Raw genomic sequence first — 140,839 nt, forward strand, 5'->3', positions numbered from 1 at the left:
TTTCTAATCAATAAATAACAGTTTTAATTGTCTGGAGGCTGAGAAATATGAAAAAACCACAATGCCTAAAACCACATATTTTTTTAGCAGAAATACCATCACAGAATGTCTATTAGGTTTACTTTTGGCTCAGAGGGGGAATGACACTATGCTCATAATTTGATTCCAGGAACATCACAAAACCACTTGGTAGCTCAGATTCCACACTGGCAAAATAACTATGGTAGCCTGACTTTCTTCTAACTCAAGAGAATAGTCTATACTTACAATTTTTACTACCAAAAGAAAAAGAAAAAAAAGACACAAAGCACATATACTTCAGCTGCAGAAGAGACTGAGTTAGTTGAAGGCAGGGACAGAACTCAATTCCTTCATATCCCAAGAATTTAGTAAAGTGCCCCTACACTGCTGGTGCGTTTGTAGAACAATTTGACATACTACTGCCACCTGGTGGGCAATTATGTTTTTACTTTTTATTTATAGACCACAGAATAACAGGAATTGAGATCCTCATAGAACACTTTTAGAACGACTTCCTGATAAACACTAATACTGGTGCTTCCATTTATCCCAATACTGACTAATACAGGCATTAAACTATATATCTTATTAGTCTACCAACATCAATAAATAAATAAATAAATAAATAAACAAATAAACAAGTAAATAAGTGGTAAGATACAGTCTTAGCAAAGACTTTTAAATTGATTGTTTTGTTTTTAAATTGATTGTTTGAAAAAATACAATTTTTAATATTAGCGGAGCAATAATCCTCAGTTTCAACTTTCACACATTTTTCTCCTTTGGTGAAACATGGTTATAGAAATTGCCTTTCCCCCCCCCCAAATATTCTAATTATAATGCATACGAACAAAATCTTCACTGAAAAACTGGAAACTTTTTCACCATTTATTCATTCATTGAAGATTTTCCAATGTTTACAATATGCACCCTTGATGCAGGAAAAATCATTTTGACATTTCAAGTATGTTCCATAATTCATGTCATGGCTCACTGATTATTATAATAAGCATTAAACACCATCTGGTATTCCTAGCTTAACTCTGTGCTCACTCAGTACTAAATTCAAGTATTTCTTTGATGCTATAGAAGTGCTTATGTTGTCAACATATAAATGAAACAAAATTTAAAACTGAAAAAATTTTAACAATCTTTATTAGAAATTTTTTGCATCATGTAAGTTGGATTTCCTGGTGCAAAGCCTCCGTTGCCCAGTTCTGATCATAGCTATGATTTCCTTCTAGGAATTATGTGAGGAGCTGGGGCATCAGAAACAAATAAGACCTGGTGAGAAACACAAGCTTCTTTAACATCAGGCCAAAAACATGCTACAAGTGCCATGGCATATGTTACTGGGGATGTATCTACCCTTAGCCATTACCGCTGGGCTGATGATACTGAGACCACAGGGAATTTGCACTTCCTCAGATGCAAACTTTGCTCTTCCTGGAGTATAAGAAGATGAGCTGGACAGGAGCATAGGGAATAACCAAATTGAAGAACAAACATGTCTGCAGTATATATTCTCAAGTGATTTGCAGCTGGCTTCTTCATGAGCTACTAAATATGCCTTCGTGTTTACTTCAGACTAACGGAGATGAGGAGAAAACTACTAAATTGGGCATCTATTAATCATTATGTGCTAAAATTTAATATTAAAACCAAGTAACAATTGCTTATTTAATGTCTGAGGAGTTTTCTGCTCTGTCACTGGTATTCCAAATTTCCTTTTAAGAGAATATTTAAATTCTCTGTCTCCAATTTCTCTCCTCTGGGGTAAACATCTATTTTATCATGCAAACAAGAACATTCTGGGAATGAAAGAAAGCACTAATAATAATTATGCCAGGACAACAGCCATCCCAACACTTTCAGGGATTCCCATTCTCTCTTAAACCCACTTCAGTCAGGCTTTATCTCCCACCATTGCACCAAAAGCACTCTTGGTAAGGTATCATGTTGCTAAATACTAACATCACCATTTCTTAGTCTCAATTTTACCTGACCTTCAGTAGTATTGGATACGGTTGACCACATTTCCTCCTTAATAGTTTCTTTACTTTGGTTCGAAACCATTGCACTCTTTCTTCCTTTTTCTTCCAGTCAAAGTAGATGCTTGTTTCACTCTCCTTTGCTGGTTCCTCCTCTAGTCCTTGATCTCTTAATGTTGTAATGTTCCAGGACACAGTCCTTGGTCCTCTTTGCTATCTATACTCACTCTCTTGGTGATCCCATCAACCCCTGATTTTTAATACCATTCATATGCTGAAAGGTCTTCCATTCATGTCCTAAACTCTACAGTTGTATATTCATATGCCGATTTCACATCAGATTTCATATCACCTCCTACTGGAGTTCTAATAGACATTCGTGATAGTTAATTTTATGTGTCAACTTGGCAAGTCCAGGATACCCAGATAGTCAAACACCAGTCTAGATTTTGCTTTGGAATTTCCCTCATTCCCACTCCAGGATTGGTAGGAGGGTGGTGGAGGAAAAATTCTTTTCTCTCACTTCAAACCAAGTGAGAGAAGTTTGGGAAGAACCTCTTGGAGAACTTGACACACATACTCTGCAGTTTGACCCTTGACTAAGAAATTTAAAGGCAGAAGGCTGTGACTGAAGCTGTTTGTCTGGCAGCAGAAAAGAGATGTACGTGCACCATGAGCAAGCTCAAACTCCACTGGTATGGTGGAGGGCTGTGGACAGTATCTCTCAGGAACCTATAAAAAGTGCCGCCACCCTGACCAAGAGCAAGAGTCAGCTGCTGACAGCATCAGAGACTGAGAGCGCCTACATCAGATCACACGCAAAAATCTGTCAAGTAAGACCTTTCTTGTCCCTCTCCTCTTCTCCTGCCCCTTCTCTTTTCCAGACCTGAGGGAGCCCTGGGGGACCTAGTAAAGATGAGAGGTAGGGCCAAGCAGAGGTTGAAGAGAAGCGTAAAGCGGAGAGGTGATAGATAAGAAGCTGATCACACACACACACACACACACACACACACACACACACACCCCCATCCTCGTGGCAGCCTTCCAGCTTGAAACAGACCTGAGCTCAGACAGGGAGGCCAGTTTCATTTTAAATAAAGCCCAGAATATTTATCATGACACTAAATTAGACATTTAGTTTCCAAAATGAGACTATTCCTAGATTCAGAAAGTTTGCTTCTAGGTAAACACCCAAGACAAACTATGCACACACCCCCCCAAGGAGATACGTCAAGAATCCTCACTACAGCAGAGGTTATAATGAAAATTCCAAAACCAGGAGAATAGATGTTTAATCTATACTTTCCGGTTGAAAGAAAGAATGAAGAAATTAATGAACAAATAAAATAGCTGGTTTTTAACCTTTACCATTCTGTTAGCTATTCAGTTTCAACCATAAAAACCTTCCCTAGAGTTTGGTCCTTTAACCCAACCCAGACCTCTTGTTAGAGAGCTCTGATAATTTAAATCATTTGCGCTAATCATCTGTAACAAATTCTGTCGTGAATCTTCATTATCATGATCATAAATAATAATTGTTTCCATTTGTAGATAATGGTGTAACGAAAAGTATGAATAACAACAGAAGTTCGTTACTGCCCTTTTAATTAGCTATGCTTAGATATTATTATACTTCACACTGGAAATCAGAAGTCAGTATAAGTACCCCAAGTAAAAAGGTTTGAAAGAGAAAAAACAATTCTTTTGATATGTTGACTTTTTTAACCCTGAAAAGACAAAACATTCAAACAGGCCAGTTCCCAATTTCTTTTTCTTTCTTTCTTTCTTTCTTTCTTTCTTTCTTTCTTTCTTTCTTTCTTTCTTTCTTTCTTTCTTTTTTTCAGAAAGAGAACACACAAGTGGGGAAGAGGGGCAGGGGGAGACAGAAAGAGAGAGAGAGAGAGAGAGAGAGAGAGAGAGAGAATCTTAAATAGGTTCCATGCTGAGTGTGGAGCCCAATTTGGGGCTCAATTCCATGACCCTGGGATCATGACCTGAGCCAAAATCAAGAGTCAGATGCTCAACCAACTGAACCCATCCAGGTGCCCACCAGTTCCCAATTTCCAAGATAACATGAATGTATCAGTCAAGAGAGAAATAAGCAGCTGAGAGAAGCTGATGAAGAACTGCACAATGCATGTAGGATAAGAGATAATTATCTTAAGGGAATTGGGGGCAGCATCATTCACATTATGAAAGAACAATCTTCTTTAATTGTAACTATCTAGGAAAGGTACTATAGTACACATTTATAAGGGGTCTGATTCATTTTGTAAGACCACTTCTTTCTATACGTTTATGAGAAAGATGGTGTGGGACAGGGAGCTGGAAAAGCACAAGTAAGTCGTCGCAAAACTCTACCAAAGCATGCAGATTTGAATCACACAATCATTGTGCTTAAAGTGTGAAAACTGTATATCAGATTCAGTTCTTGGGATTGTAAAATGCTAACTTCGTCACACAAGATTGTTACCAGGAATTTTGGAGTTTGAAATTGATCACTGGGGACCAGAGGCTGCCCCCACTATAAAGTGATTAGGCAACTGCATACACTCTGACACACGAAACAGTCTTAAGAGACATGGAAGTAGACTACAAAAATAACCTGGGGCGCCTGGGTGGCTCAGTCGGTTAAGCGTCCGACTTCAGCTCAGGTCATGATCTCATGGCTCGTGAGTTCGATCCCTGCGTCGGGCTCTGTGCTGACAGCTCAGAGCCTGGAGCCTGTTTCAGATTCTGTGTCTCCCTCTCTCTGACCCTCCCCCGTTCATGCTCTGTCTCTCTCTGTCTCAAAAATAAATAAACGTTAAAAAAAAATTAAAAAAAAATAACCTTTAAGCCAAAGAATGTGAGAGACATGGCCATGGCACCTGCCCCTTCAATGACTATTCTGGGGCAGTCTGCATAAACAGTACTTAATAAGTATGCATGCATTTCAGAGCTGCTATTTCCAGAACAAATAGAAGGTATGTATTATTGGACACAGAAAAGGTTTTGAACAGTGCAGGAGCAGTTAATCCAACCTGCTTTCTTCTGAATGTATTTCTCAGAGTAATATTTAGGACAGTGGGACAACATGTGACTCAACCAGTCAGAACCCAGCCATGCCCTGATGAGCACTGGTTACACACACAGTGCAGACCCAGCTCTCCAAGCTAGAACTAAACTGTAATGTTAATCAATAGCTGTTGTGCATCAGTATTAGCACAATAATTCTATGTGTCCTACCGACCCGTGATTAGTGACATTTTAAATGTCTAGGGATATGAGAAGACAGAGAATGTAAGTCAGACCATGCAGAATATCAAAGCAGGAGACTTTGAAAGAGTCCTCCCTGCCTCGTTATGATTTTTTTCAGGGTCCTCTTTGTAGTCTGTGGATAAGGATGTGGAGTGCAGGGTCTGAGAGGGAATAGGGGTGAGACTGGTCCCATGAAAGTTTTACATCATTGCACCCATGATTTGAAAAATTATCTCTGGAAACTAGACAGAGAAAAGATTACAGAAAGAACTGACCAGAGGTGGGGAAAATGCTTAGGAGGTCATTCCGACAGCATGGTTGAGAGAGAATGAAAGACTGAATTCCAGCAATGGAAAAGGGAATTAAAAGGAACAACAAGGAGATCCATATGTTGGATCATCTCATTATTGGTTTTCAGATCTCATTTTGACTTTCTGCTTGTGTACTAAACCTATGCTTACTACCTATTGGGTCATTGGGCTCTCGCTTGGACCCCCTACTTAGATAAGGTTGCCTGAAGCACTGGGCACTAATGTGAGTTGGGTCTGCAGGTAAACTGTTTCTTTAGAACTTTCCCTACAGAAAGATTAGTAGGGGATTGGAAAACAAATTAGTTAAGGTCCTATCCCACCCTTCATTTGGGAGCAAGGCATTTACTGATGAGGGACTATCACCCTAGCCAGAATGGGAGCATCTCAGGAACAGCTCTGCAGCAATGGTGACATCTCGTGCCTTAGCCCCATAGCGAACACACAGTCCTCAATAATAAATAATAATAATTAAATAATTTAAAATTTACCCACACTTGGGACACCTGGGTGGCTCAGCTGGTTAAATGTCCAACTCTTGATTTAAGCTCCAGTCATAATCCTACAGTCAGTCATGAGATCAAGCCCCGCATTGGGCTCCATGCTGGGTATGGAGTCTGCTTAAGATTCTCTCTCCCTCTCCCTGATTCCCTCCCCTGCTTGAGTGCACCCTCTCTAAAACAAAACAAACAAAAAAAAATTACCCACACTTTCCACTTAGTCTATATAATAACTTTATTTAAAATGCCTTTCGGGGTGCCTGCGTGGCTCACTTGGTTAAGCATCCAACTTCAGCTCAGGTCATCATCTCACAGTTTGTGAGTCTGAGCCCCGCGTTGGGTTCTGTGCTGACAGCTTGGAGCTTGGAGCCTGTTTCGGATTCTTCCTTTCCTTCTCGCTCTCTGCCCCTCCCCCACTCAGGCTCTGTCTCTCTCAGAAAAGAATAAAAAAAAATGCATTCCTAGTTTTAACAGTATATCCTAAGAGGTAACTAACCATAAGAAATGGAAACATAAACCATACTAATCAAAAATCAAAACCATACTAAATCAAAAAACTAATCAGTTTTGAAGGAACAAAACTAAAAATAGTATATACAAATCAGATGAATCATGAGATTGAAAAATAATATAGTAGAGAATGGGTAAATCAAAACCACCATGGATTAATAGTAAATTCTGTAAGGGGCAAAGATTATTATTTGCTTACCTGCTGCCACCTCAGATCCTAGAACAGTGCCCAGCCCATAGGAGGCACTCAGTAAATATTTGTTGAATGTAAACTGTCCTGGTTGAAAAAAAAAAGAAAGAAAAGAAGAGAAAAGAAAAAAAGAATAGAACATAGTTAGCTATGATTATTAGCTTTTTCTTCTACCAAAAGTTGATTTGAGGTTTTGTTTTTTGTTTTTTGGTTTTTGTTTTGTAATTTGATCCAACTCGAGAACTAAAGAAAACATCTCATGCAGCTATATTTTATGACCACTGCCAAATAGTGATATTTTAATCCCATAAGGAATAGGGAATAGAATGTAAATTGTTCTTTTTCTCATGAAAGAACCTCTTATTCTCTTGCTCTGTCACTCTGCAATTCTAGAGAAGCTTGACATAGAAAATCATGTGTATATGCCTGACATTTGGTTCTTTCCAGGGAAATAAACTTACTTGGCTAGTTTAATACTCTTCAATGAACTGTTAATGAACTGTTGTTTCCCAGAGATGTTTTTCTCTAGCTCTATGGATATGTCTTCTCTGAAACACAAAAATAAAATCTTCAAAGGAAAAATAATACATTTTAATAATGGGAGAATTTTCAAGTAGTATATTCCTGAAACAAATATTATCTATGACAACATACTTTGTCAAGCAGGAATTCATTCAGTTCATTGTGTAGCACATTCTCAAGTGCTTTAGTCTTTTCTTAACTAGCCCAGTCTATTTTATTATTGAAGACTTGCATTCATTTATTCATTTAACAAATATTTATTAAGCATCTACTAAGTGTTAATTTTTCAGCTACATCCTAGGGATACAGTGATGAATAAAATAAAATCCTTACCTTTTGGAACATCATAGTCTCCTACAATTCCCTACATGAGATTTCACAAATTAAAATGTCCTTGTGTTGTGGGACTGGTGAGACAAGAGCTGTGAATGGGGAAGAAATGACAACATCTTTTGAAATGTTGTTATATGCCAGGTACAATTAGAAGGGTATCATCCCTAGCCACCCTTTCCAAATAGCTCTCACTCCACCCCTGCTTACTTTTTTTTTTCCCCCACCCTGCTATGTGTTTCTTTATCTACTAATCCTCACTTGACATTGTTCAGTGCTCTATCCCCAGCTCTGAGAAGTAGCTGGGATTTGGTAGGTTTTTTTTTTTAGTCATTGCATGAATGAACTTGAGGAGTAGGAATTCTTTTACAAAGGAGACCAAGACTGATGACATAAATGATTTGCTCATGATTGTGCAACTCTTTAATCTTAAAGCAGGGGTTTCAACCTTTGTATGAAGGCAAAGCCCACCCCTTTAAATGCATACTTCTGTACAGAGGTAGGAATCTTTTGTTAAACATTGTTTGTTAAGTGAAAGACACATGGAGTTGCAGAGATCTTGTCTTCAAGAGCCTGACAGTCTGGTTAGGAAGAAAGGAAGGATCTGGAGATGCAACTAAAAGTGTCTGTCTGTGGAACCAGGATGAGGGTGAGCTGGGCCTGGTGCTGGGTCCTGAAGATCACTTTCCCCTGGCTGGGGTCTGTTGCCTCTGGAAGATGAGTAAACGGAATAAGTAAATTCCTTCAGCGTAGACAGCTTTCCTAAAAGCCCTTTTTCTGAGTCCCTGTTTCCCGTCAGATGCCAGAGAACATCAGATTCTCCCCCCTTTTTGCAGAGGGAAGATGGTGGAGGGTAGAAGAAAGGCTCATTTTGAAGAACATTTGGAGAGTCTGTGGTCTTAGGAAGAAATGGATAGAGAAAAATAAATTGTAGCAACTGAGGCTGTTCCGCGTAGAAAAGAGGAAAAGTCTGGGAGTGGAGTGTGGGGTTAAGAGCCATCTTCAAAATCACTCTTCACGGAATTCAGAAGTGTGTTGAACGTCCTCACACTAACTTGGAAACCATCTGGCGTGTCCTGCCCTTGAAGGACTGTTGGTTCTTCCCGGAGGAGAGGGTTTAGATTGATTCTCTTGGCGCCAACCAGTGGAACCAAAGGGTGAAAGCCTGATGGCAACGCGTTTCTACTCGGTACGAAGAAATGCCTTTAAAACGAGCTGCAGGCAGCAGTCTCAGCAGAGGCAGGCCTCCCCCTGGGCCCCGCCCGGGAGGGAATCGGTCCCCCCAGGGCCGTGGCACCCCGGTTCGAGGTCGCCGGCCGGGGGGCGGAGACCGGGAGCGGGTGTGCGCGTGCCAGAGGCTGCAGCTGCGCCCCGGGGTCTCCCCTGGGAGCGACGCGGGGCGGGGCGGAGCGGGCCGGGCGGGGCCGGGCCGGGGAGCTGAGCAGTCCTCCGCCGGCGGCTGGGAGCGCGGGAAGGGGCGCAGCATGCTTGCGGCTGTCGGGGCCCCCCTGCGCCTCGGTCTGGGGCGCATCTTCCGTTGCGCCCCGGGAGCGCACGGAGAAGCCGCGTGGCGGGCCCTCGCGCCTCCGCGGCCTCGGGGTCTACCCCGCTACTGTAGCAGCCGTGCCCCCAGCGGCTCTGGGCCCCAAGGTCCGGGGAGAGTCCTGACTGGGAACGACCTGGGAGGGAGGGGATGCGGAGCGGCCGGCGTGGAGCCGGGGCTGGGGTGAGGGAGGGAGGTGGAGGCGTGGGTGCGCACTGAGTCACTGTGCCGTCGGTCTGTCGGTCCCTCCGTCCACCCCTGTCGCTTTCGCAGCAGGGAAGGTGCACCGGGTCCCCGCCGAGTACAAGCCTTCGCAATTCGACAAGAAAATCCTGCTGTGGACCGGACGTTTCAAAACGATGGAGGACATCCCGCCTCGGATCCCGTAAGTGTGGCCTGTGCCGCGCCGCCTGGTGTCTTGCGCCTGTAAGGGGTGCGGGGTCCATCCACCTCCGGACCTGGGCTCTCCTGGGAGCGGAGGAGGCCGCGCTGGTCCACAACATCTACCCCCTTAAGGAATGTGCCTCCCCAGCCTCCCCGTAGTGAGGTTTAATGTCAAGTTCCTTGACTGGACAGTGGGCACATAAGCTTACAGGGAGATTGCTGAAGTTGAGTGAAAACCCAGAAGTTCAGTGGGCACTCGCAGCGTCGCCCAGATACCCGCTCCCAGCGAGCTCCTAGTCGCAAGGCAGCGAAGCACTTAGGCCACACGGAAGACATGGTCCGCCAGTGCGTCCCCGGGTTCCTGAGGGGTCCCCATAGAGGGAGAGGAATTCTGCCGGCGGAGCAGATCCCTGCTCCACTCAAGGAAGGATCATGGCTCCCGGGAGGACTGGAGAGTCTCTGGGAGGAAGCCCCATCTATAGGACCTCCTATCTTGGGGCGGGAGACACCTGCTATACAGGGCTCTGCAGCCCACGGAGCGCCGGGTTTACTCGGGCTAGGACTCTGGGACACCAGCATCGCTGGCCTCTTCACCATCCCAAACCCAAGACAGTGGTTCGCTTAAATGATAAAACTCAAGCTGACAGTTTCACCCCAAGGGTAAAGTTAACCTGTAAAAACTGTCTTTCTACAGTTTCAGTGCATGCAAGCCCAAGTTACTTTCCAGGGTTTTCACAAGGGAGCGGATAAAAAAGGGGAGGAAGGAAGGATAAAATCAATCTATTACCTTTTAAGCTGATCTTTTTTTTTTTTTAATGGGGAGACTAGAACTGTAATATCAAATACGAATTTCAGATGTCCTGCATTTTATATTTACATAATGTAAGCAATGCCTATTAGAATGGAAAATGGGAAACTGGGCCTATATCTTGTTCTGCTCATATCGACTACACTTTTTTAAATTTAAATTTACATTTTGTTAATTGAAGTATAGTTAACACATGTTACGTAAGTTTCAGCTGTACTTGTCTACACTTTTATTACTTTTTATTTACTAGTTATCAAAAGGATCTCAAATAAATGGGGGAAAAAAAACATGTGATGCGAAGTGTTCAGTCAGTAATGAATTCTCAAACATTTTTGTCCCTTTCTTGGATCAAATTATTCAATGAGGAATAGACATGGAATTTGAAAATAACGCAGAATTTGAAAACTGTATTTAGCATTTATTCAACCACAGAGACATTTCTTAATATTATAAAAAAATATTGTTTTCCTTGAAATCTATAGACTCCAAACTACAGACTTAGCCCACAGCCGAAATTATCCTCAGAGAAGCTAAAACACCATGCTTGATTTTTTGGAATTTTGGGTTTTAGTGCTACAACAGAGTAATCAATACTTCGATAGTAAATAGAAACAAATAAACTGGTAACTAAAAAAAGAAAAAAAATGTAAAGAACTTGCAGTAGTGCAAACTAATGCTCGTCAAAACACAGTAGACCCAGTATTGCGTTAATATAGCTCTACGTGTGAAGAGACCCATTTTACAGAAATAATTTAATTGCCCCAGGATCATAGTCAAAAGACTTGTTATAAACAGGAGAATTTAACTTTGAATAAGATGCCTAAGAAAGGAATTGTAGTTTTGGGTCAGAAACATGAAAGTACTTGAATATTTTTCATTTTGCTGTTATATATATATATTTCAAGTCACTGCTGTTTTAGGAGGGCTGTGCCTCCTAAACTGTTACACTTACAATGTAAACAGCTTTCACTGTGCATGCTCTTAATGGGCATATAATTAATTAATGGGCATATAATAATAATGAACTATAATCATCATACCATACCCTAATGATATTTAATAACTGTGTTTTTCTTCTTTTTTCAGAGCTAAACTAATTTGGTATAGCAGATCAAAGCCAGATGGATGGGTAAAAAAGATCATATCTTTTAGGTTCCATCTGGAACAAAAGTCAGCAACAAATATAATCTAATAATGTTTTCATATGTTCACCTGTTTACAACTAACATCTTAAAACGTACATTAATCTGTCGAAAATCTAAGGAAAAGAGTTAGATATTGGTTTTCTGTGCTCTTTAAAATGGTGGAAAAGTTAAAAAAATTTTTTTCATTTGTAAGCAAAATTGCAACCCGTCTTTCTAAATTTTGTTTTCAGTGCAACTACATTCTATTTAAACTTGACATTAGATAATAAAGAATACTGCTGAACACATTCTCAAGAATCATTCTTTAATTATGTATATCTGTAAACTTCCACTTCATATTATTCCAAAATGTTAAAATTTATTTCAGTATAAAAAGCCCACAGGCATGATTACTTTCATAACACTGCTTTGTTAAATAGCACTGCTAAAATCTTAAACAACTTGCCAATAACTTTATTAATAAGACTACCTAGTATTCAAGTAAGTATTTAAAATTTCAGAATAATAATAAGAAAATGAAGATGGTTTATCTTTTTCTTCAACAAATCTTTGTAATTTTGATCACTTCTTTTGAAAACTTCATGCAAAAGCCACGAAGGAAACACCTTTCCTTTAATAATTATCTTCACAAAATGTGTAATAGTCTCTTTAATCAGGATAGGATGGGAGGGGGCAAGATCAGGTCCGGAGGCTAGAGAGGAAGCAAAATGATGAAAATGAGTTTTAAAAAACACCTGTTTAAAACTAAAAATGAAGCCCGCTTAATAACAGAGGGGCCGAATGAACACAAGTCATTCGAGACATGTATAAGGTTAAATTCTTACCTTTACCCTGATCTGTGGGAAAAAAAAAAAAAAAAAGATAGGGAGTCAGGCCATAATCTCTAGTAGTTATATTTTGAGCAATTAGAAACTAAATAGACTGGGGAGATTGGGTGGATCAGTCAGTTCAGCATCTCACTCTTGATTTTGGCTCAGGTCATGATCTCATGGTTCATGGGTTAGAGCCCTTACATCGGGCTCTGCACTGACAGTGTGGAGCCTACTTGGGATTCTGTCTCCCTCTCTCTGTCTGCCCTTCCCTGCTCACTCTCTATCTTTCCCTCAAAATAAATAAAAATAAACGTTAAAAAAACATTATAAAAGAAGAGAAACTAAATATACTACACTGTGGTTTCATGGTGACTAACATTAATTAAGATGGAAATATACCTGTTAATTTGAAATTGGTAACATAATGGGCTAGCATTTGGATGTCTTCCACATCTGCAGTTTGCATTCAGAGACATCTTTGGAACATTTACATAACAAATGATCGTCTATCATGTCAGTCAGAAAATAATATTATTTCAATATGATTAACAGAATGCACATCTTGGTTTAGGCCAGAAATGATAGATGCTGCAAGAAACAAAGCTCGGGTGAAAGCTTGTTACATAATGATTGGACTCACAATTATCGCCTGTTTTGCAGTGATAGCATCAGCCAAAAGGGTGAGTATCTCTTTAAAATAAAGCTGGACTAGTGAATTTTAAGCAATATTATGAGCTTTGTTCTCAGTTTGGGGATTATTGCTGTGCTTTTAATGTAAGCACGATTGCATCTTAGACACCTTGAGCTGCCCATATGTATCTATTCTACAGGAAACAAAATTTTTGAGTCAACAAATGCAAAATACATGGGTAGGAGGAACAAAAGCTCATTTCCAATTAAAAGATAAAAACAAAAACAGCACAGTTAATAGCCTGGTTAAAATCTGCACAAGAAGTTTGCTGCATGAAAGTTATCCAGACTAGATCATTCCTTAAGTCATGAACTCAATCATAGCTATCGAATAAAATCTTGAAATGGAAATGCAAACGTTGGAAGTGTTCAAGGCCGGCTTGTCAGTATCCTGTAGGTGAGCCCTCTCTTTGCCGTCTTCTGTATGTGGTTTCTAGAGAGAAATTAAGAGCTGACTGCTCTCTAATTTTGTTTCTTGCTTTCCCAAATCCATCTGCTGAGCAGTTTTTACCATGAAGAGCAGTCCCCCAATACTGGGAGACAACTAACACATCCCCATGAGTCTTCTCTTCTCCAGTCTTAATTTCTCTATTTTGAGCTCTCTGAACACACTCCAGTTTATCAGAGTCGCTCTTCACTGGGCATTTGCAACTGAATGCACTAGAGCATGACTGCAACTTCTTTGATCATGAACCATGTTCTAATAGTGCCACCAGAGTTGGAACTAGATTTTGACAACTTCGTCACACGGAAGAGTTTGCTTTGATCTATACTTCTTCACTCTCTGGGAGTGTGTAGCCAATTACCATTGTGCCTATTGCTGTGATTCTGCCTATCATTACTTTTCAGGTTTTTGAGAGTATCTGAGCCCAGTAATTCACATAGGGCCTGAGGACTGTTAGCTTACTGATGTTATATACATATCCTTTCATTTCTATTAGCTTGGCAGAGAACTTGTGCTTTGAAATTATTCTCATCAAATGGCAAATTTCTTAAATATTTCTTAAGTATTCAAACACAGAAATGAAGAAATTTGGTCATCTCTTCTTTATAACCTACTCTAGATAAAATAACTGTCCACCAAGTTGATGATTCTCTAGCTCCTTAATGACAGACTGGAGGCTGATACTGTCTGGACCCTCCTTGTTTCATAACGTCTTCTCTTTGTTATGCCCCATCTACAGTAGTTCGTTTCTATTTTTTTAATATACCAAGCCCTTTCTCTTCACTAGGCTTTCCTTCCTTCCCCTGGCCTTGCCATAGCTAGCTTATTCTCATTCTCATCAGAGACCTTTTGTGACCACCCCCTCCAAAATGGCCTTGCCCAGGTGCTCACTATTTTGTCATCTTTCTAGCTGTTCATGAATAAGCCATTATACATCAGCAATCTTGTTGACTCCACTTTAAAATATAGCTACCGGGGGCGCTCAGTTGGTTAAGCGTCCGACTTCAGCTCAGGTCATGATCTCATGGTTCATGAGTTCCAGCTCTGCATCGGGCTCTGTGCTGATAGTTCAGAGACTGGATCCTGCTTTGGAGTCTGTGTCACCCTATCTCTCTGCCCCTCTTCAGCTCATGCCCTGTCTCTTTCTCTCTCAAAAATAAACATTAAAAAAATTAAAAATAAAATATACCTGCCATTGGACCACTCCTCACCATCTATCCTGATATCACCCTGATCTGATTAAATAACTTAATGCATATATCTTAAATGAGATAGTGATAGTTGGAGGTGAAGAAAAGGTTAGCAATTTGAAATAATATTTGTGGGAGTAGGAAGGATAGAACTTTGTGGTAAATTTGATATGGGAAAAGACAAGAAAAGGGAAGAAAGAAAAGCCTGGGTTTTTGACTTGAGCAACTAGGTGGATGGTGCCGCTGGAGATGGGTGATGGCTGGGGAAAGAACTGGTAGGCACAAGAGGCAAAATACACCAAGTCCTGTACTTTGGATATATTAAATGTGAGGTGCAAATTAGGCATTCATCAATATCTATTATTTTTTTTAATTATTCTGCTAAGGACTTCGTGTGCTCTTCAGGCTGAGGATCTATAGCTGGCCTCAATTCTGAAAAAGTATAAGCTGTCATAATTTCAAATACGGACCCTTCACCCATTCTGTCTATTCTCTCTACCTATCATGAATGTGTGTTGGAAATTCTAATTCTATTCTCCAAGTCTGTTAACCGTCTTTTCTACTTTTTTGTTATCTGTGTCTCTGTACTGCACTTAGATTATTTTCTCAGATCCATTTTCTAGCTAGAGTTCTTGCCTCCTAATTATGATGCTGATCAGCTTTTCTTTTCACAGGTGATCCCCGCCCCCCCCCACCCACCCCCCAACCTCCACCGCTGCCCCAGATAAATGCTTAGTTTCCTTGCTAGTTCCTTGGGCTAGTGAGAGGAATTTTAGTCACTTCATTGGTGTACCTGATACTTCCAACTCCAGATCCAAACTCTAGACTCACCTGTTGGTGTAGAGATTAAACTTCCAGCTCACAGCTGTTAAAACCAATATTTTTCCCTAATGTCCTCTTCCTGAAACCATTCCTTCCCCTCCTGCTTCAATCCTTCTTATTTCCCACCAGTTTATGCCTTTTTAGTTTTTTCCATTCCTGGTACCTGAGGATTTACCTTTATTGATTTTTGAGTGTAAGCATTTGAAAATATTTTTGTTATATTTTGCCCCAAAATATGTCTTTGTGTGCCAAGAGAGGGTCAGGGCAGATTTCTGACATCAGCTGTCCTGTTGAGTAGAAGTCCAGCAACTTAAATAATTTTTTTTTCTATACCAGAGGATCATTTTTCTTGGATACTATTTGTGACAGACGTTTTAAGTCACTCTTCTCCTTTTCACAGAGTAGTATCTCCTGTGTATGTCTATCTAAAACACAAATTTTTCCAGAGAGTCACATTGCTTTGTTATTTATTTACTTATTTATTTAATTTTTCTTGTTGTGTATTTTTTAGGCTGCAGAACGACACGAGTCCTTAACAAGTTGGAATCTGGCAAAGAAAGCTAAGTGGCGTAAAGAAGCTGCATTGGCTGAACAGGCTAAGGCTAAATGAAACTCGAAGTAACAAAGTGTTAATCAGAATATCATTGCTATTATCAAAAACAATAAAGATAGATAAAACAGAATATTTAAGAAGATAATTGCCATGGTTTTATTTGGTGCAAAGAAGCACAAAGTCTTTTTTATTTTTACTCTTTAGGAAAATTTGTATTGAAGTATAACTATATTCAGAAAAGTGCACAAAAGTGTATACAGTCTGATATATATTTACATAATGGACACACCTGCATAATCACTGCTCAGGTCAGGATGCAGAACACAAGTAGTACCCCAGAAACCTCCTTTCTGCCCCCCTGTGAGTCATCACCCTCCCAAGGTAACCATTGTTGTGAGTTTTATCACCACAGATTAGTTTTGCTTGGTTTTGAACTTTATATAAGTAGAATTACACAATATGCACTTGTGAAGGTGGATCCTGATATTCAACATTATGTTGTGAGATCAATCCAAAAATTTTGTGTACCATGAGTTTATTCATTTTCATTTTGTTATAGTTTTCCATTGTATGAATATGCCATAGTTTATCTGGATATTTGGTCCAGTCTTTGGCCATCACAGATAAGCCTAAACTGAGCACTCTGTGTATGTTGCTCACTAAGGGTTCTTTGGAAATCTAAGCGAATTTTCAACCAAAGTTCCACTCTATTTGGTAATTGGATAATACCTCTGGTTAATCTTTTCACATTATTCCCCGCAATTAGATAAAATAAGTTTGAAAAGTTTTATAAACTAAGAACTATTAATTTCAAAATCTATTCTAAAATGACAAAAATACCAAAACAGTAATTGTATAAGTAATTTAAAGAAACAAAGACATTACAGAAGAAAAATTGCATGTCAATCAATGGCCTTCAAAGTTGTTTGAGTAAGCTCTAAAACAACTTTAAAATTATATATCTCCTCCTCACATAATTTTCATTTGGAATCTATAATTTTTAGTCATAAACTTAGGTAGTTGAAACAGTATAATTTCATTTACTGCATATTATGTCTATGTGTGTGTGTGTGTGTGTGTATACGTACATACATACACACTACACACACACAGAGAGGGAGAGAGAGAGATTTATTTAAAGGATTGGCTTACAGGTTTGTGGCACTGGCAAATCAGAAATTTGTAGAGCAGACCAACAGGCTGGGAGCTCTCTGGCAGGAACTGAGGCTACAGTCCAAAAGTAGTTTTTTCTTCCTCAGGAGACTTCAGTTATGTATGCTCTGCGGTTCTTTCAACTGATTGGATGAGGCCCAGTCAGACTACTGAAGATATCTTCTTTACTTAAAGTCAACTGGCTATAGATGTTAACCCCCTCTCCAGAATACCTTCGTGGCAACATTTAGATGAGCGTTTAATTAGATAATTAGATACTTTAACCTACTCAAATTGACACATAAAATCAACTATCACAGTGCCTCCAAGAGAGGAGAAGAGAAAATGAGAGACAGGAGAGAAACTTATGTATTATCTTTAGATCTAAATGAAAAGTAGGAAAAAAAGTCCTTAAAGAATATCTGACCAAGGGGCACCTGGGTGGCTCAGGCAGTTAAGTGTCCAACTCTTGATTTTGGCTCAAGTCATGATCTCTCCATTTCGTGAGTTCAGACCCTGCATTGGGCTCTGTGCTGGCAGCATGGAGCCTGCTTGGGAATCTCTCTCTCTCTCTCTCTCTCTCTCTCTCTCTCTCTCTCAATCTCTCTGTCTCTCTCTCTGCACCTCCCCCACATGTGCCGTCTTTGCCCCTCTCAAAATAAATAAAACTTAAAAAAAAAAAAAACCTAACCAAAAGTTTATCATTTGTATTTGGGGTCAGAATTTAGGCCATCTGTGTTATGCCCACCCACCAATAAACCCATACCAAATATTTGGCTAAAATAGCACACAACAGAAGCTTTTGAGGTGATAAAAGTGTTCTAAAACTGATTGTAGTAATGCACAACTGTGTAAATTTATGAAAACGCAACCTTACACTTAAATGGGTGAATTTTACGGTATAGAAATTATACCACAATAAAGCTGCTTTTAAGAAAAGTGACTTGAACAACATCCTATGTTTCCAAGGTAGTGAGAAAGGAAGTCCTCACAAGGGAAATATGACAATATCTAGCAACATTGCATATATATTTATTGAGCTAGAAATTCACAGTGTTATTCATTGCCACACTCTTTACAGTGGCAAAGACTGAAAACAATTTAAATGTCTAAGGGGTTAATTGAACAAATAATGGTATGTCCACACAATGGAGTACTATGCTGGTACAGTAAAGCATGAAGAGCTCTGTATTCTGCTATGTCATGAGCTACAGAATATACTTGAGTGAAAAAAGTGCATTAGAGAAAAGCATGTGTGCTATGCTATTGTTTAATAAAGGGAGGAAATATGTAAATGTATTTTTACATTAAAAAATGGAAGGATTGGGGTGCTTGGGTAGCTCAGTCAGTTAAGCATCCAACTCTTGATTTCAGCTCAAGTCATGATCTCATGGTTGTGGGATCAAGCCCCATGTCAGGGTCTGTGCTGATAGCGTGAAGCCTGTTTGGGAGTCTTTCTCTCCTTCTCTCTCTGCCCCTCTCCCACTGCATGCACTTTCTCCCTTTCTCTCTCTCAAAATAAATAAACATTAAAAAAATGGAAAGGTAAACTGAAAAAAATATTTTTAATGTGACTTATAGGACAAGGAAGGAAATATGTTGGAGAGGACAGTGATAGAAGCTAAACTTTTCTGAATATATCTTGTTTTATATATTTTACTTTAGACAGTATGGATGTCTCACATAATGATAAAAACATTATGTTCTTTAAAAAAGGCAATCAACTTTTAAAAGCAAAATCAAATGAATAAACTTGTGTATCAAGTTGGCACATGGAGAGTAAATATTTCAAGTGTTTTTTAAAAATCTCTAGTGGGATATATTTGACCTTTAAAAAGAAGTCTCCTCCTCCACCCAAAAACCAAACCCCTGTTTTCAGTAAGCATATTATTAACAATAATATTGATATTGGTAAGAAAACTTCATATACATTGATTAAGCATAAGTAATTAAAAAATACATTTTTTCCTAGGTCTGTACATTGAAAAGGCCTAGTTAGCAATGGTCAACCAAATAGTTGTATGCTCCTAGCACACAGATCTTGATTTCCAAATATCATTTCATACTAACAGAAACGAGTCCTCCTTAGGGAAATGGCTGATCCCAGATGTGGTACAGGAAATATATAAGATGATCCTGGGATATCTGGCCATATCAGAAAATGAATAAGTGAGCTAAGAGGCTATGTGTGAAGGACAAGAATGTGGAAAGCAATCTCCAGTGGAGGGTCTAAGCTTCAAGAAGGAATGGATGAAAAAGAAAAAAAAGTAAAAATACTTAAAGTAAAAATTGATGGTATATCCTAAAAATATCTAACTTCTGGCTCAGAAAGAAAAAAAACTACCTTATAAATTGTAGAGGAGTAGGGTTTTTGCAATGATTGACAGGAATGCAAAACTATTTAGATTTTTGTTAAGTTAAATATATATGTTAAGATTCCTAGGGTAACAGGAAAATACAAACTCTCAAACAGGTAGATTCTTAAAAAAATAGATGAATGAAATTAATCAAAAGGTAAAAAGGGGGGAGAAAAGAGAAAAAGGGAAAGAAAAAAAGGGGAAACAGAACAAAATAACATGGTCAAAATGAATCCAGATATATCAGTAGTCAGAATAAAGAAAAGAAACTCTGGTAAGAGAAGACAAAGATATGCAGAATGTATTGAAAGCAGTAATATACTGTATACAAAGTACACAACTAAAACAACAGAATACGTATAGACCATTATGAGGACTAAGATATATAGAATACAAAGATGGGGATTTTGTCAATGGAGAAATGGAAACAAATGGACATCTAGCTTCAATACTTTAACTTTGCCAAACGTGGTTGATTGGTCAATAGAGAATGAAACCAAACTATCAACCAGTTATTCTACCGTTTAAGGCAAAATTGCTGACAGCCCATTAGTTGTGCTGTGAAAAGTCTGAAGGGAAACTGCTTTCACCAAAGATGTTTACAGTGAAGTTACCTAGAACAGGGATTGAGAACAGGGTTTTTTCTGTTGTTTTCTGCTTGGTTTTAGTTACATCATTTTATTAACCAACCTGTTCACTGTCATCTATTTTTCTTTTTAACATTAGTAAATCCTAGACCAAAGGTTTTGTACTCTTTCATTCTATCTACTGGCTGCCTTTTTGGATAGTGGCCATTCTCTAGTGCGCTGGTGTAGATTTCACCACGAAAAGCTGTGATTGAACCTTCACTCTGATCACATTGTCATCTTGGCATAATGGGGCTTATGTATCTTCAGCCTTCAGCAGTAAGGTCCATTGTTCCCACAACAACTGAAAAATAAAATATTTTCAGCTAAGTTTCAACTAGTTTGTTTTATTCAAATTCAGTTATCACATAATCTGAAACTAACATTTTGTAATAACTATTCTGTTCTTTTGGCACATAAATTTACCAATTCTCATTTGAACTTGAAAAATATTATACCAATTATAAATTTGTATGCACAAAGTAATGCAGCATCTAAATACATAAAAAATTGCCAGAACTACAAGGAAAAAGTGGACAAACCCACCATTATCTTGGGAAATTTACATATCTTTCTTAGAAATTGACAAATTTCACTGACTCGTAAATATATTAAAAATGTGAATCAATTAATAATATACATTCTTTTCTAGCATGCATGAAACATTCACTAAAACAGCATATACTAAAACATAAAGCACATTTCATCAACTGTTAAACTATAAGAGTAATCCTATCCCAACTTAGAAATTAATGGCATAATGTTTTTGTTTACTTATTTGTTCATTTATTGTCACAATTTTTTTAAAGTTTGAGGATTTTAAAACATTTCTAAATGATTCACAGATCAAAGAATAAATCATAGTAGAAGTTTAAAAATGCTTAGAATTGAATGATAAGAAAAAGCTATGTATCAAAACTGTGAAATGCAGCTGAAGTGGTAATTCAAAGTAAATTAATAGCCTCAATATGCATTTCTTAGGAATGAAAGGTTTATAACAAATGTGTTAAACATCCCTAAGAAATTAGAAACAGAAATATAGAATACACCCAAAGGGAATAAAAGATTGGAAATTATAAAACAGCAGAAACTAATGAAGTAAATTAAAACATAGAATATAGAGGGTTGATGTAACTGAATTTGGCAGAGTCGTCAAGATAAGAGATGAAAGGTACAAGAAAACAGTTTAGAAATGATAACAGGGATTAAAGCCAGAGATTTTAAAAAGAACATTATGAATTGGTATGCCATCTTGTGCTCTGGCCAAAATGGAGTAACAGGAATAAGATATACTCTCCTGCCTGAAACAACTGAAAAATTGCACAAAAACATGAAACAACAGTTTCCAGACATTGGACATCAGGCAATGAAGGGCAGTGATCCGTGAAAAAGAGAAAATAAGTTAGTTGGGCTCTGTAATTGTTCCACTTTACTGCCTAGAAAGTTTCAAGACTGCAGGGTGTGGACAGGAAACCTAGGTGGAGCCTAGAATTTTCTCAGAGTTGAAGAGAAGGGTCAGGAAGCCAGGGAAGATAAGACAATTAGATTTCACAGGGTAGGGAACCAAAATGATAAAGCTGTGCAGAGAGCTCTAGACACCCGAGCTGAGTGACCACTACCCATGGTCATGAAAAGAACCAGTTGAAAGAATAAGGAGAAACAATTTTTTGTTTGGAGCTTACACATGGCCAAGAATGGTTTGAGTTCCACTGGCCCAACTAAAAACTCTCATATTTGGCAGACTAGCAGAGTACTCAGAATGATATTGCCTCAGGAATAAAATAAAGGCTGTTCTGTGCCTGCCTTACAAAGTTTAAAAGCAAGACTGTAAGGGATCAAAGTGTCTTCAAGTAACTTCATTGTGTCCAATGACAAAGCTTAAGAATATATGCAGGAAATCCTTATCTAATAGCCAAAAAAGTAAAATTCACAATGCCTGGTTTCCAGCACAAAATTACCAGACATGAAAAGAATGCATGCAAATGGAAAATATAAACCATAATGAAGAAAAAGAAGAAAAACAAAAACAGAGCACATTAGAATTAGCAGATAAGTACAACGTTTCAGCTATAATCATACCTGCTGTGTTCAACACAGTACAGAAAAGCTTGAGCATAAGAAATATGGGAGATATGAAACAGACCCAAGTAGAACTGTTAAAGAGGAAATTACAAAGTCTGACATGAAAAATACACTAATGGAATTAAGAGCAAATTAGATACAACAGAAGACAAGATTAGTGTCTTCAAAGACAAAGCAATGAAGGGGCGCCTGGGTGGTTCAGTCGGTTAAGCATCCGACTTCGGCTCAGGTCATGATCTCACGGTCCGTGAGTTCGAGCCCCGCGTCGGGCTCTGGGCTGATGGCTCAGAGCCTGGAGCCTGCTTCCGATTCTGTGTCTCCTTCTCTCTCTGCCCCTCCCCCATTCATGCTCTGTCTCTCTCTGTCTCAAAAATAAATAAAAATGTTAAAAAAAAATAAAAAAAAATAAAAGGCAGAGAAAAAAAAAAAAGACAAAGCAATGAAAACTATCCAAAATGAAACACAGAGAGAGAGAGACATGAACAAAGCATTAGTATTAGAGGTATGACTATTTTGAGCAGCCTAATACAAATGGAATTGGAATTGAAAAAATATTGCAAGAAATGAGTTGAAATGTTTCCAAACTTGATGAAAACTATAAACTCAAAAACCCAAGAAGCTCAGCTAACTGCAAGAACAAGAAACATGAAAAAAGGCAAACAAAAACACATCATAATCAAATTGCTTAAGATCAGTGATGAAAAAAAAATGTTAAAGCAGTCAAAGAAAAAGTTAACATTACTTACAAAGTAACAAAGATAAGAATGACAGCAAAATTCTTATCAGGTAAAGGCAAGTCAGAAGACACTGGAGCAACATCTTAAAGGGAAAAAAAATGTTTTTAAAATTCTACATCCAACAAAAATCTTCAAAAATGAAGATGAAGTAAGGACTTACTCAGGCATACAAAAGCTGATGTATTCACCACTAGCAAACTTATAATACAAAAATGTTAAAGTCCTTCATGTAGAAGGAAAATGATACCAGATTGAAATCTACATCTACACAAAGAATTGAAGAGCACTAGGAATGGTAACTATGCAGGCAAATATAAAAAACTTCATACATTTTTAAACCTCCTTTAAGTATAGTTGACTAAAGGGGTGCCTGGGTGGCTCAGTCAGTTCAGCGTCTGACTTCAGCTAGATCATGATCTCACAGCTCTGTGAGTTCGAGCCCCGCATCGGGCTCTGTGCTGATGGCTCGGAGCCTGGAGCCTGCTTCGGATTCTGTGTCTCCCTCTCTCTCTGCCCCTAACCCACTCACAGTCTGTCTCTGTCTCTCTCAAAAAGAAATAAACATTAAAAAAAATTTAAGAATAGTTGACTAAAGCAAAAATTTATGGCTAAACAATAAATGTATTAGGGAGTTTATGACATATTGAGAAGAAAAATGTATGACAACAGGACAAAGGCAGAGAAGGAGACAACGGAAGTATACTGTACTCAAGCTGCTTATACCAGTGTTGTCAAACAGAAAAATAGCACCACATAGGAAATTTATAATTTTCTAATAGCCATGTTAAAAAGTAAAAATAATCAGTGAAATGAATTTTAATGGAATTTAACTCAGTATGTTCAAAATAGTATTTTAGCAAGTAACCATAATATAAAAATAATTAATAAGATATTTTATATTACTTTTTCCTTTTTAAATCTTTGAGACCCAACATGGATTTTACATCTCAGTTCAAAGACTAAATTGTTATTGGAAATAGTCTATATTTACACTTCATAAAATGTATAGTCAAAACAAAAATTCCCATACCTACGTTGTGCCAAACATACTTAGGTTTTCTAATAACCAAGTAAAGTTATCAGTTTTTATTTTTAACTTTATTAAAATAAAATAACATTAAAAATTCGATTTCTCAGTGGTACTACCACATCTCAAGTGCTCAAAAGTACAGTGTTATATGTTATATGCTTCTGTATTACTTAAAAGTAGCCAGAGTGAAAAATGGCTATTTTAAATCCTTTATAAAGCAACCAATAAAAAATGAAAAATAAATATTAAAGAGTTACAGCTAATAAGTCAACAAAGGAGATGAAATGGAAAACTAAAAAATACCTAGCTAATCCAAAACTGTGTAGAAAAAGCAAAAGCAGACCAGAAAAGAAAAAGGGACAAAAAGCAAATAGTTAGGTCTAAGTTAAATCAATAATCATGATAATTGTTAATGATTTATAAACACTCCAATGAAAATGCAGAGATTCTCAGAATAAAAAAGCAAAATCCATATCTTGGATTAGTAGATAAGTACAAGAAACCCACTTTATACAGGAGGAAATTGATTAAAAGTAAAAAGATGGAAAAGATATACTATGCTAAAACAAAAGTAAGAGTGGCTATATTAATATCAAAGTAGATTTCAGAGCGAAGATATTACCAAACATAGAGGGTTATTGGATAAAGGGGACAATTCATGATAACCAAAATGTGGAAATAACCCAAATGTCCATCAACCAATGAATGGATAAATAAAATGTGTTATATCCATACAATGGAATATTATTCAGTAATAAAAAAGGAATGAAATATCAATATATGCTACAACATGGACTAAACACTGAAAACATTTATGCTAAGTGAAAGAAGTGAGTCACAAAATAAAATGTTCTACAATTGATTATGGTGATAGTTACACATCTGTATGAATATAGAAACCACTGAATTGTATACTCTAAGTGGATACATTGTATGGTATGTAGGTGAATATCTCAAATAAAACTTTTTTTTTTAAAGAAAATAGCATGTCCTTGATACCTGAACAGGAAAAATTTTTGAGGTGAACATTACATCAAGATTTTATTGTCTTCATAATATAGCAAAATATGAAGCTTAGAACTAGATCGCTCGGTCCTTTCTCTTCTCATCTCCTCTCAGTTCAAAATGTTTGCATCTCTTAATAGCCAGCAAGATCTGCAGTTGGGCTAAACACATTCAAGCCTCAGCACAATCTTCTTTGTAGTTTCATAATTTTTCTGGAAAATTGGCTTAGTCTACCTACCATAGCCACTCTGCTTCCCGTCATAACGCTGCTTTCCCTGGGCACAAAGAGAATCTTTGCCTTTCTTGTACTGTGTCACTTGTGTGTTTTAGGAATGTTCACATGGTTGCCAGAGTGCTGTCAGCACCTAAAACGGAACAGGGACAATTTAATGTAAAGAGATTAGTAATGAGGGATTGGCTACTCCTGGTAAAGAGAAGTCTGATAAATAACAGGATATGTAGGGAACAGCCACTATGTCTGAGGCAAAGTCAGTATCCAAGGAAGTAATCAATGTGGAATAGGTCTCCCTCCAGCAAGGCTAAGATTTGGACCTCATTGGTATGTAGCATTACTGGATGGCAGAAAAGTTCTTTGGGTGTCTCAGGCTGAGGCTGGCAAGCAGAAAACTGTCCACTGAGGTGCCAACAAAACTAACCAGTAAGTTGCTCTCAAGGGGTGCTGGAGGAGCTCCCTAGAAAGTTGCTTCCAAGGGCTATTTAATTTCACTGAGAAGTTGCCCACTGGGATGCCTGCAAGGCTCCCTGCAAGCCTGCTGGGGCACCCCCTACTGGGAGCCTGTGCAACTTGCTAGAAAACGAGGTGGGTCACTGGGGTAAGTCTCCAGTGGGCTGCCTGTGAGAGTGCCACTGAACTGGTTGGGAAGGGGACTAGAGGTGCCAATGAAACTCACCAGGAAGCTGCCAGCAGAAGTAGCACTGACACTAGGCTGGAGGTGAGCCGCTGTAGTCTTCTGCACAGTGGCTGAGCATCATAGGAACAAAAGCTAGGAAAAGCAAACTAGGAATAGGTCATGAAACTTTTTCCTCCTTCAGTGTCCCTCCAGGGCCTTCTACCGACAAAGGAGAAATGTTTACGAGGTCCTGGACCAATATCAAAAAGTAGGTTGGGGAAGGGTGCATTTGGAGCTTAAAAGCAATAAAATGATAACTGACACATTGGGTACATCTTAAAATAGGTTCAATACTGGAAAGTCTATTTTTCAACATATTAACAGTGGAAAGCCATAGGTTTATTCACGATGCAGAGAAAAATTGGATGAATTTCAACTCCATTCAGGTTAAAAACAGAATAAAATAAAAATCTTACATTAGGGAAAAAAGAGTACATTTTAGATCTGATGGAAGTTATCTACAAAAAACATACAGTCAGTTATCATTATTCATGGTAGTTATTGTATAAAGTTGCTGCAAACACTGAATTAGCAAGTATTGAATCATTACTCCTAGGGGAAATACAGGGTTAGGTTCCTGTGAACCTCTGGTAATATGTTTGTCAACCAAACAATACACACCCTATTCTATAGGTGTTTCTCTTTAAAAACTATATATATATATGATTCATTAACATTGAACTCACGGCCTACAGAATTGTAACTCATGCCTCAACAAAGCGTAACTAACAAATGTGTTTTCTGTTAAGACACATCACTCACAAGGGGCTACTGGGTGGCTCAGTTGGTTAAGCATCTGACTTCTGCTCAGGTCATGATCTCACAGTTTGTGAGTCCCACTTGGGGGAGCTCCAGACCTGCATCAGGTGAGCTCGTGAGCTCCAGCCCTGCTTTGGGGTGAGTCCCACTTCTTTGTCTCTTCCTCTCTCTCTCTCTGCCCCTCATGGGATTCTTTCTCTCCCTCTCTCTGCCCCTCCCTCACTTGTGCCCTCTCTCTCTCAAAAAAAAAAAAAAAAAAAAAAAAAGACACATCAGTCACATAAATAAATAAATAAATAAATAAATAAATAAATAGAAAGCAGTCACACTGTTTTTTTGCACTTGCACTTAGGAGCACTAGACAGCACTTCAGCAATATACTTGGAGGCCATTTTAAACAGCAAAATCAACAACAACAAAAAACAAGACACATGGCACTAAATAGGTCATGAAAGGATAGCTGTTTGTAGTATGAAGGCTGAAATAAGAGAGCAGAGCATTGCTTTGTTCAACCTCAGCTGGGAACATGTGTCCTGGGTGACTCGATTTTTTCACCACTATGCACAATGTCCACAAATGACCATGAAAATGTCAGGGGTATTGATTTTAAGGAGTGGGAAAATTTGATAACACAGAATCTCCAAATACAAACTTCACCTACTACATCATCAGTGGTGAAACATTAAATGCATTTAAGAAAATAATAACAAGTTTAAAATGCCTGCTACTATTACTTCTAATCAATATCATACTAGAGGTCATAACTTAATGCAACAAGAAACAGAAACAAGGATTTGAAATGAATGTCATTACAGTTAATATTATCTACAAAACCCGAAAATCATCTACAAATTGGAACTAATTTAGCAATGTTGTTAGATATGATTAATATGCAAAATTCAATTGGAGTTCTATACCCCAGGAACAATTTGGAAATTTTTAGTTAACAAGAAATGCTTTACAACAATGAAAAACATGAGGGTCCTACCCAGGAGTAAACTTAAAAGATGTGAATGATTTTTGTGAAGAAAACTGAAAAAAAGATTTTTGAAATACAGCAAGGAAACTCTAAGTAAATGGTAAGCTATAACTTGCTAATGAGTAGTAAAAGTATAATTAAGATGTTAACTCCTCCAAAATTGTCCTCTAGATTAAATGCAATTTCAGCCAAAATCCCTATGGGGCTTTTCACAGAATTTAAGAAGTGAATTCTTTATGTGGAAATGCAAAGAGCTATGACAATCCTGAAAAACAGAAAACTTGCCTTACCAGATAATCATGATGTAGTCACAAAATGCAATAGTATACAGCAAAGAAAAAGAACCATAGGTATATGTATATATGGATGTATCTCAAAAATTGTTAACATTGAGCTAAAAAATCATAGAATATATAAAATATTCCATTTTATACATTTCAAAAACAGGGAAGTGAAACTATATATTTTAGGTATACATAAACATGACATAAAAAAACGAAGGCACACATAACACCCAGTGCTCATCCCAACAAGTGTCTTCCTTAATGCCTATCACCCATTTAGCCCATCATCCCCCCACTCAATATTCCACCAGCAGCCCTCAGTTTGTTCTCTATATTTAAGAGAACATTTATGGGTTGTCTCCCTCTGTTTTTTTCTTATTTTTGCTTCCCTTCCCCTATGTTCATCTGTTTTGTTTCTCAAATTCCACATACTAGTGAAATCATATGATATTTATCTTTATCTGGCTAATTTCGCTTAGCATAACGTACTCTAGTCCATCCATGCTGTTGCAAATGGTAAGATTTTATTCATTTTGATTGTCGAGTAATATTCCATTGTATACATATACCTCGTGTTCTTTATCCATTCATCAGTCAATGGACATTTGGGCTCTTTCCATAATTTGGATATTGTTGATAGCACTTCTATAAACACTGGGGTGCATGTGCCCCTTCAAATAAGCCTTTTTGTATCCTTTGGTTAAATACCTCGTAGTGCAATTGCTGGGTCGTAGGGCAGTTCTATTTTTAATTTTTTTGAGGAAGCTCCATACTGTTTTCCAGAGTGGCTGCACCAGTTTGCATTCCTACCAGGAGTGTGCAAAAGGGTGCCTCTTTCTCCGCATCCTCACCAACATCTGTTGTTACCTGAGTTAATTTTAGCCATTGTGACAGGTGTGAGGTGGCATCTCATTGTGGTTTTGATTTGTATTTCCCTGATGATGAGCGATGTTGAGCATCTTATCATGCGCCTGTTAGCCATCTAGATGTCTTCTTTGGAAAAGTGTCTATTCATGTCTTTTGTCCATTTCTTCACTGGATTATTTGGTCTTTGGGTGTGGAGTTTGACAAGTTCTTTATAGATTCTGGATACTACCCCTTTATCTGATATGTCATTTGCAAATACCTTCTCCCATTCCATTGGTTGCCTTTTAGTTTTTATGATTGTTTCCTTTGCTGTTCAGAAGCTTTTTATCTTGATGAGGCCCCAAAAGTTCATTTTTGCTTCTGTTTCCCTTGCCTCCGGAGACATGCTGAGTAAGAATTTGCTGTGGTTGAGGTCAAAGGGGTTGTTGCCTATTTTCAACTCTGGGATTTTGATGGCTTCCTAAGGTTTAGGTCTTTCGTCCGTTTTGAGTTTATTTTTGTGTATGGTGTAAGAAAGTGGTCCAGGTTCATTCTTCCGCATGTCTCTGTCCAGTTTTCTCACCACCATTTGCTGAAGAGACTGTCTTTTTTTCCACTATTCTTTCCTGCTTTGTCAAACGTTAGTTGGCCATATGTTTGTGGACCCATTTCTAGGCTCTCTATTCTGTTCCACTGATCTATGTATCTGTTCTTGTGCCAGTACCATACTTGTCATTATGATTATAGCTTTGTAATACAGCTTGAAGTCTGGAATTGTCATGTCTCTAGCTTTGTTTTTGTTTTCAACATTACTTTGGCTATTCAGGGTCTTTTCTGGTTCCATACAAATTTTAGAATTGTTTGTTCTGGCTCTGTGAAGAATGCTGGTGATATTTTGATAGGGATTGCATTGAATATGTAGATTGCTTTGGGTAGTATCAACATTTTAACAATATTTGTTCTTCCAATCCGTTAGAATGGAATGTTTTCCTTTTTGTGTGTCTTCAATTTCTTTCACAAGCTTTCTACAGTTTTCAGTGTATAGATTTTTCACCTCTTTGGTATTTAATGGGTTTTCACCTCTTAGGTATTTTATGTTTTTTGGTGCAATTGTAAATGGCATTGATTCCTTGATTTCTCTTTCTGCTGCTCCATTATTAGTGTATAGAAATGCAACTGATTTCTGTACATTGATTTTATATCCTGCAATGTTGCTGAATTCATCTATCAGTTCCAGCAGTTTTTTGATGGAGTCTTTTGGGTTTTCCACATAGCATATCATGTCATCTGTGAAGAGTGAGTTTGACTTCCGCCTTGCTCATTTGGAGGCCTTTACTTTTTGTTCTCTGATTGCTGAGGCTAGGACTTCCAACACTGTGTTGAGTAACAGTAGTAAAACACTCAATGTTTAAATAGTAGGCACTTTTGGGCATTACACACCAAACTGCCTACTGTCTCCAAATTAAAATGGTTGTGCATTAACTACTGAGCATTCCAAGTTGTTTATTTGGTGGGGTTGCCCCCAATCAACATTTTAGTTCTGGTGGTGCTTTCCAGCTAGTACGATTATTTCAAAGTTTTATTTCATAACAAAATGGAAAATTGGAATGTTAAAGTGCTAATAATAATGATATGATGTAAAGGTCTCCTAAAACTTAAACTACTGAAATATAAAATTTATTTGATGTGCTAAAAGCAGGGAATCATGTACTCACTGAACTTAGTCAACTCTTCAAATATGAATGAAAAGAAAATCAAAGAACGTACATTAAATTGACCAAACACATCATTAAAGGATATACTTAGGAATTTCTGGGAAGGGAATGGCACAGTCTATTGTTTGACCTCTACATTGCACTTTCAGAAATTCATTTGCCACTAAAATTGCAGACTGCCTTACTGAAAGTAAGGTACCCTAAATATAACCGATCCAATTCCTTTCGCTACTCTGTGATTAACATAGTTTCAAATACTGAAAGAAATGAAGCCAGGCAAAGAGACAAGCAGCAGCAGCAAACAAAAGCTCTAAGCTAGGGAGGCTTAGGCTTGGCTACAGTGTGGACCATGTGTCCCAGAGTACATTAAGAAAGTTAAACTGGACATTCCCTCCAATTTCTATTTATCTGGTTTAAAACTCTTCCCCTTAAATAAATGCACAGTATTGCATTAAAATAACAGAAAAGAAAAAAATAATCTCAAAACACGTGAAACTGCCAAAGCTTGAAATACAAAGACAGATCTAATGTATAGCAGAATATGTAAGTTCTAAAATAAAGGCAACATACTGCTTTATCAGATAGGTTACAAACAACATTCTTAATGGTTTTTATAAAGTAGATGGAATTATAATCATGAGGGCATCTGTTTTTGCTCCAATAAGAATACAATAGCATCAGTAAGAACAAATAAAATAGACACATTTATATAACTACAATTGTAAAATAGTATTTTATTATTTTTAATATAGTGCTGTAACATTTCATAATATTGCATACTGCTCAAATGTTGGTTTATTTAGACAAGAATATCCTTCATCCCACACCCCAGTCAGAATTTAAAGACACATTATCCTTTTAGAGCCCTAGCACATTGTCTCCTAATATGTCACATTTCATAAAACAGTAATGCTATGAACTAAAAGAGTAAAGGTTAACAATTACTTTGATTTCAGTTTCACAAGCAGCCAGGAGATTGCCGAATTCAGAACAGCAACAAAAACTTACTAGACTTTGTAGTAGTTACCTTTTCCATAATGCTCCTTCTTAAGAAAAAATATGAAGGCAAAGGTAATGTTTCTTTTAGTCTTTTATTCAACAAATCAACCTTTATCTTGCAAGTAAGTTTTACAGTTACCAAATGATATTATTTCTGTGCCAGCAGATTTTTTTTTTTGTTTTTCCAGCTTTTTGTTCTGGTGCTACCAGTAAGTGAACAAAATGACATTAAAAATTAAGTTCTAGGAACACCTTTCAAAATAAAACTTGTTTAAAAACACCAGGCTAGTGAGTCAAATACTTACAAATATAAAACAAGTAAGCATAATTGCATAGATTAACTAGTAAAAATTCAAATTCAGACAAAATGAAACAATGAATTTAATTAAATCAATGTAAAAGGCTCTTTCAAGTATTTTCTTGTTTTTTTTTTGCATTAATGTTGTATGCATTCCCCTTTATAACATGTTTTAATTTTTTTTTTTTTTTGGCACAGTTTCTCTTGGATTTAAATATAAGAAGTCTTATTAGGAAAGAAAGTCAATTTTTTTTTCCATAAAGGTCAGTGAATAATAATGAAAATATATTTTGAAGCATTTTAAAAATTATATTTGAAAGGAGTTGACATATATTAAAAAATTCTAATAACAAAGTATTTGCTAGTCTTGGTTCAATAAAGTCATCACCATGTCAATAGCTGGTCCCAACTATTAGATACTACTCCTTGCATTCAAATCTAATCAAATTAATTATCCAAGTAACAGATCTAAATATAATTTTATATTTAGATGCTTATAATATGGTCATATTCTGTATTCAGAGATATAAGGTTTCACTGGCAAAATTTAAAAATTGCCCCCTCAAAAATCATCTTATGTGTGAGGGTGTGTACACACACATATATTATGTTTCCTTTCATAAGAACTACTTTGTTTGAAAGACTTGACTCTGATATTCATTAATATGACTACAGGGTCCTCAAAATAAAAGCAGGCACAGCTGGTTAGTTTATGAATTATACTGCATTATTAACTTCGGTTGATTACAAAGAGTGGAATACCCTGTCACCTGATACTTAGAACCATCTGTACCACAAAGAGTTTACCTCATAAATTCACCATCAATTTGGTAATCTTTGATATAACTACCCTGTTCTTTTGAATACACATAACACAACAACAACAACAAAAACCTTTTTTTACTCAACTTTATAACTTCCACCACAATAAAAAGGGCACAGATACAATCCTCTACTTAACAATATATAAAAGAGGTTTGGCAGATACAGTCAGCATTATGGACACCATTTAAACCTCTATTTTATATCTGTAGGTTTTAAGTGTCTTGCCAAAAGCACGGTTTCATGATACATAATTTACAAAGTGTCATACTAAGTTTTAAAAGTACTCCTATATATACATTTTCTTCTTGTAACATGCCTCTGATTTCCAGCAGAAACATTATAAACGCTATCATAAATGAAATCTTTCTTTACAGAATAGACTATGGATCATATCAAAAATGCTTTAGTTCCCATCTTAAGACAGTTGTATACTAATTTTTAAGTAAGTATTTTAGGTATATAATTGGAAATGTAAATGGCCTGCATATAACCATAAATGAAAAGACTGCAGTTCAACAGTACCATATCTGCTTAGAAAGCTCTAACAAGTACAGCACTGTGAGAACAACACACAGACACCATATACATATGTATCTATAAATAAATAGAATTTTCCCATTGAAACTTTTTTTTTAAAAGCTTCACAGTTTGAAGAGGTTTTTGCTGTTAATAGGTAAAACAGATACATTATACTGACCGATCTGCTACAAATGTAATCTAATACACTGATTTACAACAAGCAGCGGTATGACCCTCTCTGTATTATGAAAAAAAAATCCCTAATACAGATTTCAACTATATTAAAGAATCCTTAGCAATTTTCACTAGTGTCATCCTTTAGTGTCCAAACATTAAGTGCATGTAATAAAATTTAACACATAACAAGGTGATTTCTTCAGGATAATTTTGCCATTCAAGTACCCAAGTTTATTATTACACAGAAAGTGAAACTTTTCAATTACTGCTCTGAAAAATCAGAGAAAGAATTACAGTATTATTTTGCTATGCAGCACTACTTTAGATTCATGATGGCATCTGTATCATGATGCTTTTTAAAATGAAGAGTGAAAAAATAATAAAACACTATTTCAAAAATGGTAGCATATTTGGTCAAAATACAAAATATAATAATATTAATAGCATTTGTATGTTAAAAACAAATATTTAAATGTTGTGTAATCATTGTAATGTGTTCAACATGAAGAACAGCTTTTCTCTTCACAATTGCCACATTTTAATTGATTATCAGTACAATACTTCTATGTTTTATAAACAAATTTTACAGGTTTTTTGTTGTAACTTTTTTTTTTTTTTTGCAAAGTATAACCTACAGCACAGTGATTTATAATTTAAGGTAACAGATATTTTCACATTCTAATTTAGCTTTTACACTATTTCATGCTTCTGAAGCTTTTTTGTTTTTGCTTCAAGATAGAGGTAGATTTAATAGATTGGGCATGTCAGACTTACTGCCAGAATGCAATTCTGCTAACGCAAAACTGCTAATGCGCAGTTTCCAAGATGCTAGAAAAAATTCAGAACCATTATGTAATACTTTACCAAAGTTCTCCTTTTCAAGCTTAAGTTATTAAATAATTTTATATGTATTTAATTGTTCACAAGTAGATACAAAAAATAGATAAAACAACAGAAACACAAATACAGGTACACCAAAATAAAAACAAAACTATAACAAAAGATTGCATCCGAATGGAAACTTTTGTTTTGCTTTTTAAAAGTGCATCAACTTTTTCTTTTCTGTTCTAAGTAAAAACACACCAAACATTCCTACTGACACTGTAACAAAGAAGAGATATCTGAAACTACCCTTTTTAGCCATTAATTTTTCCCCCACCAAGTTAAAGTTGAAACCCTTCCATTGGTGCTTCCTGCTGCTGAAACACGAACTGTTGTTCATTTTCATCCACCTGAGGTACAATGCTGGGATCATCTTCTTCTACACCAAAGTAATGTTCAATCAGATCAAAAGCCTTTTGGTAAATTTCCTGATTTTCATGGCTTTGCAGAAATTCAATTTTATCCAGACCTATTATATACATATATATAGAAAATTGTTACACAGGTTTCAACATAAATTTGAACTGAAATAATGAATCCACAGCATCTGTCAGTTCACTAGCAATGGGCTGTTATTTTTATCTAATTTTTGCATATACTCATAGCTAACACCATTTATGCCTTAAACTTTAAGAATGAGAGCATGAGGCAGTGCGGTATGAGGAAGCAGCACAGGCCTGGGGGTAAAAACATCAGTCTTCACTCTGCTAGCTGTGTGATTTTGCCCAAATAGTTTGGTTCCTTTGTAATTTAGTGTCTCAATTTTAAAATGACAGTTTTAGATTATGTAAGTCCACAGGTCCTTTCCAAAGTAATTATGCTAAATAAAAGGCACAAAAATGGAAAGCATCAAAACAAAAACACACCAAAAGGTGAGCAAACTAACACACACACATTATCTCAGAGAATGAACCAGAAGACACCAATATGGAATGAATGCTATTTGCAAATCCAGCACATCTATTATATAATTTACCAAAAGTACAACCTATAAGTGAAACTGAAAATGTCTATTTTTACAAGATAAGCAGAATCTATAGCACTTCATTTCATTGCTTCCAAGAAAAACAATCTACACACAAGTCTCAGTGATACTGAAAATCTTTTCATTTGATTACAGATGAACCTCTTCAATTGTATTATTACAGGATAGTATTGGAAGTACTAGCCAGAGCAATTATGCAATGAAAAGAAATTAAAGGCATCTAATTCAAAAAGGAAGAAGTAAAACTATCATCATTTGCAGATGACATGGTTTTATAATAGAAAATCCTAAAGACTCCACCAAAAAAATAGTTAAAACTAATCAATGAATTCAGTAAAGTAGGAGGATACAAAAACAGTGCAAAAATCTACTACATGTCTATAAACTAATAACAAACCATTAGAAAGTGAAATTTAAAAAATAATCCCATTTACAAGTGCATCAAAATGAATAAAATTCCTAGGAATACATTTAACCAAGGAGGTAAAAGACCTGTGCACTGAAAACTATAATGAAAGAAACCGAAGACGACACAAATCAATGGAAAGATATTCTGTGCTCATGGGTTGGAAGAATTAGTACTGTTAAAATGTCCACACTATCCAAAGCAATCTACAGATTCAATACCATCCATATCAAAATTCCAATGGTACTTTTCACAGAAATAGAACAAACAATCCTAAAATTTGTACTGAACCACATAAAACCCCAAATAGCCAGATGCAATCTTAAAAACAACAAAGCTGGAGGCATTATACTCCTGGATTTCAAACTATATGACAAAGCTATAATAATCAAAACTTAGTTGCATAAAAACAGATCAATGGAACATAATAGAGAGCCCAGTAAGAAACCCACATATAACATCAATCAGATTACAACAAAGGAGCAAAGAATGTAACATACAATGGGAAATAATAATCTCTTCAAAAAAACGGTGCTGGGGGGTCGCCTGGGTGGCTCAGTGGGTTAAGTGACCAACTTCGGCTAGGTCATGATCTCACAGTTTGTGGGTTCAAGCCCCATATCAGGCTTTGTGCTGACAGCTTGGAGCCTGTTTCAGATTCTGTGTCTCCTTCCTCTGCCCTCCCCTGTACTCTTTCTCTCTCTCTCTCTCTCTCAAAAATAAATAAACATAAATAAAATGGTGCTGGGAAAACTGGACAGCTACATACAAAAGAATGAAACTGGGCCACTATCTTATACCACACACTAAAACAAACCCTGAATGGATTACTTGAATGTAAGATCTGAAATTCTAAAACTCCCAAAAGAAAACACAGCTGATAAACTCTTTGATATCGGTCTTGGCAATTTTTGGATTTAACACCAAAAGCAATGGCAACAAAAGTCAAAATAAACACGTGAGGTTACATCAAACTAAAACGCAAGGTTACTCTTCCTTGCGTACAGCAAAGGAAGCCATCAACAAAATGAAAAGACAACCTACAGAATAGGAGAAAATATTTACAAATCATATACTTTAAGGAGTTAATACCCAAAATATATAAATAACTCATAAAACTCAACACCAAAAACAAACCATCTGGTTAAAAAACAGGCAGAGGATCTGAATAGATATTTTTCCAAAGAACACAGATATCCAACAGGTTGAAAAGGTGCTCAACCTCACTAATCATCAAGGAAACATAAATAAAAACTGCAATGAAATATCACCTCACATCTGTTAGAATCAGTTCTCAAAGACTAGAAATAACAAGCACTGATGTGAAGAAAACAGGACCCTGGTGCATTGCTGGTAGGAATGTAAGCTGATGCAGCCACTATGGTTAACCGTGTAGAGGGTTTTCAAAAAATTAAACTACTCAAAAAAAAAAAAAAACCACCATATAATTTAGCAATTCCTTTTCTGGGTATTTATCCAAAGAAAACAAAAACACTAACTAGAAAAGACACCCATGTTCACTGCAGCACTATTTACAGTGGCCTAGATATATAAACAACCTAAGTATTTACTGATGGAAGAGGAATTAAAAAATTGTGGTATACATGTATATAATAAAATATTATTCAGCCATAAAAAGAATGAAATCTTGCCATGTGCGATACGGATGGACCTTAAGGGCATTATGCTAAATAAAATAAGTCACACAAAGAAAAACGAATACCATGTGATCTCACTTATATGTCAAATCCAAAAATACAAAAACAAATGCCAAGCTCCTAGAGGCAGAGAACAAACTGGTGGTTGCCCATGAAGAAGTTGGCAAAATAGGTATGAAGGAGGTCAAAAGGTACAAACTTCCAGTTATAAATAAGTCATGGGGATATAGTGTACAGTATGGGGACTATACAGTTAAGAATATTTTATTACATATTTATTAAGTTGCTAAGAGAGTAAATCTTAAAAGTGCTCATCACAAGAAAAAATCTTTATACCTATGTACAATAATGGTTGGTAACTAGACTTACTATGGTAATCATTTTGTAGCATATACAAATATTGAATCATTATTTTGTATACCTAAAACCAACATAACGTTAAACAGCAATTAAAAACAAAAAGAATTGACTATAATGATAAATTTTGAACTGACTGCTTACCATATGCTTCTTCAATGAGAGCACAGTATGGATTAATGCCTATTCCATTTTGCTTAGATTCTTGTTCTCCAAGACGTAGAATATTTTCAAGTCCATTTAAAGCCACTTGGACTATTTTAGAATCCATAACAGTCAATAGGTCACAAAGGGGTTTAATGCAACCTAAGGCTACCAAATACCTTCAGAGTAATTAAAAAAAAAAGTAGAGGAAAAAAAATTTAAAAAGACTTAAATATTTACAACAATGATAGGAAAATATTCTTTAGTGAAATGTTACATAAACAATTAAGAAAAGTACTCATATATAAACTCAAACATGAAAACATTTAAATATTCATCTACATAGGAACCTGAAACTTTTTACTCTCCTATTCTCATTTAACATAATTAGCCATAAATGATATTACAAATATTACAAAAAGATACACATAAGCAAGTTGGTACTTGGGTCTGTTTTTGCATGGCAATATGAATACTAAGAATAGTGGCTTCAAGGTGCTTTTTTTTCTTTTTTTAAAGGTGAGCCTATGTACACATATCAGGGTCGCATGGGAGTATGCAGAAATGGAGAGGAAAGAGGGACATTTAAATCAAATTTCCCACAAAAACAATTGTAGCTGATGTTCTAAGGTATCTCCTGTGTTTCAGAAGCACAGAAGGCTTCTAGGAGCAAAACAGGCTCTGTTGTGAATAATTTTAACATATAATATTCACAAAAGTTATTCCACTCATTTTTTAATACTTTGTCCTTTTCTAGTTTTTATTAGCTCTTTTCCATTCTCTATAAAATAAAGTAACTGATTTATTCACTTGGCAAAACATCCACTAAGCATAAAGGAAAAAAGCATGTGCAGAAGCCAGAATGCATGACTTCAAGGGCCAAATCCACTCCTTATTAGTTATGTGACTTTGAGTGACTGCTCTGTGCCTCAGTTTCCCCATCTTTAAATGGGGATAATAACAGTACCAAGCTCAGAGTGTTGCTGTAAAAATACAGTTAAGAATTCAATAAAGTTAGTTTCCACTCTTTTTTTTTTTAAACGTTTTATTTATTTTTGAGACAGAGAGAGACAGAGCATGAACGGGGGAGGGTCAGAGAGAGGGAGACACAGAATCGGAAACAGGCTCCAGGCTCTGAGCTGTCAGTACACAGCCCAACGCGGGGCTTGAACTCACGGACTGCGAGATCATGACCTAAGCCGAAGTCGGCCGCTTAACCGAGTGAGCCACCCAGGCACCCCCCCACTCTCTTTTTTTAAAAAAGTATATACCTTCACTAGAGCACTCACTTGCCATATACCATACTAAAATTGATCAATGTATTTGTTGAATGAATATCTCATAGAGGTATGAAGGTAAAGGACATAAAATACATGAAAGTATCTGATATACTCCTGACACTCAATAACTGAAATGATGTAGCACAACTGGCAATATCAGATATTCAATAAATATTGTGGTATGCATGCTGAAATTAATCTAAGATCTCTTCCCATATATGTAGAATTAATGAAATGGTGAAAATGGTTAGAAAAATAATCACCTTGGTTTGGACACTTGATTCACACTAATAAATCTAAGTAATTACATATGGACGACATAATAATGAATATAAACTGAAAAAACACAACTATTTATAGGTGAACAAAGAAACTTTGGTACCCAAAGCACATAAAAATAATATTAGTATATAAAAAATGCAAGCTAGAACAAAGGAAAGATCTTGTTTTATTACTGCTTATATTCATAACATAATGAAATGGAAATGTAATGAAACAAGTAGAATGGAAAATAAGGAGAGATGTTGTCAACATGTAGAAATATAAATCTAAGACAGCAAGATATAGTACAAGTGTAGGCAATAATAGACAAAACCTTCTCAGTGATTTGTAAAGTAGCTAGTAGACTGACTTCTTCTTTTATAAATTAAGAAATAAATCAAATACTAATTAGAAAATACTTCCTAAACAGGCACTTCAAGAAACCTAAAAAGTCCTGAGTTTCCAGACAAATCCAGAGAACAAGAAGATTCTGTAGGAAGTTAGCTTTTAGACAAGTGCAAAGTAGAACCTTGCTATGGGGGAAATGCACAAGACAAAAAGAAACTCAAGAATTCTGATCGTAAAAGCTGTGATGATTACACATAATAATGATAACAGCAGCTAATCTTAGTAGAGAATTTACTGTTTAAGCACCATGTTAAGCATTTAAATGTATGAATTACATTTAATTATCAAGATACTACCATAAGTACTATCTGTTAATCAAATTCATTTAAAAAATGAAGAAACTGGGGTGCTTAGGTGGCTCAGTCAGTTAAGTGTGTGACTCTTGGTTTTGGCTTAGGTCATGATCTCACAGTTCGTGGGATTCAGCCCCATCCATGTTGGGCTCCAAGCTGACAGTGCAGAGCCTACTTGGGATCCTCTCTCTCTCTCTCTCTCTCTCTCTCTCTCTCTCTCTCTGCCTGTCCCCTGCTTGCTGTCTCTCTCAAAATGAATAATTAAATTAAAAAAAAATTAAGAAACTGTGGATTAAACAGGTAAAATGACTTTGTCAAGGTCATGCAACTTTTACTGAGGGAACAGGATTTGAAAGCATCCTGACTTCAAAGCCCACAGTACCTATTTATGTTGTTAGTAAAATAAACAAGTAAATAAACAATAAAAGGCTTAGATTCAAAAAGTTATCATAAAAAAGAAAGAAAGAATACTAGTAATGAAAAATAAAAGACACCATCCATAGATAAGGCTAATAACCAGTTAGGAGAACATTACTATACAAACAAATGTCTATTTCAATGTGTTTTAGATAAGGGATGCTCAAATTCATTAGCCATTTCTATATAATAAAGTTACATGTATGTGACTTCAATGGTCTAAAAAAATTTGCAAATTAATATAGACTGTCCTTTTTCAGATTTTTAATCTCTGATTTTTTTAAATACAGTCTGTCAAAGAGAATGGTGTTATTATCCTTTAATGAAAAAAGAAAAACCTGTGAATGAATATACCTAATATAACAAATGTTTTCATTTCACATTAAAATGCTTACTAACTGATTTAGAAATAATGTTTTAGTTTCATCAACAAATAAAATGTATTTAGTACTTCATTTAGTTCTATTGACATTTTAAAAAATATCAAAAAAATTTTTATCATACCTTACTTGTTCTGGAGTGCCTCCTGATGTTGCATTAGTTATAGCCCAAGCTGCTTCTTTTCTGGTGCGAAACTCTGCTTTCTGAAGAATCTCAATCAAAACAGGAAAAATATTTGCATCTATAACAGCCTGAGGAGGAAAAATGATACAGCATAATCAATGCAAATACTGTTTTAAACATATTAGTAAGTGGAGAGACTCATTGGTTTTAAAACATCAGGCTTTTTGGAAATACCTCTGATAATCTTTCTAATCTTTCAACAAACTTTCATGATTGGAGAATATATTAACAGAATATTAATTTTAAATATGATGAAGTACAAGGTGGATAATTTATCAAAATGGATAATTTTTGACTCAAGAAGCTTGGTAAGATCCTAATAAATCACTACTTAAAAGCTTAGAAAGGAAGATCACTACCTATTTAAAACTAATATAAATCCATCCTTTTTAAAGAGTAGCTGTATGTGTCCAGCACTGTGGGCAATTTTATACACGCGCACACACACACACACACACACACACACACACACACACAATTCCTCACTAGACTCCTACAAATTAATGTTATTATTTTAGAGGAAAAAAGGCTATGTTCTTTAAAATACTTTTCAAGATCTTTTTAAGTAACTCACTGAAAAAAAAAATCACTGGTAAAATGCTGACTTTTGTCCACACTGACTTATGAAATCTTGCTGTTTTCTTAGATCTGAAAGGTATTTACCTGAATCTGAGCTCTATTTCCAGCAGTGATATTAGAAACAGTCCAGCAGGCTTCTTTTCTGATTGATTCCTTTGGGCTACTCAACAAGTGTAAGAGACACGGTAATGCAGAGCAATTCAAAATTACCTAAAACAAAAATCAGAAATGGAAACAAAGTTTTATGACAAAAACAATAACAAAAAAAACAAAACAAATGAAAAAAATCCACACAAAAATATACTAATGATTTAATTTAGAAATATAAAAACCACTCTGAAAAACTAAATTGGGAAAAAAGGGATCCCTTTCAAAGTAAAACTTAGGTTTTTGCTATCTTCTATTCTCCCTCTTTGCCAAATCTGGTCTAATGCAGGTGCAGAAAGTGCCCTTGTCAAACCACCAAAATGCGAATTAGCAGTACATTCAGAGGTGTGCCCTTCAAGTTTAGGAATACACTCAAGAGTTCAACTGATACAACAATTTGAAGAGAGATTTAGTGACTGGCCAGTATCCGACCCCTAGTTTTACCGAATGAAATGATGGAAAAAAAAAATCAAACAGGTCAAAAGTACCTGATTCTATAAATGTAAAAAACCTCAATGTATACAATAAGGTAATTTTTTTTCATTAAAATATTTATTCCACTTCTCTTTTATAAAATAGTATGTTCTGCTTTGTCTCTTTAATTCCATGGCATAATTGTGTTCCTATTTTCAAAATACCCACAATGATTTGCATTAAATTTACTTGGTGAAAAATGCATGAAGCAGTATATGAAAATTCTGCTGAAGAGTATATGTTTAAAAGGGCATTCTCATTTAAAGAGCTATTTCAAATTAGAAACTATCAATTACTAAGCATTGCCTATTTAATAACTAATGTGTAAGTACCTAAATAGGACTTGAATAAATTAAAACTGAAAGACAATATGTAAATTAGAATAAAATTTATTTAATGGTGGCAAAGGAGAACTGAATGTGTTACAGAGTTTAAGTTCCTATCTTCAAAAAAGACTGCCCCAGATGTAATCTTGACATCACACCTTTTTTTTTGGTATGTCACCATTCTCCAAAAGACAGACAGACACAGACACATGTAGTTACTAATCCGGGAAATGTTTCCTTCCATTCTCATAATCTAGATCTTCAATCTACTAAAAAAGGCCCTCCCATTTCTAACCAATCCCCTTCTAACCTGTTTATAATCAATCACTCTCTCCCTGATAGTTCCTCTTCCAGTCAACCTTATTGTCTCTTAAACACAACTCACATATCTACTTCTGTACCTATGGTCATATAAATCTCTTCTGGTTTACTTAAATTCTTCTCCATCTTTAAAATACAGTTTAATTACAACTCCGTTATGGAATCTACAAAGATTTCTCAGCACAGTGATCTCTTCTTAAAATTTTTATCGCATTTACTGATCAATCAGCTCTCATCAAACATATACTAAACTTGGGCAATTTACTTTGTTTTAATATGTATTTTCTCCTCAATTTTATCATAAATCCCTCAAGAGCCTACCTTCTATCTTATACTTCTTTACATCAATATATATCTAGGATAGTGCTTTCACACAGAGGTATTTGAGGTTAATCACTTATTACCAAGAATATGCTTATTACCATTACATTGTAGATGTCTATATAGTTGTGGCAATGCTAAAGTCTTGATTAATATGTAACCAAGTAGTATGAAACTAGGTAAATTTCTTAAAATCCATTATGTTAACAATTTATGTTAAAGTCTGAACTCACCTGTGTTTGAATATCATCACCAGTCACAATATTACCAACTGCTCTTAATGCAGGTGATACAACTTTATAATCATTGTGCCTAAAAATAATAAAAATACCAACTTACATGATATATGAGAGTTAAAATTTACCCAAAAAATGCAAAAATAGTACAAAAATACCTGTATACTCTTTACCCAGAAATCCCATTCAAGTTTCACTAGTTACCCCAGTAACACCTTTGTAATAAAGAATCTAATCCAGGATTATGTATTACACCCAGCTGTCATGTCTCTAGTCTCTTTCAATACAAAAAAGTTCCTATTTTTTTCTTTATGATCTTGACATTTTTGATGATCATAAGCCAGTTATCTGTTTTTCCTCCAATGTATCCTCATGATTAAGACACAAATCACCTACTTTTAGCTGGGACATCACAAATGCTATAGTCTTTTCATTACATAGTATAGCATCTGACACCTGTTTTTTCTACAATAGTGGTGCAGAACTCCAGTCAATTAGGATGATGTTTGTCAGATTTCTCCTCTTTAACATTACTGTTTTTCCCTTTATAATTACTATTTTGGAGAGGATATACTTTTATACTATGTAAAATCCCATTCCTTATCCCACTTTTACCACTACTTTCACCATTTCTTGATGTGTATTGTTTTAATTATTAATCATATTGTTGCCAATGATGATTTTCTAATACCATTATTTCAACTGTATGTCTTTTCTACCTTATCTATTGATCTACCTACTTCTTTTAGTATGGACTCATGGACTCCTATTTTATTCAATACGTTAGTTTGGTTCTTGTTAATGAAGAGTAGTAAAAACCAAGATTTCATGTGTTCAGCTTTTTAATATAGATGTATCTCTACTCTCAGGCTCTTTAAGAGGATAAACACACACACACACACACACACACACACACACACACACACACATTTATTTCTACATCTATCTCTTTATGTTAAAAGCCATGAGTTCACATTCAAGTCTCCAGTTCTAATCTAATACCACAAGATTATTCTGGCTTTCCTCCCTTCCATATTTGTATTTCCATTCTCTTAGAATAAGAAACTGGCTTCTTTTATCATAATCTCCCCACACATGACCAATCTTCTGATCTGGCTAGGCTGTTATCCACCATTTGTTGGCTCCAAACCTTGCTCCAGCCTGCCTGCTCTTCTGGTCTAATGGGTGCCACCCTCAAGCTTGAGCCCTGACACCCCCATTAGATGCTGTCCTCAGACTGGAGCCACAACCCCTTATCAGACCTCTCCACTTTGTACTGTCTGCCTTGTTTGTTTTTTTGACAAAAGGAAGGAATATAGTAAATCTTTTTTTAAAAAAAGGATACAGAAACCATCTTGAAAATTATATATATACATATATAATAATATAATATATAATATATATATAATGTGTATATATATATATATATATATATATATTTTTTTTTTTTAGAGCAAGAGAGGAAGCAGGGGAGGGGCAGAGGAAGAGAGAGAAAGAATCCTAAGCAGGCTCCAAACTCAGCACAGTGCCCAACAAAGGGCTTGATCCCACAACCCTGGGATAATGATCAGAGCTGAAATCAAGAGTCAGATGCTCAACCAACTGAGCCACCCAGCCACTCCAAGAAACTATCTTTTTAAAACAAGTTGTCTTACAAGTTTTTAACTTCTTTTATAGAAAATATATTCTTTTTAAAGAAGGTAGCAATAACAGCCCAGCAAGAGAAATACTAACACAAGTGAAATACTAAATGTTTTCATTACATGGACTTTTACATAAGTTAGCTATTGTAATGAACAATTAACTAGATTACAGGTTCTGTAAGAACAAGTACTGTGTTCTATACTTCATTAACAATATCTTGTACAACACTAGAGGCAATAGGAATTCCATATATACCTGCTGAATTAAATCCCTCCCACTCATTAAGAGATTAAAATTAATGAAATATATTAATGAAATGATTAGTTCCAACTAGAGGATATGAGATGCAAATTTAAGCATTATAGCTTTTCAGCATTATAGCTGTTCTGAAAAGTGAGGTTGATGGCTTTTTAATCCTTCCTGAAGATGGTGACTCTTGAGATATTTACAAGGCCATTATTCTAACTGCTAGACTTAATACATAATCATACAATTATTTATCATAAATTATAGTTACATCAAAAGTTCCACCAATCTTCGACAGACTCCAGAATCAATGACTGCTTGAATTTTATCATTGGGTCCATCAGAGAGATAAGAAAGGGCCCAGCACACATCTGCTAATACATCTGGGTCACTGCTAAACAATAATCGTGACAAGACATTTAAGCAAGGTGAAACCTGGAAGAAAAGAAAAGAGCCAATATTTAACAATTTTCTCTAAGACCAAGTTTCCTTAGGCAAATGCAGAAACTCATTTTAAAACAAAAATTTAATAATACAAAAAAGTACCAGCAAAATTAACACATTCTATTATTTTAAAATTATGATCAGATATATGAACATATAATTATTTCCAATTAATCTTAAATAAGATATGTGGTAATTTAAAGCTTTTTAGGGTAATGAAATACATATTTGAGATGCTCTATGTTTAAATCATACACATACACACCCAAAAAAGGCATATCAAAACAGAGGGAAGTAAAAATGTTAAAAGTGTCTAATATAATAATCATGGAATATGATACAACATAAATGAATCTCAGCCTACTCATATATACATTATTGGAAATAAACCTAATAACAGTTGAGGATTAAAGGTGTAGAAAATACAAAAAGAAATCTGAAAGGTTTTTAAATGGAAGTCACTACTAAACTCTACTTCTTAATGTAATGAAACCCTGAATCTTCAACACACACACACACACACACACACACACACACACACACCAGAGACTTAAGCCTTCTAGCATTAATATTCCAACTAATTAGCTGTGCAATGAGCACATCACTTCATCTCTGAAACTCAGTTTCCAATTCTGTGAAACAAAGGCTGAATTAGATAAATTTATGATCTTTCCTTTCTTAGGTCAGACAGACCTAGATTCATTAGCTGTGTGACCATGGGCAAATTACCTAACATCTCTGAAACCCATTTTCTTCATTTATAAAACAGGAATAACACAGTCCTGTTAAATTATAAGAATGCACATAGCATCTTAGAATAGTGCTGGCATATAGTAAGCACTGAGACTGAGATGTTGGTTGGCTCTTTTTATTGCCATGATCAGTATTGATTCTATATTCCTTAAAGTTTTTTTTTTTTAATGTTTGTTTATTTTTGAGGGAGAAAGAGAGAGAGAGCATGCATGTACACACACACATAAACACACACACAGAGGCGGGGCAGAGAGAGGGAGACAGAATCCTAAGCAGGCTCCAGGCTGTCACGGCGGAGCCCCGACGCAGGGCTCAAACTCATGAACCGTGAGATCATGACCCGAGCTGAAATCAAGAGTCAGACACTTAACCAACTGAGCCACCCAGGCGTCCTTGAACTTGTTTTTCTTTTTTTTTATCAGCATCCTAAAGTATCCCTTCTATCTCAGAAAAGGGCTGTATGCTAAATTTAGATATGCTACAAAAAAGAGTAATGATAGCTTTTTCATGCTTAGTATTTTATTTTTATTTAAAAAAATTTTTTTAAATGTTTACTTATTTTTTGAGAGAGAGAGAGAGAGAGAGAGCAGGGGAAAGACAGAGAGAGAGGGAGACACAAAATCCGAAGCAGGCTCCAGGCTCCAGTTGTCAGCACAGAGCCCGAGACACGGAGCTGGAACTCATGGACCGTGAGATCATGACCTAAGCCGAAGTCAAACGCTTAACCAACTGAGCCACCCAGATGCTCCTCATGCTCTAGTATTTTAGATGAATTTTCTCTTTACCTCAATTTTAAAGACTGCCAGGACATAAACTATAACTTCTAAAAATACTTATCCATGTTCTCTGCTGGGCCGTCTCCTATAAGGATGACCCTAGGGCCCCGGAACAAGAAATAGTTTCTTTACAAAATAGATGTGTTTGTAAGTTAGTAAAACAAATCTGCACAACTGGATCCTTCCTGAACAATCATGCCTTCACCCTTGCCAACCACCTTCTCTTCCTTGAACAGAGAAATGTGTAAATTATTTTTAAAGCAAATACAAATTTTTGAGTTAAAAAATTCAGCATAGCTAATCCATATCTTTGTACTGACTTAAAAAACAGTGAAGTACTACATATTTTTAAAGGAAGCAAAATAAAAATATTTCTGATTCACTGTCTTCTCAGAACAAGGAAAAGAAGAAAGAGAAATACAAATTCGATCTCTGAGGAGTGCAGTGGACATCTGTAATCCTGCCCGTAATATATTGGGGACACGATTATAAATGAGGAGGGAAAGGTGGCACCTCAATGCCTGGAGAGGTAGCTACCAATAAGAAGGAAGCTTGAAAAAAAAAGAAGAAAAAGAAAGCTAATTTATCATCCAACTATCATCCCAAAGATCTCAAGAATCAGAGGTACCAGGTATCACAGAAAACACAGAAGAGGAACAGTGTTAAAACAGAAAGAGCTTAAAAATCTAAATGGGAAACAGGTTAGACTCTGGGTCCCTACCATATAGGTAGGTGTCTAATATTCTCAATCCTACCAAAGACTAAACGCTTATTTTAAGGAGAAGCTGAACAACAAAAAGTGAACTACAGAAACTGAACTTTGGGGTATCAGGCATAGACAAGGTTGAAATAAAGCACAGGATCAGAAATTCCAGAGTAAAAGTTTATATACTGACTGAAGAAATCCTCTAGCCCTCTTCCAATACCCAATTCTCACATCTCCAGTAGTATTATCTATATACCACACCTCAACCCAATCTATTTACTTTCCAGCAGGAGACTGGAAAATCGTCTCTGGAGACAGTATGATCTCAGAAAGCATACTGAAATTTGGAGTTCCTCAGAGAAAACATGGTTTTGCTGTCCAATTACTCTGTAATGAAGTCCATGAAATGATGAGTCTAAACACCCACCTATCTACCCATTTTCCATTTAGCTTTTACTGCCTGCTTCCTAAGTATGTTCAGAGTACCCAAGACCACCAGTTAAATGAGGAGATCCCCCAGTAAAAATGAGACTAAGACAAACAAACCATAAACAAAACAAAAACATACAAAAAAACAGAGACACCAGAAAAAAGAAAAGCTCAAAAAAACTGTAAATCCTCACAGATGCATAATTTGCTAGGTCCATAAAAGAAGCTTATAGAAGAAGTCTATATAAAAATGAGCAGAAAACAAAACAAAACAAATCTTGAAAATATAAAATGATTGTAAAAATAAAAATTTCAAAAAAAGTCAATGATACAGGAAAAATCTCTCATAGAAAAATCACAGAAAATGTACGCAACAAAAGTCTTAAGCCCTTTTAACATGAATTACACTGTAAGCTTGGGATATATAAGTAAACAAGCAGAGACAAAGATTCCTAACTCTAAGGAGTTTATATTTTAATGGAAGATTTTTTTTAATTAATATATGTAAAAAATTTTAAAAACACATACTATGTTAAAGGATGCTGAGGAAAAAAATTAGATTAAAATGTGGAAGTCAGTGGCTGGAGGCAGTGACAGATTACATTATTATATACAGTGATCAGAGTAGAGCTCATGGAAAAGGTGATTTATAAGCAAGCATTTAAGGAAGAAAAGGGAATTAGGTACATATTAAGCAGATACTAAGCATTAAGTTGTAGGCCAATGGTTCTCAAAGTGTGGTCCATGGACCCCTGGAGGATTCCTGAAACTTTCAGGGGGCTCTTTAATGCCAAAACCATTTTCATAATTATTCTAACACATAATGGGTCTTTTTCACTTTGTTGACATTTGTACTAAAGCTACAAAAGCAATGGTGGGTAAAACTATCAGTACTTCAGTATAAATCAAGGCAGTAGTACCAAAATGTACCACTGATCTTTGAATTTTTTACCTCCACATACTTAGAAGGGGAGAGAAACCCAGTTTCATTTAAGAATTAACTTGTAGAAACAGTAAAAACTACTAATTTTATTAAATCTCAACTCTTGAATACATGTTTTTTTGAATACATTATAAGATGAAATGGGAAATATGCACATACACATATATATACATATAAAATATATTTTAAGGGGCACCTGGATGGCTCAGTAGGTTAAGCAGCTGACTCTTGATTTAAGCTCAGGTCATGATCTCATGGTTCATGAGTTTGAGCCGCTTGGGATTCTGTCTCTCCCTCTCTGCCCCTATCTCATTTGTGCACTCTCTTTCCTTCTCTCTCTCAAAAATAAATAAATATATATTTAAAAAAAAAATCCAATACTGTTACTAATAAGGAAAAAGGAAAAATCAAACATGGCATTTTAAACTAATTATATATTTACAACTATCTCATAATTATTATTTAAAAATATACACATACAGATGCACACTATTTTAAAAGCAGAGGAAGGCAACAAAACCCCAAATGCTTAAAAGTAATGTATTTTAAAGAAAGAAATTTAAAATGAAAAGCAATGCATAAACCAAAGTTCACGGAGTAAAATCTCAATTAAAATAGCATTTTTAAGAGGTAAAATAGATTACTATGATTGCTAAAACCATAAATATAATTAGCAAGCAAATTCTACATGCAAGTCTAAACATATAAATAGCTGGTGAAAGATTCACCACCATCAGTTGAATGGATCCTTATCATCTCCTTAGATAAAATATGAACATTTTCTTTCCTTCCAATTCTATAATGATCATGCCAAATAATCACCTTTTTTATATAGGTTTTTTTTTTAAGGCTGTTTGAGGGGTACTTATGTACCACATAATATTCTTTTCCTTGTATTATACACAGTCCAAATACTCATTTCTTCTTTCACTATTAAAGTGAAAATTATAAAAAATCCTTTTATACTGAATAAGGCCATTGTTGCAACATTGTTTTATAATGTTTTATATGGTTCCTCGAGGAGCTGTGGTACAACTTATGCAAAACTTTTCTAATATATGTATCTATTAAACCAAATTTCTGATTAAAATAATAATTTTGTTCCTCCTTTTAGCATACTTTACAATGCTTTAAACTAGCTCTTTAGTCATATTATGCACTTGTCAACAAACATGGAATAGAATAAGCATAGATGGTAGTATAAGAATTCTACGAACTATGATTGAACCCCTAACATGCTATTGGGTGTGGAGAAAGATCAACAGAATCATGGTACCAATGAGATTTTAAAGTCGTGTTGGCAGTTCACATGAAATGTGGCCAAATCATCCATTTTTAAAACTGGAATGGTTAAAGCATAAATGAGAAGGCATACTAATTCATGCATATTTTTGAATAAGGAATTTATTATTTTTTGCCCCCAGAAACATTATCACTAAATCCACACCAGATTTTGAGCTCTTGTTCCTCTTTAATTAATGCTAAATTCAGAAGAAGTATAATGATAGCCCAGAAATTTACCTACATTCTATTTTTTTAACAGCATCTTATTGGTAAGACAATAGAACTAGATTGGGAATTTATTAATAATCTACTCTTTTAGCAGAATATGAGGAGATGGGGAAAAAGATATTCTAAACAGATAAAAAGTACCTGGGAAAGCAGAAGCCACCATGGACTAATTACTTTTCAGATTTTACAACTAAGAGTAGACCTGGATGAAGTACCTTTACCTTTTTAGGGGCTTCAATTTCCTATAAATGAAAAGAACTAGACTAGTGGATTTCTAAAGTCAACATTAATGTACATAAACATCAAGTGACAAAGTGACAATGGTTGCTGAGGGGCAATCATGAGGTAAAGTAAGAGCAGAAGGGAAACTTCTTTTCCACTGTATATCTCAACATTGTCTGGTCAATAAAGAAAATAATTACCAAAAAAAGGCATAATGTTTCCTTCAATCTCTAAAAATCTATTATAAGGAGATTTAAACATTTATATAGATAGATTCCTTAATTTGTATATTTTATTCATACCTTACTAAAGTTTGGAGGAGGGTTTTTCCCTCTACATAAATTTGAGAGGGCCCATACAGCATTTCTGGTTGTTGTTAGTCTGTTTGAATTTGTTAATAACCTGCCAAAAAAAAAAAAAAAAAAAAAAAAAGAAAGAAAGAAAGAAAGAAAAGAAAAGAAAATTGTCACTTTACATTCATTTTTTCTCTTTAGCTATTTTGTATCATAAAGTATAAAAATTCGCAATATATTTCATAAGGTAGTCAAACCCAAGTGGTAAACTAGGAAAGGGGAATTTTAAAAATAATTATATCCCCAGAAATAAAAATATATATCACCATTTTACTTTTAAAAATTGGAATCTATGATCTCAATAGATTTTTACAAGACATAAAACATGTCAAAATAAAGGGTGTCATGGAAAACTGACTCATTTCTATATACTTTAAAAAGAGTATTAGATTACTTTTTTTTTTTTCCATGAAAATAATACATTATACTTTTAGGAAGCAAGGTACGTACACAGGGTCAAATCAAATGCAGATCAGCTACTGAGAAGAGATGTTTGGTTCTGAATAGATTGTCTCTCAGTATATTTGATCTGCAACCTGCCACAGCTATTCAGAAACTAGGTTTAAAAAAAAAAAACCTCTATTCTCTAGTGACATGAGCAAAAACGGTAGAGAAGGTAACTTTTGCAGCTTGTCCCCCGCTAGAAAAAAATATATAAACAACAACAAAAAAATCTGCAAACTTTGTCAGAATCAACTTTATCAGAACTCTTGAAGACGGGGCACCTGGGTGGCTAAGTCACTTAAGCATCCAACTCTTGGGGTTTCCGCTCAGGTCATGATCTCACAATCAGTGACATGAAGCCTAACCCCTAGTGGGCATTGCAGTGCTGAGCCTGCTTGGGATTCTCTCTCCCTCTCTGCCCCTCCCCCATTTGCAAGCACTCTCTCTCAAAATAAACATTAAAAAAAAAAAAAAAGAAATCCCAAATACAAAATCTAACAGCACACCTAAAGGAAATAGAAGCAAAACAGCAAAGACACTCCAAACCCAGCACAAGAAGAGAAATAATAAAGATCAGAGCAGAAATAAACAATATAGAATCCAAAAAAACTGTAGAGCAGATCAATGAAACCAAGAGTTGGTTTTTTGAAAAAATAAACAAAATTGATAAACCTCTAGCCAGGCTTCTCAAAAAGAAAAGGGAGATGACCCAAATAGATAAAATCATGAATGAAAATGGAATTATTACAACCAATCCCTCAGAAATACAAGCAATTATCAGGGAATACTATGAAAAATTATATGCCAACAAACTGGACAACCTGGAAGAAATTGACAAATTCCTAGGCACCCACAAACTTCCAAAACTCAAACGGGAAGAAATAGAAAATTTGAATAGACCCATAACCAGTGAGGAAATTGAATCAGTTATTAAAAATCTCCCAACAAATAAGAGTCCAGGACCAGATGGCTTCCCTGGGGAATTCTACCAGACATTTAAAGCAGAGATAACACCTATCCTTCTCAAACTGTTCCAAAAAATAGAAAGGGAAGGAAAACTTCCAGACTCATTCTATGAAGCCAGCATTACTTTGATTCCCAAACCAGACAGAGACCCAGGAAAAAAAAGAGAACTATAAGCCAATATCCCTGATGAATATGGATGCAAAAATTCTCAACAAGATACTAGCAAATTGAATTCAACAGCACATAAAATTATTCACCATGATCAAGTGGGATTCATTCCTGGGCTGCAGGGCTGGTTCAACATTCGTAAATCAATCAATGTGATACATCACATTAATAAGATAAGAACCATATGATCCTGTCAATTGAGGCAGAAAAGCTTTTGACAAAATTCAGCATCCTTTCTTAATAAAAACCCTCGAGAAAGTCAGGATAAGAGGAACACACTTAAACATCATAAAAGCCATTTATGAAAAGCCCACAGCTAGTATCATCCTCAATGGGGAAAAACTGAGAGCCTTCCTCCTGAGATCAGGAACACGACAGGGATGCCCACTCTCACTGCTGTTGTTAAACATAGTGTTGGAAGTGCTAGCATCAGCAATCAGACAACAAAAGGAAATCAAAGGCATCAAAATTGGCAAAGATGAAGTCAAGCTTTCACTTTTTGCAGGTGACATGATACTGTATGTGGAAAACCCAACAGATTCCACCAAAAGTCTGCTAGAACAGATACATGAATTCAGCAAAGTCGCAGGATACAAAATTAATGTACAGAAATCAGTTGCATTCTTATACAGTAATAATGAAGCAGCAGAAAGACAAATAAAGAAACTGATCCCATTCACAATTGCACCAAGAAGCATAAAATACCTAGGAATAAACCTAACCAAAGATGTACAAGATTTGTATGCTGAAAACTATAGAAAGCTTATGAAGGAAATTAAAGAAGATATAAAGACATGGGAAAAACATTCTGTGCTCATGGATTGGAGGAATAAATGTTGTCAAAATGTCAATACTACCCAAAGCTATCTACACATTCAATGCAATCCCAATCAAAATTGCACCAGCATTCTTCTCGAAGCTAGAACAAGCAATCCTAAAATTTGTATGGAACCACAAAAGGCCCCAAATAGCCAAAGTAATTTTGAAGAAGACCAAAGCAGGAAGCATCACAATCACAGACTTTAGCCTCTACTACAAAGCTGTAATCACCAAGACAGCATGGTACTGGCACAAAAACAGACACATAGACCAATTGAATAGAGTAGAGGCTCCAGAATTGGACCCACAAATGTATGGCAAACTAATGTTTAACAAAGCAGGAAAGAGTATCCAATGGAAAAAAGACAGTCTCTTTAACAAATGGTGCTGGGAGAACTGGACAGCAACATGCAGACGAATGAAACTAGACCACTTTCTTACACCATTTACAAAAATAAGCTCAAAATGGATGAAGGACCTGAATGTGAGACAGGAAACCATCAAAACCCTAGAGAAGAAAGCAGGAAAAAACCTCTTTGACCTCAGCCGCAGCAATTTCTTACTTGACACATCTCCAAAGGCAAGGGAATTAAAAGCAAAAATGAACTATTGGGACCTCGTGAAGATAAAAAGCTTCTGCACTGCAAAGGAAACAATCAACAAAACTAAAAGGCAACTGACAGAATGGGAAAAGATATTTGCAAATGACATATCGGACAAAGGACTAGTATCCAAAAATCTATAAAGAGCTCACCAAACTCCATACCTGAAAAACAAATAATCCAGTGAAGAAATGGGCAGAAGACATGAATAGACACTTCTCTAAAGAAGACATCCAGATGGCCAACAGGCACATGAAAAGATGATCAACGTCACTCCTCATCAGGGAAATACAAATCAAAACCACACTCAGATATCACCTCACGCCAGTCAGAGTGGCTAAAATGAACAAATCAGGAGACTATAGATGCTAGAGAGGATGCGGAGAAACAGGAACCCTCTTGCACTGTTGGTGGGAATGAAAACTGGTGCAGCCACTCTGGAAACAGTGTGGATGTTCCTCAAAAATTAAAAATAGATCTATCTTATGACTGCTAGGAATTTACCCAAGGGATACTGCTGGGAATTTACAGGAGTGCTGATGCATAGGGGCACTTGTACCCCAATGTTTACAGCAGCACTCTCAACAATAGCCAAATTATGGAAAGAGCCTAAATGTCCATCAACTGATGAATGGATAAAGAAATTATGGTTTACATATATAATGGAATACTACTTGGCAATGAGAAAGAATGAAATCTGGCCTTTTGTAGCAATGTGGATGCAACTGGAGAGTGTTATGCTAAGTGAAATAAGTCATACAGAGAAAGACAGATACCGTATGTTTTCACTCTTATGTGGATCCTGAGAAACTTAACAGAAGACCATGGGGGAGGGGAAGGGGAAAAAAAAAGTTAGAGAGGGAGGGAGGCAAACCATAAGAGACTCTTAAAAACTGAGAACAAACTGAGGGTTGATGGGGGGTGGGAGGGAGGGGAAAGTGGGTGATGGGCATTGAGGAGGGCACCTGTTGGGATGAGCACTGGGTGTTGTATGGAAACCAATTTGACAATAAATTTCATATTTAAAAAAAAAGAACTCTTGAAAACAGTCAAAAGTTTACAAGGAAAACTTTTAAATAGGAAAGGGCTAAAATGTGGTGGGCTTTAAACAGCATAATTTACCCTTGCCCAACTCCCTCCCCACTCTGGCAGCAGTCTTTTTTACATTTTTTTTAAAATGTTTATTTATTTTTGAGAGAGACAGAGACAGAGTTGAGCAGGGGAGGGGCAGAGAGAAAGGGAGACAGAATCCGGAGCAGCCTCCAGGCTCTGAGCAAGCTGTCAGCACAGAGCCTGAGGTGGGGCTCAAACCCACAAAACGACAGATCATGACCTGAGCTGAAGTCAGAGGTTTCAGCTGAGCCAACTGAGCCACCCAGGCACTCCCTGGCAACAGTCTTGAAGAAGAAAGCTAGAGCTCCCACTGTGAGTTCCTGGTTCTAAAAATAGAGCTAAAGAGACATGTTTCCGAGAAATTGTGTCTGTCCGTTTTGATCTGTGTGAGTGCTGCCTGCAGGACTGATGCAGGGGGCTTGACTTTGTTTTGTCTAACTAGGAACTCCTCATTAAGACCAGCAGCTAAATTCTCATCAAAATCCATGGAGGACAGAAGGCAATGAGATTTATATTTAATCTGCTGAAAAAAAAAAAAAGCTGTCAACTAAGAATTCTATATCCTGCAAGAATTCTATATCATGTAAAACTATCCTTCAAAATAATCAAAGAGTAAAAGATTCCCTGTACAACAAAAGCTGAGAAAATTCGTCACTAGTAGATTTGCTTTACAAAAGTAACTAAAACTGAAAGCACAGTAAACAGTAACTCAAAACCAGAAGAAAAAAAAACACTGCTAAAAATAACTATATAGGTTAATATAAAAGGTAGTAGTTTTGATTTGTAATTTTTCTTTTTTTTCTATAGGATTTAAAAAATAAATAAAGTAATAATTATAAGTCGATGTTAACTGGCATACAATGTACAATGTTATTTTTGACAATAGCAACTTAAAGGAGGTAGGACAGTAATATACAGGAGCAAAGTTTTTTCGTAAGATTGAGATTAAATTGGTATTAATTTAAACAAGGTTATTGTAAGTTTAAGATGTTAACTGTACTCCCTGGATTAATCATTAAGAAAATAACTAGAAAATATACAGAAAAGGAGATGAGAAAGGAATCAATACCATATCTTACCACAAAAAATCAAACACAAAAGAAGGCAATAAGGAATTGAGAAGCAAAAAAGATATAAAACATACAGAACACAATAAAATGGCAGAAGTCCTTCCTTGTCAGTATTTATGCTGATTACAAATGGATTAAAGCCTTCAATTAGAAGGCAGTGACTGGCAGAATACATTTTTAAAAAACCCAAAAATAAACAAGCAACAATCTATAAGCCATCTATAATAAACTTTACAAGATACTCACTTTAGATTTAAAGGCACAAAGAGGCTGAAAGTGAAAGGATGGAATCAGATAAATACTAATTATACTAGTATCAGATAAACAGACGTCAAGTTAAAAATTATTTTAAGGTGGGGTACCTGGGTGGCTCAGTTGGTTAAGCCACTGACTCTTGATTTCAGCTCAGATCATGATCCTATGGTTCATGGGTTCGAGCCCCAAGTCTGGCTCTGCACTGACAATGTGGGGCCTGCTTGGGATTCTCTCCTCTCTGCCCCTCCCCCCTGCTCGCTCACTCTCTCTCTTAAAATAAATAAACTTTAAAAAAAGTTATTTTAAGAGACAAACACGAATACTATATATTGATAAAAAAAAAATCAATCCATAATGAAGGTATAACACTTAAAACTTATAAAACCTAACAACACAGCAAAGTATACAAAGCAAAAATGGTTACACCTGAAGGAAGAAATACACAGTTGAACAATCATAGTTAGAAACTTCAATACACTGTTTTCAGTAATGGATAGAACACCTAGATAGATGATCAGCAAAAAAACAGAGAACTTCAACAAGACTATAAACCAACTAAATATAAAAGACACCTATACAGCATTCAACTAAGTAACAGCAAAATATATATTCTTCTCAAGTGCACATTAAACATTCCTCAGGATATACTGTATGTTAGATCACAAAGACTACCAATGAACAAGTCAAAAAAGAAATCCAGGAACAAATTTCACCTAAATACCATCAAAAAAATAATAAAATACTTAGGAATAAATTTAATCAGTTCTGTACCCTGAAAACAGATTCATATGCAATTGCAAGGAACCCTCTATAGCTAAAACAACCTTAACCAAAAAAAGAAAATTGAAGGACTCACGTGTTCTCGTTTCAAAATCTACCACAAAGGTACTGAAATCAAAACAGTATGGTACTGGCAAAAGGACAGATGTATATATCAATGGAACAGAATTAATCTAGAAATGAACCCACACATGTATAGTCAACTCATTTACAACAAAGGTGTCAAGACTGTTCAATGGGGAAAGAATATTTTGTTCAACAAATCATGCTGGGATAAGTGAATGCCCAAATGCAACTCATATCATATAAAAAAAAAAAATAACTCAAAATGGATCAAAGATGTAAATATAAGAGCAAGGACTGTAAGATTCTTAGAAGAGAACATAATGGCAAATATTCACAACCTTAAATTTGGCAATGGTTTCTTACATACAACACCAAATGCATAAGCAACAAAAGGAAAAAACAGATACATTGGATTTCATCAATTTAAAAAACTTTTGTGAATCAATGGACACTATCAAGAGAGTAAAGACAACCCAGAAAATGCAAAACAAAACAAAACAAAACAAACTGTAAATCATTTACCTGATAACAATCTATTCAGAATATATGAAGAAATCTTTTTTTTTAATGTTTATTTATTTTTGAGAGAGAGAGAGACAGAGCGCGAGCAGGGGAGGGGCAGGGAGAGAGGGAGACACAGAATCCGAAGCAGGCTCCAGGCTCTGAGCTGTCATCACAGAGCCTGATGCGGGGCTCGAACTCATGAACCGTGATATCATGACCTGAGCCTAAGTTGGACACAACTGACTGAACCACCCAGGCACCCCTATGAAGAATTCTTGTAACACAACAAAGAGACAAATAACTAAATTTAAAAAAATATTCAAAAGACTTAATAAACATTCTCCAAAGAAAATATACATATGGCCAACAAACCTATGAAAAGATGTTCAATGCAAATCAAAGCAAAATGAGATACTGCCTTACAGCCTTAAATCAGAATCAGAATAACAGATAACAAGTGCTGATGAGAATATGGAAAACCTGAAACTCTCATACATTGCTGGTGGGAATGTAAAATGGTACTGCTGCTATGGAAAACAGTTTGGTGATTCTTAAACAGTTAAAGATAGAATTACCATACAACCCAGCAATTCTATTCATAGGTATATACCTAAAAAGAATGAATGTTCATAGGAATACTATATAATCAAAAGATGGGGGAAAAACCCCAAATGACCATCAACTGATGAATAAGGGAACAAAATACAATAGAATATTATTCAGCCACAAAAATAATGAAGTACTGATACATGCTATAATATGGATGAACCTTGAAAACAATATGCTAAGTGAAAGAAGCCAGATACAAAAGGTCACACGACGTATGATTCCATTTTTATGAAATATCCAGAATAGCCAAATCCACAGAAACAGCGGATTAGTGATTTCCCAGAGCTGAGGCTGTGAGGAAATAGGATATGACAGCTTAATGGGTAATGCAGTTTCTGCTTGGGGTGTTAAAAGTTCTGGAACTAAATAACTGTGATAGGTACAAAACACTGCTTAATGCCAGTGAGCTGTATATTTTAAAACAGTCAAAATGGTAAATTTTGTTATATTATCTTTTATCATATATAAAAACAAAATCTGTTCTACATGTCTTCCTATAGTCTTTGAAACCTCCTAAAACCGTAACACATTTAGAAATAAAATAATTATATTGACGTTTTATATCAGGGATTGAGAAACTTTTTAAATGAATATTTTAGGCTTTGCACACCTTTCTCTGTAGTGACTATTCAACTGTGCTGATGTAGCATGAAAGCAACCATAGATATTAAGTAAGCAAATGGGAATGACTATGTTAGAATAAAATTTAATTTACAAAACAGGAAGCAGGCCAGATTTGGCCTGAGGACTGCAGTTGTCCAAGCTCTGTTGTATACTACTCTTCTTTAACTATATTAATAGGGTTATTATATAAATTAAAGTTGAACTAAATTAAAACAACAAATGTGTCAGTATATGAAGTCTATAGTAGTAAGAAGTTTACATTTACCGAGAGGTTTATGTTTACTGAAAAGTTATATTTACTGATATCAAATGAAGTAAAGTAAAACAAATTAAAACTCAAACAGAATTGATAAAACCATTAACAGAAGTTTTACATTTACTTATCAACTAAAATGTGAACTTCAATGTGAACAACAGATAATCCATAATCTTTTTTAAGCTAATAACTTTCATCCTTTGGCCCAACTAAAGTGTATGCATCTGGGTAGCTAAATTGACATAATTTCTTTTTCACTATCTTTCTCAATTTTTTAATGAAACTGAAACTTACTTTTTAAGCCTATTCTTTTTCTGAAATTTATTATGTTTATAACTATTTAGCTGGGTGCTTTTGTTCTCCTTTAGAGCTTTATTTTTTTGTTTTGTTTTGTTTCTTTGGTCATGATTAAAATTTCCTTAAACATTTAAAGGAATCAGAATTAAGAAATGCTTACACATTATTTCATAAACCATTACCAACTTGAAATACTAACAAATAAGAAAATGAGACAGCAAAAGTAAAAAGAAACAAAGTGCTCAATTAATCTACAAATCCTATAATCAGGCCAGAAAAATCTCAAATTGAAAATTTAAGAGATACTTTTAACAGTATGAAATTCAAAATAACTCTGATATTGAACTCTAAATCAGTATTTTATTTTATAGCTCAGCTAAATTCTCCAACACTTTGGAACATTAACTTTGAACAAGCCCAAAGTTAATGACATAGCAAGTGGTTCAGTGGCCTGTACATAATAAATATTCGATGTTATTGAGTGAAATGCTGAGAAATCACTCTATTCATGGAAAGTTACTCTCTCTAAAAGAATAAAATATCTTTTGCAAACTAGTATCTAAAGTTTATTCTTCCTATTCAATTTTTCAGCTTGGAGAGAATGACTAATAGCACAGAAATGACAAAATTTTTCCTTTCAACCATCTCAACTAGTTTTTTTCTTTTTCACTACTTGCCAGTGACAATTAGCCTAAAAAAAGATCTTTTTAGTGATAGGTAGCCAGGATGAATAAAGGAATTTAACTTTCAAATAATTTTATGAAATTTCTGTAAAGGATTTAGAATAATTGCTTTTTAAAAAAAACGTGTAATGTATTTGAAAAAGAAACCACTAGATAAATCGTTTAAGTAAAATTCTAACTCTGAAAGAAAAATCTCTTATGATCTTTGTTCTCTGAACATTTCAAAATCAAATATAAAAACCTGATATCCTAAATACATCATCTGTTCATGCACTAAAGATTCCATGCTTTAGCAAAACTTAAATTTTTATTGTAGTGCAACTACTTATATCCTCATTTTATAGAATTATTTCAGCACAGTAAGCATCAAGCACACGATGAACACTGTTAAGTATTGCTTAAGAAAAAATAAAGATGGATACGATAAAAGTAGAAACATTTTTAATCTACTTTCAAGCTATTACTCTTGGTACAGCTAAACAGAAGCCAAATTTAAAAGCATCACTGAAGAACGTAATTGTGTATACAGAAATATACTGCAGAATATAATTTTTTTCCCAAAACTAGTATTCATTTGTGATAAAGTACTTACTCTAAAAGAGGTGGAAGTATTTCACAATTCAAAACAAAATCTCTGCATTCGGCATTGTCACCAGCAATATTGCCAAGTGCCCAAACAGCCTTAGAAAAATGAGAAAGAGATACCCTGTTACAACAATATCTTAAATAAGATGCTTTCTCTTACAAATAAGATTTTAGTACAGAATGAACAAAGTAATAGCTTCCAAGATGTTTAAAAAAACAAAACATTCTAGATGGACAGTAAGAAAAGTTTAAAAGTGCCATTTACTAATATTTTTAGTCAAACTCAAGGATTGGGCATTAAACAATTTTTTCATTACATACTAGTGAAATGTTTATTCTGTTCAACAAAGAGACTGTCTACTCCAAATCTACATGGGTTCAGATAAGATATATTAATTTAGTGAATTATTTAATTACTTATACTAGAGGTTTGCTCTTATGCCAAGGAATCCACTCACTGGGAAGGGACTGATTTGTAAAAAAAAGGGAAGGAGACACAAAACACAGAAAAGTGAGGTAAAGCTAATATAAGAATTGGCTTGGGATTGATCTTTGAAAATAAGTTTAGAATTAGTCCAGGTTCATCATAATTTTTTTAAATAATTGGAAATAAAGATTCACTTATTAAACTTCAATTAAATGATAAATTCTACAAATACAAATCATCATTTCATTATATTCTTATTCAAATTTTTCAAGTAAGTACACAAGTAGACATAAGTTACGTTTTTCAATTGACAAAGTTTTAACATTTAAAACATGAGTTAATATTTTTAACATCAACTCTAGACCTAAGTTTATTTTCTATTTTTTTTATATGTATATTTTTTAACGTTTATTTATTTTTGAGACAGAGACAGCATGAACGGGGGAGGGTCAGAGAGGGAGGGAGACACAGAATCTGAAACAGGCTCCAGGCTCTGAGCGGTCAGCACAGAGCCCGACGCGGGGCTCGAACTCATGGACCGCGAGATCATGACCTGAGCCGAAGTCGGATGCTTAACCGACTGAGCCACCCGGGCACCCCTATTTTCTGTTTTTTTAAGAAAAACCTTCTATAAGGGGCACTGGGTGGCTCAATCGGTTAAGTGTCCAACTCTTGATCTTGGCTCAGGTCATGATCTCATGGCTCATGAGTTCAACCCCTGCGTTGGGGCTCTGTGTTGGCATTGCAGAGCCTGCTTGGGATTCTCTCTCTCTCCCTCTCCCTCTAACCCTCCCCATCTGTCTCACTCTGAAAATAAATAAAATAAACTTAAAAAAAAAAAAAGAAAGATCTTTTATGAGATAGGTGCTTTAACCAAGTAAGCCATATATAGCTACCTTAAGAAAACTCTTTTAAATTAATGATATTTTTCACCCTGTGGAATCGATATCCTATTGGTGGGGAAATCAATACATATAACTTTTTTGGAGGTCAACTTTGAAATATGTAATAAGAACTTAAAATTTTTTCTTTTACCATAATTAAGTCATTTTTCCTAATGAAATAATCAAGAGACAGATAAAGATTGATATATAATGTTCCTCACATATCAGTAACATTAATAAGCTAGAAATAACACGATGTATAATATAACTGAGGGATAGATAACAAATTATGGTATATATCTGACTAGATAATGAGTAATCAATAAATCTTCTTGGAAGAATAATTAATGTCATTAGAAAAGGCTCCTAATATCAATGCTATGTGGGGGGAAAAACCCCATATACTGTATATATAAAACTAAACAGATGAATGGACAACAGATAAATTTGCCATAAAAACAGTTTAAAACAAAAATACCACATTTTATTTTCTTTTGTTGGTACAAATCATATGTGATTAAAATTTCCCTCTTACAACAACTATGAGAATTTATTTATGTTTATTTTAAAACAGTTCTATTAAAAATAATGTGATATTTAAAAAACAACAACAACAACAACAAAATAACCTATGGACAAGCAAAGAATGAGGAGTCAGACCAGCCCAGGTTTAAAACCTGGTTCAGCCATTCACTGTGACTTTGGGTAAATTACTAACTTTCTGGGTCTCAGTATGCTCTGTTATACATGGGAATAGTAATTTTTGATAGTTGAGATCATACTTACAGAGAACCCAGGATTATGCCTGAGACAGTGCATTCTACTTTCATTCTAATTTGACACCAAATAGAAATTACTGTGTTTTAAGAAATGAAATGCACATGCAACTCTCAAGAAAACATGAAAATCTAGTAAACATAACCATTCATATTAGAAACATATACCTGTTCTTGCACATCTTCATGTTCTGAATTAAGAAGTTTGATAAAAATTGGAACAGCTCCAGTTTCAATCACTACCTTGGTATGCAGAAAAGTTCCAGATGCTATATTAGTTAATGCCCATGCAGCTTCAAACTAAGGAAAAATAGAAGTAGAATAAGTGAGAGCACCAAAGAAATGTCAAAAAGAAAGGAAAGAGGGAGAGTAAAGACTTAGCTGAACAACCTGGAAGACTGATTTACAACTAGTAAAATTAATCAGATTTCATAAATAAAAATTCTTAATTTTAAAAAAGGACTCAATCTGGGGCGCCTGGGTAGCTCAGTCGGTTGAGCGTCAAACTTAGGCTCAGGTCATGATCTCAAGGTTTGTGAGTTTGTGCCCCACAGCAGGCTCTGTGCTGACAGCTCAGAGCCCATTTCAGATCCTCTGTCATCCTTTCTGCCCCTCCCCTGCTCTCTCTCTCAAAACTAAATAATAAAAACATTAAAAAAAAAAGACTCAATCTGGAAAAATAAGAACTGAAAAAAATATAATGAAAATGTATAAAATCATGAACAATAAATGAACACATCTGAAATTATAATTCACAAAACTAATGTTTAGTATTAAAGAGTCAGGTATTCTAACAGAAGCAATGCTCTTTTGGACAAACCTAACTTTTTATAATTAGTAAATTATATTGATTAGTTGTTTTTTTTTTTTTCAAAAAAAAAAAACTTAATCACATAAAAATATTTTAAGAGGTAAAAGAGCTTATACTAAAATGTTACAACCCTAATTAGCTAAGGGTCAAAAAAATTTACCCATTAATATTTTAATTTGAGGTTTTCTAAAACAAAAAATTTATTAAAGGTTGACAGCTACAAAATTTTTATTAAATTAACAATGATTTTATATACTTTTTCCAAAATTGTTTAACAGAACAAACGTTCCTAGGAGAAACCAGCATTGCAAACATGACCAGGGCCAGACAGGTGGCACCACCTCTCCCTTTATTCCTGAATGCTTAAATATATTCAGTACTGTAGAACTTACTTTCACTAGAAACTTTAATCACATGTTATTTCTGGAAAGAATTAAGAAAGAAAACTTTAGAACTCACTTGTAAAGTACAATTTTCATTTCTTTCAAGAAATTTCACAAATCTCTGTACAACTCCTGGTTTCTGTATAACCTGATCAATTGGTGGATTAGGTTCTAAAAATTAAAAAGAATTAAGTTATTACATGACACAAAAAGACAATAATCTGGTCCCAGTGTCAATTAACAGGACGCACAAAATAACTTTCCTAGGTTTCACTGACCAAGTTTAAAAGCCTCAGGTATATGTAATTGAAGTAAATAAATGTTCTCCTAATTGCAATGTTTACTGCAAAGCAAATTCTTTTACATTGACCACAGTAAGACAAATCCTAAAACATTTCCTATACAAATATTTAAATTTATAAGTTGAAGGCTATTTCAAATGTCACCTTCACAACATGGAGTATTTCAGTCTAACATTCGAAACACCAACTGAAAGATAATGTTCCCTCTAATTCTTTATAAGCATACTCCACTTTCCAGGGATGTCCCCTTCCCTGTCAACCATTGTCTAATGCTTTCCAGTCAAGTTATATTCCATTTTGTCAGAGTATAATCCATTATTTACAGAAATGCTACTGAACTATTAGTATTCTTCATAAATTTTCATGAAATGCAGAGGACTTTTGAGAACCACAAAATCTCTAGGAAATTTTCAAACAAAGATACGCAAAAATAAAACCAAGATATTTTAGCGATTGGCAATCTAAGTACCAAAAAGTCTTTCTTCTCCCTTGGTTTCAACAAAAAGTATATTCTTATGGTTCCCCAGCAACTTCTCGGTTAGTGTTCCTTATTTATCAGTCAGTATAGCATAAGACTCTTGAGCTCCAGGTTTTGAGTGAGTTCAAGCACCATGCTGGGTGTGGTGCCTACTTAAAAAAAAAAATTAATTAATTAACTTTATTAAAAAAATAGATATTTTTTTAAAAGTTTTTTATTTTGAGAGAGAAAGAGAGAGCGTGTGTGTGCACAAGCAGGGGAGGGGAAGACAGAGAAGGAGAGAGAGAGAATCCCAAGCAGGCTCTGCGCTATCACTGTGTAGCCTGACATAGGGCTTAAACTCACTAACTGTGAGATCATGACATGAGCCAAAATCAAGAGTTGGACGCTTACTCGACTGAGCCATCCAGGGACCCCCTCCAAAAATATATCTTATTTAAAAGTACATTTTAAAGAAAAATTAAGATGTACAAAGAAGAGTGCCTTTAAAAAAAAACCAATAAATAAAATTCTAGTGCAGAATCTTGTAATATCAAATAAGCATACTGAAATGGGTGATGGGTTAAGGAGCGCACTTGTTATGATGAGCACTGGAGGTTATATGCAAGCAATGAATTACTAAATTCTACTTCTGCAACCAATATACACTATATGTTAACTAACTAGAATTTAAATAAAAATTTGGAGGGAAAAAAAAGTGACATCAATTTTAAATCGTATCATTACAAGTTCAGTTCATTATCCATTAGCATTAGCAAATTTTAAAGCTTATTTTATCATGTTGATCTAGGAAAAGTAATGACCCATAGCCTTCTTTTATTAAATGATTAAATTTTCTGGTTTTATAAGATAAATGTACTAAATTAAATTGCTTATTAAAAATCAATTCATAAAATAATAATTCTTGCCTTTAGAAAGCAGCTTTCTAAATTTCTGTGTTGCTGTAAGCTGTTGATCAGCGTTATTAGAAAAAATCATCTGAACCATATCTGTGGTGATAACTTCTTCCTAAAACACAGAAAATATAATTTATCATTTACATATTTTATATGAATAATATTTGTTGTATCCACTACCTCCAAAATATTATTGAAGTATAATCTGAAATATATTTTTGTAATATCTACCTCTGGAATAGGTACAGTGGAACTGATATCTGGATCCTGGATTGGACTTTCTAGCATAGATTCATCATTTCTGGGCAAAGAGACATTTCTGCGTTTGAACAGCTGTAATAAAGAACAAACACATTATACATAAAACACTGAATTCCCATAGAATTATATTTTTCATTTAAGTGTACAAAACAAACTAATAATCTTATCATTTAAAATTCCAAATATTTTCGGTGTTTCTCAATCACTATGCCATGAAGACCTTAATAATCTTTGAGAAGTTAAACTTTCCAAGCTAGGTTAGCCTCTATCCTGCAGATTGCTCTAAGTCATTCTTAATTTCAGATCTTTTACCAATGGCGGGTCCCTTCAGTGCAGTACATATTTATGTTTTATAGTACTTGTAAAAGCACATATGGTCACACTAGTGTATGAGATGTCTAAAAATTTTTCAAAAATTTTTCCAAGAAATCTTAATAAAAAACCAAATTAGTTACCTGAGAAAAATAATGTGGCATATTAACACACTTAGTATATCAGATTAATAAGGAATAGAGAACAACTCTCAGGAAAGATGGCCCTATCCTTATTATTTCAGAAGTGAAAAAAAAAATAAAGAAAAAAAGATAACAGAAATAAAGCATAGAGAAGTCACTGAGTAGGATGCATAGATACATTTCCTACATCAAAATAGAGAGGAAAATTTCTGGTATCATATTCTTTTTGATAGCTAAATAATTACCACTCTTCTTCAGCCAGTATAGTTCTTTCTAATCATTCACTCAACAGATTTTTTTAAATTTTTTTTTGAGTTCCTACTATAATATAGTTAGGACTGTGCTAGATAATACAGATAGGGAGATGACAAATCATATTTATAAAACAGGGTCTTTCTCTACTTTCTTCATTGCTAGCCCTTTCTGCACATTAGTTTTAATTTACGCATGTGAAGACTATACCCTCTTAATTACTTATAAATATTTCTAAACTTAAGTACAACTTGGAATGAAAAGCATTGAGAGGCACTCTTTCTAATGATGCTTCTATTCCTTATGTCACATATACAAAGTTCAGAACAGAGAAGTCTTAGAGATCTAGCTGGCTGATGAGACTACAGAAGGAACAGTATGATCAGCATAGGAAGATGACTACAATTAACTTAAAAGCAAGAACTGTGAAAACCACAAAGCAACAAATGAATACAATATTTTTTGGGGAAGAATTTTACAATGACAAACAGAAGTGATCTAAAAAGGCTTAAGGGTAAAAAATCCTTAGCACTGGGATAAAATATAATTAACAGAAAAGTTTTATCAATAGAACAGAAAAGCTGTTCCTCTCAATGATTAAAAATAGTACAGGTTTCTGATTCATGAATTACTCCTGGAGTCTAACAAATTAAAGGACAGGCTTATATTCAATTTCCTAAAACACTTTTTCATTTAAAATTATCTAAAAATAAGCAATAATAACGCAACTTCTAAAATCTATACAGTTTTGTGATAAACAGAATTAAATATTTTGAAAGACCTACCTGTTCTTCCCTTTTTTGTTTTCGAAGCTGTATTCCTTCTTCTTCTCTTCGTCTGCGCATCTCTTGGGGGTTTAGGGCTTTGTTCTTATAACTTTTCATTCTATAGTTATCTTTCCCTGGACTAGCCATGGCATCTTAAGGTTAGGAGAGAAGAAAACAGATACTTGTAACTCTCAAAACAACATGAAATGTTTACTCTAGGGAAACTAAGTTCATGCTTACTGCTTAAATAGAATTACAAAATCCATTCTAAAGATCATGTACAAAGAATACATTCCCTCATTCCCATAACAAAATTGGAGCAAAAGGACCAAATATTTTAAGGACTACACTATCAAACAAATAATAGATTTTGGTCTAAATACAGATAAAGTCATTACCCTAACTTCACTGGTTTTAAGACGCACTCCACAAAGCCTGCTGTTTTAACCTTTCTGAAGTAGGAAACGTCTTATATTCACTGTCAGCCAGGAAATTATCAATCATGAAATAGTTGGGTAAAAAACTTCTAGGGGTACCTGAGTGGCTCAGTCGGTTAAGCAGCTGACTCTTGATTTTGGCTCAGCTCATGATGTCATGGTTTGTGAGATGGAGCCCCACATCAGGCTCTGCGCTGAAGGGCAAAGCCTGGTTGGAATTCTCTCTCTCTCTTTCTCTCTCTCCCTCTCTCTCTCTCAAAATAAGTAAATAATAATTTTTTTAAAAAAACTTTTTATTTTTTAATGTTTATTTATTTTGAGAGTGGGAGTGTGTGCATGCATAAGCAGGGGAGGAGCAGAGAGAGAGGGAAACACAGAATCCAAAGCAGGTTCCAGGCTCTCAGCTGTCAGCGGAGAGCTAGACGTGGGGCTCGAACCCATGAACCGTAAGATCGTAACTTGAGCCACAGTTGGATCCTTAACCAACTGAACCACCCAGGCGGCTCCAACGACATTTAAAAAAAAAAAAGAATTGAAAAAAAAAACCTCCTAAGTTATGCTCCCAACAAGATCAAGAAATGGCCAGAATGAAATACCTTATTTTCAAGGGAACATGGTATTAGGCTTCAGTAAGCACAGGTCAAATATTTTTGGGGGTCTGGCTTCTTTTATTTACTTAAAGTGCTGCCTTCAGAGCTAAGACTGGGGGCGCCTGGTGGCTCAGTCGGTGGCTCTGCCTCTCCCCTGTTCATGCTCTGTCTCCCCCCGAAAATAAAATAAAATGTTAAAAAAAATTAAAAAAAAAACAAACTAAGGCTGCATGGGTCATGACTTCAGTCATGACTACAATACTAGTTTGCAGTACTATGGTATAATTAGTTTTTTTTAAATGCTGAAATACTTATATATTTTTAAGTAGTTTTATTATAAATGTATTTAAAAACATTAACATTTATATAAACATTTTCTTACAAATGCACTTACAGTATTTTATGTAACATGTTACATTTAAAATAATATAATAATTTTGCTTTCAGAAACCAAAGAGAATATTGTGATCAATTAACACTATGAAGTAAACAGAAGAAAAAGAAGGTTGGCATTTATCTGCTATCTCTGATGTCAAAGGCAGACTAATGAAGTAGCAAATTATACTGTAATTAGTAGAGTAGCTGAAACATATGCATTGAATCCCGTGAAAGCCCAGAAGACCAAGCAGCTAACTGTGCCTCAGGGAGCTCTGAAAATCTTCACAGTTATCTTAAAGGAAGAGCAAGAATTTGCCAGGAAAGAGGATGAAAAGAGAAAGGGAAGGAACAAGCATTTCAAGCAGAGGGAATACATGCAAAGGCACAGTTCTTGCAGAAAACTGGCATAATCACAAAACAGTAAGAAATTAAGTGTGCCTAAACAAGATTCATGGGAGAAAAGGCAGGAGATAAAGCTAGAAATGTAACTAAGAACACCTACGGTTCCTGCAATGAGGTTGAGAAATTTGGATTTGATCCTAAGGAACAGAATTAAAGAAATTAAAGAGAAGATTGTTTTGAACTTTGATGATGAAGACCAGAACTAAATTAATAGTTACACTGGAAATGTAGAAGACTGTTGATTCCAGAAACATTGCAGAAATTGATTCAAAAAGAATAAGAGACCAAATAAATATAAGAAATATGAGGTGAATAAGAAAAAGTTTAGGAAACCCCATGGTTTTTAGCTTGAGCTATTTCAGTACAATGACAAAATAAGCCAAGACAGGGAATACAGATGGTGTATCAGAGGGATGGTTTTGTTTGATTGCTAGCTTGTTGGGGCGCCTGGGTGGCGCAGTCGGTTAAGCGTCCGACGTCAGCCAGGTCACGATCTCGCGGTCCGTGAGTTCAAGCCCTGCGTCAGGCTCTGGGCTGATGGCTCTGGGCTGATGGCTCTGGGCTGATGGCTCTGGGCTGATGGCTCTGGGCTGATGGCTCGGAGCCTGGAGCCTGTTTCCTCTTCTGTGTCTCCCTCTCTCTCTGCCCCTCCCCCATTCATGCTCTGTCTCTCTCTGTCCCAAAAATAAATAAAACGTTGATTGCTAGCTTGTTTTTGAGATGAAAACAATGAACTGTTTTCTTTTTAAAGTTACATACAGTAAAACAAGCACTCCTTTGGTATAAAGTTCTATGAATTTGACAAATGCACAGCATAAAACCATCACAATCAAGATACAAACAGCTCCATGACCCCTAAAAAACTTTGTCATGCTGAGGTGTCTGGGTGGCTCAGTCAGTTGAGCATCCGACTTTGGCTCTGGTCATGATCTCACAGTTCGGTTCGTGGGTTTGAGCCCCAGGTCAGGCTCTGTGCTGACAGCTCAGAGCCTGGAGCCTGCTTCAGATTCTGTGTCTCCTTCTCTCTCTGCCCCTCCCTTCCCCCCCAGAAGTAAATAGACATTAAAAAAACATTTTTTTTAATAAAAAATAAAAAACTTCCTCATGCTGCTCCAATTAGCCCCTCTTCCACCCTTAATACCTGGCAATCACCGACTTGTTCTCTATCTCCACAGTTCTGACTTTTCCTGAATTTCACAGTAAGTGGAATAAAAACAGTGTATAGTCTTGAATTGGCTTCTTTCATTTAGCATAGTGTAGCTATGAGATCCATATTGTTGGCATATATCAATAATTCATTCCTTATTGTTGAGTAGTATTCAATTCCATGCTTATATCACAGTTGCTCGATTTATTAGTTGAAGGACATTTAGGTTGTTTCTAATTTAGTACAATTATGAATAAATGTTATAAATATTCATGTACAGGTTTTTGTGTAAATATGTTTTCATTTCTCTCGGGTAAATATTTAGAAGTAGGACTGATGGATAACATGGTAAGTTTATGCCTCCCATTTTATAAGAAACTGCCAAACAGCAAAGTATTGTACCATTCTGTACTCCCATCAGCAATGTGTAAGAGTTCCTATTGCTCTTTGTTCTGCTACAGGTGGTACTGCCAGAATTTTGTTGTTGTTAATTGTAGCCATTCTAATACACGTATAGCAACTTACATTTTAAATGTGTTCAATTTATAATACTTAGGACACATACAGGAGATTTAGACCTATAGATGGTTAAAAATATGGGTCAAACCTCAGGAAGAATCCTAATTGATAATCCAAGATCATGTAGAGCTATAAAAGAAAGGTGGCCAAGGATTGAAATCTTGAGGATGTTTATCTCTTAGTGGGAAAAGGAACAAAGGACCAAAAAGAAATAGGTCAGAGAAATAAGAGAACCAGAAGAAAGAGGAAAGAGAAGAGAATTCAAAAGACAAGGTTGTATTTAATTTATAGTAGCACTGAAAACAGACCACTTGATTTATTCATTCTTTGATTCATCCAGCAAATCTAAGTGCCTACAATAAGCCAGGTGCCACACAAGGCATCAGATTTGATAATTAGGTCACTGGTAAAGACAGTGAGAGAAATTTCATTAGTGGTGGAGCTAAAAGTAGAATGGAATAGGCTGAGCACTTCAGAATGATTTGAAAGATACTTTGTGCCTCTGAACTTAACACATGTACATCATAGCAATTAAGGTATATTTATACTCGACCAAAATCCTTCTTTAAAATAATTAATGAATTGATTTCAATAATACTGTGTGGACCTACAAATACTTATCATTAGAAACAGCTCAATCTAACTTAATTAATAAAAACAGTGTGCAGCAGTATTCCCTAAGTATTTCATATATAAACATTCTGGCTCATTAATAAGAGGTTTGGCTCTGAGATGAGAAAAAGATGAGTTCACTACAGAACAAACTGGACTTCAACATTAGTTGTTGACTTATGCTCAATAAATATAAAATATTTTAGCAAAATGAAATGTTCATAGTAATAAGCCTCTTAATGTTTATCACCTACACATTAGGCTTTTCGAGGCCATTGGCCTCTAATCTTTTTTTGATCACATATCCTTACGCATGCAAAATATGTTTGTGCAGGGGCGCATGAGTGCCTCAGTCAGTTACACATCAAACTCTTGATTTGGGCTCAGGTCATGATCTCACACTTCATGAGATCAAGCCCCACAACACATCAGGCTAAGACTGCAGAGCGTGCTTGGGATTCTCTCTCCCTCTCCCTCTGCCCCTTTCCCACTTGTGCTCTTCTAAACAAATAAATAAATAAATTTGTGTATTCATCCTCAATGTTTGTTTATTTATATACAAGTATTACTAGCCTAATAATCTCTCCCATTACAAAATTCACAAATAGAAAAAATTTTTATAGAATAGTTTTAAAAGGTAAAGAAACAAGTTCTAGTATTTTCTCCCCACATCTACTTCAGTTACCTTGTGCCTCTCCAGCCTACACACTGGACACTACTTCTAATTAATCATTAATCTAGGTGCCCACATTAAAATCTTTAATATAAATGTTAACCAAATAAAATCTACCCCCAACAACTCATGTATCATTTGTTCCTTTTTCTGGTACTAACTATTTAACACCTGCATCCTCACTGCAATTGCTTTAAAGGAGACATATAGTCCAAGAACAATCTATAAAGGTACCTCACCAGAGAGGATTGTTCCCTTTTATGTAAAATAACTCTAAAGACTACTTCAAAGGTTACCATCTCATACAAGTTACTTTAAATATAAGAAATGCCATTCAGATACTTTGAGACTGCAGAACAGAGATTCTTTCTCTCTCTCTCTCTCCTCCCAGTTATAAGCTTATTTTTCACTCAGCTTTCTGAAAAACTGTTTTGAGGTTGGGCAAGTAATTGCATTTTGAACTTCTTCTAATATATATTAACGGAATTTCTTGTGCCCCTAAAGCCTCCATTTCTACGGGTCTGGATGCGTATTAGTAAAAATATAAGGCTGGTACAAAGGGGTAAGTGTTCGGACTACAGCCCCTATAACCAAACAAGCAGTACTTAAAGAGCTAAAGGATAAGGCTGTTTCTTGTTTACCAAAAAAGAAAATCGCTTACTGAGTGCTGTAATTAAGAGACGTCAAGTCAGACGTAAAATGCTTTTAAAAGCCTAAGAGTAAATGCCGATGTCATATTCTTTTGAAGTATCACTATCTCGTTGCACACCTTTCGAATCCTTCGCCTCTCACGCATTACCGAGGAAACACTTGTTAAATTTTCATCTTGGAACGGAGCTATTAGAAGCATCTATCCCACCCAGTCCCGCGTCGACATCCAGGTGGAGGAGGGAAGCTGGCGGACCGCGAGCGTCCAACAAGTAGGCCCCCGGGGCCACCCGTGCGGTATTCTGGACACTGTGGAACTTCTAATAAGCTGCCGGACCCACACAGACGCTAAGTCCCAGGACTGAATGGCAACATTTGACCAGACCGTGTACCTCCGAGAACGGAGCTACCAAGGCACGGTGAAGCGGCACCGGGCAGGATGAGCTCGGCCGTTTAAGGCTCCTTCCGAGGGCCAGCCCGGCTGGCTGCGAGGATATGTAATCCCCCGCACCGTCGCGTCAGCAAGGAAAAGGTCCGGCTGCCACGCCCCCGCCACCAATGTGTCCCTTAGGGAACCCTGCAAAAAACCCTGGCAGAATGGCCTGGTCCTCAAGCCTTCGCAAGGAAAGGGCTAAATACAGTGACCCCTGGAACCAGAAACCCCCAAAGGGACCAAACCCAACTGGCCTGTATCACTCCCACTTACCCATTAATGTGGCACGATCCGCTGCCCTAACTTCCCAGTCCCCGGTTGCGGCGTCCGCTGCAGGTAACAGTGGGGTCGCCACTCCGCCCCTAGCGTCGAGCTCAGCGACAAGGTTCGCAACTCAAAATGGCGGCTACCTGCGCCCCTTCCCCGAGACCCCGAGACTCGGCTCCCAGAAGCCCTTGCAAGCGGCGACCGCAGCGGCGGTGGCGGCGGCGGCTGCACCGACCGGCAGAGGGGCGGAGAGAAGCGAGCGCAGAGCTCCACCCACCGAAGGAGGAGCCGGTACCTGCGCTGACTCCGGGATTTCAATCGGGCGCGGTAGCTGTGGCAGCAATGAGTTCTACTGCCCTAAGTCTTCTATGGGAGTTCTCATTCATTCACTCATTCGTTCTTTTGGTTTGTTTGTTCAGTCACTCATCCTACAAGATCGTATTGATGGAGAGCCTAATCTGTGCTAGGCACTGTTTTAGATAATTGGAGCTGAAATAGTGTGCACTCTGGAAAAATTCCAACCTCGTGGAGCTTTACTGAGGCTCTCCTTAAGCTTCATTAAACCTCTTCCTATGTCCTGCTGGTTTGTTTCAAGCTTTTCAATTTGCCATATATTTAGAATTTGGATTCTATAATATCTGTGGATTTTTGACCAAAAAATAGTCATTGATACATGAATAATTCCAAATAAAGAACTCTACATTACTATAACACATAAGCTTTGTAATCCACTCTGGAGTTCAACAAACAGTATTGAAAAGATCTGTTTCCAGAAGTGATGCTGGACACAGAGTATAGTAGATAACACATGATAGCTGCCCTGAAGAAGATCCTGTTTTCTATCTCTTGTTCTTTTTGTTTTCTTTTCTGAGAATTTCGTGGTTACCTTTTGGCTCTCTATTGAGATAGATAGATAGATAGATAGATAGATAGATAGATAGATAGATAGATGATAGATAGATACATACATAGATTCTGCTATTGTGTTTTTAATCCCAAGAGCTATTTCCTTTTTGATTCAGGGATTAAATATCTTTTTTTTTTGTCTCTCTGAAGCTATTAATTGTAGTTTCCTTTAAGTATTTTTTTCCTCCTTCATTTGTTGTCTCTGTTTCTTCAGAGTTTTGTTTTTTCCTTTTTCATCATTTGGTTTTCAACTTTACTGCTACAGGCTGTACTCTAATGCCTAGTGATCCTTGAGTATCCATTCATATTTAAGAATGAGACACTAAAGAAAACTATTGTAAATTTGTATAACAGCCCATTGTCTGCTTGCCAATTGTCCTCCCTACAGAGTAATAACCTGGGATATTGGCTGTTTCATTGAAGGACTTTCCTTATCTGTAGGTCTTATCTTTTGGACCAATGATATTCCCTGGAGAAGAATTTTTTAATCTCCTGACTGGAAGACACATATCAGACATCAGAATGTGTTGGGGGAAATGGCTAGGAGCCTCGTAATTCAGTATTTAGCTTTCACTCTTCCCCACTTACAGTCCAACACCTTGACTCCTCCCCGCCCCCCTCCACTTAGCTGTGCATTTCTGACATTATAACCTTGCTGGTTCATTTTTTTCATAAAACCAAACCTGTAGCCTTCTGTCTTGGACGGAAAGATCAGTCAATTGGCAACCTAGTGTTGGAGGAAATCTGGAGATGGTTCTAACTGCTCTTTATTCAGACTTTTCAGCAAAATGTTCCTCTTTTCAGGCCAGTTTTAATATGGTTTTCAGATGTGTCAGGTCTTTAATTTCTGAACATTTCCTGAGTTCTAGTGTATGAAGTGACTTGTTTTTGTTGACTTCTCTTCTTATCCAAGTTAGTTTCTACTCATCTATCCTTTTCGTAGCTTTCAAATTTTGTTAAAATCTCATCAGCATTTTTTTTGTTTTTTGTTTTTAGTCTTCTGTCATTTTAGTAGATTTCGAGAGGCAGGGAATATAAATGTACATGTCCAATCTGCCATATTTAACTACAAAACCCTAAGCATACTGTACATCATCAGGTTTTGCCACTCTCCTATGTAAATATTAAAATAGTTTTCTCCAAGAGCCTACATGATTTGGCCCCTGTCTACAACTCTGACCTTATATAGTAACCACTCTTCCTTCGAGAACATTCTGCTCAAGTCACAAAATGTTGTTTTTGCTCCAATCTTAGAGCCTTTGCTCTAATTATTTTCTTTGCCTGGAATGTTCTTCCTCCTGTTGGTGCAAAGTTTATCACAACACTCACCTTCTCAGAGAGACCTTTTCTAACTACATTAGTCCTCTCTATAAATAACTCAGTTTTATTTCTTCATAGCACCTATCATGATCAGTTCGTTTCCTTGTTTATTTTCTGCCTCATTAGCATGTAAGCTTCAAAGGGTGTTCATTTTGTATATTTTGAAGACTTCTGCAGCCCCAGTTCCAAGCAAAATGCCTTTCGAATAGACACTCGCTATATATTTATTGAATGAAATGAAAACTGAACCCTAAAAATAAGGTGTGTGTGATCTTGTAACCTTGAGGCACGAACTCATCTTAGTTATCCTCCATCTGTGGAGCATAGTTTGGATTTTGGAACGTAGCAGGATTATAAGCCCTTTATCGATACACAGCGGTAGTCAGGCCCTAGGTTATTATGGATTCGTGTAATGTCCTAGGACCCGTCGTACGAATTCATTCTGAAAATTCTCAGAGCCTCGCGTGCCTCTTAGTAAGAGTCCGAACCCGGGAAAGAGGATGCAAAAAGACTACAACTCCCAGAAAACACTACAACCCAGACTGGCATGGAGCGGTGCATGCTGGGAGCCTTTTCCTTCCTGGGGACAGAGGAAGAGCTTTTTTGAATGTGTGGAAGCGAAAGTATTTTGGAGTCGTCAGTTTTTTTTTTTCTTGGTTAACTGTGAACTTCTGGATATAGGGAGAGCCTGCCTGCCTCAGTCTTTCAGGCCGTAAAGGTAATCGACGGTGCGCGTGCCCTTTTCTGCCCGAGAGCCAGAAGGAGTCAGCTGCGGACCCGAAGAGGAAGCCAAGCATAGGACTGTGTGGCCGCGGCCGGATCTTCGGGCCGGTAGGAACTAACGGTCCCAACCCTTATTCCCCCAGCCTAAACTTTAACCCACTCAGTGCCTGCGCTGGTTTTGGTTCCTGGACGTTGGCGCCGACTTTTGGGCACACTTGGCCTTGCGGCATTCGGCCCTTACGGCTTCTCTTACCACCTACCTACCCTGGCATCTGTCACCAGCCTCCTTACATCTCTCACCCACTTGTTCTGATCACACTGTTTGGGACTTCAGGCGTATCCCTCTGAGTCTAGCCGTGACCCAGCCCCGGGAAAAGAAGAAAGTCTAGGCATGACGTTGGTTCAGCTGGTGGTTTGGGAGAATTTCGTTCTAAAATCGAAGACTATTTTCACTTGTCTTAAGGGGAATAAGAAAATTAAGGACCATGTAGGGAGTTCTTATGAAACTAAATTTATTTAAATGATGGGAGTTTCCTTATTTTTCTTTTCCTGCTTGTTTTTAAATAATCCTTAGCTAGACAAAGGTTGTGGCAGTGATGGCTTTTTAAAAATTCTAACAAAATCACATATTGTCGGCATCCGGTATTTTATTAGTCCATAAAACCTTAAAAAGACTGCCAGTTTAGTACAGTTCATTTTATAGATTGAGCCTCAAAGAGATGAGATGTTTTACCTAAAATTTTGAAACCTGAAATTGTAACCCAGGTCTCTTGGCTCTGGAATTGGTGCTCTTTTCTACCATGGTCAACTTTGAGTTGAGAGGACAGCCTCTCAAAAGGTTTGCCTAACCATTTTCTGGCTGTGGTGACCTATCTGAGCCAGGGTTTCCTCCAGATAGAATGATGATAATGTACTTAAATTACTTTGATGTACCTAAAGCTTTTTAACTGTTAACTACTGAGTTATGTGTTTATTTACCCTCCCCATTGTTAACAACTTTAAGTTTCTGTATTTAGATACTTCAGTTGATAAGGTTTTTTGTTTTTTGTTTTTTGTTTTCCCTTAACTGAGTTATCTTACTTGGACAATTTTATAAACATTTTTTTTTCCTTTATCTCAGACCAGACATGTTTTTTGAAATACTTTAAATATTGGGGTGCCTGGGTGGCTCAGTCGGTTAAGTGTCTGACTTTGGCTCAGGTCATGATCTCACGGTTTGTGAGTTCGAGCCCCACATCAGGCTCTGTGCTGACAGCTCAGAACCTGGAGCCTGCTTTGGATTCTGTGTCTCCCCCTCTCTCTGCCCCTCCCCTACTCACGCTCTGTGTCTCCCCCTCTCTCTGCCCCTCCCCTACTCACGCTCTGTGTCTCTCTCTCTCTCAATAATAAATAAATGTTAAAAAAATTATTAAATACTTTAAATATTATGTATTTTAATTTGAATTATTACTGCCTTTGTTTTATTGAAACCATAAACTTGAAATATAGTAGTGAAATTTTGGTTCAGATTTGTAAATAAGTTTGTATATTTGAGGAACAATTAAGTTCACTGAAGATATCTTCATCTAAACAATCCAGTTTTAAGTGAATACTTGTTAAAAATGTGTTCCAAATCATTTTATAAAGTGCATTTCTTTTTCTTCAGTCTTATTTTCAAACTTAACATAGTATTACATTTTTTTTCTAGCTCCCTGATGTACTATGCTTTCTTGTGATATTTGTGGTGAAACAGTAACCTCAGAACCAGACATGAAGGCTCACCTTCTAATTGTTCACATGGAAAATGAAGTTATATGTCCATTTTGCAAGTTGTCAGGCATGAATTATGATGAAATGTGTTTTCATATTGAAACTGCTCATTTTGAGCAGAATGAACTCGAAAGAAGCTTTGCAAGGATCAATACAATACAGTATAGAACTTCAGATAACAGGAAGGACAACACTTTACAATGTAGAATGGAAGTTAATTCTAGTGTCCATTCAGCTGGTGCATCTAATCATCCAAAAATTTTGGCTCAAAGCCTGCCTAATGATGGTACTTTAAAACAGAAAGCCTTTTATTCAGAGAACTTAACTGAAGCTAGAAAGTTCCTCAAAAGTAAGGAAAAAGAGTGTGACCTGTCCAAAATAAAAGGATCAATTTATAAAACAATGTATAGTCCTCCAGAATGTCCCTTCTGTGGAAGAATAGAAGATTGTAGTCAAGATATGGAAAATCATGTGAAAACAAAACATGCTAATCTTTTAGACACTCCATCAGAAGGTAAGATGTTAATATTATGTAATAAGTAACAGTAGTCCTGGTTTAATATGTGGTATCCTAAAAGTTGGCTTGTAAATCAAATAATTGCCAATGTGTTTTGAAATTCAGTTTATATTTATAGTATTATTCATTTGCTATTATTGCAATATAAAAAATACAATTATGGAAAAGAATTTTGATTCAGATAATAAGTGTTTCAACCAAATTGAGAGTAGTTTTAAAACCTTTCTGAGGAGAAATACACTCAGTCATTTTCCAAGGGGCATTCTTTTACTTACTTCTAGCTCAGTGGCATCTGAACTGGCTTGGGCTCTGATTTCCTGTGGTTCTGAGTTTGACTCTTTTAGATCAGAGAATGCACTCTGTGATTTTAGCTCTTTTAAATGTGTTGAAGCTTCTTTTATCTCCCAAGATGCTGTATATGATCTATCTTGGTACATGTTCCATGGACACTTGGGAAAGAAAAGTATATTCTGCTTTTGTTTGGTTGAATGTTCTAAATTTGTCACTTAGATCATTTTGTTTGTATTCAGATCTTCCATATCCTTGCTGATTTCCTATCTAGTAGTTCTACTAGTTTTTGAAAGTGGGCTGTTGTGGTTCACAATTATAATTGTGTAGTTGTCTATTTTTTCTTTCAGCTCTATCAGGCTTTATTTCATGTATTTGGAGGCTCTGTTGCTGATGCATACAGTACATTGAGAATCCTCTCTTTTTCCTTACTGTTGAGTTTTAAGAATAATTTATTTTGGATACAAGTGCTTGATCAGATATGTGTTTCACAGGTATTTTTTCCCAGCCTGGAATTTATCTTCTCATTCTCTTAACAATGTCTTTCCCAGAGCAGAAATTTTCACTTTTAATGAAGTGCAACTTCCTTGATTTTTTCTTTCATGGATTGTGCTTTGGATGTTGTTTCTAAAAACTCATCACCAAACCTAAAGTCACCTTTCCTATCTTTTAGAAGTTTTATAGTTTTGAATTTTATACGCAAGTCTGTGTTTCATTTGAGTTAATATTTTAAAAGGAGTAAGGAGAGTATTTAGATTAATTTTTTTTTAATTAATAAGTGTTATTTTTTAAAACCATTTCAGGTTCACAACAAAATTAGGTAGAAAGTACAGAGAATACCCATATACACACTGTCCCCGTATACTTACATCCTGTTTCACTATCAATATCTGTATCAGGTGATACATGTGTTATAATCAGTGAACTTACAATGACCCATCATTATCACCCAAAGTCGACAGTGTCCATTAAGTCGACAGTTTCCATTCCAGACCTTAATGGAAGGTCTATATAATTCACTCTTGGTGTTATATATTCTACAAGTTTTGACAAATGTGTAATAACAAATACCATTTTAGTTATCATGCAGAGTAGTTTCACTTCCCTAAAAATCTTCTGTGCTTCACCTACTCATTCCTCCCCTACTCCCAACCTACTCCTGGCAATCACTGATCTTTTTAGTATCTCCGTATTTTTGCCTTTTTCAGAATGTCATTGGAATCATACAGTATATAGCTTTTTTAGGTTGGTTTCTTTTACTTAGTAATGTGCATTTCGGTTTTCTCTACATCTTTTCATGGCTTGACAGCTCTTTTTTTTTTTTTTTTTTTTAAGGGATGAATAATATTGCATTGTCTGAATGTACCAGAGTATATTTATCCATTCACCTACCAAGGAACATCGTGGTTGTTTCCAAGTTTTGGCAGTTAGAAATAAAGCTGCTATAAACATCCCAGTGCAGGTTTTTGTATGGACAGAAATTTTCAATTCCTTTGTGTAAATACTAAGGAATGTGATTACTAGATTGTATAATTATAGTGTGTTTAATTTTAACAAGACACTGCCAAACTCTTAAAGAGTGGCAACACCATTTTGCATTGCCACCAGCTGTGAATGAGAGTTCCTGTTGCTCCACATCCTCATCAGCATTTGGTATTGTCAGTATTCCAGATTGTGGCCATTCTGATATTTGTGTTGTGGTATCTCAATTTAATTTTAAGTGCTGCTCATTGATATAACATGGGTATCTTTTCAAATGCTTAATTACCATCTGTATATCTTCTTTGGTGAAGTATCTGTGAAGGTCTTTGGCCCACATTTTAATCTTGTATTTTGTTTTCTTATTGCTGATTTTTAAGAGTTCTTTGTATATTTTGGATAACAGATCTTTATTCCATGTATCTTTTGCAAATATTTTCTCCCATTCTGTGGCTTCACTTCCTATCCTCTTTGACATTGTTTTTTGCACAGTAGAAATTTTTTTTTAATGAAGTCTACCTTATCAATTATGTTATACCTTGATTTTGCCTTTGGTGTGGTTATTGCCATACCCTAAGTCATTTAAGTTTTCTCCTGTTATCTTCTAGGGATGTCATGGTTTTGCATTTTATGTTTAGGTCTATGATCCATTTTCAAGTTAATTTTTTCAAAGGATGTAAGGTCTGACTTTAGATTCATTTTCTTTGCATTTTGATGTCCTCGTGTTGCAGCACCATTTGCTGAAAAGATTTTCTTTGCTCCATAGTTTTGCCTTTGCTTCTTTGTCAAAGATTAGTTGACTGGGCTATTAGTCTATTTCCGGGCTCTCTGCTCTGTTCCATTGATCTATTTGTTCTTTTTTCAGTACCACAGTATCTTGATATTATAACTTTATAGTAAGTCTTAAAGTCAGGTAGTGCCAGCCCTTTGACTTTGTTCTTTTTCAATATTGTTTGTATTGGTTATTCTGAATCTTTTGCCTCTTCATATACATTTTAGAATCAGTTTTTTGATATCCATAAAATAACTTGCTGGGATTTTTATTGGAATTGCATAGAATCTATAGATCAAGTTGGGAAAAATAGACATTATGGCAATATTGAGTCTTCCTATTTTGAAGAAGAAATATCTCTCACCTTAGTTGTTCTTTGATTTCTTTCATCAGAATTTTGTATTTTTTCTCATGTATACCCTGTGTATTTCATTAGGTTTTTACCTAAGGGTTTCTTTTTTTTTTTTTTTTAATTTGCCTGATCGTGTCTTGGTCCGTTTCATCTAGTTTACAAATTTATGTCATAGTTCATATTATAACTTTATTCTCTTTTAAATATACATGGGACATGTAGTGATGCCCCCTTTTTATTTCAGAGTTAACAATTTGTGTTCTCTTTTTTCTTAGCTTGACTAGAGGCCTTTTGGTTTCATTGGTTTTCTCTGTTGATTTTCTGTTTTCTCTTTCATTGATTTCTGCTCTAATTTTTTTTCTTCATTATTTCTTCTGCTTATCTTGGGTTTGATTTGTTCTTTTATAGTTTTCTGAGGTGGAAACTTAGATGCTTTATCTTCTTTTCTGATACATGTGTTCATTGTTCTAAGTTTCCTTCTACGCATTGCTTTTGCTGCATTGCACACATTTTAAGTTGTACTTTCACTTTCATTTATTTTTTTTAAAGGCTACATTTTTTTTTTAGGTTTATTTATTTACTTTGAGAGAGGGAGGGAGGGAGGGAGAGAGAGAGAGAGAGAGAGAGAGAGAGAAAACGAACAAGTGGGGAGGGGCAGAGAGCCAGGGAGAGAGAGAATCCCAAGCAGGCTTTGCACGGTCAGCAGAGCCCAATGTGGGGCTTGAACGCACAAACCGCGAAATCATGATCTGAGCTGAAGTTGGACACTTAACCAACTGAGCCACCCATGCACCCTTTAAATTTCATTTAGTTCAAAATTTTAAAATTTCCCTTGGGATTTCTTTGATACATTATTTAGGTGTGTGTTTAATTTCCAAGTATTTGGGGATTTTTCAGCTCTTTCTGTTAGTTACTTTTTGTTTATTTCCATTTTAGTCTGAGAGAAGATACTGTATCATTTTAATTCTTTAAATTTCTTAAGATGTAATGGCCTAGATTATGTTTTGTGGCCTAGAATGTGGTCTTAGTGAATGTTTTATTTATTAAAAAAATTTTTTTAAATGTTTTTATTTATTTTTGAGACAGAGAGAGACAGAGCATGAGCAGGGGAGGGACAGAGAGAGAGGGAGACACAGAATCTGAAGCAGGCTCCAGGCTCTGAGCAGTCAGCATAGAGCCTGACGCGGGGCTCAAACTCACAGACTGTGAGATCATGACCTGAGCTGAAGTTGGATGCCCAACTGACTGAGCCACCCAGGCACCTTCTTAGTGAATGTTTTATACAAGCTTGAGCAGAAAGTATATTCTGCTGTTGTTGGATGGACTTGTGTAGAGGTGTCGATTATATCCCGTTGCTTGATGGTACAGTTGAGTTCAATTACTGTACATCCTTATTTCCTCCCGCTGGATATGTCTACTTCTAAAAGAGGAGTGTTAAAAATTTTCTAATGTATAATAGCGAATCCATCTGTTTCTTCTTGCAGTTCTGTTAATTTTTGCCCCATGTAGTTTTTTTAATGTTTATCTTTGAGAGAGAAAGAGAGACGGAGTGCCAGTGGAGGAGGGGCAGAGAGAGAAGGAGACACAGAATCCAACGCAGGCCCCAGGTCTGAGCTGTCAGCACAGAGCCCGATGCGGGCCTTGAACTCACAAACCATGAGATCATGGCCTGAGCTGAAGTCTGACGCTTAACCACCTGAGACACTTAGGTGCCCCTTGCCTCATGTATTTTGACACTCTGTTGTTAGGCACATACACATTAAGGATTATTATGTCTGCTTGGAGTATTGAACCCTCTGTCATTATGTAGTACCCCCCCTTATCCTGGATAATATTCCTTGTTCTGAAATCTGCCCTCTCTGAAATCAGTAGAGCTACTCCTGGTACTTTGTTTGCATTTGTTTTTGATTAGTGTTAGCATGCTGCATCTTTCTCCTTTCTTTCACTTTTAATCTGTAAGTGTATTTATATTTAAAGTGAATTTCGTATAGGCAAAATACAGGTAGATTTTGTACTTTATTCCACCCTGACAGTCTGTCTTTTGATGGGTATGTTTAGACCAGTGATGTTTAAAGTTATTATTCCTACAGTGGAACTAATATATCTACCATATTTTTTACTGTATTCTATTTTTGCCCTTGTTCTTTGCTTCTTTTGTTTTCTACTTTTTTTCTGTCTTTTGTGGTTTAATTGAGCATTTCATATGATTTCATTTTATCTCTGTTGGGAAAGACAGTTCATGCATGCAGTCTTTCTACCCCTACTTGGCCACATAAGAATGAACCTTGGGCCCAGAATACGTCCTTATCAAGAGGTAAGAGTCCTCACAGCCTGTGTTTGGAAATATCTTTCCCTGTTTCAGGCAACAAGTATACTCCTTTGTTTTGCTTAAGCATGTGTGTCATATGGCATCTGCTAGATCTATCCTGTCTCCTTCATTCTACTAGATCTGTCCTCTGTCCTTCATTCTGTGACATAAGAGCAGTGTGTAGAGACCAGTCGCCCTGTGATGGCTGCTGGAAGAGACCCATGGGCCATTGCAGACTAATGTCTAATACTGAAGGTGATCTTATTCTTTCTCTTCTCTGTGTGTTTCTCTATGTTTACTATGAGTTAAATGTTCTCTCCAGTGCTTGACTGCATGTTTTCCTTGGTGATTTTGGTCTCAAGATGCAGTGTTTGGACTTCTACTCCTGGTAACAGGCAAGAGATGTCACTTGCTCAATTAATGCTCTCCTTTCTTAGCATATCAGTTATCCTTGTTTTTACTTTTTTTAGTGCTTGGCCTAGAGTTTGCAGTTTTATTAAGAACTAATCTAAGTCTAATTTTAAGTAACACTGTATCACTGTATGAGTACAAGGACCTTATATTAATAAAATATTCCTAATTCCTTCCCTTGTCCTTTGTGTCATCATTGTCATTTATTTCACATAAATGTAAGTACACATATGTATACATACATATATATATATATACACACACACACACAAATAATTGAATGCATTGTTGCTATTTTTATTTTGAATAAACTTAAGTCTTACATCTTACATCAGTTAATGAGAAAAATCAAAGTTTTTATTATACCTTCACCTATGTCTTTTCTGATGCTCTTCCTTTATGGAGATCCATGTTTCTGACTAATATCATTTTCCTTCTCTCTGAAGAAGTTCTTTTAACATTTTTTGCAAGGCAGGTCTACTGGCAATAATTTCTCTCAATTTTTATTTGTCTGAGAAATTCTTTATTTTTCCTTCACTTTTGACAGATTATTTTGAAGGATATAGAATTTTAGGTTGGTAGAGTTTTGTTTTGTTTTTTCTGGAAAATTTAAATATTTCACTCCTGTCTTTTATTAGTTGAATGCCTTCTGAGAAGTCATATGTAACTTTCATATTTGTTTCTCTATAAGTAGGGTGTTTTTTTCCTCTGGCTTCTTCCGAGACTTTTTATCTTTGACTTTCGGAAGTTTGAATATGATATGCCTAGATGTAGTTGTTTTGGCATTTACTATGCTTGGTGTTTTTTGAGCTTCCAAGATCTATAGTTTGATGTCTGACATTAATTTGGGGATGTTCTCAGTCATCATTGCTTTAAATAATACTTTTGTTCCTTTCTTTCTCTCCTGGTGTTCCTATTTTGTGTATGTTACACCTTTTGCAGTTCTCCCACAGTTTTTGGATATGCGGGATATTGAGGGGTTTTTTTGTTTTTTAGGGTTTTTTTTTTTTTTATCTTTTTCTCTTTACGTTTTGGGAAATTTTATGTTTCTCATTTCATTTTGGGAAGTATCTCTTGTCATATCCTCACACACAGAGATTCTTTCCTCAGCCGTATTCAGCCTACTAATGAGCCCAAGTGTTTGGTCTTTAGCATTTCTTTCTTTTTTTTTCATGTCACTTCTATTAACTTTTGAAGATTTATAGCACTTAAATCATGTTTGCTTATGTGTATGAAGGTTAAAAAAATTTTTTCCCCAGAAAATTCAAGAGCAACCAATTCATCATCAAGTAAAGTAAAAACTGGGTTTCTTTCTAAATTAGTCCAAAGTAGCATTTAGGAACTTAGTTGTAGGTTGCAATGTTGGCACCATGGCAAAACCAAGTGTAGGGTTGGATCTGGGTTTGTTTTGGTTTTCTTTTCAGTATCTGATGCTCCTGGATTAAGTTCTGAAAATGGTCCAATTTTAAGGCAGGGATCTGCTTGGATTCCAGCAGGGGTATGCTTGGGTTGAATGCTGCAGGGTGAGGCACATTTTGTGGGACTCATGTCAACTACCTATTAGTTATCATGGTAAAAAAATTCATCATGTCCTCCTTTGTGTTCTGTGGAACTCAGCTCAGTATTGCAAGATTCTTCCAATTCCACCAAATCCGTTCACAGACTGGGATCTTTCTTATCACAATTTCCAGTGTAGCTCCAAATTTTTTATAGTTGTGAGCAAACCATTCCAGCAGGGACATGTTCTTAATCAGCTCATATACCTGTCCTGTCAGTGAAATGAGATTTATCATCTTATTCTGCAGTTAGAGAATTTTCTCCTCTTCTGTGCCTTGACAATAAGGAATATTTCTCATTATATCCAGATTTTCATAAACTGTTAGAATCTTTACAGCTCCCACTTCCAAAACCTTTAATGTATCTTCGGCTCCAAAACAGTACTTGTCTGTTCTTGGCTGATTTCACCCAAGTATTGAATTAATTTCTCTTTTTGAATGAATTTCATTGGAAAGAACATCAGTAGATAACTCAATAGCTTGTTTTTCATTTTCACCACCATGGGGTGTATCAACTAATTTTAAATCTTTTGATTGCAGCCTCTGACCAGACATATCAGATTGACTTAGTTCAGTTTTAAAGTCAGCTGATCCAGCTAAAATGAGACGAGTCACATTTACTTTGTGAAAATAAACAGCTTCATAGCAGTCTCAGCTACTTTCTAAATACTATTATTCCACTTCCAGACCAGGCCGTACATGCATGGTTGCTTAGCTCAGTCCTTTCACTATGGGTTCCTCTTTCATGACTGACATAAGGTCTTGGCCTTGGGGAGGTACTGCCTCTGTCCTGGGCAAGCTGCACCTCTCTGCTTGCAGTACTGCTTGATAAATGCAGCTCTTTGATCTTCTGCTCCCAAACAGGCTATGATCCCAATTCCAAGCTTTCTGCTGAATGCTCTATGCTTAATTTCACATCTCACCACTTAGTTTGGGGGGAGGGTACTGAGAATTTAGTTCCTAAAATGGCCCCTACTTACCATTTTGATTTTCCTTTATACTTTACTTTTCTTGCTTTGACTATAGACCTGAATGTTTATTATTAACTTTTTCTTTTATTATCATGGTAAGAGAGATTTGTGCTTTTGTTCAGTCTTCCATTTTGACCCTAGAAGTAGAAAATAGCCTTAAATCCAACTACAGAGATCTTTGATTTATTTAATAAGGTTAGTGGGCAGTGGACATTCTTTGACTTAGGGTGAAAAATCTAAAAGTTTTAAAAATAAAACCAACTGAACTATATCTCTAAAACAGACCATGATCAACCACTGTATGACTGTCCTATGTGTGGGCTCATCTGTACAAATTACCATATTCTCCAGGAACATGTTGACTTACATTTGGAAGAAAGCAGCTTTGGACAAGGTATGTTGATATATTTCAAAATAAGAATCTCATGGTTTAATTTCTACTTCCTACGATACATCTAATTTTTGGAGTAGTGATATAGAGAAAAAAAGTAACGTAGCTTCAACTTTTTAGAAGTTGTTTCACAGAAAAGTTGTATGGGATGAATTGTTGTAACCAACAACTAAACTCGTGGTGTGTACCCCAGAGTTTTGCCCCAGAACACCAATATTGAGAAAACAGTGATATATGGTATAATTTAAAAAATCTGTTTGATGAAGTTGAGGCTTCATGAAAGGCTTAATGAACTAGGAAGCTGTCAAATGGCACATAAAATTTAAAAAGTATATATGAACTATATAACTTAAATGTTTTTCAGGTTCATTTCCAATTTGCCTAGTTTCTTATATTATAGCTTATTAGTTTTGTTAGTGACTACAATTTTTTTCTCTGCCTCCTATCTTTTTAAATAGTGGCATTGATTAAGTAATCATTGTGGTACATTACAAGTGGAAAGATTCTATATGAGTTTCAGAGTTCCACTGAAATAAGACCCTAAGAACAACCAATTGTATTCTATTGGGTTTTAGTTTCTTAAGTTACATTGTTATCTCCTGTTAATTCAGGGGTCTTTAGTGTCCATTATTATTGTTCCTAATACCAGTCAGTGAGTTTCATGGACAACATTTCCTTGCTCACTCAGCCTAATCCCCAAATGAAAATTATTGGAACAAAGATGGAACAGTCCTCCCATTCTGGTAGTTCTCTCCTAACTACAGTGGGAAGATAACTCTCTGAAGCTGAATGTCCACTAATTCTTATTTTGTTTATGATAGACTTTGTACGGGTACATAAATTATTCTGTAAGCCTATAGTGGATAATGAAAAGTATGGCCTGAGTGAATCACTGTAGATAGCATCAAAATACTCTAAAAATCAGCTGGAAACTGCTTATCTCTAGCAGTGAAAGTGGGGACCAAATAACTAAATAGGAAGATGTGATAGAGGCTGAGAGATTTGGAAGGAAAGAAAGAATATTCAAATACATATTAAACTATCAAATTGGAGGTCAGGGAAACAAGATGCTGGCCAGAAGCTACTGACTAATGGATCTGTGGGATATTGGCTAGAGAGGAAACAGGGCAAAATGTTACAAAGTTGTACTATTTGTTTGAGATCAGACTGTAATTAAGCGGCACTTTGCAAACATATTTTTATGCTCTTTATTATTTCCTTTTCTCCCCTCAGTTTATTTTAAATGCCAACCTGCCTTATTTGTGTTAGTAAAGAACACCAATGAAGAGTATTACTTAATATCTCCAAGTTCTGGTTTCCTTAGTAGAGAATACCTAACTTCCTAAGTTTGTTATGAGGATCAAATGAGGTAATTAATGAAAAATGCTTGTCACAGCCTAACTACTCAGTGAATAGTAGGGATTTAAATGGAGGTTCTACACTTATGGAAGCTGTTCACGTTCTGCCAGAAATAGTGTTTCCATGACATCACAGTCATGAATAAATATCAAAATAATAGCATGTACTCCCATTTAAAAATATGAATTAACATACAATAAGTAAGATTTATATTCAGAAGTTATTTTATTCTAAACATTAAAAATATCTAATAGGCATAGATAGAGTCCAGTGTTCTAGAGATCTAGAATTGGCTCATCAGCTTCAACAAGAAGAAGACAGAAAAAGGAGATCTGAAGAATCACAACAAGAAATGGGAGAATTTCAGAAGCTGCAGGTACAAAGATTAAATAACAATGTAATATTTTGCTTTGGTGGAGTTCTTTTCAAACAGTCTGTCAAGACTGCAGCCTATTATTTTTGTCCGTGTTGATATACAAAATATTTTTTGTAAATATTTATTTATTTTGAGAGAGCAAGAGAGCACAAGCAGGGGAGGGGCAGAGAGAAGGGGAGAGAGAATCCCAAGTAGGCTTTGCACTGGCAGCACAGAGCTAGACACGGGGCTTGATCCCACAAAGAGTGAGATCATGACCTGAGCTGAAATCAAGAGTCGGATGCTTAACTGACTAAGCCACCCAGGCGCCCCCCAAAGTTTTTTTTTTTTTTTACATATACATTTTATAATTCATAACAGCCACCATTTGTTAAATACTTACTCTGGTCATGTATTGAGATAAGCACTTCATATATAGTATCTCAAAATCTTTACAACTCCATAAGTGACAGATGAAGAAATGGAGACAAAGAGTGCTTACATAGCTTAACTTGTTCAGGTTCAGGCTGTATTAAATGGTTAAAGCCTGGATTCAAACTCATGTAAATTGATAGGGCAAATTAGGAAACTGAGACTCAGAATTTAACTGTTTGTACAGATTCTTCAACATTACTCTTTCTGAAGCTCAATGCTAATCAATTTACTCTCCCATCTGAGTGTTACTCTTAACGATTGCAATTCAGGCACTCAAAAAGAGCAATTTTTAATGGAAAATGCGTTTTTGATGATATTTGAGGCTTTATCTTAGGTCGATGGTGGTATCTGCTGAACTAAACTGGCAACAGCTATATATATATGTGTTTTTTATTTATTTTTTTTTTTTTAAGTAGTCTTCATGCTCAGAGCGGGGCTTGAACTCAACCTGAGATCAAGAGTTTTATGCTCTGCTGAGCCAGCCAGGTGCCCTGAATGCGTTTACATTTTTAATAGATGTTTCTACTTTTTTCAATCCTAATTGCTGTGGACTATGGTGTTATCTGTGCTAATAATGCTCAGAGTTTCTAAATGTTCTTTTTCCATGTGCTGATAGGATTATGTATAAAGAAAAAGCATTTATGATTGAATAGGTTTGAAAGTATTCAGTTAAGCAGGTTGGTATACTTCAAGATTTCTCAGAACCTTTAATATTCTAATGTGCATTGTACATAATCATAATTTTCTCAGATTCACTTGACTTCTGAGTTTGTCTTCTCAGATACCTCACATAGGACTGTGCAATTCTCGCTTTGGAATATCTGATTTAGGCTGTTTTTCTCCTTGGTGATTCATTTATTTGCAAAACATTTTCCCACTAGGATTCAGAGGAGGAAAATAAGTTGGCGTTTCCTAAGGTTTTTTTTACCTTACATAATTTTCAACATTATCAATACACAAGGTTTCCAGTATTTAAGGGAGTTTGTTATGTAACTTTGCAAGTTGTTTAGATTTCAAAACTTTTTCCATACAGGCTGTGTTATACATTTGAGATTCTCTATCCAGTATGCAAAAAAAAACCCCAATTAATTTACTATGTAGAATTATTGCCTGAATGAAGTATGGATTAAGTAAGCCTTCATAAACTAGCCTCAGAATCAAATAACAAATACTGACAAATTTTCTTCAATAAATCAGTGCTATATTCAGAACTCATCTGCCTTTTTCAGTATGTTTAGTAGGAAGACAGGATTCACTACTTTCCCTACTACAAGGAAAGCAAATCTCTCGCTATGGTGGAGAAAGGCTGTCATTAACTCAGGGGTGTGTGTGTGTGTGTGTGTATTTATCTTTAATAAAAATCTTTAAGTTGATTTGTATAAAAGTCTATAAACCAGAATGTTTCAAAATGCATTTCCAAATAAAATTGTAGTACGTTTCCATCCTCACTGAGGTAAAGAGGCATAAAAATTAAGTGATTCATTTTTATGTTTGATAGAGACAATATGGTTTAGATAATTCTGGAGGATACAAACAACAGCAACTACGTAATATGGAGATAGAAGTCAATAGGGGAAGAATGCATCCATCTGAATTTCATAGAAGAAAAGCTGATATGATGGAATCACTAGCTATTGGTATTGATGATGGAAAAACAAAAACTTCTGGTGAGTTCTTAAACATCCAAACCATTATTTTAATATTTCATATGTCAACGAAGTAATAATAAGAATTATTTGAATTTTGCTTAATTTTTGTAAGCCATAGTTTATCTACTTCTAGGTGAGACTGTTCAAATAATTATTGTAAAATAAACCATTTTTAAAATTTCTGTACTTCCATTTTTATGATGAATTAATCACTTAAAAATATCTCCTTATCAATATAAGTATCCATTCCATGCTGTAACATTTAATGATCAATTATATAGCATTTTAATTGTTCTTTTTCTTGATTCTAAGTCTTATCTTTTAAAGTTCCTTGGAAATGGTTTACATATATTTCTATTTTTCGTATGCTAGGCACAACTACAACACTTGGTTCATTTAATTGTTTTGATTTATTGACTCTCATCTTGTTAAGGACAAAACCCATTTTCCCATAGGATACCCTCAATTCAAATGAAAAGAATCCAGTGATTGCCTTTTTCGTGCCACATACTGTAGGAGAAAGTATCAGCTACCCAATTAAGACCTTCCTGCCCATAAACTTCACAGAATCTGTAGAGTAAATACAGTATACACAAAAAACTGTAGTGTTCTGCCGTGACAGAATATACCTAATGCGTAGGAGGCACAGCAAATAAATGTGGTGAGGGTTCAGAGAAAGAGGACCTTTGTGTTTGGGTTTTGGAATCAGGAAAAGGGTCTATAAAGACATGAGTATTTGATCTTTGGAGTGTCTGTAGGGTTTCAAAATACCCTGTAGGGTATTTTGGTATTACAGGATTGCATGGAGGGAAGGGACAGAGTCTGATATACCCTGTCCTAACATCTTATTTATCCATATTGTAGCACTTACTATAACAGTCTGAGTCCACGAGATTTCAAAGAACATTATTATATATATCTTTTGTAATTTTAGCACTTAGCATAGTGCTAGGTATATAAAAAGTACTTATCAGATATTATAATTGAATGGAAATTCCATGGGCAAAACGTTTAATGTGTTCGGTTAGGCCACAGCCAAAATTATGTCAAGAAGAATGGTTTGAAAAAAGGTAAGTCAGAAGATAGCTTACTGTGGGGCTTCATATACCATGGATTATAACCATTCTATAGATAATAGCAAGTTATTGAAGTTTTTAAATTGGGAGCAAATTGATTAGGACTGAGCTTCAGAGAGAGTAATGTCTAGCAGTATGTATAATAATAGATAATAATATCATTCATTCAATAGTACACTTTTATGTGCTCGGCCTGGTAGGTGCAGAAATGAAAGGTGCGAACAATTCAATTCAATGTAATTAGTAGTGTGCTAGTGTTAGGAAACTTGTATCATAGTAATAAGAAAGACATGAACTAAGGTTGTAACAGTAAAACATAAAATGGAATTGACAGGATTTAGAAGGGACCCCTGAGGGAGAGACTGATAACTAGAAATATATGAGACAGCCATAGAAAATGTTAGCTTACGCTTCTAAATCTTCTAAATCTCTTTTCTATTTTAGGAATTATTGAAGCACTTTATAGATACTATCAGAATGCTGCCACAGAGGTGAGGCGTGTGTGGCTTTCTACAGAGGTGGATCACTTTCATTCATCTTTTGGTGACAAAGGTTGGGGTTGTGGTTACAGAAATTTCCAAATGCTACTTTCATCATTACTGCGAAATGATGCTTATGATGATTGCTTGAAAGGTATGTGAAATACAAGACTCTGAACCTGTCAGCTGATACGATAACATACAGTTGACCCTTGAAAAACACGAGTTTGAACTGCATAGGTGCACTTACACAGAATTGTTTACAGTGCAGTATTGTAAATGTATTTTCCTTATGCTTTTCTTTTTTTTTTCCTTACGATTTTCTTTTCTCTAGTTTACTTTATTGTAAGAATACTGTATATAATATGTATAACATATAAAATATGTGTTAATTGACTGTTAGGTTTATGTTTCTTCATAAGGCTTCCAGTCAGCAATAAGTTATTCGTAGTGAAGTTTTTGACCAGCAAAAACTTTCATGCGGATTTTTGACTGTGCAGGGGGTCAGTGCCCCAGCCCCTGCATTGTTCAAGGATCAACTATACATACAATATGGAATGAGTTAATAAATAGTATTCACAATTCATAGCTTTAATGAGGAAGCATTTTAGCGGATATTTACATTAAAAGCCTGAATTCCTGTTGGAGAAAGAGAAAATGTTGTAATAAAAATGTCAAGAATGATGGTCTTTAAAAAGTGTGTTGTAGGTCCTGTGGAGTATATGGCATACAGCTAAATGGTATGATTCAGTGCTTCAGTAACTGTCATGTAACATGTTTGCTTGTATAATTTTAGGTATGTCAATTCCTTGCATTCCAAAAATCCAGTCTATGATTGAAGATGCATGGAAGGAAGGTTTTGATCCTCAGGGTGCCTCTCAACTTAATAACAGGTTACAGGGAACAAAGGCCTGGATCGGAGCATGTGAAGTGTATACACTTCTGACCTCCCTAAGGGTAAAGTATGTACCTAAAAGTCCAAGTTAAGGTTATTGCCATCTCTGGGAAGTTTCCTTTGTTGTTGTTTTTTTCAACAGAGTTTCAACAAAGTTTCAACAAAGTTTCAACAAAGTTTCAACAGTTTATCAGAGAGACCGCTAAAAAATAAAATTTAAGTGGCACTGAAACACTTATACTGAAAACCAACAGTTCAGTCCCTATCTCATGTTCCTCTCTGTTCTCAAGTCCGGTTTCTCAGAGGCAGCTGTTACTCCCATTGTTTCTAAATAATATGCGTTCAGGGTCTTTTTTTTTCTTTTTTTGGTTTATCAGTTTTAGATGTCTGCTGCATTTCCCTGACCTACCTGTCCTACCTATGTTCACCCTCAATCCTTGTAATTTAGTTAAATTTCATTTTTTTATTAAGTTAAAGTCAGAGTTTACATCATGACTGTATTAATATTATTCATTGCTGACTTTATTTCCTTTCCTGAAAAGCTTTTAAAAAATTTACTTGAATTAAGGATTGACTTTTCTTTCCCCTTTTACTATTGACTGCATCATGGTCTCAAGCTTTTCTAAACACTCCACTTAACGTAATCTGAGGCTTTCCTATTCCTGAACACCTCCTCCTTGAAGTCCTCTATTGTCTTTGCTCTAGTCTGGATTATTTGCCTCCTAGATCCCCTTGAAAGCTATAATCATCTAGCATTTCTTCATTGTTTTCTTGAAGTGGAGTCTGGATTTTTTTCTGGATTCCATGTCTTTATCTTTTTTGGATTACTCTTCTGCTTAAACACATCTTTCATTAGGTTCTTAAGGAAAGATGCCTAGGCCTAATTACTTAAATGATAATTTGGGTGGCTATAGTCTTCTAAATTCAAAGTCATTTTCAGATCAAATTAAGTTTTTACCCTGGTGACTTCTAGCAGTCAGTATTACTATTGAGAAGGTAAGATGTCATCTGATTTTCATTCCTTTTATGTGTAACCTGCTTATTTTCTCTGAAAGTTTTTTTGCATCATCTCTTAGCCCTGCTGTTATGAAATTTCACATAATTTCATGTGAGGCTTCAATTCCTTGTACTGGGCATTTGTTTTTCCTTCTGAATCTGGAATTATGAGTTGTAAGATCTCAGTGTAGTGGTTTAGAGCTTGGACTTTGGAGTCTGACTGCCTACAATTGATTCTAGTTTTCCTGCTTATTAGCTGTATGACTTAGTTTGTCTGTAGTCTTGTGCCACCATTGAAAAAAAACATGTAAAAATAACTGCCTCATAGAGTTGTAGTAATATTAAATGAGGTCATAAAGTCCTTAGAACTGTGACTGGCATCTACTAAGAGCTCAGAGGTTAACTGTTGTTTGATAATTATGATCTCTCCCATTTTTTTTATTCTTCTTTCTAGAACTTTGTTAGTTGGCCAGTGAACCTCGATATTAAGTTTATTGGTTAAGTTTCATTTTTCATCTTTGTTTTTGTTTTACTATCTAGATTTACTCAACTTTATCTCCCAACTATTTTATTCAAATTTGTATCTTAGCAATCATGTTTTTTAATTTTAAGGGTAATTTCATAGCATCATAGTCTTTTATGTTGCAAAAATTTTTTTCCAACATTTTGTTTCTTTCTATTCCTTGCATTTTGTACTTTCTTCTGTGTTAATTTGTTTTCATGTCTATTTTAGTCTTTTGCATTTTGAGGGCTTTCTTCTAACTTTTATAAATCCTTAGTTGTCCATTCCTAGGGTGAGGAATGAGGCACTAAAAAGGTCCTGTAAGATTGCATGGAGCTAGCAGATGAGCAGACTATTAGGTAGAAGCTTGCTGTTTGGTTGGGGAACTCTCAAATTTCAATATAGGAAGAGATGTTTTCTCAGAGGCCATTCAGAGAAGAGTTCTCACTCTTCTGCCTTGAGCTCCTGCATTGATGGAGGGGGTGTTTAAGGAGAGATTTGCCTTCTTTATGCAAACTTTCAATTCATTTCACATAGCTGTATTACTACTCTTTCTAATACTTAGTGCCTCTAAGCTTCTAGCCTCTCTGGAATTTTAAGACAGTTGTCTATTTCTTTGCATTCACTTTTATGTTTTCTCCTTTTCATTTTCCAAAAATGCAGGGCAGTTTTGTCTGTCTCCATTTTCTTTGTCTTTGGGTGTTTGGATCATTTACTCTTTCAGTATTATGTTGTTGGGCTTTCAAGAGGGAACAGAGATAGATGCTTGTGATCATCTTTAATGGAATGTTTGCCATTAAGCTTCATGGCTCTGTGTTTTCCTTTATGTTTGCTTTACATCATTTCTATCATATTAATTGATTAGATTCAGCAGTAAAAAATATTTCTTAACTTTTAAGGAGGAAAACTTCGTATAATGACTTTCTTGAATTTTTTAAATCAAAAGGACGATTTTAATGCCCTCTAAATTTATTTATTTTTCTTTTTTTCTTCTTGCCAGTCTTTTCACACTTTCAGGTTATGTATATGTCATGTACTGAGTTTTAAATCAGGTTTAAGGAAAGGAAAATTTCTGTCTAAAATACCTGATATATCCAGCTTTTTTCGGGGTGACTGAAATAGTTTAATCTTTGAGTAAAGCCTTTTCTATGCCCTTCTCTGCATTTGTTTACTACTTGTTTAAATGTCTTCCTTTTCCTGTTTATGAATTATATTCTATAGGGCACTATTCAAATTCTAAATCTAAACATGTCAATTTTCTAACCCAAAAACCCTGTACCTACTTTTTAACAGTTTATCCAGAAATTCATTTCAGCATTTGAAACTCAGTAGTAATCAGTTGAAAGTTACCAACACAAAACTTGCTAAGGCTAAAGATAGCAACCATTATAGTTTTGGTGTATTTGGAGATTTTATTGTTAGGAAAGACAAGGACAGGGTATCCGTGCGATACTTTAAAATGACAGTAAAGCTTGTAATTGCTTTTGGTTATACCTGACCTTTTGAAAATAATTGATGAGAAATGTCAACAGTGCTTCTAGTTAAAATAATTTTGTTTACTCAAGGTTGACTTTCTCTTGTGGAAGGGATACCACTGTGGTCTAGTGCCAAATAGGGGACGGGTGGGTGTACAGATGGGAGCACATGCAGGGTTTTTCTGAGATCTTTCCAGGTATTATTTTCTTGTCTATTATTGGAATTTGTGAGAGCCAACAGAAAAAATGTTCAGGGTCTTTTTGACACATGTAAATGGCTATTGCAGAATTAAAATTAGAAGTCAGCTTCTAATTGATCATCAGGTTTAGAGACTTTAGAATGAAAGTTGTGTCTCAGGTTATATGAAGAGGACTTTTAAAAACCAAATATGGTCCTTATTTACTATTCATGGAGATTTCTATGTCAGAAAAGGTTTGTAACTTTTAGATCAGTCATCAACCTTATTATGAAGTTATTTAAATAATTATTCATAAAATGACAATAAAATTTATATTCATTTTCTTCTTAGGAAAATACTGATGAGATCAAATTAGTTCTAAATTCAAACTTTTTTTTGTATTTGATAACTCCATTGATGAAAATGTTTTAAAAAATATTCTCCAGTGTTATGCTAAGTGAAATAAGCCATTACAGAGAAAGACAGATACCATATGGTTTCACTCTTATGTGGATCCTGAGAAACTTAACAGAAACCCATGGGGGAGGGGAAAGAAAAAAAAAAAAAAAAAGAGGTTAGAGTGGAAGAGAGCCAAAGCATAAGAGACTCTTAAAAACTGAGAACAAAGTGAGGGTTGATGGGAGGAGGGGGGAGGGGAGGGTGGGTGATGGGTATTGAGGAGGGCACCTTTTGGGATGAGCACTGGGTGTTGTATGGAAACCAATTTGACAATAAACTTCATATATTGGAAAAAATAATAAAAAATAAAAAATATTCTCCAAATAATCCATTTTGTCAATTTTTTATAGGTGCCACATTGTTGATTTTCATAAGTCAACTGGCCCTTTGGGTACACATCCTCGTTTATTTGAATGGATATTGAACTATTATTCTTCAGAGAGAGAAGGGAGTCCAAAAGTAGTGTGTACATCTAAGCCACCTATCTATCTTCAGCATCAAGGTTGGTATAACACTAGATAGTAAGTGTAACTTATAAGATAATACCTTTATAGGACAACTAATTGGCTTTTGCTTTAGGACAGGTTAAGATTATGACAATGGGGAGGGGGAGAGTATTGTGACCTTAGTCTGATTTTCGGAGCCACATTATCATTACAGTACCTTTCTGGGTAACGAAGGGTGCTATCCCTGGCATATTCTGGGCCACCTGTTTCACTCTTCCTTTCTTATTTATCCCGTACTTCTTTTAGGTCTTCACCTCTATCGCTTCAGTGAGTCCTTCCCTGATCACCTTGTATTTAAAATTCTATCTTGTTTTCTCAAACCCTCACCATTAGTATTTTTTGTGTTTCTTCCCTGCTTTATTTTTTTGTATCTAACACAATATATGCTTACTTATTTAACTTGTTTATAGGATATTTCCTCATTTTAGGATATAAACTCCACAAAGGCAGGAATGTTCTGTTTGCTTCTGTAAAGCTAACTTCCTGGAATAGTGCCTAGCACATGGATAGTTGGTAAATTTTGTTGAATGGGTGATTTGAATCAATAGGAATAGGAGAAGTAAATGTTGAGGACTTCACCATTTAGGAGTATAAGCTGTAAAGATCAAACCCTCTCCATTGAAATTCTAGTATATAAATTTATTTTTGTTGACCTTTTGGAATCATGAGACGTTTTGTTCCATGGTAGGTAGTTTTCAAATGCTTTCATCTGAGATCATTTGAATAAGAAGGATCAAGGGATTAGGAAAGAAAAACTAAAATATATGGCACAGTAGACAGAATTTTTTGTAATGAAGCCTTTAGAAAACAAAAGTTGAACAAGACAAAACTGAAGGTTAGGAAATAGAACTAAAACTATTGTGTCTTCAGAGTGAGAGAGCTCAAATACCTACAGTCAGAGGGACTGGCAGTATTTATATTCAAAACACACGTGTGCACACACTACATACAGAGAGAATATAATATAGTGTGTGTACGTAGTAACTTATGTCTATACATATAGAAATAGTTATGACACACACACACACATATATATAGCTGTTATTTTATTTTTTGATAGGTCATAGTCGAACAGTTGTTGGAATTGAAGAGAGAAAAAACCGAACTTTATGTTTACTAATATTTGATCCTGGATGTCCTTCTCGAGAAATGCAGAAACTATTAAAGCAAGACATGGAGGCTAGCAATCTCAAGCAACTTCGGAAATTTGTAGGAAATTTAAAACATAAGCAATACCAGATAGTGGCAGTAGAGGGTGTTCTTTCTTCAGAGGAGAAAGTTGTAAGTATCTCAATATTTGATTATGTGATGCTCAACAAGTTGAACTTTCAGGAGTTTAAATTTTTTAGTTAAAATCAGTGTTATCCCTTTGTATCTCATTCTGCATTACTAAGTTGGCAAAGATATATTGGTTTTGTATCATTTAATTTCTGGAGTGGGCATCTTTAAATTTCAAATGCTACCTAATGACTTTTTTTACTTTTTTTTTTTTTTTTTTTGAGAGGGAGAGGGCACAGGTGAGCAAGGGACAGAGAGAAAGAGAGACAGAGATAGAGAGACAGAGAGAATCCTACGAGGGGCAGAGAGGGAGAGAGAGAAATGGGCCTCACCCGAAGCAGGGCTTGTGCTCACCTGATGTGGGACTCAAACTCAAGAACTGTGAGATCATGACCTGAGCCGAAGTCAGATGCTTAACCAACTGAGCCACCCAGGCACCCTACCTAATGACTTTCCAATACTTTACTCAGAGCTTCATAAAAATATTTAACTGTATAATATGTAATTGTTAATGTCAGACTAGTAATGAAATTGGCAACATATATGGTCTAAGGAAACCTAACTTATTCCAAGAAGACCTAATGTATATTGGTCTTAATATAATTATTGTTCATTAAATGTGATTCTTGTGATTCTTAAGGCTCTGTTTTATGCACTTGGACTTACTGGATAATACACAGTTCTAGAATTCAACTTCAGTACAGTTGCCTCTTTATCCCTTACAAGTTAAGTGTTGACTGGTACATTATAGAAGAATTTCTAGAGATTGAAAACCCTCCCCCACTTGATATAAACTGAAGCTATGTTGTGGTATATCAAGTCTAGAAAATGCACAGTTCCCAGAATCTTAAAAGAAAAAAAAAAGTTCCTATTAGAGTACTCCACATAGATTTGTTTCCCTCTGAGGAGATAAGAGATGACTAGAGAAGAGCATTTATGAAGAGTAACAGGATTATGGGAGGAAGGACTGAAATTGCTTGAAATGAGAGAACTAGAGCAATCTTTTCAGGCTCACCACTTGGGATATAAAGGCTAAGATTGTTTTAAGAGGTTCTTCCATTTAATTATGATATCTTAAAGGTTTCTTTGCAGTGACTTAAATGCCAAAATTGCATTCATTTTTTTCACCCTGTCATAAATTTGGCTGCATAAAGTTAGAGATTAACAAATTTTATTTATTTATTTATTTATGACTTCTTAAATCCAGTAAACATACTGGATTTGTCTTAATTCCAGTAAACATACAGTGTTATATTAGTTTCAGGTGTACAATATAGTGATAAAACAATTCTATACATTATTCAGTGCCCATCAAGATGAGTGTACTCTTAATCCCCATCATGTATCCCACCCACTTCCCCTCTGGTAACCATCTGTTTGTTCTCTATAGTTAAGAGTTTATTTTGCTTAATTTTAAGCATTATAAAATACAAAAATGCTTGATAATCAATACATAGATAACTTTTTTGAAAGCATAGGTTTCATGTTAAATATTATCATGGAGCCTGGCTGAACACTTTAGTTAGCTGTTAACTTTCTTGTTTTGAAAACTGAGACAGTAGTAATATTAGAATACTAAAAATGTACATTTGCTACTGCTCCTCTATTCCTTTTTTTTTTGTGTGTGAGTCATGGAGAGTAGCTGTGTCTTTAACCGAAAGAATTAGAACTTGGCTGACTATGTGCAATAGTGCCAGATAGAGAAGAAATGATAATATGATATAATTGTAATTTTAATAAAAGCAACACTTTATAATGCTTATTTTATGCTGGGCACCATCATAAGCACTTTACACATATATTAACTAATAGCTGTATGACTGCTCTATAGAGTAGGCACTATTATTTCCATTTTACAAATGAGGATGTTTATGCTCAGAAAAGTTGTTATACTTCTAAAGTCACGCAGCTGCTAAGTGACAGGAGGCAGGATTCCGATTCAGTCCATTTACATCCAGAGTCCTGCCCTATATTGCTTCTTCTTTGAGAATACAAAGTCTTATCATTTTCATGTTTGCTAATTAAGCTTATGCATGAACAATTCACTTTCATTGTTGAAAACATAGGATACTATTTTTGAAAAAAAAAAAATCAATAAACGTTTTTGCATGTTGCTTTCAAGCCTATGTTTTTGTTTCTTCCTTTTTTTTTTTTAAATCACTGTGTTTTACAGTTAGTTATTCTGTCATTTTTAACAGTGCTTTTATACACTCTAGGAAGACAGCAAATACTGATATACCGATTGATCTGGATATCACCAGGTAGAAACCTGCACCTTTAAATAAGGGCACATTAATGACTTTACTTTTATTTCATGTTTGTTTTTGTTTTTTTTATAGCTCATTTTAAAACGTCTTTTCCCTAAGTGAGAACTATGATTTTAATTGTAGGAATTTCAGAACAAATTTAGTATTTTAAAATATTCCAAAATGTAGATGTTTGTAACTGAATTTTATGTTTTGTTCTTCATATTTGGAGTTTAATTAATTACAATATTGTAATAATCATGCAGCTCTTACTCAAGGAGAGGAATCAAGTTTCACAAAAATTTGTTTTATCCTGGCAGCTGTCTTATAATTACCTTAATACATTCCTACCATATTTTGAGTATCTAATAATTCCAAACTGTTGTACATGTTCAAGTACTTGTTTAGGTGAAAGCATTTATGTTAGAAAATAACTTCTAATGCATTTCAGTTCAGTAATGCATACAAATCTATTTAATAGCCATGTTCCTCAATTCTTTTCATATTTTGATACATTGTGGTTAAATTACATCACTGCATTCTTTGTTTTCCATTGTGTAATCCTTGCACTCTAGATTTAACTTTGTTTTAAATTAGCTTGGTAAATTAGCCTTGATGTAACTCAAGTTCTGAAGATAGAACACGTTTAGAGATAATTTCTTTATCTGTTTATACATGTCTCTTTCTGTGAGCCAGCATTTTTACTTAAAAAATATAGTTTTTTTTATGTTTATTTATTTTTGAGAGAGAGACAAAGAGAGAGAGGCAGAATGTGAGTCGGGGAGGGGCAGAGAGAGGGAGGCACAGAATCTGAAGCAGGCTCCAGGCTCTGAGCTGTCAGCACAGAGCCCAACACGGGGCTCAAACTCACAGACCATGAGATCATGACCTGAGCTGAAGTTGAACATTTAACCGACTGAGCCACCCAGGGGCCCTGCATTTTTACTTTTGACTCCTTATTCCTTAAAATAGTGACATTTTATTTTTACTTTCTGTTTTGTCTTCATCTGGTATTTTTGTTTAATTTCTTTTTTTGCCTGGCTTTAAAAATGTTTATCCCTAATCACCTAAGTTTGAAGTTGTAAGTTTTCTTAAGGAATTTTCATTATCTTGAAAAAATTTCCAGATTTTATTTTTTATGTTCGATAAATAATATGTATTCTAAATAATGGACTTCTTGCTTAAAATTAACAGTTTTTTAAAATTCCTTTTCAAGGCCAGGAGACAAGCATCTCAAGTCTTTACAGCTGAGAAGATTCCTTGAAGAATTAAGCATGTCAGTGACTATGGAATTTTACTTTATTTTCCAAATCGAGATACTAAACTCCCTAATACAACTTGTGAGTCTGAATTCTCTAAATACTCAACTTGTAATTTAATTTATAAAATGTCTAAATCATACCTTGAGTACCTCATTGTTCAGTAATTATTTCAATAAACTATTTCATTTGCATTATGAATTCTGTGTTTCCTCTCTTATCCGTATTTTAGAAACTGGTTTTGTATGATAGTCATATGTAATATTTATTAGGTCCTTAGTGGTGTTAGGTATTCTTAGTATGTTCCATGTATTAATTAGTTTAATCTTCAAAATAGTTCTGTGAGACAAATTCCGTTAGTCCTGTGAGGAAGCTGAATGTCTGTAAGGTTAGTAATTTGCCCAAGAAAATGATTGTAATCCAGGGTGTGAACCCAGGCTTTCTCATTTCCAAGCTGAAGCTGTTTCCATTATAGCATTCTGCTCTCTTCTCTTGTAAAACATATATAATGAAATTCCCTGCTCATTACTTAGAAATAACCTTAATATTTAACAGAGGGATTTGCTTTTGTTAAATTTTTATACCTTACCCATACAACTGTGAATTGGAATTTCGTGTTTAATGTGTCCTGTAGGAAAGAAACTTTCAGATTCATGTTGGATGTATCAAGTAAGGTTGCAAGCAGGCATCCTACTAGAGCCAATTTGAGCAGAAGGGAATTCACTGAAAGATTGTCAAGAGCTCAGAGAAGACACAGGTAACTAAGAAACTGTGCTGGAACAAAGGCAGTTCTAGAGGCTAGATTTACAGCAGAATAATCCGTCTAGGAGCCAAGGTAGAATGTCTCTGTACAAAATTCAGATTCTAGAGAGGGCACATCTGATTGGCAGGAGACTATGCCATGGGACGGTAGATAAGAAAATGGATATTATACAACAACAACCAAAGGCAACACCATGAATAAAAAGAACATACTTGAAGTTTTATAAATATCATCTACTCCATCAAATAGTAAAAGCTGCGTTCCTAAGAATGAATAATATTGCCAATTGGAAAATTCTGGAAATCATCCGTTCTAATATTCTGTCCTTCAGACTGGTAACCAGGCTTCTACTTTATCCTGTTTCATGCCACCATTTCCTCTTATCTAGATAATGTGATAACCCCCTAACTAGTCTCCCAGTCTTGATTCTGTATTAGTCTTCCACATATAAGCCAAATGTTTTAAAGTATAGATGCGATTTTATCACTTCCTACCTGAGTCCTCTTCATTGCTCCTGGATTCCAACAATCTGGACCCTGCTTACCTCCAGACTCATCTTTCACCACTCTCAAAGTTCCACTCCTTCCAGCCTAGAGTCCTTTGCCAAAAAAATAGCTTATGCTACCTACGACCCTTCTCCCCTTAGTTGTCCACCTCTTGGGAGTGCTTTCTTCATGGCTGAAATCCAGGTTAAATGCACCCTGTAAGTGTTTGATAGCAGTGTTTTTTTTTTTTTTTAAGCATAGATCAGTGTTTTGTGAACTGGCACTCTGACAAGATAATTATAGAAATTAGAATTGTGATATTTTATTTTCCAAAATAATGACATTGGAGTCGAATTTTAATTTTTAAATTGGTACGTCACAGGATTTAAGAAGCACTGTTCTGTAGTATCCTGTGATATTTATTGCACAGTAGCTGCTAAGTTGCAACCTATTCTAATTTTCTATTTGTCTTTTTATACTTCCTTCCTTGATGAATGAAAGCTCTAAGATTTCAGGAGCAATGTCTAGTTTTTAAAAGTAATCTCAGAGTGTCCAGCACAAAGAGGACTTAAAAATACATTTTTAGGAATGGAAATAATAACTAGTTTTAGAGATGCAGTGCTACAAAAACAGTAATCTTAAGTCTTTGGATATCCCAGCTAGCCATCTCTGTGCAGATCATATAAAACCAATTTTTTTTAGGATAAAGGAGTCAGACTGAGAGCATTTTTTAAAGAAGTAACAAAAAGTATTAACATTTTGAGCGTTCCCAGTCTTTGGGCAGGTGATAGAATTATAAATCCTCTCCCCAGCAAAACAAAACCAACCCCCACACACACATACATACATATGCAATATTTGCATATAGTATCAGACTGGTTAAAAGTACCTGCTTTAATTCAGTGATTATCAATATTTTTGGTCACAGTTCCCATTGACACAAAATATATTAAAGACCACCAAGAAGATATTGTGGATTACGTCTTCCCAGGTTTGCCTTATTAGAAATTAAAACTTTTTTTTTTTTTTTTTTTTTAAAGAATACACATGCTTCTATTAACCGTAGTCATCAGAACAGTGATGTAAGAACATGTCATCTAGCCTCTGGAAAATCTATTGAGCTTCCTTCTACAAGTACATATTAATAGCTGCACGTATGAAATTCCAAACTTGACATTTTCAAGGAATGACATTTTGCACCATAATAGTTGCCAATATTTATGTAATTATATGCTACAGTTATGTATGTAAAACAGGTTCCGGGGCACCTGGATGGGTTGAAAGTCTGACTCTTGATTTCGGCTCAGCTCATAATCCCAGGGTTGTGGGATTGAGCCCTGCACTCTGTGCTGAGTGTGGAACCTGCTTAAGATTGTCTCTCTCTGCCCCTCTCTGTGCTCGCTCTCTCTCTAAAATAAATAAATAAATTACATTAATAAATAAAATTAAATAAATAAAAGTAAATTAAAATAAAATAAATAAATAAAATATAAAATAAAATAAAATAATAAAATAAAATAAATAAAATTAAATTAAAATAAAATAAAATAATAAAATAAATAAAAATAAAATATAAAATGAAATACACAAAATAATAAAATAAAATAAATAAAATAAAATAAAATAAAATAAAATCGGTTCCCCATAAGGTATATGTGGATCAGTCTTACACAAACCTGGGCTAATTTTATTCTTGGTCATAATCATCCTCCTCTTCGTCTTCCTCAGTTTCTTCATTTTCCTCAGCTGAAAGAACAGCTGCTTCTTGTGCAGCTCTGAAAGCCTGCTCTTCTTCCACAGTAGGATCATCCATTTCTGTAAGTTCTGCTCCACTGGGGTATTCTTGATACACTGGTGGTAGAGCTGGGGGTGTATAGTTGTCTGGACTATATTTGTGACCCCAGCCTATGTAGAAATTTTCAAACTTTCTATAAAGTTTAAAAAAGAAAGTTGGAGATTGTTATATAATTTTTCGGTAAGAAAATCGCTCCTTCTCTAAAAGTCGATCACTCTTAGAGGGTCATAATCCCACAATTTTAAAACAATACATTTTAAGTGCTAGAGATGAAATACCCCTCAATGATTCTCCTACCACAGGAAATGACTATGATCCAAACTGCCTAAGCGGCTTAAGAGGCCACCAGACCCTGTCAAATTGTACTTTACACCTAGACCACAACTAGTACGTTGCTGGCATGGCAGAGGATTCTTGTGATTGGTTACAAACCTGTGTGTGATTTTTCAGGCCCAACCGTATGCAATTACAAGTTTTGCCCGACAGGCCTCACAGGGGAAGACTGCCATTCCCACACCAGACTTGATGCCCAGCCAGTGCATCGATGTCTCTAAGGGAAGCTGTGGTCAAGGACTCTGGGCCATCTGGTCTGCCGTGCTCTTTGCATGGTTGAGTCCTAGCACAGGTGCCTTCGTTCTAGATCTTATCTGAAGCCTTCAGCAGAGGTCTTCAGGTGCTTCTGCCACGGCCTCCTTATGGGGTTAGGGAAGGAGATATACCTCAAGGACACTTCTCCCCACTCAGACTCAGTACTGAGTACTTCTTCCTTCTAGCCCTTCCCCCCACCCTCTACCAGCTTCCTGGGCCTTCAAGGCCATAAAAACTGCAGAAGCCTGGTATCTGGGGACTCTTCAGTGAGATGACCCCCATACATACACTGATCCACTGATCTTCCATCAGTGTGCCATTCCACAAGGGAAAATGGGACAGGGACAGTCAGAGTTTTCTCTTGCTTATCACAGTAAATGTCCACAAGCTTAACTCTTTCATTTTGGACTTGTTGCTTTAATGGCATCTCTGACATGTGACAGCTCAGCTCTCTCTCCAGCTTAGCTGAGCTTCTGACAGAGGGCTCTTAGGTGAGAAATGGAAGCATAAGACAAATGGAAGTGTATGTTCTGGGTGAGGAATAAAAGGACATTGAGTATCCTCTTTGATCCTGATTCTCTTGAAAGTGATAGTTTAAATAATACATATTTTAAATTATTTTTTATCAAGATGTCCAACAAAAACTGTTGAGATTAATTTAAACACCGCATAGAATTACCTCCATTAATCTTAGAAAACGAGTATGTCTATTAATCATAGAATAAAAGCCATATTTTAGCTCCACTAATTGGTTAATTAAAAGGACAGAAGTCTGAGTTACTCTAATGTTCTAAATTTGATGCTTCACTGTGTAATACAGATGTTATCTGAATAAATCTTATGGCACACACACTTGACATGCCAAGATGAATTAAAGCCATAGTAACCCGCTTCCTCCTTACCAAGCATTCCTGGCACCAGACAGCTCCAGAAACGAACACCAGTGAGAAAATAGCTCTGGTGAGAAAATAGCTTACCAGACTGCAGTGGTGTAGGCTCCCTGGAAATGGTTATCTTGGCAACAGGAGGAAGCTCATCCTGGACAGCGACATTTTACCCACTGTGGAGTCTGGGGACTTCATCATCTGCCTCCAGCCTTTTGTTCTCTCTTTATCCCAGCCCAGTTTCCTAATCTGTGAAATGCGGACCTCTCTTCTCAGTTATGATAAGAACGCATGGGGAAGATGTAGGTGCAAGTGCTGAACATGACATCGAGCTCATGGCCTGGACCTTCCTGGGTATCACTTCTCCCTACTCCCTACTCTGGGTGGACTGCCCCATGCCCTTTCCCCCTCCCATCCTGGCCTTGGGTCTCTCCCCTGGTTATTGCGAATGACTGCCCTGAACAACCACTCAGGGCAGCCTTGTCTCTTACTCTGGGGTTGCTCTAACTCCTGAGCCCAGGTTGGTACTTCACCTGGAGAAGCAGGTAAGGGAGGGAAGGAAGGAAGGAAGAAAGAAAGAAAGAAAGAAAGAAAGAAAGAGAGAGAGAGAGAGAGAGAGAGAGAGAGAGAGAAAGAAAAGAAAAGAAAAGAAAAGAAAAGAAAAGAAAAGAAAAGAAAAGAAAAGAAAAGAAAAGAAAAAAGAAAAGAAAAGGAAGAAAAAAACCTGGAACATAACATTCCAGTGATAAGTTACAATTTTTAGCACTTAAATAATCACAATAATGGCTTTGTAATTCGTCAGATACTTACTTGCCATTGGAAAAGGCATATGCCCCAGGCCAAAGGTTGGATCTAAGGACTGCAACAGCATATTGAGGAATGAGATTTGAGGATAGCCGTGTTGTCCAAGGTGGTATATTCTGGATTTCTGTAAACCAAAGAGAAATTCAAAAGCTTAACTCTTAAATAGACAAGGATCTACTGTGTAACAGAGAAGCTCTTTTTGTAAATCTTAAAACACACATACTTGACATAAAAATTAAACATCAGCAGCTTAACATAAAATCAGAAGGATATTTTATGAATGTTGTGGAACAACAAATTTGATTATTTATATGCATGTATGTGCGCGTGTGTGTGTCCATCTGTGCAACAGGGAAAAGTTTTACTAAGGGAGAGGAGGCCTATGAGGTGGAGAGAATATTATTTAATGACCAAATAAAAGATTAAAATTTTCTTATTATGGAAGAGAACAAGGATTACAAGCAAAAATGCCCCAGAACCGAATAGGAAGAAACAAGAATATGAAGATAGTAGTAGATTTTAAAAAGCCACAGTACCTCATATGATACTTTACTGTAACTATGTCATGTGTTTATGGCTATATTTTATGGTCTGCAAAATGCAAGACAAGAATGATACGCAAGATAACTGTCAGCATTTCCAGTAAGATCTGCAGCCAATTTATGTTTCCTCCCTGCATCACTCCTCCACCCTCTGTCCAAGAAAGTTGGCGGTGAGGCCAGCTATATTCTCTATTTCCCATTATCCCAAAACACATGAAGGGGAAAGAGGAGGAAATTTTGGTTATTATCCACTTTTTATAGGTTATCAACTCCCATTTGTCATATAATATACATAGTATGTAATATATACATATATAAAAATGTACTATAGTACCTACTATATATATGGATGCTACACATACTATATCATATATGCATATATATATAATCTACATAGTATATATAATATACACGGTATATTATGTAATCTGTGTAAAATTACCTAAATCTTCAGAGATTGGTGTCAAAAGAGGTGGCCCCACTTCCTGTTCTGTATAGTCAGGCTCTTCTCCTTTCTCTTCTTCTTTTTCTTCATCTTCCTCTTCTTCTTCCTCCTCACTTTTTTGTATGGGGTTAAACCAATTACAGCGGCCCTGGGAATGAGTATCGCAAGATTTAGTAATCTCATGAGGATCTTGAAATATTGGAATATTTATTTGGATTGAAGCAATTATCTGCAAGATGTCCTACTGTGTGGGAATTTAACCAGTCAATCGTTTATTCATTCAACATACATGCCAAGTGCTAGGTTTTTGATCGTTTAGGTCTAGCAAAAAAAAAAAAAAAAAAATTGTACAATTTATTTCAGAAATTTGCCAACTTCTTAAAGTTACAGAACATGTAACATATATTTTAAAATTAGCCAAACCCTTGTGAAAAAAATAATGCATTTTACTACTTTTTCATAAATAGTTTATATGAAAGTGGTAAGGTACGATTAGTAGTAGTAATAACAAATTTTTAAATGCGATAATAAAGTCAGGTAAGGAAGCTTGGGGCTATTTTTCATTTAGTTAACTCTTATCCATAGACATATTAGAGTACCTCTTACGTAGATCAAAGTGTAAGGATTTTCTGCCTGCAGATGAGGCAGCACAGCACAGTGATTAAGAGGATGGACTCTGGATCCATTCTGCCCATTCACATCTGACCCTGTTGCTTATTGGCTATATTCTCTTTGTCACATTTTCTAAACTCTCTGTCTCAATTTCCCCATCTGTGAAATAAGGATAATATGTCTTTTATACAGTTGGGAGGATTACATGAGTGCTGTTAAGAGCACCTGGCAGAAGAGGTGCTATATAGCACTGCTTGTTTTCACTTTTGTTATAATATATTATTTTTCTTGGTATAAAAGCTCCATGTATTAGAGAAATAGAATAAAACAACTGTTCCCAAAACTAAAGTACCTATCTTTGTTTAACATATAAAACATAATTTCATGGGGCGCCTGGGTGGCTCCGTCAGTTAAGCGTCCGACTTTGGCTCAGGTCATGATCTCACGGTTCCTGAGTTCGAGCCCCGCATCAGGCTCTGTGCTGACAGCTTGGAGCCTGGAGCCTGCTTCCGATTCTGTGTCTCCCTCTCTCTCTCTGCCTCTCCCCCGTTTGCACTCTGTCTCTGTCTCTCTCAAAAATAAATAAAACGTTAAAAAAAATTTTTTTTAAAGCACATAATTTCACAACATACATAAATCGAAATCCTTACATAACTTGTCATATTCTCATAGAAATACTTCCTTTATTTCTGTTTGGAAATAAAAATTTGTTTGAAGATCCCAGGTCTATACTACTTGGCAATTATGTAGTACCCTGTGTCTTCATTTGGTTTTTCAAAGGTTTCTTTGTCTAGGGTCTGAAGAACTTTGTTTTGTATACATTTGTACACTGTAGAGGGAATTTAACAAATATTTGCCGATTGGCTGATAGATTGAGAATTGGAAAACCCTTACCTGGGACAGAATGTGTTGCACGTGATGAACCCAATTGGATAGGGATTCCACGAGATCGATCACTTGGATGCCTTCAAAATCAGGATTTTCTTCAAAGCTGTCTCGTCTGCCTTCTACCTCTTCCTCCTCCTCTCCTTCCTCTTCACCAAACTGATAGAATCCCAGAGGACTGACGTGGGTCCCTGCTGAAATTCTGGCAATTTGTGCTCGTAAGTAATTGCTCTCATTTCCCGGGAAAGGTGGGTAGCTTATGATGGGAGCATCTAAACGCCCAGTGAAAAATTTCTTTATTTTTCTTGCAGTAACAATTTGTGCAGGCATAACCGAGGGTAACTTCACCCATGGTCTTCCTGGTTCGTTGCAAACAAAATACACATATTTGTTGGCACCCGTCCTGTTTTCTTCTTTTGGTATAGCCTGTGGGGTCTTGTAAAAGGTCCTTGGTAATTGGTCTTCGTCATCTTCATCAGCTTCGCTATCTGCATCGTCCCTCTCTTCAGTTACATCTTCCTCTTCCACATCCTCTTCATCCTCTCCCTCACGGAATTCTACTTCAGCTACAATATAGTTCATTTCCAGACCCAAGATCTTGCCCCAGAAACGACATCTTTGGATGGGGTGGGTGTCAGTAAGCTGCTTGAGGGCAAGAAATATGCGATAAGTCTCATCTGTGCCCAAACCAACTCCAGCTTGTTCAAAATAAAAAGCTGACTCCATTACATTTGGGAGAGCGTTTTCTGCCTGGGGATACAAATGCTGTGGTTAATGTTTTATCTATAAGAGAACTGCTTGCTTCCTGTTTCCTTTTTAAAGATCTTGGTGTTAGCTTTACTTTCTCTGGCCACCATGTCTTTGACATTTCTTGCAACATTTAGATCAAACTCTGATAATTCCTGTATGTCAATTTTTCCCTTATTACTTATAAATGTGACTTCTATTGTGTCTTATACTTGTCAATATAACAGTTGCCTTGTTATCTGTGTGTATCTTAAGTAAAGGTAATTTAAGCTACTATGAATAATAAAAATTCAACATCCTCTTTTTATAAAAAATATTTAAGTGGGCTCTTTACAATCCTGAAATAATAAAGTATAGTCTACCTCCTATATATATTTGGAAAAAATGTTTATATATGTTTGTATATGTTGCCATATTTTTATAAATAGTAAATATTTATTATATACATATGGTAATCTATAGGGTAAATAAAAATCAATATAGCCCTCTATATAGGGTAATATACAAGATAAATAAAAGGAAAATATAATAAAATAAGGGCTCAGACATGACTTCCTTTGAAAACATAATTGAGTCAGATGTTTTCCCCTGCTTACAATAAGTACTTTCGGATTTAACATAAGGAAGAAAATTTAAAAAACATTTTCATAAAAGAAATACAGAGACATGAAAAAGCAAAGTCTCAAGTAGACTGTAAGAAAACATCTGTGAGAAAGTAGAAAATAACCGTAACTAAGAGAGGGATCACTTGCAAATTTTAGACAAATTTTAGACCTTGAAGATGGAGAAATTGAGAGCACTTTGCTATTCTTACAAATGATCCGTTCTTACTTCCACTGTAATTTTGATGTCAAAATAAGCTTGAAGGCTTTTTTCAATCCTCATCTCTTTCATGTTTGACATCTACTGCACCCCTCACTTGTTTTTCTTTTTTTTTAATTTGAGTGTAGTTGACACACAATGGTACATTAGTTCCACATAGACACAAAGTGATTAGACAAGTTTCTACATTATGCTATGCTCACTACAGGTGTAGTACCATCCATCACTATACATCACCATTACAATATCATTGATGATATGCCTTATACTGTGCCTTTTATTTCTGTGACTTATTCATTCCATAACTGGAAGCCTGTATCTCCCTCTCCCCTTTACCCATTTTGCCTATGCCCCACCCCCCACTTCCCTCTGGAAACCATCAATTTGTTCTCTGCATTTATAGGACTGATTCTACTTTTTGTTTGTTTATAAATCTGTTGGTTTTTTTTTAGATTCCACATATGAGTGAAATCATATGGTATTTGTATTTCTCATTCTGACTTATTTCACTTGGTGTAATACCTCTAGGTCCATCCATGCTGTCATAAGTGGGACAGTCTCATTATTTTTTATGGCTGTGTGATATTCCAGTGTCCTTATCCATTTGTCTTTCAGTGGACATTTAGGTTGCTTCCATACCTTGGCTACTGTAAATAGTGCTGCAATAAACATAGGGGTGCATATAGCTTTTTGAATTAGTATTTTTGCTTTCCTTTGGTAAGTACTCAGTAGTGGACTTATTGGATCATATGGTATTTCTATTTTTAATTTTTTGAGGAATCTCCATACTGTTTTTACACTGGCTCTCACTCATGATCCTACTGTGCCTTCTGTAACTATTTATTCTTAGTCTCTAATTGGTTCCTTTTCCTTATTTGGGTCCTAAATATTGCTGTTTTCAAAATTTCAGCCATCGTTCAGTACTTTGTGATTGGCATATTCCTCCCACATTACTTCAAGTGTTATGTGGGTTGTTTAAAACCCAACTCTCTTACTCTGACTTTTCTCCCATGTTCTACACCCATGTTTCTAGCCAGTTTCTAGAAATTTCAGTTGAATAGTCTACATATACCTCAGATTAAGATTGAAGTCATGTATCTCTCAAAATCTTCTCTTTTTTTGTATATGTCCTATCTTTGCCAATAACATCACCATTCACTCAGTTTCCCAAATTAGAAAATTCCATTATTCTTGTTTCTTCTTTTGTACTTAATTAGTTACAGTCATATTGATTCTACCACCTAGAAAGCTGTTGGCATTCTTACCTCCTCTTTAGTTTATTTCTACCATATGAGTCTCCATCCTGACTACTTGTCCTGTCACAGAAGGCTCTGAATGCCCTGTTCTAATCTTTCTCCTTCTATTCTCCTCCACATTATCACCAGGGTTACCTTTCTAAACCACAAGACAGGCTATGCTATTTTCTAGTAAAAGCTTCTACTGACTTCCCATTGTGGAGAAGAAAAAACTTTCTTATCAATGCACAATGCACAAGAGCAGTCTGGCTTTATGCATCTTGTTTGCTTGGTTTTCATTGTTCCCTCATGCTTCACTTTCCCAAACATTAAATAACGTTTCCTGACTTTCTGTTGTTCTTTTTGCTCAGAATTTATTCCTTACAGTCTTTATCTCATGAACTTCTACTTCTCCTTCATGACCCAAATGAAATACCACCTCCAGGACAATTCCCAGTAGTGGAGTTAGTCATTCCATTCTGTTTCATAGATTGTCAAAACAACATAACAATTGCTGCTATCCATTGAGCTCCGAGTATGTGCCAAACCCTTCATAAATAGTACTCTCCCCTTGAGTTGTTGCCATCTGATTACTCCTGAGGCTTGTAAAGGTTTAATCATTTACTCATAGTCACACAGCAAGTTAAGTAATTGAGCTAGGATCCTAATTCAGATGAAATCTTCTGTTTGCCCTACCATATGAGGCTATCTCTATTGCACTAATTAAATACCTTTACAGTCCTTTTTGCTTGTTTCAGTAGACGTGAGCAACTTAAAGTCAGGAAGTTCTGTGTATATGGGTTGCCTGGGTGGCTCAGTTGGTTGGGCATCCGACTTCGGCTCAGGTTATGATCTCATGGTTTGTGAACTGGAGCCCTGCATCGGACTCTATGCTGACAGCTCAGAGCCTGGAACCTGCTTGAGATTCTGTGCCTCCCTCCCTCTCTCTGTCTGCCCCCTCCCCTGCTTGTGTTTTCCCTCTCAAAAATAAACATTTAAATACATTTCTGTGCAGGGGCGCCTGGGTGGCTCGGTCAGTTAAGCGTCTGACTTCGGCTCAGGTCATGATCTCGCGGTCCGTGAGGTCGAGCCCCGCATCGGACTCTGGACAGCTCAGAGCCTGGAGCCTGTTTCAGATTCTGTGTCTCCCTCTCTCTCTGCCCCTCCCCTGTTCATGCTCTGTCTCTCTCTGTCTCAAAAATAAATAAACGTTAAAAAAATTAAAAAAAAATAAATACATTTCTGTGTATATCATTTCACGTGTGTATCTTTTGCACGTGTACCTGGCATGCAGTAGGTAGTCACAATGTTTGTGAATTAATGGGTAAATGAATAAATGAATGCTAAAACTAGGAACAGGAATTCTGATGTGGTCAAAGACAGTAATAGAAGCACGAACACTCTAAACATTAAGTTGGCATTCCAACTTAATGAGTTAATGAGTTGGTCACAAAGCTCACATTTCAGTGCTTCCAAGATCTATGTGTCTTTCTATTCCTGCATCTTTCTACTCTTTGAGATAGAACTTTTAATCTTCATCTCATGGCTCAGCTATTCCTGGCCCTAAAACCAATCCTACTCTTCCTTAGGAAGAATTTATGAAATCTGGTTAAAGAGCTCAAGTTCCAGGACCAAAACACCTTGTTTGTGTTCTCACCCCTAGTTTCCCTAGTTTTAGGATGCAGACCCCTACTTTGTAATACTGTGCCTATAGATGGCCCAATGCCCCATTCCAATAGTGGAGTCTGACTTCTCTTTGATAAGCTCCTCCATAACAGTGTCTACCTATCTGCTTAATCCCTACATGCTGATTGCCCCCAGACTTATCATCACTGTATGTGGCTATTTAACCCCATGTTTGGCGTAAGATATTTTCAGAAAAGGTGCAGCCGATGTCAACTCCTTGGCACCTATCACCTGTTCCTTCTGAGTACCCTGTATCCCACTGTGTCAGGTTGGATCCCCACACAAAGGTTGCAGAGCCCTAGATGGTGTACCTCCTGTCTAGATCCCTCCCTCCTATCTTTTTCCTGACTGAACTTTCCATCCTTTTCTGAAACTATCTTACACCAAACATCAAATTTGCAAGTATATAGGCAGATTTAAGTAGTCTAGTGGTTAACAAAACATGGAAGCTCAGTAGATGTATAGTGTAAATTACTCAGTAGTATAAATGACAAGCATATGGACATACAGGAAACAGCATGCTTGATACTATTTAAAAATATTTGGAGCTAAAATTTCTGTGGTACAACTAATTTTATTCTCTAATGATAATTTTTTATCTCTGTCACCAGCTTTCTCTGTAAATATTTTCAACGCTTTGTCTATAGAGATTAAAATAACTATCTTATCCCTCTCCCCTCGTATCATGCCTCATTGATGTAACATGCATAATACCAAGACATAATATGAGGAAGTTGCCTTGGAAAAGAATGCAAATGACATTAGAGGTACTTCTAATTATTCTAGTAAATTAAAGGGGAAAATATGCAACTTGTTTTAAAGTCCAATTTTAAACTATCTGACATTAATTAATTCATTTAATAAATTAATAAGAAACAGCTATAGACCCAGATCTGTCCCAGGTACTTTGGAGGATATAAAAGATGAAGAGATCATTTTCTCTGACATCAAGGAGCTCAACCCCACAAACATATAACAAACAACTAACCCTGTGAAACACAATGTAAAAAAATCAGAAAGTGTAACAGGGAAATGTATGGTGTGAAATGAGGTTACACATACTATTTAGGAAACTATAAAAGACAGTTGATATGAATTTAAACCCACACCCACTCATTTGAAATAAAACTCTAAGACTGAGCTATTGAAATTTACAGCAGTGACTTACTATTTCATCTTCTAGTTCTTGGTCAGCTCCTTCCAAATTTCCCTGGAGAAAAAGAGCCCTTTGCTTCTCTGCTATCTCATATGTTGGAAGCATCTCATTCTCATTTTGGAGTGTATCTAATTTTTTCCTAAAATGTCCCATCTTCACATCTTGGCTGATACTTTCAATGATATCCACAGCATTTTCCGGACGCTCATCTAAGACCTTGGCAAGCATATCAGAAAGATGATCATACCTACCCGAAAACAGAAAATTCCAGATAATATCCTTGTCAAAAAGCTTTTGAAGAAGCATCACATGCAGATTCAGTTAGTTGGTTTCTAGGAAACTTCAAGAACTCAAAGCCTTCAGATATCGTAAATGGATAAACACCGTTAATTTCACCACTGCCAGAAAGAACCTATGCTAGAATTTTGCTTAAGAAATGCCTCCAATGTGATATCAATATTTAACTTATTAAAACACATATTATGGCAAGGTACATATTTTGCATCAGATACATTTTCACATTTTATTTGATTTGAAATCTCTTAGTTATATATTTAAGAGATTAACCTTATTTTACATTTTTTTCCCTTAACTTCTTTTTCATCCCCTTTCCCCTACACTCATCAAATCCAATTTGATTTCTAAATACTGTTGACTCTTAAATATGTTCTCTTCCTTTCCATTTCCTGGACCAATTATCTACTTCAGTGGTTTTTAGACCTATAAGAAATACATTACATATTGCAACCCTTCCCCACACACAATTGAAAAATGTCATCAAATATTATTCATCTTTATTAAAATGTGATGTACTCTAACACTTTTGTCCTATTCTATTAAAAACACAGCCCTAAGGGGGCACCTGGGTGGCTCTGTCGGTTAATCCAACTTTGGCTCAGGTCATGCTCTCACGGTTGGTGAGTTCGAGCCCCACGTCGGGTTCTGTGCTGACAGATCAGAGCCTGAAGCCTGCTTCATATTCTGTGTCTCCCTCTCTTTCTGCCTCTCTCCAGCTTGCACTCTGTTTCTCTCTCTCATAAATAAACAAACATTTAAAAACAACAACAACAACAACAACACCGTCCTAGGTACTTATTTCATAACTGAATTAGTGAAACTGCCTAAAAGTGGTTAATTCATTACATTTTATACTGCTCAGGTGTGTTTTTTCAAATACCAGATTTTCTTTGTGAATTTACTATTTAAGAGCAAAAAATGTCTGTCAAAGTACTCTTCAGTTAGATAGAAATTCTTTTGTCCAATTTGCAAACTTGCCTGAATTTCTCCTCTGGCAGATAAGGATTACATCTCGCCAATTTCATTTCTAATAATTAGCTCAATTAGAATGTCTGCCCCAGTGAGGTAAATCTACTCAAAATCAGTTTCACATAGTTGTTAAGTCCTAACCTGAGAGCTTTTGCTTGCTATGTGCCATATATATAATTTCTCTCAAGAAATCATTTAAAACATATTTGTCCTTGAGGACTTATCACTCTAGTCATTCCTGAAAACCATTCAATGGGCTTCTCTGAGATCACCGATCCACTGCTATGCAATTGTGTAGATGATATATTTCCCACTCAGCAACTGCATTAGGTTCTTACGTGGCCAAAACTAAGTTTTTGATGTTGTTGTTTTAATGCATCCTCTCCCTTATTAGAGTGAAACAAAATAGATACTCAATAACTGCCCACTTTCTACTAGTTGCCCGTAACTATTATTTTTCATTTTTTCTTTATATCTTTATTTATCTAATGGGTCTCAGGAATATCGAAGAAAAAATATGCAGATTATGTGGGCAACCAATGTGAAGGGCCATTTAAAAATACATGTGAAGAATAAATCCTTCTTTCCCAAAATATTGCTATTCTTGTAGGTGAACAGAAATGGAGTTTGTTTAAAACTTCATCATGCTTCCTTAATATTTGTTCAGTATTGAAACTCCTGGAGAATGAGTCAGGATAAAAATATTATTGCTTACTAGGCAGCTTGGTTGTAACTGGAGTTCTTGATTTGCTCCAGTAGGGACCATATATGCCATTGAATTGAGGACTCTAAGTCCAAATTTTATTTTATTTTTCAGGCTTTAATATAATGTCTGCTTGTGCTTTATTTATAGTTCTTCAGGCAAGATATTGCATTGGTTTTTTAAGAGGTCCACATCTGAAAATGCCTTTGTGTCAAATTATAAAATGTGGATTTTAATTCATAGTTATAGCTTTTTCAATTTGGGAGGTTTAATAATTTGTTTTAATAGAATGGCAGAAAAGGAGGAAGCAATTCTTTTTTGTACGCTAATTTTATTCAACAGAGCAAAACCAATGTCAGATCTTGTATTTTAGTAAAAGACTGTTTCAATTGCAACAAAAACAATATTTTTCATGGCTGTCAAATAAGAATTGCATATAAGAGATAGAGTTAAAGTCATTTTTACCAAATGGTTTTTAACTGCAGGCTCTAAAGTACTTAGAAGACAATAGTGAATATTATAGAAGATATTACCTCAGAGACTTAGCATTTGGAAATAAAATAAAATTTGATATTTAATTAATATCGGTTATAAAATAATTCCATAAAGGAAAATTTTCCATTTTTATGTTTGTGTTCAGTTTTAAATTTTAGTTAACTAACTCTCAAGTATGTATGATTTTTTTCTGGAATTTTAACAAAGTTTGTAAATTTATGCTTGTTATTTAACCCAGACAATTATGACAATAAGTTCAAATGAGAAATTCAAGTAGAATAACCACTAAGGATAAATCACATCCTTGAAGCTTAGTAAATTATAGTTTAAAAACTGTACTTTAGAAGAAATATTTTAAAGTGTCAATCTCAGGTTTGGGGCAAGATTTCTCACATTAAATAAAGAATTCTTCAGACTTAAAATTATTGTGATCGATTCTTCTAGTTTATCCAGGACTGAGGGTTTTCTCGGGATACAGAATATTCAGTGCTCAAATCAAGACAGTTCTGAGATAAGTGAGATAATTGGTGATCCCCCGCCCTGCCTCCCCCCCCCCCCCCCCCCCCCGCCGGCCTGCAGGAGAACTCAAAACCAAGCCATACAACTACCATGATGCTCAGAGTAGAGCCATGCACTCCCTATCACTGGTAGACAATTACTTTTTATAAGCATCTTGGAGAGATTCTTGGACTTCACTATCTTCATCATCTCTGTAAACCCAAGATTCCATAACTCCTAGGTTTTATTTCTGTGTGCCAAGGGTTTGTAAAGAAATGAAAAGAATTGCCACCAAAGACCTATTTTGAGTCCTGTGATGCAAAGAGTTATTAAGCCACCAACTCTCTCCTACCAATGCAAACTTTTCAAATACATTTCCATTCACCCACAGAAACAAAGTCTCATACACAGATACTCACACCCCCTTTTCTTTGCCAAATCCACACACACACACACACACACACACGCACACACTCACGCACATCCCCCTTTAACCCTTTAGGACTTACAAATTTAAGCCAGACTTGCTACTAGTCTTCTGTAAGTAAGCCTTAGCACTCTGAATGGTGATCTCAAGCATGCTGGGGGCCAGTTCAGAGACCCCAGGTTCAGCGTAATCCAGATCATAGTTACTGTTTGAGTCTTCGTCCTGAAAGATGTTAAATCTCAGCTCTTTTTGTTTAGAGTTGTTATAGTTCACATCCTCTGGTCCATACAGGTGATGTTTGGTTTGCTGAGACTGTCGGAAGGTGCTTCCCTCTGATTGGAATGTGTGAGAAGCAGTCGATTCTCCTTTATCAGACGATTGTTCCAAATGGTGGAAGTGAGGTGTCCCAGCTTCGGGATTCACACTAGTGGTTTTGTCTGACGGCCATGGCACTGCAAGGTCTTGTCTGGCCAGAGCCGGGGGAGAAGGAGTGTAAGAGGCCTCCTGTGGAGGGGAAGGTGGATATGATGCACCTGGTCCTGTGAGGTCATCCAGAGGGATGCTGGCTCTGGACTGTGGGCTCTGAGGAGGGCTTCTGGGTTGGGGTCCAGTTTCCAGCCCCTGCTCCAATTCCAAGGGCTCAGATAACCCAGACTCAAGACCTTGGGAAGAAGCTGCTGTTACTTCTTCCCATGGCTGCCCTGCTTCCCTCGGATCTTGGTTTGCTTTTTCTCGCTTCGGGGACGTCGAGTCTTCCATGGAAAGAGTCAAGAAAAAAAAATTCTGGATGAAGGAGGAGTGCAGATATGGAAAGAGGCAACGCAGGGCAGTCGCTTTGCTGAGGTCAGTTAAAGGATTTCAGGGTCCCAACTGCTCAGCAAGTTACAGCGTCCCATCTCCTTAGCAACCCAGGCAAGGAAGGGTTTCTCCTCTAAGAGAAACAATGCACACCAGTTGCCAGGATTCTAGGGAGGAGACCAAGTAAAATTAAAATCCTAGATTTGTGATTTGGTGGAGCATCTGCTCCTCTTCCTACCGCAGCCAATCCGACCTGCAGTTGACCAGTCTTGGTTGGAAACCTGAGAACCGGTCTGGCGCAGCAGGAGCAAAGAAGGAGGAGCCTCGAGTCCTGATCCAGCGCTGGAGAACTTTCAGGATCTGAATGTTGCTCGGAAAGGGGGGAGTCGTGCATTCCTGGAGAAAGAATGCATTTACAGAATGCGCGCGCGCGCGTGTGTGTGTGTGTGTGTGTGTGTGTGTGTGTGTGTGTTTGGCAGAGAGACCCAGACCCAGGCACAGACAGACCTTGGGAATCCTGAGGTGCAGGTATGAATGAGATGGGTGGACTAGGAGAGTTCAAGACTGGCGCTTAGAAGGCAAATGTGTCTCATCTGCGCCAACCAAACTCAGGAGACTGGAGGATAAACAAGGAAGTCCAGGTTTTTGCTCTTCCCCCTCTTATGGAGTGTGGCAGATGAGTAGAGAGAATATCACCTTGAAGGTGAAGGCAACGCAGAAGGTTATCCTATGTAAATAATACAGTTCATGGGTTACTTGTTCTCTAATAATTGAAATTCAAATTAACCCTAAGACTATATTGGCATAATTAATCCTTTTTTGATAATGTAAGTATGAATTCATAATTTTGCAATATTTAAGGTCATGACTAGTACTATTAATTTATATTACCGCCAACTTGAAGAAGGTATAAAGGATGGGACAATATCTGGCCTTGACTATAAAGTGTATATATATTTTAAAAAATATTTTAAATGCTTATTTTTGAGAGAGAGTGAGCAAGCAGGGGAGGGGCAGAGAGAGAGAGAGAGGGAGACACAGAATCCAAAGCAGGCTCCAGGTTCAGAGCTGTCAGCACAGAGCCTGTCACAGGGCTCAAACCCGTGAACCATGAGATGGTGACCTGAGCCGAAGTCAGACACTTAACCGACTGACCCACCCAGACGCCCCTAAACTGTATATTAATTAGTCTTTAACGTTTATTTGTCCTGTATCCCTCTCTTTTTAAATGAACTAATACTTGGTTTTGACACTTTACATTGATACAACTTCCATTTAGCAAGATGTTGGTCATTAATTTTAACTTCATGGAAGAACATAATATCGCTTACTCTCAATTTTGGTGGGAGAATTGCAGAATTCTTCAATAAAACTGTGAACCTGTACCCTTCACAAAATACACGTGTCTGTGCACACAAAATGTTGCATATAATCTCTGCTGGTTCAGGGACTCCTTGAAGTCTAACTCCCTAGATTAGAACCCTTGGCATAGACTCAAAGTGAAAGAAAAACTAAAGTGATAAATTAGGGGAAAAGAGCAACTGAAAGGAAAAACCTTCAGAAAATGTCCATTATTTTTCCTGCTTCATTGCCAGTCTTTGACTCCAGTAATCCTAAAGTTGCTTCTCATTGTTCTTAGAACCACTATCAAATTCTTGGCCTCCTTACCTTTCCAGTTTCATCTGGAGCCACTCTCCCCACTCTGTCAGCAACCTAGACACCCCGACTTTTCCTTCATTCACTTAAATATTCCATATTCCTTTTTAACTCTGAGCAAGTGCACATGCTATTTCTTTTGCCAAAAAAGTTTTCCCTTAGGAGAAGTTATTTTCCTTAGGAAAACCTTCCTTGCTCCCACAGACTTTCTCAGTTTCCCTTATTATGTACTATCATAGTACCCTGTACTTTTCATTCTTAGCATTGATACAATTTGCCCTTGTAATGAACTGCTGTTGAGTTTTCCCTCCAGAGGTTTCCCTGGGTTCTGCAAAGACCAGAGAAAAAGCCCTCCTGCTTTTGGCAGGGAGACAAAGGAAAGTAACCATTCTGAAAAATGCCCAGAGCTCCCTGTTCTCCTTAACAAGGACTGCCCTCAAGGGAAACTAATTTTTACTAGGGTTTGTTTGGCGTTTTTACTAAAGCCTAGCTGACCTGAGGGGAGATACCCAAATCTAGCCCCCTCTAGCCCTCTTATATCCCCTGAGGTTGGACAGGGGGAAGGAAGCTGAGAAACATTTGTGAAACTCACAACCCAGAGACACAGATTTACAAAAGGCTGAGACCTGATTATAGGATCTTGGAATGCTTCCCCTTTCTCTTCCCCTCTCTCCCTGCACCTCACCACCCTGTTAACAGGGCTTCTGTGTAATAATAGGAGCTTGCACTGGAAGAACTGCAAAGCTGAGACCCATTTAATAAGGAGTCTCTGGAGAAACCCAAAGACAACAGAGACAAAACAGGGACACAAAAACGGGGACATTAGAGGAGATTTCATCTTCTGAAACCACAGCTGCAGCAAACAGTGAGTACAGCCTAACTCTTAGCCACATAAATACAGCAGCTCACACTAAAGGTCTATCTCAGTTCCTTTTACCTAATGCAACATTCCAGCTTTTCACACAAAAAATTACAATACATGCTAAAAGACAATAAACATAGTCTCAAGAGACAAAACTAGCATCAGAACCGGGTTCAGATATAGCAGAGATTTTGGAATTATCAGACCTGAACTTAAAATAACTATGATAGGGGCACCTGGGTGGCTCAGTAGGCTAGGTGCCAGATTTCAGCTCAGGTCAAAATCTCACACTCCCTGAGTTTGAGCCCCACGTTGGGCTCCTTGCTGATAGTACAAAGTCTGCTTGGGACCCTCTCTCTCTCTCTCTCTTTCTCAAAATAAGTAAATAAACTTAGTCAATAAAAATAAAAAAATAAAATAATTATGATAGGGTCACGTGGGTGGCTTAGTTGGTTAAGCATCCGACTCTTGGATCTCAGCCCAGGGTCTTGATCTCAGGGTCATAAGTCGAGCCCTGCATTGGGCTCTGACCTGGGTGTGAAAGCTACTTTAAAATAAAATAAAATAAAATAAAATAAAATAAAATAAAATAAACAAAGGCTTTAAAGGAAAACGTGGATAATGTGGGAGAACAGATGGATACTCTAAGCAGAGAAATGGAAACTCTAAAAATCAAAAGAAAATGCTGGAAATCAAAATCAGTGTAAAAGAAATGAAAAATATACCTGATGGGCTCATCCGCTTAATGGGCATGGCTGAGAAAAGAATCAGTGAGTCTAAAGATATGTTAATAGAAATTTTCAAACTGAAAAGCAAAAAGGAAAAAGAATTAAAATAAGAACAGAATAACCAAGACCTGTGAGAATATTACAATAGGTGTAAAATACACTTAACAGAAATAGCAGAAGGAAAGAAAGAAAGAAAGAAAGAAAGAAAGAAAGAAAGAAGAAAGAAACAGAAACAATATTCGTAGTAATAATGGCTGAGAATTTTCCAAAATTACTAACAAACACCAAACCACAGATCCAGGACACTAAGGAAACATGCAGGATAAATACTGAAAAATCTGTATCTAGGCATATAATATTCAAACTTCAGAAAACAAGACAAAGAGAAAATCTTGAAAGAAGCCAGGGGGAAAAAAACACTTTACCTGTTCTACAGAAACAAGGATAAAAATTACATCAGACTTCTCTTTAGAAACTATTTAAGCAAGGGGTGCCTGGGTGGCTCAGTCGGTTAAGTGGCTGACTTCAACTCAGGCCATTATCTCAGGGTTCATGAGTTTGAGCCCCCCATCAGGTCCTCTGCCTGCATCACAGAGCTCATTGTGGATCTGTCCCCCTCTCTCTGCACCTCCCCTGCTCATGTTCTCTCTCTCTCTCCCTCTCTCTCTCTCTCAAATAAATAAATAAATCTCAGAAAACAAGAGAAACCATTAAGGCAAGAAGAAAGTAAAGTGAAATATGCAAGTGTTGAAAGAAAAGAAATGCACTCATCTAGAATTCTGTGTCCAAGGATATTATCTTTCACAGGTGAAGGAGATAAGGCTTTCTGAGATGAAGATTTGCAGCCATTGGTTAAGACATGTTAAAAGAAGTTCCTCAGAGATCGGGGAAATGATCTAGATCAGAAAGTCAAATCTACACAAGGAAAGGAAAAGTGTTAGACAAGGAATAAATGAAGGTAAAAGAAAACATTTCATTTTATTTCTTTTAACTTATCTAACCTAACAGTTTGATCAAAATAATAATATAATAATGTGTTGGATGAATATAGCTTATGCTTAAGTAAAATGAATGACAGTAATGCAATCAGCGATGAGAGAACCTGGGAATAATCTTTTAAAATACCTGACCTACCTGTGAAGTGGTATAGCACTATTTGAAAGCGGATTTAAATAGTTGTAAATGTTTATTGCAGTCTCTAAGGCACCTACTAAAAATATTTTAAGTATCATCGTTGTGCTAAAAAAAGAAAAAAAATAGAGTCATGTAAAATAGGAGAAGGCAGAAAAAAGAGGGGAAGGCAAAAAGAAGAAACAAAGGCTAAATAGAAAACAGTTCCAAAAATTAGTGGAATATTAATCCAACTATAGCATATAAAGTGGAATATTAGTGGAATATTAATCCAACTATAGCATATAAAGTTGCTATGAATATTCACGTACAGGCTTTATGCAAATAAAAGTTTTCCTTTCTGTAGGGCAAATAGTGGGAGTAGAATTTCAGAGTCATATGATAAGTGTGTATTTAGCTTTACAAGAAACTACCAAATTGTTTTTCAGAAAAACTATCATTTTACATTCCTACCAACAATGAATGAGAGATTCAACTTCACTTTTTACACTGCTTTTATCACTTTCAGAAGTGTCTCTTCCTTGTCTGCTGAGGGATGCAAATGCAGTGCCCAGTGGGGAGGGGAGAGGGAAGGGGGATCATCTCTGCTCCTGTTCATGCAGGGGAGGACTGTCAACAGCAGCAAACCACCCACTCTGCAGTACAGGTGTGGAGGAGACTGTGGGGATTCTTCCTTTGTGTTTGCCTAGGATAGAGTGAGTGGAGGCAGAAAGATTCTGTTCTGTGGGGTCTCTCTATTCCGAGTCTAGGAAGAACAGACCTTTCTCGGGTCTTTTAAAAGTATGCCCATTGGAATTTCTAGGTGTGGGCTGGTTTAGCACCCAGGCATGGATACACGTGAGAGGAAAAAAGCAAAAACAACAAAGAAATCACCACTGGGTCATCCCCTGAGTCCTGCGATCTCTGGCTAGTCTGTTCCACCCCCCCCACCCCCACCCCCGCTTCAGAATCTTCTAATAGTTGCTTTATGCGTTAAAAAAAAAAACAAAAAAAACAAAAAAAACCTTTTTTCAGAGAGAGATGGAGCACACCAGGGTCGGGGGGGGGGGGGGGGGGAGGGCGGAGAGAAAGAGGGAGAGGGAGCATCTCAAGCAGGCTCCACACTCAGTGCAGAGCCTGAAATGGAACTCGACGTGGGGTTCGATCCCATGACCCATGACTTGTTGGGATCATGACCCAAGGTGAAATCAAGTGTCAGACACTCAACCAACCGAACCACCAGGTGACCCTGCCTTATGTATTTTATTCAGAGTTTTTAGTTGTAATTAGTGGAAGTAATAGGGGAGAGTATGCCTACGATATCCTTCAGCGATCAAAGAACCAAAATCTTCAAAGAATGAGGGAACTGACCCAGGAGTTGGTAGATGACTATACTAAAGATGTATAATGAGTGATATGGGTAGATGATAAGAATATCCATGACCAAGCTGGGTATTTTTATGGAGGAAGGTGGGATAATAATCTGAAAGCAGCAATAAGAAGGAAGAAGGATAAACCCCCACTTATGAGAGAAAAAATAGCCACCACTTGAAAGAGAAATAAGGAAAGCATGGTCTTCACAGGAATGTCAACCTGAAAACAAAAAGTCACAATGAGACTCAAATGAGAGTTTATTTGAGATTCCAGAATTGCAATTAGGGGTCACAGATTCAACTAGAAATCCAAATAGTTTTCGTGCCTGTCGGGTAAAAGCAAGGGGTTTCTGCTTCATCAGCGGTGTTTACTTAAGGACAGCCACAGGTGTTTATCACAGAACAAACCTCACTTTGTTCAGCTAGGAGGTAACCAAGAACAATTCCATTAATTAACACAACTTGTGCAAGGGAGTCCAAAGAGTTTTCTTGGGCGGCTATTGCATTAGCAAAACATTTTAGCAATATCTCAGGATTTTAGAGAGATCAGGCATTCATTCATGGTAACATCTACCCAAGGAAAAGCAATCCTACAAACCTAGCAGCTTTGCTGGAGTTGGCACTACCCGTAGTTGAACACCCTTGACTATGTGTGCAGCCGGTATACACGTTAGTCAGTGAAGTAAACTTAAAGGGGTGCCCAGTGCTAAGTTTCTGATTGATTACGCAGATGAAATAGGTGTAACCAATAATCCAATTGCACAACAACCTTTACTTCAATAGGGACTTAACCAGTGTGTTCCTGGTAGTGTTTTTGCCAAGCACGAGTAAAAATAGACCCGGGAGAAGCAGAAATTATGGAGTCATTATACACTGTAGTTCCAACAATAGGGTAGACATGGTTTAGGAAGGAAATTAACTTAAGAAAGGAGATACAGAGTAGCAGTGTTCTGAAAATGTCGGTAATCTGGCCATGTCAGAAATGTTGAGTTATCAAAAGCGAAGGGATTTGCCAGCATTGTAAAGGAGGTCCAATGTGAAATAGATTAAGAGCAGAATCAAAATAATGTTTATGAGTATGCGGGCCTGGTATGGAATCTTGAGTCAGCTGTCCACATTAGCTGTCATCTTTGTTTTCTTCGTCAATTTGATTCAGAGGTCTCCAGCATTTGTATAGAGCTAGACGCCATGTGGAGCCTTCTTTAGCTGTGAGGTGTCTATCTAAGGCTTGAGTCCCCGAAGTCACTGCCATCTGGACAGTGAGGATGCCCTGATATAGTCTCTTCCAAGGAGATTCAAGAGCAGTTATTCTTATTGATTCCAAATTACAAGGGTGGGAGAAAATTGGAAATGCTAGTTTGGAGAGTCATAGCCAGATGTTTGAAGAAACTACACAAATTTAGGATCCAGTCCAGTCCAGCTTTGGTGTATAACCAAATCTCAAAGACAATTAATAGGACTAGAATCTAATGTAGACAAAGGTACAAACGTAACTTTTCTCTCTACAATTACTCCCAGTTTTTATTATTTTTATTATTTTTTTTAATGTTTGTTTATTTTTGAGACAGGGAGAGACAGAGCATGAACGGGGGAGGGTCAGAGAGAGAGACACACACAGAATCTGAAGCAGGCGCCAGGCTCTGAGCTGTCAGCACAGAGCCCAACGAGGGGCTCGAACTCACGGACCGTGAGATCATGACCTGAGCCGAAGTCGGATGCTCAAATGACTGAGCCGCCCAGGCGCCCCACCTCCCATTTTTTTAAATCAACGATCATGACAAGCCTAATTTGTTTAAGCTTGGCCTGGTTATTTTTATAAAAGCAGGAAGAATAGTGACTGGGTATGTAAACTTTTTAAAAGATTGCTTTGTTGGAGCTTTGTAAGCAAGGTATTAGGCCAATTTTTGGAAGCAGTTCTTTAAACCTGTATGGTGACACCTGAGTCTATGTACCTATCTCTCAAAGATGACATTTTAGTCAAAGCCTTGGCAAGATAGGCATTTGTTTTTTAATTGTGTCTTGTGATAAGGGCAACAATTTCTCAGTGAATTTATGTAAATAACAATATTGTTTAAATTTTGGAGGGATTAGGTAGGGAGAAAAAGATAAATGTTTCATCTTTGTTTACAAAGGTGTATCTTACCAAATTGTTGGCAGCTTAAGAGAAGAGATTTTCCTGGGGCGCTTGGGAGGCTCAGTCAGTTAAGCATCTGACTTCAGCTCAGGTCATTATCTCACAGCTCGTGAGTTCGAGCCCCACGTTGGGCTCTGTGCTGACAGCTCAGAGCCTAGGGCCTGCTTCTGATTCTGTGTCTCCCTCTCTTTCTCTGCCCTTCCCCCCACTCACACTCTGTCTTTCTCTCCTTCAAAAATAAATAAGCATTGAAAAAAACTTTTTAAAGAGAAGAAATTTTCCTAAATCTCGAAAAACAGAAGGTTAAAAGCCAGTAACACTTTAGACAACAAGTTATGAAAAGTATAATCCATATTCATCGGTTCATTAATTACATCGGCCCTATGTAATCTGTACTTGTTCTGCTTGAGTATAATTTTTTCATTAGTTTTGTTGACCTTGCCTGATGATTGACAGTGATAATTTTAAGAAATTTGTAAGGTTTTCATTGAGGCTTATATAGTTTGCCCAGTGAAGTGGGTACTTGGATGTTGTGAAAGTCCACCCCAGGAAATACATTTTGATAACCCACAGTAAGTGATAGTTGAATGAAGTCCAGCTGCAGATGTTTAAAAAGTCCAGAGAGAGGTCTGAGGCCTCTGAGGACCAAACTAATTTTTTCAAATGCACCAAGGTCACTAAAGGAATGCAAAAACCAAAAGTGGGATTTGCCAGAGAGTTAGGAAAGACCAAGTGGTCATCTTGGGTTTCTCATAGTTCTATTCATTTAATTTATAACCATTGTTTACTCATCTTAATTTCTGTGATTCAGGAGCAGACTGTTGCTGCCATGTTAGAAGGACATCAGGATGGCAACAGTGTGGTAATGAGGGGACATTTTTTTGTACAAGCAGAATATACTCTACCCACAGGTTCCACAGTCTTTATAGATTTTATTGCGCATGGTTAGGTCACTTGGAACACCCATGAAATCGATCTGCAGAGTGGCAGAAGGATCTCCACAGTTGGAGGAAGACAGCTTGGAAAGAGTGAGGTGCGTGGATGTGAATTGGGGGAGAGAAAAATGGCGGCACTATGGAGGGGATGGAATTCTTTCCCTGGAGAGACAAAAGGGAGAGAAAGAGGTATCGAGATACTGCAGCATTGAGTTAGCACAGGAGGAAAACCTCTCTGGACCATGGACTGGGGTGGGGGGCGGGGTGCGTCAGAAGTTCTTTTTTGCAACCAGGTTTCGGAGCTCAAACTCTTAGGCTTGAGCTATGGCGCATGCTTCTGGCCCTGGACCCTTGTTTTTTGGGAGATTTTTCATTAATAATTCAATTTATTTACTGGCTGTGGGTCTGTTCAAATTTTGTATTTCTTCCTGTTTTAGTTCTGGTAGTTTATATGTTTCTAGGAATTTGTCCATTTCTTCCAGATTGCTGGATTTATTGCCATATAATTGCCTATAATATTCTCTTAATATTGTTTGTATTTCTGCAGTGTTGGTTGTGATCTCTCCTCTTTCATTCTTGATTTTATTTATTTGGATCCTTTCCTTTTTCTTCTTGATCAGACTAGCTAGAGGTTTATCAATTTTGTTAATTTTTTCAAAGAACTGGCTCCTGGTTTCATTGATCTGTTCTACTGTTTGTTTGTTTGTTTTTTATTTCAATAGCATTGATTTCTGCACTAATCTTTATTATTTCCTGTGTTCTGCTGTTTTTGGGTTTTATTTGCTATTCTTTTTCCAGCCCTCAAAGGTGTAAGGTTAGGTTGTGTGCCTGAGACCTTTCTTCCTTCTTTAGAAAGGCCTGGATTGCTTTATACTTCCCTCTTATAACCGCCTTTGCTGCATCCCAGAGGTTTTGGGGTGTGGTGTTATCATTTTCATTGCCTTCCATGTACTTTTTAATTTCCTCTTTAATTTCTTGGTTAACCCATTCATTTTTTTAATCAGATGTTCTTCAATCTCCAAGTATTTGTTTTCTTTTCGAATTTTTTCTTGTGGTTGATTTCGAGTTTCATAGCATTGTGGTCTGAAAATATGCATAGTGTGATCTCCGTCTTTTTGTACTTGTTGAGGGCTGATTTGTGTCCCAGTATGTTATCTATTCTGGAGAATGTTCCCTGTGCACTCCTGAAAAATGTTTATGCTGCTGCTTTAGGATGAAATGTTCTGAATATATCTGTTAAGTCCATCCAGTCCTGTCTGTCATTCAAAGACATTGTTTTCTGGTTGATTTTCTGCTTAGATGATCTGTCCATTGTTGTAAGTGGGGTGTTGTAGTCCCCTACTATTATGGTATTATTGTCAATGAACTTCTTTATGTTTGTGATTAGTTGCTTTATATATTTGGGTACTTCCACATCGTGGGCATAAATGTTTACAATTGTTAGGTGTTCTTGGTGGAAAGACCCTTTAATTATGATTTAATGACCTTCTTCATCTCTTGTTACAGTCTTTATTTTAAAATCTAGATTGTCTGATATAAGTATGGCTACTCTTATTTCTTTTGGCAACCATTAACATGATAGATGACTCTACATCATCTTAGTTTCTAAAATACTTTTTAATGTTTATTTTTAAGAGAGAGAGAGAGAGAGAGAGAGAGAGAGAACATGAGAAGGGGAGGGCATAGAGGGAGACACAGAATCTGAAGTAAGCTCCAGGCTCTGAGCTGTCAGCACAGAGCCTCACACAGGGCTTGAACTCACACACCATGAGATCATCACCTGAGCTTAAGTCTGAAGCTCAACCAGCTGAGCCACTCAGGTGCCCCAGCATCCCCTTACTTTTAATCTGAAGGTGACTTTAGGTCTAAAATGGGTCTCTTGATAAGACACTCTTAAAAACTGAGAACAAACGGAGGGCTGATGGGGGGTGGGAGGGAGGGGAGGGTGGGTGATGGGTATTGAGGAGGGCACCTTTTGGGATGAGCACTGGGTGTTGTGTGGAAACCAATTTGACAATAAATTTCATATATTGAAAAACAATAAAATAAAATGGGTCTCTTGTAAACAGAATATAGATGGATCTTGTTTTCTTATACATTCTGTTACCCCATGTCTTTTGATTGTTTAGTCCATTGACACTTAGAGTGAGTACTAAAAGATATGAACTTACTGCCATTGTGTTACCTGTAGGGTTGGAGTCTGGTGGTGTTCTCTGGTCCTTTCTTGTCTTTGTTGCTTTTGGTCTTTTTTGTTTGTTTCATCTTCCCTCCCCTCAACTAGTGCCAGACTTTACTGCACTCTGGTGTCTTTGTTTCAAAATCAGCAAACGTGGCTGTTCTCCAGGGTCTGCTGGGACCTTTGCCTGTGGGGAAGCCATAGGGCCTCTACCAAATGCCCTCCTAACAGGGGAACTGCTACTCTTTGCATGGCCTGTGGACCCCCTGGACCTTGCTGTCTGCTTCTGGGGATTCGCTCTTCCCACAAGAGCACTGCCAGGTATTGAGCTGAGAAATTTCCACCTGTGCTCTCCCCTATTTACAGAGTCCTAATGGTATTGAAACCCTCTTCTTACTCCCTTTCTTGTTCAGTCACTTGGGGTGTCCCCACTCTTTCTCTTTGTCTCCATCCACTTTTGGGGGGAGTGCTTTTCCTATACTCTCCCCTGTCTCTCTGTCCTCTCTCCACAAAAACAGCTCCATACCCTCCGTGGCTTCTCCCTCCCCCTGTTCACCTCTGTGTGATGGGTACCTGCTTGAGTTCTGCGGCTAATGTTATGCAGATTGTTGTGTTAATCTTCAGATCAATTTTCTCGGTGTGCAAAATGATTTGGTGCTGTTCCAGCTGCATTTCAGAGATGAGAGAAGTAGAGAACTTCCATGCTGCTCTGCCATCTTGGCCCCTCACTTCTTAGTGCATACTTTTTAAAGTACTTTCCTAAGGCCTTTTCTTTAAAGTTTTATTTGTTTGTTTATTTACTTACTTATTTATTTATTTATTTATATACAGTGGGGGAGGGTCAGAATACACACACACAGAGAGAGAGAGAGAGAGAGAGAGAGAGGATCCCAAGCAGATTTCATACTGTCAGTGCAGAACCCGAGGCAGGGTTCCATTTCATAAACCATGAGATCATGACCTGAGCTGAGAGAGTTGGACCCTCAGTCAATTAAGCCACCCAGGTGCCCTGCCTAAGGCCTTCTTAATTTAAAAAATTTTAGGTTATCAATGAGTGAAACTTGAAGTTTCAAAAATGCATGGGCTTAATTTATTCTTAGGGCTTCATACTTCCTTATATTTAAGTTAGGCAATAGTAGTTTCTCCATTTATTCTTTCGTCCAACAAACTTATCCAGTACTTACTACATTCTGGGTGCCATTCCTAGAACTGAGCAAAACAGACAAAAATCCCTATTTTCCTACAGCTAACCTACTAGGGGGAAAAGACAGACACCAAATAATAAATATAAAAAGTAAGGAAATTGTCTAGGATATTGGAAGGCGAGAAATGCTCTGGAAAGTAAAAAGGTAAATGTAGCAAACTGGTGATCCTAAATGCAGGGAGGGGGCATTGGCAGGGTGCATTATTAAATAAGATAGGGTAGGCTCGTGAACATGTAGGGAGGTAGAAATGAATGAGATGTATAATAGAGTTTTTTTCTCGTATTTCTGCTGATTCCCTAACATTTTCCCCAGTTTAAACTATAATCAGGATCACTCATATATCTTTGACCTAAAGCTACCTATATCTTATTCACACATCTAGTTACATTGACAATCCTTCGTCACACATCTTCCTCATGGGGCTCATGTGTGATCAACTTAAACCCATTTCAGGACCTCAGAATCACTGTGCTAAAAGTCAGAAGATTCTTGAAAAGCAGTTGACTCATGAGGATGTAGAATCCATAGTGAAACAGGCTACTTTCAAAAACATAAAAGAAGACCCCAGAACAAATTATGACACTGAGGCCCACTCTTGGAAGGGCAGAGTACAAGACCTTTCTCGAAAAGCTAGTAATAACGCGAAGTGCTTTGTTTCTAAATTAGGGACAATGTCCTGCTCTGACAATGCTCTCTGCAATACTTTTCTGTCTATAGATGGGTGTTGCTGAAGTCTTCTCTCTCCCAGCACCTCTTGTGCCTAATGACTTGGCTTGCTGACTCAGTTAACTGGGATTAGACAGCTGTCCATCACTGCTGGAAATCCAATCATTTCAAAAGAATGTCGTTCTAGGAAATTGGTCTAAACTTTGAACAACAAAAAGAAGAGCCAAACATGTATAATTTATACTTCAGCAAGAGTTGTTAGCTATGTGACCTGATTAACTACAATTTTAAAGTTACAGCACACACTATGCATACAGTGTCTGGAATTAAAACAATGCTCAGATTTCTAATACTATCTTCTACACTATGATTATACTCTAATGCTCCTCTTGTCCTTATTTGCCTGTTTCCTTTGTGATAAGGTCATCTCTGGGTTGAAGTTTACACTATCGACCTATGTGGATCTTTCGTTTCTAAATTGACATTCCTTGACTAACATTTCATAGATTAACTGTTCTCTATATTCAAAAGGCACTTTCTTCACATGACTGAGTCCCTTTTAATATTAATTATTCATATTGAAATTGTGGTGGACTTTTTACGAGTTACATTTCAATGGACTTTTCTGTGTGTTCTGTGGCTTCTAGTAAGAGGGAGGATTATGAAGATGCTATCAAAGCCCCCCAGAATTACAGCTCATATTTCCCTGTTTATTTAGGACAATCTCAAACTAATATTTAGAAATGTATCATTTCTTCCATTTGTTATGTGCCTGGGTACATAATATAGTACCAATGAAAGACTTCTAAACTCTTTTTTTTTAACTTGGGTATGTTTTGTGTACCCTGAAGTTAGCACTCTTGAGAGTATCTTTCTTCTCCTTTATGAAGTGCCAATATTCTTTGTCCAGAAAATACACTCTTTTATCTTCCATAAATCTCAGTCTATACAGGCACACCTCACTTTTTTGTGCTTTGCAGATACTGCTTATTTTACACACTGAAGGTTTGTGGCAACCTTGCATCAAACAAGTCTATTGGCACCATTTCTTCACCAACATTTGCTCACTTCACACCTATTCTCACCATATTTCAAACTTTTTCATTATCATATCAGTGATTACGACTCACTGAAAGCTCAGGTGATGATTAGCATTTTTTAGCAACAAAGTATTTTTTAAGTGTTTACATTTTCTAGATGTAATGCTTTGCACACTTAATGGCCTACAGTATAGTTTAAACATAAACTGTATAGTTTAAACATAACTGTTATGTTTTGGGAACCCCAAAAATTCATTTGACTCACTTTATTGCTGTATTTGCTTCATTGAGGTGGTCTGGGACAGAATGAACCCATGGTATCGCCAACGTATGCCTGTGTTCTTTATCTACAACACTTCAGAAAGTATTTCTTTTTATAGGATGATATCCTTTATTCTAAAACATACTACTGCTAACTCAGTTGTCTTTAATCTGGGACCGTCGCCTTAGCTGCAGACATATCCCCACGTTCAGTCCTTTCCTATAGATCCTTTATTTACCTTCTCTATGAGTGCCAGGTTTACCATGAAGTTGATGATACTTAATATAGGCCCTTTGTTATGCCCTGCACTTAATTTCTAATTCATATTTTTGAATTCTCTTTTCTTAAGAGAGCCCTTCAAATTGCATAAGCCTTAGGTGACACAAATCCTTGATCTGCCCTATTCCTACATAGGACTCAAGAGGAAAAGGCTCATATAGAAAGCAACCCAGTGCCCTGATTTAAACCAAGATTACAGATTAGCAGTCTCATTCTCTTGGGTGGCCAACTTTCCTAGGTTAGCCTGAAGTGGATGGAAGCACTTCACCTATGGCTTTAGTTAATTTCATGTGCCGTCTTCTATAAAACCCTATTTGACAGTGAGGAATTAACACTTTGGGGAACACTTATGTGCCATGTTGATATAAATACTATATTTGACCATACGGACACCCAGAGCAGTAGGAATTATGGTCCCAAACTCTGAGTATTAAGATAATTTGTCCAAGGTCATACAGTTAAAAACGTTGGCATCTGGGATTTAAAACCACTTCTGACTCTAAAGTTGCACACAACACAACTGTATTGCTCTTTATTTTTCCTAAGTTGATACTTGGTTTTACCAAGGTATCCATAGGTTACAGAGGTGGAGATAAGCATGGGGGATAAAATACTCAGAAATTTTCCAAGTAAATTACTTAGTAATATGAAATCAGACATACTGCATTTTTCCATTTGCCACAAGATAAAATTACCAATGAGGACTGCTTAAAAGAAATGTTCGGCTCTAAATAGGGTGGTGGCAACATTTTGCCCTACAAAATAACTTTTCACTTCCCCATACAATTACCATTGCTGTTCTTCCACTATACATGTGGAAAAAATTGTCGGGAGTTTTAGCCAGGGCCAGGAACATAAAAATGGAGCATTTCCCAGCTTCCTATTTGGTTAATTGTAAACATTTTGGGGACGAATTGATAAAATCTGGCCATAGTTTTGCTAAGTATCTACAAAGCTTCAGAATTCCTTAATCCTTAGGCATAGAGTTCCACAGCCTTTGCCAAACGCCTTAAAGCTCCGCTCAGCCCCATCTGTGACTCTTCTCCTGGCTGTAGGGGGCGCTAGTCATCACAGTCCGGAAGGTCACTGTAGGAGCAGCCCTGGCAGCCTCGTGCGCTCTGTAAGCGATGAGCAAGTGGTAAAACCCAGGCAGAAACACCAGGATGCCAACAATCAGAACGGCAACAGCCCGGTTGGCGCCCACTTTGCTGATGTAGCCTACCAGCAGGAGGCAACCCGTGACAACGAGAAAGGCGCCAATCAAAAACTGCGCGGTGGCACAGGCAATGGCCTTATAAGGAATCCTCGTAGAGTTTTTCTTAAACTTCACTAAGTGCGATCTCACTGGACATCTTTTCAATTTAAAGCTAGCTTCAGTAGGCGAAGTTTCCTTCTGACGGTTAATGTGCCCAGTGTCAGTGCTGGAGAGCTTTGAGTATTTCACTTTGCTGCTGGGGATCCCAGCAGCCACGTTGGTGCGAGTGGGACCGCAGGGGGCGTGCGGAGCTGTCCTGCTGCCACAAAGTGAGCAGGGGCGTCAGGACCCACGCGCCCACCCAACGGCTGCCTGGACCCGCGTGGAGGCTCGCCTCGGCATCTCTCATTCACCTAACTCCTGTTTCTACAAGACCGCTGCGTTTGTGATCGAATTCCTCTTTCATCATGCAAAGTTGCGATTACGTTGATAGTCTGATGTTATATGGGCTCTCTGATTTTCTTAGGGCAGTTCTAGTAAACTCCCAGATTCCTTTGACACTGCAACTGTTTAGATTGAGCAGATTAGTTTACATTCATTAGATTTCATTCAGTCACTTTCATAGAATTTCCATTTTCTCTAAATGTTCGTAAGCACATCCCGCGTTTGCCTCTCTTGCGTTGGTCTAACATGCAGCATACTTGGTTAATCTGATCAGCCTCTGAGGGCCAATTGGGGGAGAGGAGAGATGTGAAAGTTGGAATCAAACCCGGCTGAAATCCTGGCTCTGCCTTTTATTAACTGTGTAAGCTTAGTCATAGTGCATATCCAAGGACCTAGTTCCTTCTGTAAAAGGGGAATTGTGACATGCAGTGCAGATTATTGTGAGTACTTACTGAATGAAGGATGCAGACTGCCTTCCTCCACAGAGGAAGTTCTATCTCCACAGAACTCAAGTCCTGACATGATCAAGGGCAAGACGTGTCCAAAGACTTTAAGACATCTCACTCCTGAGTTTTGGCTGATTTTGTAGATGACAGCTTTCCTGCATCTCATGTTGCCTGATCATTGAATTGGCTGCCTTGTGGGAGCGGTATGACCTCTGGAATGGTAGGGCTTATTTAGAAGTGGTGTGGTCTTCTGATAGGCTGTTGCGGACGGGGTTCCTTCTTCGTGAAGGGTTGAATTGGAGACCTCTAAATTCTCTCTCAGCTTCTGGAATTTGTACCCGAGCTGCAGCCTCTGCTTAAACCTTTTTTTTTTAAATCAAACAATTGTAGTATTTCTCCCACTTCTTTGTTCTATGCCTACCTTTACTAACCTATGCCTTCTTACTAGTTTATAATTCATCTTAAAATTTATCACCTACTACATCCATTATCCTTTTTAATTCATTTTAACCCCACTCCTTGGAATGTGCATTTTAAATTCTACCAGTGAGTTTTATTTGTTTAAGTGGATTCTTTTATATTTGGGATTACCTCATTACCCAAACTAGAATATAAAACTTCCCTATGGAAGCAATGATATATCTTCAAAATCCTCTCAACCATAGAGAGCTTAGCATTGAACATTTTGCTTTTTGTAAACCCAGTGTTTGTTGGTTAAATTTACTACAAATAGAATATACAGTAGCTAAGGTAGTTCTTCCTATAACTATTTAAATTATAATCTTACCTTTATTTGCATGGCATTTTATAATGTACAATCTCTTCTCTCTAACGTGTCTCAGAAATACAAAGTTTGATTTGCATTTTTGACCCCCAGGTCACACAGCTAGTTAATATCAAAGAATGGATTATATGTAAACAATCACCTTACTAGAGGCAAGTCATTTATAATGGAGTTGAGATTTGACTTCATTCCAGTTTGTGTTATATATCTATCATCAAATTTCGTATGAACTAGATGACAGAAACATGTCTCAAACATGTCAGTTATGGGTTGTAGAGACCAGCCCTATGCATTATAAAAGAGAAGAGCAGTCGTGAGAGATCTGTTTGAGAAAAGAGACTTAGGCTGAGGCAGAAGAATGCAGTCTTTTTCCAAATGGCCAATGTTAGGGATACTACCCGACTTCAGTGGGATTTTATTGGCGCAACGGAGACTTGTACCTGAGTTTGTGATCGTGCTCTTGGGAAACAAGAGGAAAAGATACTAACACAAGGCATAAAATGTAGAACAATACTGGCCTTCCAGAGTACAGAGGAGCTGATAATTCATTGCAGAAATGAATTTCAGTGGCTCAACATTAATATATTACTTTATTATATTTATCAACTGGCATGGTCCACATCGTATTACTGTTTGCTTAAATAATGCAGTTAGTTTATTTTATTTATATGTAAGTAATCAATTTTTAAGTTTAAAACTATAAGCAGAAGTAATCTCAGTACTCATTTAAAATAGCTTAGAGTCCAGGCTTTCCCTGAGATTATTTGACCATTTAGCCAATTGTTAGCTAGGATGATTGAAGAAAGAACTGACCTTTGTAGACTTAACCCAGGAACTACCTCACACTTCCTTAATTTCAAAGTGGCAGAGATATAGTAAAATTATTCAGATACCTGAAGGCTCTCAACAGAGTATACTTTATCTGAGCAAAACTCACTTGCTTTTCTCCCATCTGTACCCATCACTGAAACGTACAATTATTGGCAGCTAAAAGCAACAAAATCATGTTTTACTATAGTGTCCCCCCTCTCCTTAGCATATATAAAAGGTACATTAGAGGCAACTAAAATATTTTAAAAGAACTATGCTTTACCCTGTGTCAATAATGTGTGTGTGCATGTGTGTGTGTTACTCTAATTCACATGATAATACACTGATAAGTCCATTTGCCTTATCTCTTTCTAAGGACAATTGGAGATTGGAAAAATCATACGACTATCACAGAATTAGAGATTTGACAACTTTTTTTAAAAAGAAAAGATTAAAAATCTTCCTATTAAATTTATCTGGGATATTAATAAAGGACTTTACATTCAGGGCAGCAGAAAATCACCTACAACATTTGTGCGTTAGAGTTACACAAATATATAAAACGATATAGGTGCTTTTTTGGTTCTTTGATTTTTTGCCCTGCATCTGCTTCTTTTTTTCTTTCTTTAAATGTTTATTTATTTGGGGGAGAGAGAGAGAGAGAGAGAGAGAGAGAGAGAGAGAGAGACCAAGTGCGATAGGGGGAGGGGCACAGAGAGGGAGACACAGAATTGGAAGCAGGTTCCAGGCTCTGAGCTGTCAGCACAGAGCCTGACGTGGTGCTCGAACTCATGAACCATGAGATCATGACCTGAACTGATTGGATGCTTCACTGACTGAGCCACCCAGGCGCCCCACGTTTGCTTCCTTTAAACTTTGAATTAAATCTTAGGCATGTATTTCCCCTTGACTTGATGGTGTAAACTTGGGACTTAGCTATTTGGAGGTGACAGATTTCCTATTTCTTAAGTTACAAACTATTTTTAAACTCCTATGTCTCTATTTAACAAGATAATAAAAACATACAAATATGGGACTAATAGAAAGACTGTTTCCATAGCATCATTTCATGAATATAGTCCCTCAAGTTATAGTTCCCTCTGTCCCTGTAGAATGTGTCACAATGGTTCTCTTTTTTCCTTTGAAAACCAAGTAACATATCTGTCAGCCATTTATGTTTACCATCATTCCAAAGGTCTTGAATACCAGCATCTGTCTTTGTTTCCCTATAACCTTTTTATTTTTGCTTCCCTTTTATTGTAATAGCTCTTTAATAGCTTACCATTACCATACAATAGCTACTTTGGTTATTTCTTACCTGTGGAAAAACTTAAATTAAATGACCATATTACTGAATCATCTGAATTGGATTTGTTCTGGTTATTCATCCATGTATAATTCTGTTAGATCAGTAGAATTAAGCTGTTGGCAATAGTTATCCTCCTTTGCCTCACTCAGCATACACCACACACACACACACACACACACACACACACACACACACATTAGTGAACCTACTACAGGCTACAACACAAGTTGTTCTGCAGAGAATGAGATCAGAAAGAGTTAACAGATTTTTCTTTGTCCAAGATTTTTCAGAAATTGTTTATTAAGATACTTGCCATTTAGGAATATTGTAATGAAGACCATAAATGATTTTGTACATCTGTAATTATTTGGATTTAAAACATTTTAACACTACTCTTCATTCATATACACATATAGTCTTCATAGTTTGCTGTTCACTTGGAAATCCATTTATAATTTTAAAAATAATAGTGACAATATTAGTATTTTCTTCTCATTAAAAAAATTAGTTGTACTACCTGACAGGCTTATGTGTTTATTCAGTCCTGGTTTTATTAGAAGTTTATTCACTAGTGTTTGTTTCCTTTTACCCTAGAGTCCTTAGGTGATTTTCCTGGGACCTGTCCTCAAATCTACCTTTTCTCTTGGTTATCTATCCTTTACTGTGTGCATACTGATCTCTGGCCACAATGAACTCTTTGGTAATTCACAAAAGTAACAAGCTCTCCTCATCTTGTAAGCTTTTATAATTCCTACTTTTTCTCCCCGGAATAATTTCTCTCCCTTGTCTGCGTAGTTACTTTTATTTCTCCTTCAACCATTAACTCATCAAATATTTGGTTCATGTCTACTGTGTATCAGGCACTGT

General features: G+C 36.4%; 4 protein-coding genes and 1 pseudogene across 14 annotated transcripts; 2 read left to right on the plus strand and 3 right to left on the minus strand.

The window, feature by feature from the left end:
- Positions 1 to 8,892: 8,892 nt before the first annotated feature.
- Positions 8,893 to 16,162, plus strand: FAM162B (family with sequence similarity 162 member B). 4 transcript variants are annotated; one of them, XM_053222342.1, is made up of 5 exons: positions 8,893 to 9,262; positions 9,432 to 9,540; positions 11,434 to 11,476; positions 12,876 to 12,984; positions 15,963 to 16,162. In XM_053222342.1, the coding sequence occupies exons 1-5, from the start codon at positions 9,097 to 9,099 to the stop codon at positions 16,013 to 16,015; spliced, it is 480 nt and encodes a 159-aa protein (XP_053078317.1). In that variant the 5' UTR covers positions 8,893 to 9,096; the 3' UTR covers positions 16,016 to 16,162. The 4 variants fall into 4 exon arrangements, with proteins under 4 accessions (XP_053078317.1, XP_053078316.1, XP_026912832.1 ...); XM_053222341.1 differs by having other exon boundaries at positions 8,916 to 9,262; positions 9,429 to 9,540; positions 15,963 to 16,154; XM_027057031.2 differs by lacking the exon at positions 11,434 to 11,476 and having other exon boundaries at positions 8,917 to 9,262; positions 15,963 to 16,159.
- Positions 16,163 to 33,759: 17,597 nt separating this feature from the next.
- Positions 33,760 to 74,268, minus strand: KPNA5 (karyopherin subunit alpha 5). 2 transcript variants are annotated; one of them, XM_015064679.3, is made up of 14 exons: positions 74,038 to 74,268; positions 67,944 to 68,077; positions 66,422 to 66,523; positions 66,203 to 66,302; positions 64,591 to 64,685; positions 63,489 to 63,620; positions 61,241 to 61,329; positions 51,342 to 51,441; positions 45,526 to 45,689; positions 43,362 to 43,440; positions 41,624 to 41,749; positions 40,901 to 41,028; positions 37,738 to 37,916; positions 33,760 to 34,656 (listed from the first exon to the last, which is right to left on the minus strand). In XM_015064679.3, the coding sequence occupies exons 1-14, from the start codon at positions 74,039 to 74,041 to the stop codon at positions 34,469 to 34,471; spliced, it is 1,620 nt and encodes a 539-aa protein (XP_014920165.1). In that variant the 5' UTR covers positions 74,042 to 74,268; the 3' UTR covers positions 33,760 to 34,468. The 2 variants fall into 2 exon arrangements, with proteins under 2 accessions (XP_014920165.1, XP_026912833.1); XM_027057032.2 differs by lacking the exon at positions 74,038 to 74,268 and adding an exon at positions 73,345 to 73,997.
- Positions 74,269 to 76,804: 2,536 nt separating this feature from the next.
- On the plus strand, positions 76,805 to 103,119 carry ZUP1 (zinc finger containing ubiquitin peptidase 1). Of its 4 annotated transcripts, XM_027057034.2 has the most exons (11): positions 76,805 to 77,088; positions 78,668 to 79,243; positions 84,374 to 84,451; positions 87,667 to 87,777; positions 89,388 to 89,509; positions 91,422 to 91,590; positions 93,093 to 93,281; positions 93,924 to 94,089; positions 97,984 to 98,135; positions 99,200 to 99,420; positions 102,880 to 103,119. In XM_027057034.2, the coding sequence occupies exons 2-11, from the start codon at positions 78,682 to 78,684 to the stop codon at positions 102,925 to 102,927; spliced, it is 1,818 nt and encodes a 605-aa protein (XP_026912835.1). In that variant the 5' UTR covers positions 76,805 to 77,088; positions 78,668 to 78,681; the 3' UTR covers positions 102,928 to 103,119. The 4 variants fall into 4 exon arrangements, with proteins under 4 accessions (XP_026912835.1, XP_014920171.1, XP_053078320.1 ...); XM_015064685.3 differs by lacking the exon at positions 84,374 to 84,451 and having other exon boundaries at positions 76,810 to 77,088; XM_053222345.1 differs by lacking the exons at positions 84,374 to 84,451; positions 99,200 to 99,420 and having other exon boundaries at positions 76,811 to 77,088.
- Positions 86,417 to 87,117, minus strand: LOC106968337 (eukaryotic peptide chain release factor subunit 1-like; annotated as a pseudogene).
- RSPH4A (radial spoke head component 4A) lies at positions 87,036 to 120,713 on the minus strand. Of its 4 annotated transcripts, none has more exons than XM_015064682.3 (7): positions 119,843 to 120,710; positions 116,384 to 116,618; positions 110,735 to 111,475; positions 109,226 to 109,376; positions 108,248 to 108,365; positions 105,847 to 106,098; positions 87,036 to 87,520 (listed from the first exon to the last, which is right to left on the minus strand). In XM_015064682.3, exons 1-6 carry the CDS (start codon positions 120,517 to 120,519, stop codon positions 105,858 to 105,860), a joined length of 2,163 nt encoding a protein of 720 aa, XP_014920168.1. In that variant the 5' UTR covers positions 120,520 to 120,710; the 3' UTR covers positions 87,036 to 87,520; positions 105,847 to 105,857. The 4 variants fall into 4 exon arrangements, with proteins under 4 accessions (XP_014920168.1, XP_053078319.1, XP_014920169.1 ...); XM_053222344.1 differs by lacking the exon at positions 87,036 to 87,520 and adding an exon at positions 94,208 to 105,579 and having other exon boundaries at positions 110,735 to 111,367; positions 119,843 to 120,711; XM_015064683.3 differs by lacking the exon at positions 87,036 to 87,520 and adding an exon at positions 94,208 to 105,579.
- Between the last annotated feature and the right edge of the window lie 20,126 nt (positions 120,714 to 140,839).

The sequence above is a fragment of the Acinonyx jubatus genome, chromosome B2, assembly GCF_027475565.1.
Source record: "Acinonyx jubatus isolate Ajub_Pintada_27869175 chromosome B2, VMU_Ajub_asm_v1.0, whole genome shotgun sequence".
Taxonomy (NCBI): domain Eukaryota; kingdom Metazoa; phylum Chordata; class Mammalia; order Carnivora; family Felidae; genus Acinonyx; species Acinonyx jubatus.

Coding starts and splice junctions, on each gene's coding strand:
- FAM162B (XM_027057030.2), top strand. CDS start 9,097: ATGCTTGCGGCTGTCGGGGCCCCCCTGCGCCTCGGTCTGGGGCGCATC. Junction 9,541..12,875: donor GACATCCCGCCTCGGATCCC/GTAAGTGTGGCC, acceptor ATCTTGGTTTAG/GCCAGAAATGATAGATGCTG. Junction 12,985..15,962: donor TGATAGCATCAGCCAAAAGG/GTGAGTATCTCT, acceptor TGTATTTTTTAG/GCTGCAGAACGACACGAGTC.
- KPNA5 (XM_015064679.3), bottom strand. Junction 51,442..61,240: donor ATACTTCCACCTCTTTTAGA/GTAAGTACTTTA, acceptor TTTTTTTGGCAG/GTTATTAACAAATTCAAACA. Junction 34,657..37,737: donor TCTCATTGAAGAAGCATATG/GTAAGCAGTCAG, acceptor TGTATATAATAG/GTCTGGATAAAATTGAATTT.
- ZUP1 (XM_027057034.2), top strand. CDS start 78,682: ATGCTTTCTTGTGATATTTGTGGTGAAACAGTAACCTCAGAACCAGAC. Junction 84,452..87,666: donor GAATACGTCCTTATCAAGAG/GTAAGAGTCCTC, acceptor TCTCTAAAACAG/ACCATGATCAACCACTGTAT. Junction 91,591..93,092: donor TGGAAAAACAAAAACTTCTG/GTGAGTTCTTAA, acceptor TTTCTATTTTAG/GAATTATTGAAGCACTTTAT.
- RSPH4A (XM_015064682.3), bottom strand. CDS start 120,519: ATGGAAGACTCGACGTCCCCGAAGCGAGAAAAAGCAAACCAAGATCCG. Junction 111,476..116,383: donor AAGAACTAGAAGATGAAATA/GTAAGTCACTGC, acceptor TTGTATCCCCAG/GCAGAAAACGCTCTCCCAAA. Junction 108,366..109,225: donor ACCAATCTCTGAAGATTTAG/GTAATTTTACAC, acceptor TTTGGTTTACAG/AAATCCAGAATATACCACCT.